General features: G+C 35.9%; 4 protein-coding genes and 1 long non-coding RNA gene across 9 annotated transcripts; 1 reads left to right on the forward strand and 4 right to left on the reverse strand.

Annotated features, from left to right (window-relative positions):
* Positions 1–8,372: 8,372 nt before the first annotated feature.
* LOC123557680 (inositol polyphosphate-4-phosphatase type I A-like) lies at positions 8,373–57,273 on the reverse strand. Of its 3 annotated transcripts, none has more exons than XM_045349299.2 (23): positions 57,156–57,273; positions 52,379–52,515; positions 51,334–51,398; positions 50,009–50,096; positions 49,222–49,470; positions 47,091–47,212; positions 45,269–45,385; positions 43,955–44,034; positions 42,906–42,996; positions 41,753–41,952; positions 40,146–40,203; positions 34,696–34,798; positions 32,037–32,144; positions 27,549–27,826; positions 19,563–19,754; positions 18,539–18,736; positions 17,831–17,899; positions 15,480–15,721; positions 15,142–15,177; positions 14,018–14,158; positions 12,882–12,979; positions 10,679–10,782; positions 8,373–10,161 (listed from the first exon to the last, which is right to left on the reverse strand). In XM_045349299.2, exons 2-23 carry the CDS (start codon positions 52,494–52,496, stop codon positions 9,874–9,876), a joined length of 3,045 nt encoding a protein of 1,014 aa, XP_045205234.2. In that variant the 5' UTR covers positions 52,497–52,515; positions 57,156–57,273; the 3' UTR covers positions 8,373–9,873. The 3 variants fall into 3 exon arrangements, with proteins under 3 accessions (XP_045205234.2, XP_053400019.1, XP_053400018.1); XM_053544044.1 differs by lacking the exon at positions 34,696–34,798 and adding an exon at positions 36,195–36,297; XM_053544043.1 differs by lacking the exon at positions 34,696–34,798 and adding an exon at positions 36,162–36,297.
* A 2,022-nt stretch (positions 57,274–59,295) lies between these two features.
* Positions 59,296–60,747, forward strand: LOC123559147 (uncharacterized). The gene is made up of 3 exons (XR_006687884.2): positions 59,296–59,535; positions 60,050–60,161; positions 60,611–60,747. It is a non-coding gene; the product is annotated as an uncharacterized LOC123559147 (long non-coding RNA).
* Positions 60,748–61,750: 1,003 nt separating this feature from the next.
* On the reverse strand, positions 61,751–85,007 carry LOC123557681 (heat shock 70 kDa protein 12A-like). 2 transcript variants are annotated; one of them, XM_053544046.1, is made up of 7 exons: positions 84,953–85,007; positions 78,376–78,725; positions 74,120–74,238; positions 73,175–73,274; positions 72,087–72,255; positions 71,583–71,717; positions 61,751–65,266 (listed from the first exon to the last, which is right to left on the reverse strand). In XM_053544046.1, exons 2-7 carry the CDS (start codon positions 78,715–78,717, stop codon positions 64,338–64,340), a joined length of 1,794 nt encoding a protein of 597 aa, XP_053400021.1. In that variant the 5' UTR covers positions 78,718–78,725; positions 84,953–85,007; the 3' UTR covers positions 61,751–64,337. The 2 variants fall into 2 exon arrangements, with proteins under 2 accessions (XP_053400021.1, XP_053400020.1); XM_053544045.1 differs by lacking the exon at positions 84,953–85,007 and adding an exon at positions 84,711–84,946.
* A 6,852-nt stretch (positions 85,008–91,859) lies between these two features.
* LOC123557682 (heat shock 70 kDa protein 12A-like) lies at positions 91,860–104,738 on the reverse strand. 2 transcript variants are annotated; one of them, XM_045349303.2, is made up of 7 exons: positions 104,603–104,738; positions 102,919–103,264; positions 101,212–101,330; positions 100,143–100,242; positions 98,571–98,742; positions 97,573–97,707; positions 91,860–93,130 (listed from the first exon to the last, which is right to left on the reverse strand). In XM_045349303.2, the coding sequence occupies exons 2-7, from the start codon at positions 103,252–103,254 to the stop codon at positions 92,175–92,177; spliced, it is 1,818 nt and encodes a 605-aa protein (XP_045205238.2). In that variant the 5' UTR covers positions 103,255–103,264; positions 104,603–104,738; the 3' UTR covers positions 91,860–92,174. The 2 variants fall into 2 exon arrangements, with proteins under 2 accessions (XP_045205238.2, XP_053400022.1); XM_053544047.1 differs by lacking the exon at positions 104,603–104,738 and adding an exon at positions 104,284–104,411.
* An 8,950-nt stretch (positions 104,739–113,688) lies between these two features.
* Positions 113,689–115,993, reverse strand: LOC128557379 (uncharacterized). The gene is made up of 2 exons (XM_053544702.1): positions 115,726–115,993; positions 113,689–115,175 (listed from the first exon to the last, which is right to left on the reverse strand). The coding sequence occupies exons 1-2, from the start codon at positions 115,991–115,993 to the stop codon at positions 113,689–113,691; spliced, it is 1,755 nt and encodes a 584-aa protein (XP_053400677.1).
* Positions 115,994–144,179: the final 28,186 nt, after the last annotated feature.

The following is a 144,179-nucleotide window of genomic DNA, read 5'->3' on the forward strand; positions in this document are numbered from 1 at the left end:
TCACGGTTTTTCCCTACGGCCAATAATAAAAAAGTTACTAAAAATAAGCTATTTATAGTAACATAAAAGGGAAGTAATTAAAAAAAAAAATTGTAAGTGAACAAACGAAGGATCTGCCAAATAAATCTGTTGACATCAATGAAATTTCAGATCAGTATCTTCATTAGTTACGGAGATATACCCATTTTAATTTGAAATAAAGGGAGGTAATTTGACATAAAATCAGTCCATAGTTATCTACCCTGATTGGCTCAGTCCAACTAATGACAATAATGAAATTTCAAATAAGTCCTATACTTACTGATATAAATCCATTTTGATTACAATCAGGGGAGGTAATCAGATATATAGAGGATGTTTGTTTGTTTGCAGTGAGATATCGAAATATATCATCACCGATAAGGGAGACAATTGAATATTTTCACGAAGGCGGAGCCTGAGTGAAAATATCAGAATTGTCTCCCTTATCGGTGATGATATATTTCGATATCTCACTGCAAACAAACAAATTTTCTTTTTATTTTATGCTAGTTTGTGAAGATCAACGAATTTTCTGTTTATTACGTGCATAAATGTTCATATAAATCCAATATTTCATGACGAAATTCGGATTTATTTAAGCTACCGTGTTACATATGATACAACCGCTAAATTTCCATGGACACTTAGGCACATTAATATCGAATATTGGTGATTAGGTTCATTAAATCAACACGACGCCATTTTGTTTTTAAAAACAAAAACTGCATTTAAATATTTTGTGTAAAAATACACAGTCCGCGGCTAAAAGAGACATTGACAAATGCCGGTAGTTAAGTAGAAGCATATTTAAAACTTCTTTTTTTTCCAGATAAATTATCTCCCTTGAAATATATTCTTTAATTACCTCCCTTTGATGCCTTTAAAATTTCTGGATTACACTATATTTAATACTGCTATTTAATACTCAAGCCATACACGATTCATGAACTGCTAGACAATCCTATATAGAACAGGCTAGCTATATAATTAAATTTGCAAAAGAAATAATGTTACCTTTGTCAGCTTGGTTGCTAGGCCTTGCCATTCATGTAGCTACAGATATGTGTGTTTCCTCTACTTTTTTCCATTGGTTCACTATCGTGTGGTAGATATTACTGGCGACAGCACATTTAGCTGGTTGTTGTCTTAGCAGTTCATGACTCGTGTATGGCTTGAGTATTAGTATAATCCAGTAATTTTAAAGGCAGCAAAGGGAGAAAATTAAAGAATATATTTCAAGGGAGATAATTTATCTGGAAAAAAAAAGAAGTTCGGCACAGTGAGTGATATCGATTTATATCTCACTGCTATTTTCCAGTATTTCACCAATAAGCATAAAATAAAAAATAACTCTGGAACCTACGATTGTATCTGATTTGTCATGGAATCCAAGATTTATTGTTGTTGAAGATATTTTGGAAGTTTGTGTCACATAAAACCATAAATGAAGTCTCTATATGGCTGCAAAAGCCAAAATAGCCAATTTTGGACCTTTAATGGGCCATAACTCTGGAACACATGATGGAATCTGGCCAGTTCAAGAAAGGAACCAAGATCTTGTGGTGACACAAGTTGTGCGCAAGTTTGGTTAAAATCAAATCATAAATGAAGCTGCTATTCTGCAAACAAGGTCAAAATAGCTAATTTTGGCCCTTTCAGGGGCCATAACTCTGGAACCCATTAATTGATCTGGCCGGTTCAAGAAAGGAACCGAGATCTTATGGTGACACAAGTTTTATGCAAGTTTGATGAAATTCAAATCATAAATGAAGCTGCTATTGTGCAGACAAGGTCAAAATAGCTAATTTTGGCCCTTTCAGGGGCCATAACTCTGGAACGCATAAAGGAATCTGGCCAGTTCAAGAAAGGAACCAAGATCTTATGGTGATACAAGTTGTGTGCCAGACTTAAGGCAGAAACGTACATTTCGGAGGAGAGTGGAGACAGGGTTTCAACATGCAAAGAATCTTTCATTTTTAATACTTGATATTTAGCACTATACATGTTGTATAACTGTATCTTCACTGTTTAAATGTCAAGAAATGAAATTCACAGAATTTTTTTCTTCAAGCAAAAATATCAGGTAATTTTGTGGCACAAATTAATAAGTAACTTAATATCACCAATTATATTAAGATCATTTTGCTGAGAAATTTACTGTTTCAAATTTGTAACTTCATACTGTCGGAAAAAAATAATCTTAAAGATTATTAAATTTTGTACAGTATTAGAGGACACGATTTTGCGAAATGTTTTATGGCACGTGTGCATCCTGTTGTAGTTCATTCACTGCATATCTTGTGACCCACTTTATATGACAGTATTCCTTCATTTTTTATTATTTTTTTTTTTTACATTTAATTTGAATTTAATTGTAGTAATCTTTCCCACACAGTGTCTAAAGGTAACACCAGGTCTTTACTTAGCTAATATTAGTAAGAATAAATGTTATAGAACTTTTTCTCTTGTCTAAAGCCTTTGTAGAAGAGAAAGAAGTCAATCTCGACTGCGAAATTGCAACGTGCATTTAACAGGGTAAAATCCAAGTTTCTGGTACTGTTATTTCATCATTATAACAAAGGGAAATGTTGTTCTAAAATTTTGAGTTGCAAATTTGTGTGTAATGATATATATATAACATTAGTAGTATTTCCATCACAAATTCCTACTTTACATCATCACAGAAGCATTCAAAGATCCGCGAACCATTCTTGAACAATATGACTGTGTAACTAAGGAACATAATTTATAAGTATGATTTTGCGAAATTCTGAGTAAGTTAAAGATATATGTTAATTTACTTGGATTGGATGATGGAATTTGCAGCTCTGTGCTAACTGTGAAATTATCTTCACAAATACTTTCAAACTATCCCTTCTGTAAATTTGCCACCATTTTCCACTGAAAAATCATTGGAAAACACTGGAGTATTGGAACAAGCCTCTTTGAGTGGAAACTGATGGAAAACATTGGAAAAAATAGAGGTTGGAAAGGCCAGTCAAAATTTTCCACCATTTTCCATTAAATGCCAGTATCAGTGGAGTATTGGAACATTTTTCACTATTTGCCATTAAAGTTTTTCACTGTTTGCCACTGTCACATATTGATGTAAAAACTGCCATTGTTTTCCATTGAATGCCACTATCAGTGGAGTATTGGAACATATTTCACCATTTGCCACTAAAATTTTCCACTGTTTGCCACCATAACTGTTGTGGCAATCAGTGTAAAATATGCCACTGTTTTTCTCTAAATGTCACTATTTGCCATGGATATTTCTCCACCATTCTCCACTAACCAGCATGGAGAATGCCACTGTTTTCCACCATTTGCCATCAAGTCCATGAGGTGCATACCGTCACTGCATGTGTTTGAAACATGATATGAAGTAAATAATCAAAGAAAGGAAATACATGTAATCATTAGAGCAGCTTATGTAATTTTTCCTTTTTAACTGTCAATTAATTCACATCATTTTCATGATATTATTAAAGCACTTAATTCAACATTGCTCATTAGACTTAAAAATTCTTGAAGTTTATATGCTTAGATGAAAGAAACTTGTTTTGTATTAAAGACTGAAGTTTACTAGAACTGTTAAGTAAAAAAATGTTACAAGAACATTCCTTACAATAAACACTGTTCAATGAGTTTTGTGCTGGATTAAAGTTCTTGCAGACATACTTACAAAAGTTTACACATCAATAGTGTTTCTCTGTGAGCACCAATCATTCTACAAAGTGTAAATCACTGAAGCCTGAAAATGTCTCAGGCCTCAATTTTATCCATGTGTGTTTCGGCATAGTCAGGTACTGCATAGACACACCTGATACTTTATCTAAAAAGTAATTATGATAAAAGAATTTAAACCTTTTTATGTTTATTATTGATTTAGTTTGTGTAGAAACTGACAAGAGATGAACCACTGAAGAATAAATGATCATTTGAAAAGACTGAGTCAGCATTTAATTTTATCAAGTTTATTCTGAAGCTTCCTGAATGTTATAAAACATGTTTAAATAGAAAATAAGTAAATAGATGTACTTACCCAGTGTCCATTTAAAAGTTATTTTAGCAACATAAACTGTTTAAATTCCAGCTGCATGTGTAAAGGAATATCTCCAGGAAAGAAGTTCCTGTTTATTTCTAAACTTTTGATATTTTTGAGCAGCTTTCTATTTTGCTATCTATTGTTGAAGGAATCTCCACTAGAATGTTTTAACATATACTTATATCTACTAAAGAGAGAATATCTTTCATTGTCTATTTTTAAATATTTAAAAGGCCTTTGAAATAAAACAGGACTGTTGGGATTACTTTGTGTGTTTTGGCTCCACTACATATCTTTATTTTTATTGGTTGAGAGTTCTATTTATAACACAGCAGCATTCCAGAGTTACCCCTTTATCTCTGCAGTGTGTGTACACTGTATTTGTATACAATGTACAGGTATCAAGGTCATGCTGTGAGAGAACAGCCCCTATTATAATAAATAGTGCCAGTCAACAAGTGATGAAACAATATTATCTATCTATATGTTTGATATTTATTTCAATTGAGGATTGTTACACAGTAGAAACAGCAAATTTAAACAATAAACTACATGCTTAAGAGTGACTCAAACAACAGTTCACCTTCATTATAATTATAAACAAAAACTGTGATTAGACCAAAAAAAATCTTTGTTTCTGGTAACATGGAAAAAATTAGGGTAGGTAGGTCAGAATTTTTTTGGGGGGAATTTTTTTTTATTAAGGGAGACTTTTCGGAAATTAAATGAATGCAGATAGGGGGGTTATACCTTTAGAGCATCAGTAAGTTGATTTTTAACATCACTGACCATGTTTCTAACATCACTGACCATGTTTAAAGTGTGAAAAGTGCAGTTTTGCATCTTTTTGTCAAAAAGTTGAAGAAATAAGGCCATAAAAATATTTAGGGTCAGGCCAAAAATTTAGGGTAGGTCGGGATACCGGAAACAAACAATTTTTTTTTTTTACGCCTTATGATCAAAATAATTATGTTTTGCAAGAGAAACTCAATGTAACAAGTCTTTACTTAAATTTAATGTTTCAGCTTTATCACTACACAAATGATTTCAACAGTCTCAGAATTAGAGAAAAATTAAGTGTTTTCCACTGGTTTACACTCATAAAAATGGCAAAGTTCAATTTTCCACTGATTTCCACTACAGTTCTGTGGTATTTGGTGTAACTTGTGTTGTCATTTGGTGGTAAACAGTGGCAATGTAAGGAAAAGGCAACAATTTCCCATCAAATGCCAGTATTGTCCATCATATTTTCCATCAGATGTCACTGAATGCCATACAATGCCATGAAAAATGATGGAAAATGATGGACATTTGTGGCATATTTACAGAAGGGAATTACGTAACATTGAGTAGGATGGTCCAATAATAATTCTAGCATTGTGTGAAACAGGAGGCCATGATTATTGATGGCCGTATATCAATTTTCCGAATACCATTGCTTGTAATAACGAGTACAATGTCAAGGTCAAAGAGGCCCACATTCAAACACCCAGATATAAATTAACATACCAAGTTTGGTGTGTGTACTATGGGATTTGCATGCAAATTATTTCTAAATCAAGAGCGGATATAGATCTTTAACTGCTAATTATACAATACAATTACGTGTGATAAAATAGTTGCTCAATCAAGGGCACATCACTCACAATTCAAACCCATGCAACAACCGGACCTGATTTTTTTCGGGAAAGTCACCCTCCGTCAAAATATGATTAGAACTTTACTGGTGAAGAAATGAAGATGCAGAATGTGGACGGAGTCCATATTTTTTTTAAATCAAAGACACATATTTCTAGATCACTGTGTAGACATTACTGTTTTCAGGATCAGACATGCTAGTGGCGCTGCCGAGGCCTGGTCTAACATGACAATTTGATTCATTGCAAAAATGACATCTACATGTAATTTTATACATTGAAAACAGAAACAAGTTCAGTTTTAAACAAAGTTGACTTGTGTAAATTTTGATCCTTGGCGGGTCATTTTAAATAGGGTCAAGCCAGATAATATGGTGACCAGTATGTTTGATAACTTTGTTGATGATGCTAAAACATGTAAGCAAATGACGATCACAAAGGTGATAATAATTATGACGACAACGACAGTGATGATGAAATTTTGCCTGAGTTTCTTCAAATGATGTTGATTATGTTCAAATTACGGAGCTATAAGCGTAACTACATTTCTTCCACATCATACGCTACCGACTGTAATGTGTTCAAATTTAGTTTGTTAGACAAATGGGAGTCACGAATGAAAATTGAACTGATGGGTTTCTGCAGTTCTTCTATGTGTTGAGAGAACCATTCAAAATAATCATAGATACTTTATTTACAATACATGAATACTGAAAATTATTTCTAGCAGGTACCCGCTTGATAAAAACATTATTAGTAAAATAAAGTTTCTGTTATAAAAATGTAAAAAAAATCTGAAAAAATGTTAGCAATAATATTGCATATTTTATTGAAAATATAATAAACAGACAATCATACCCAGTCTAAGAACTTATCCCTACAACATATGGCACTGAAAGAAATAAAATGTCATTTGAACAAGACTTGCAACTTCGGGAAACCCAAAAACTTACAATTCAAAAAGTAGTGTTTGTTTTTACAGTTTTTCTTGCTTGAGGAAACTGAAGACACACCTCAGATAAAAAAAATATTTGTTTCAGTTTTTACCTTTTTTGTATGACCCTCTGGCCACTGCACATGTAAGGATATAAATTCAAGACTTGTATCAAACATCATGAAATTCTTCCATGAAGAAAGGAATACTGTTCGAAATGGAGTTACCGTATATATAAAACAGTCTATTGTAATAGACATCTTTAGATAGCTTTTGTCCTTGGAAAAACATTTAACATATGCGTAACAACCATATTTATTTACTCTAGATGATTGTAACATATATGAAATGCTGGATGATATGCAAAATAGGCTTAAGAAAACATGAATAATATGTATACCATTAGCAAACTTAAACCAACTATTTTAAAGAAACAAATTGCATTCATAAATATACGAATATGATCATTAATTTTTTTGCCTATTGTTTTAAGATAAAATATTCACTGTCGCCATGCATATGATGTATATGTAATATATGTGTCTGTGAAAACTTTAAACTTGTTTTATTTGTGATAAACTGAAAATATCTTTCCCAAAAGGGTTGATATACTTTCTATATATAATAAAAGAAATGCAACCATTTGAAAATTTTAGTGAATAAAGTTCATACTGCACCATCTAAACCATTTGGTAATTCTTTCCGAAATTTTCGGTTGCAGATTTGTATGCAATATTACTACAATAAATCAACATAACCAGCTCATTTTCTAAAATGGTCCATCATTCAATTTGGAAAATACCACTTATTACTGAAAGGGGTAATTTGGTCTGCACTGGTCGCAGAGGCAAAACCACTTGCCGCCAGTAGGCTAAAGGTCAGGATTATTTTTGAAATTCCCCATTTCAAATTTGTAGCCAATATTGTCACATAAAATGTTAAAGGTAACATGTTCGCGCCTTTTCAGAACAAAACGTGAAAGTATCTAAGAAATACGAGCAATGTACGATTATATAATTTTTTGTACTATCGACTGGATCATAAATTCACAGCTCTGAGATAACTGTGAAATAATCCCAACAGCTACATTGTTACCAACGCAAGACTATGTGTTAACAGAGGTGTCCTCTAGCGAGGTCACAGCAGCGTGCATGTTGCATGTCACATATGTATTGTTAGCTACATTTGGGTTGGTGCTGCATGCAACCTGCTATGTTTATATACAACATTTGTTAATATAATAGCAAATTTTGTTCTTGTGTATATGTGCTGCAGAACCTGATTGCAACTTAAAGTAACAGTTTACTGTTTGTCTTTCTGTCTGACAGATGACATTGCTGTGGTAGTAAAAAGGGGACAATCATTGATGGACCTGCCTGGTAAATTGATAAAACCACCTATCTTCAACAAAGTCTAAATTTGTTTTGTTTATGTTGAGTATAGCATCTGACTGACACAGTTATAGGTCATATGGCAACTTCCCAGCTTTCCATGGTGAAGGAAGACCCCAGGTGCCCCTCCAAGTATTATTTTACCATGTGCGGTCACCAGTGTTGAACCACCAACCTTCTGTAAACCAGATGGATGGCTTCGATCCACACATGAGGACTTCTGCCCCTGAGGCTTGAACCCACATTGGTTAGGAGCAAGTGATTTGAAGTCAGTGACCAGAGGCCACCACTCATGATTTCAGACCACAATGTGAAACATACACAACATTTCAGTGTCATGAATTTAGCAATCATTTTATTATTTCACTTATCAATATTACATAAAAAACAGTAACAATAAAGCAGTATGCTTTGATTTTGGCAAATTAAACCCAGACATATTGCACTAATCTATACAATGATCAACAATAAGTAAAATAATCTTGATATTAATATATTAATATAATAATCAAAATCAAAATCAGAAACTTTACAACAAAGATATATCGTGGCATCAACGCGAAACTAGTCTATCTGCTTCATTTCTATATACACATAGACTAGTTTCGCGTTGAGGCGATGATATAATCTCTCTCAGACTTCATCACATAATACAGAAGAGAAAATCTTAACAGTAGAGATTCAGACTTCACTTTCTGTACTATAAATATATTTGACGTACCAGAGGTCTACCTTGACTGGTCTTTAAGGTCTATGTCTAGCCTGTAATTAATGAGAATGAATGCTATACATGTATGTTTGCTAAAAATTGTTTGACAGTGCAATTCAGCAGCTTGCTATATGTAAAGAAGAGCCGTTCTTATGCTCCTTTGTGTACACAAGAAGACCACATGTTATACATCCCCTGACCCTCATATATAACAAACCTTTCCTGTATATGGTCTTAGTGACACTAAATGAACTCATTATGTAACAAATTTTGGTAACAGTGTAACTGTTGAAAAGCTTCTCCTACCTCAAATAAAGATCATTCATATTGCCCATTACACAAATATATATACTAACAATCACTCCAGTCTTGATCCAATATCTTAACCAATACCTAAACGGGTTCAACAAGCACACGAGAAAAATATACTACTGCAATATCACTCAATCACACTGCATCAACACTATTTTAAAATGCTTTTGAGCAGCACCATAAGAAAACCAACATAGTGGCTTTGCGCATCCGCGCAGCCTGGTCAGGATCCATGCTGTTCACTTTCAAAGCCTATTGCAATTACAGAAACTGTTAGCAAACAGCATGGATCCTGACCAGACTGCACGGATGCACAGGCTGGTCTGGATCCATGCTGGTCGCAAAGCCACTATGTTGGTTTTCTCATGGCGTGGCGCTTATGTTGATCTTTTTAGGCTCGAATGCACAGATCTTTGTTTTCAAAAAGGCAGAGACAATTTTTCAAAAAACTAAAAGTGATGACATAAGAACTGTATAGGGAAAGATTGAAGTTTCTTTCTGATAAAGTCATAGTCAGTCAATAGTAGTAATGGTTTAAAATGGGTAGTTGTGGCTGATGCTCAGACAGTGCTGGGCTATATACTTAAATTGGTACTGTTTGCAATGGTGTTGGCTAATACTGGATGCTGGGGAGGTGCATAAATATCACAAAAGCCATGGGCTCCACTTTGTTCCATCCAGATCCATTTCAGGTAGGGAATCAAGCCCAGATCATTGACGTAGCCCAACCTGCTAACTACTGCACCACAGACTTTTAGCCAACCTATGGCCAATATCTCCACCATTTCTATAGTTTTACTATTTCTCTAACATAACAATTAATTTTGTACATTTCCGTAGGTACCATTCGGAGGTCTATACTGTTTTGGAAATGACAACAACTGCAGACTGTTAAATGCATATTTCCGAGAACCAATATTTTTGAAAGTATTCTCTCGTCTTACACCTTCACTTCTAAAACAATCGAGAGAATGCGAGAACACGTGAGAAGCAAGGTCATGGTCACGCTGCAATATCTGGACTTGTTCTAGAGTAACAGACATCGCCGTACGATCTTTGGCACTTTTACAGCATGTCATACGTATTCCATGAAGTTTTCTGCACAACTGTAAATGAAAAATCAAATCTTCATCTCAAAACTTAACAATATATGACTTTAGCCTTAAAGAATATACAAGACTATTTATACTTCAGACAAATCTTTTCTTATGATACAAATGTATGTATCATTTCTTTTGTCAAATGTAAGATAATTAAACTATAATTCACAAAAGTATATTTAATATAATAGGTCGTTTTAATATTTAAATAATAAAGGTAACAATTCATCCTAACAGGACATAAATCAACTACAAACTCTAAAATTTAGGTCTTTAAATAACATGTATTTGTGTTTCCCTACAAGTGAAGACATATCAGAAGCACAGTGGGGAACGGGTTCACCTCCCGGAGAGGAGAATCTGTTGTCTCCATAACCCTTTACCTAGGGGCACATTCTGGCCAGAAATCCATGAATCAAGGACAAATAACACAAGCTGTGAATACCTCTATACAATATGTGTAAAATAAATAGTTTTAAACTATTGAAACTTTTTGAGTTCTATGAACTGAAGGGAGACAAACCTCTGCAGCAAGATGTAGTATCTCCACATTTTTACTTTTCTTAGTGTACATATTGTACCGTAACTGTTGCATCAGCTCTGGTATGGTCCCTACAACTTTATGCTCTAAAACACAAGCAAGAAAATATTTGAGCCGTGCCATGGGAAAACCAACATAGTGGGTTTGCGACCAGCATGGATCCAGACCAGCCTGCGCATCCGCGCAGTCTGGTCAGGATCCTTGCTGTTCGCTAACAGTTTCTCTAATTACAATAGGGGATGCGCAGGCTGGTCTGGATCCATGCTGGTCGCAAAACCCACTATGTTGGTTTTCTCATGGCGCGGCTCATTTATTTTGAAGTAAGGTAGTATTTGGATACTATCAAGGACTCTATAAAGACTGAGACCAACTCATCAACATCTAAAAAGGTATTCTGTCTAACAATATATTGTAAGGAATTATTGGAAAAGTATGGTACCTCATTGACTTCAAAGAACAAATTTTCTTTCTTTTCTGTTCAACAGAAGAATAGCCTCTTTCATTCTGCCTGTGTGTGTATTTAAGTTTATTATAGTTTCCATCTGTAGCCCACAAGGGCGATTCTTTCTACATTTTGCCTTGATTTAAACATTATCAGTAATTCAAGTACGAGTATCTGGAGATCAAACTCATGACCCCTGATTTCATGGCCTTGTATCTTAGCACTGAACTACAGTGTTTGCTCACAAGCCAGTAAGATTGGTTTCTCGAGTTTAATGTCAAACCAACACAATTATAAACAAGAGCACCGCCTTGCGGTTGCTGACACTCATTTGATTTTTTTTTGTATAATAGAAAAATTGTCCTACCCATAATTTTCTAAGTCCAAAAAGGGCCATAATTCTTGCAAAAAGCAGGATGGAGTTATGTTTCTTGATGTACATAGTCAGCTTATGATGGTGAACAACTGTTGCAAGTTTCAAAGCAATAGCTTGAATAGTTTAGGACAAAAGCTGACCTAAACATAAAACTTAACCAATAAATCTGATATTTTCTAAGTACAAAAGGGGCCATAAGTCTTGCAAAAAGCAGGATAGAGTTATGTTTCTTGCTGTACATGGTCAGCTTATGATGGTGAACAAGTGTTGCAAGTTTTAAAGCAATAGCTTTGATAGTTTATGAGAAAAGCTAACTTTAACATATTACTCAACCAAGAAAACTGATTTTCTAAGTCCAAAAGCGGCAATAATTCTTGAAAAAAGCAGGATGGAGTTATGTCTCTTGATATACAGGGTCAGCTTATGATGGTGAATAACTGTTGCAAGTTTCAAAGCAATAGCTTTGATAGTTTAGGAGAAAAGTTGACCTAAACATAAAACTTAACCAAGAAATCTGATATTTTCTAAGTACAAAAGGGGCCATAAATCTTGCAAAAAGCAGGATGGAGTTATGTTTCTTGCTGTACAGGGTCAGCTTATGATGGTGAACAAGTGTTGCAAGTTTCAAAGCAATAGCTTTGATAGTTTAGGAGAAAAGCTGACCTAAACATAAAACTTAACCAAGAAAACTGATTTTCTAAGTTCAAAAGGGGCCATAAATCTTGCAAAAAGCAGGATGGAGTTATGTTTCTTGATGTACAGGGTTAGCTTATGATGGTGAACAAGTGTTGCAAGTTTCAAAGCAATAGCTTTGATAGTTTAGGAGAAAAGTTGACCTAAAGATAAAACTTAACCAAGAAATCTGATATTTTCTAAGTACAAAAGGGGCCATAAATCTTGCAAAAAGCAGGATGGAGTTATGTTTCTTGCTGTGCAGGGTCAGCTTATGATGATGAACAAGTGTTGCAAGTTTCAAAGCAATAGCTTTGATAGTTTAGGAGAAAAGCTGACCTAAACATAAAACTTCACCAGGCAATGCCGACGCCGATCAAGTGATGACAATAACTCATTTTTTTTTCAAAAAATCAGATGAGCTAAAAATCATTTTGGGACTGTCTGCTTTCGATGATGCAGGAAGACCCCAGGCGCTCATTTGAACTTAATGTTGCAAAGTGCATGACATCTGGTACGGGAGAAGCATTTTTTTAATTTTAGATGGAAACAATTTTTCAGTAAGTGTAAAATAGCCAATTAAACATGTTCAGTAAATAAATGTTTTTTTTTGTTTTTTTTTTCCAATTATATCAAGACGTTGGAGCACTGTTTAGAAGCATGGTATATAATTCATATAAACATTAACGAAGTACCTTTTATAGTGCTAACTTCCTCCAGCGCTTCAACATATCTGTGGAGGCGCCCTAAACTTTCTTCATTAGATTTATCTTGAAGTCCTGTACTCCCAAACCTGAAATAAACACTCAAAATATTACTCTGGCCTTGACCTTTGACCTATGAAAAACACCTGTTCGTTTACATCTTTTCATGTTCACAGGGCACTAAATACACATTAGATTTTCAGTGTTCAATGACCACAGACAATTCTTCCGCAAAATTTGACCACTACAGACTAAAGCCTCCTCTATTTATTGATTGCTCTACAGACGGACAAGCAGACTGAACAGCTGAGATAAGCAAAATAATATGAGCCGTGCCATGAGAAAACCAACATAGTGGGTATGCGACCAGCATGGATCCAGACCAGCCTGCGCATCCGCGCAGTCTGGTCAGGATCCATGCTGTTCGCTAATAGTTTCTCCAATTCCAATAAGCTTTAAAAGCGAACAGCATGGAGCCTGACCAGACTGCGCAGATGCGCAGGCTGGTCTGGATCCATGCTGGTCGCATACCCACTATGTTGGTTTTCCCATGGCACGGCTCATATACACCCTTTTCTTTGTATGGGTGCATAATGAATATTCTGATAAAGAGTGTGTAGTTAGTGTGTGTTTTGGGTTTAATGTCTTTTTCAACATTTTTTCAGTCATGCCCTGGTGTCTTCTTGTAGTAGTCAACACAATACTCAACTTTGCAGTGCTGCCTCAACTGAATACCACATCATTGTCACATTATACTGACAACGGCTGACCAGTCCTAGAACTATCTTCTCAATGCCAAGTAAAGTTCCAAGAGGGGAAGCTACCAGTTCCATCTTTCATGTCTTTGGTATGACATGGCCTAGCAGCCAACCCACAAACTCCAGCACTCGAAGTGAGTACACTACCACTAGGCTACTGAGGCGGTCATGCGCATAATAAAATATTTCTTTTGCCTATTTTTCTGCAAGAGTAAACCTGCTCACTGCTACATGCACTGAAGAAAATTGGAATGACTTTGACCTCTGACCCTGATTGTTATATCTGAGGTAATTTCCCATTTACATAAACTGTTTGTTTTAATTATGCATGTGAAAAATTTATTTCCTTTTCTTGATTTAATTACTTACTTTTCTGCAAGAGTGGCTTGCTCATTGATACCGACGTTGAAGAAAACTGGTATGACCTTGACCTCTGACCCTGACTGTAACTTCTGAGGTAGTTTCTCAAAATGTTGTTTCTTCATAGGAATTTCAACACATATGTGGTGTCTGCAAATAAAGGCATTGTTAACTCACTTGAATTCAACTCACTTGAATTGCTAGCTGTGAGTCAAGGTATTTTTCGATCTTAAAGAATATGTTACTTACTTAACTAGAGCTATCACTAAAGGTGATGAATGTACTCCCCGCATGCACTGACACAGTACATTGCAATCTGACGCACACAAGATTGCATAATTATGTGGACTGTATGTATATAGACTGTATGTATACAGTATAGTAACAAAAAACAAAGTCCCATAACTATGCAGAATATTTATCTAAAAGAATGTAACATGCACCATGCACAACTAGGGTTGGTACTGATCACTTGTGTGAAGTTTCATTAAATTGTGTGCAAGGGTTTGGTAGATTAGGCACGCACAAGATTGCATATGCAGACTGTATGTACATAGTATGTTAACAAGAAACAAAGTCCCATAACTCTGCAATTTTTGTCGCTGAAAGAACCTAACATGCCCCATGCACAACTACTATTGTTACTGATCACTTGTGTGAAGTTTCATTAAATTGTGTCAAGGGGATGAGGAGAGATGGTGCGCACAAGACTGTGTCTATGTATATAGTATAGTAACAAAAAAACAAAGTCCCATAACTCTGCAATTTTTTTTTCTGAAAGAACCTAACATGCCCCATGCACAACTACTGTTGGTACTGATCACTTGTGTGAAGTTTCATTAAATTCTGTCAAGGGGATAAGGAGAGATGGTGCGCACAAGATTGCGTCTACGGACAGATGGACAGACAGACAGACAGACAGACAACCTGAGACCAGTATACCCCACCTTACAACTTTGTTGTCGGGGGGTAGAACAAGTACCAATCTATTAAATTATCAGCTGAATTAAATATGAAATCAGGAATACTAAAATCATGATTACATGTTATCATGGACTATTGTCTAAACATGAAGACATGTATGATTATTCTAGAAAAATAAGGTAGAACAGAAGTATACAATTCCTACAAACCTATTGAGATCTGGATATAGTCCTGCCTTTTTGAAGCTGAAAAATACACATTTAAGTTATTAAAAGATTTTACAGTCCTAAAATGGAACGGCCAAAAACAATTTCTTTTTTGTCATTGGTTATACAAGACTATTTGGGGCGGGAAGGGGAATATCAATAAATATGTTGGACTCCATACTTTTGCATGTAACAAAATAATTTCAGTTTTCACAGATGGTGATTATAATTATGGTGCGATAAAATTGGAGAAAACATTTAATAAAAGTTGCTCAAGTTTGATCATACAATAAGAGTCATGAAATCAATTAATTTTACAAACTAAAAAGGATCATTCTTACCTCTTTGTTGTCAATTCTATAGAATTTTTCTGAGCTGTTTCATGGACAAGTTTAAAGGTCACCGTTGAAAGATCATCCATGGCAACAACCATATCTTCCAACATACCAACTTCGTCACTATGGCAACTGAGTAAACCCTCCATTTCTAGTAAAACACCTATATTGCAAATCTGATCCATGATGGCTGCATTATCCACATAGGAATTCATGTGAAGCATAAATCCTGTGACAAGGGTCGTCAGCTAAATCAAATATTCAAAAAAGTAAATAATCTATTTATAATTATTACAATTGTAGAATCTAAATAGTCTCAAAAGATTGCAGTGTAATATTTGAGTCGCGCCATGAAAAAACCAACATAGTGCATTTGCGACCAGCATGAATCAAGACCAGCTTGAGCATCCGCACAGTCTGGTCAGGATCCATACTATTTGTTTTCAAAGCCTACTGCAATTAGAGAAACTGTTAGCGAACAGCATGGATCCTGACCAGGCTCTGCGGATGCGCAGGCTGGTCTGGATCCATGCTGGTTGCAAATGCACTATGTTGGTTTTCTAATGGCGTCGCTGATTTAGAAAATGGCTTGAATAGAAATCACAAGTGAAATTTTAAATTGACTTATTTGTCTGGTCTAACATGGTGGCAAGCAGCAATGGCTTGAACTCATATAGCAAGACTTTTGCCTTTAAGAAATTACAATTATATCTATTACTTCGAGCAGTTTGACTGGTGAAGCAAAGACATTCACACAACCAGGAACCCCTTGTTTATCATATTTGTACTCATGTGCGTGTTTCAGCACTGCATCACTGCATAACCGGACAGCCGTAATAATGGAATAACAGCCATAGTTCACTTATTTTTATAATGAAACGTACTAAAAATGTAAGCACTCATTTTGTTAGTTAGATCATTTTCCTTTGCGATGGTTATGGTATAGATTAATAATCTGATAAAAAGTTGCTTCTTAAATTTTGCAGCAGAGGGCAAAAACATTAAAAAATATGAAAAGCTGGTACAAAAATATAATTTCATGGAACTGTAACAATAAAATTATAAAGATTTGGGAGATTCATGCATGTTTAAAACCTGCCTTTTTAACACTAAGTTAAACATTTAATATTTGGGGCTTTACTCAATGTGTGTGTTATTCAACAGAGTTAACATATGCATGAAAACAAAATGATCCAACAGAAAAACAGGCTCCTTATGGCATTATTCCTGGCAAGGGCAGACACTAGGGTAGAACCAGCTAAATGGCTCTCTTATTCCAGGCAAGGGCAGACACGAGGGTAGAACCAGCTAAATGGCTCTCTTATTCCAGGCAAGGGCAGACACCAGGGAAGAACCAGCTAAATGGCTCTCTTGTAAAACAGACTTCTGATTTGGGAGCTCTAACTAACAGTGGTGGGTCTAGTGATTCAATTATAACAAACTGAAATTCTTAACTAAAGAGGACTTTAACTTGTTAACTACACAGGACAAAGTTCCTGTACTGACATGAGAAAGAAGGGCATCTCTACAGGCTTAGAATGATCACTGCACAATTCTATAAATACTTAAACATTTGTTGAAAACACCAAGCAGAAATATCTTTTTTAAAGTAATTATTTCCCCCAGAACAAGGCAGCAGAGGGTTGGGAAGAATCCCGTAGCTGCATTGACAAATAATCGAAATAGAAATAACATATGTAAGTGAACAAAAATATCTCATTTAATGCCTGGGATATACTTTATTCAAATTTAAAGCACAGAGGTAGTTTACATCATAAACTTCCAAAGCACAAATAATGCTGTTCACACGTTCTTATAAAAGTCAAAAGGAACATAACCCTGCAAAGTCTTAACTGACCCTAAAAATATTATGTCAAACACATCTTTACTTCATCATGACCATGTGACTATAGTTTTATTGGTATCCATTTAAAACTGTTGAAGAAGCTATCCCCTTAATATTTCTTACATCAATGAAAACTACACACTCTTTTAACTTGGTTTGTGGGTGTAAAAAGATGAAACAATGTCTTGATACAAGTTACCAAGTTAACCATGACTACACAAATGAGCCATGCCATGAGAAAACCAACACAGTGGCTTCGCGACCAGCATGGATCCAGACCAGCTGCGCATCCGCGCAATCTGGTCAGGATCCATGCTGTTCACTTTTAAAGCCTACTGCAATTAGAGAAACCGTTAGCGAAGAGCATGGATCCAGACCAGACTGCGCGGATGCGCAGGCTGGTCTGAATCCATGCTGGTCGCAAACCCACTATGTTTATTTTCTCATGGCGCAGCTCAAATGTTAACCATTAAAAATATGAAAAAAGAAAACTAGATAGGAGGCCACTTACAGCATGACTGAATGCCACATCTCTTCTACATTTAATTGTATGCATCAACTTGAGACTATCTTTGTGTTCCTGAATGTAAAAACATTAAAATAAGGAAATGTCTTCATCAAAATCAAAGAAACTCGTATTTTAATTATGGGTAACAGATAGATTATAAGGATAATACATGTATCTGCTCTTCTAACTTGCCTCAGATGTTTATTGTGCTCACAAAATGAGGAGAAGAATATAGACTTTTAGGCTAGGGAAAAACTCTTAAGAACTTACTATGAAATTATTTAAATTAAATATTTGTAGGGGACTAATTCTAATGAATTTCATAGTCGGGTTAATCCATGAAAATAAATCCCAGTGAACAAGTAAAATTTCCATTCATTTTATGCCCAAAATTTGAAATCCACAAATTCATATCTTTATGAAATAACTGTTTTGCCTAGACCACAAATCTTCTTGCCCACAAAATTAAATGATTTCATAGGATATCATGCACTTTATCTTCTCCGTCAATATTGTTTTTCTATCACAGCTGTTACCTTTAAATATACATGTATCAGTGTGTAGTTACTTAAACCAAACATTAAGTAGTTTTCATACAGTTTACATAAACTTTAGCGCTCTATAGTAACACAAATGTAGTTCACATTTTCAAATACAAAATAAGCAGGACATACATTACTTAATTTCAAAATTCTATACAGCGAAACATACCATGAGATCAAGAAATGACATGAAGTGGGTTGCTTTTTGGCACACAATTTCGACAAAACTTTTCAATTTGATCACTGCCGGGCTGATATCACCGAGCCATTTTGGACGATCCATCGTTCCCGATTTGTTCTGCACTAGATCTTCAACCATGGATGTCAGACATACGAGTGCTGCCTCAGTGTTCACTCGCGTCATATCCTATATTAAAAATACAGCTTCTTCCTTAAAGTACATTATCTAGGAAACTACTTTTCAAAGTTCAAATTTAGTAACTGATTAGCTTAGCATAATTGTTATTTCAATTTTGTTTTAAAATATCAATTCCTTTGCTACAACAAAACCTAGAAAGCAATGTCATACTTCATTCACTATATCTGAAAAATTAATCCCTCACTTTGCTTTTAAACCAAGAGATAAAGTATCAAAACACGAAAAGTGTAAATACATAATTGAGCCGTGCCATGGGAAAACCAACATATTGGGTGTGCAACCAGATGGATCCAGACCAGCCTGTGCATCCACGCAGTCTGGTCAGGACCCATGCTGTTTGCTAACAGTTTCTCCAATTCCAATAGGCTTTAAAAGCGAACAGCTTGGAGCCTGACCAGACTGCGCGGATGCGCAGGCTGGTCTGGATCCATGCTGGTCGCACACCCACTATGTTGGTTTTCCCATGGCACGGCTCATATCACTTTCAAACTGATAAATTTAATGCCTAGATGCCTATTATGAAAAGTGCAAAGAAAAATCTCATTTGGTTCAAATGAGATTTAACAAGATACTGCCCTTTGTTTTTCTATGAGATTTTCAAACCCATTTTTATTTTGGTTAAAAATAAAGCATTTGGGAGACAACATGTCAGTTGCCTTTCTCACTCAGTACTGTAAAAGGCCTCTGAATTACTTTGTCATCAATTTTTATTTTAGATTAAAAATATATAATAAGAAGCTTTCTAAATTCCAAAAATAGTGTAAACCAACATACATGCTGCTTTAAAAGATATGAAAACAGAAGTTGTTCTTACCCAGGGTTCAACAGTAGGACTTTTCACAAAACAACTTCCTGTCCACTTCCAATCATTCTCGGGAGATTTCTCGCCTTGTTTCAATTTTGCCTTTTCTTCAGCGAGTGCTTCGAACTCCTCGTGTATATCAGCTAGTTTGTTTGCTGTGCTTTGTAATATTGGACTCGCACAATCAAGAACCAACTCTTTCACCTGCACAGATAAGTGTACAGATAATGATAATAGGCTAATTATGTATACTGCTTAGGCAACTTTACATACTCCATTTTTTTAAATAGTTATGAACACGTTGTACAACCACTTGTAAATAACAACCACCTGCATATAAGGACCAACACTTTTTGAATTCTCCAAAAATGGTCTTTTTACTGAGGTCTGACTTTATTATTTGAAACTTAATTTTCCAGTTCTTCCCTTGAATCTTGATTTAAAGATTCTCCTAGATTATTTTTGACAAACTGGGATTTTCCAGGTTAATATTTTGAAGATTTGTTTTTTTTTCTTCTGATTCAAGTCCCAGGCATTATATAAGTCATAGAGTGATTTTTCAAGCTTTTGATGGTGCAGAGAGACCCAAAGTGCCTTTCTAAGTATTGTTTTAGGCACGGGCAGGCAACTGGGTAGAACCACCAACCTTTAGTAACCTTTAATAGCTTCCTCACATGAAAAATTCTACACCTTAACCTTTAGCATGCTAGATAAATTGTCGTCTGCTGGAAATGTCGTCTGCTAAAATTGTAAAGTTCATTCAATTTGCTCCAAAATTGGAAGAAATATTGTCAGAGTAGCAAACAGCTTGGAACCTGATCAGACGCCGATTTAATCGGCGTCTGATCTGGTTCCAAGCTGTTTGCAAAGGCTGTTAAATTCGCCTGCAGCAGGCTAAGGGTTAAGTGAGGTTTTGAACCCACACTGGTGAGGGGCAAGTGGTTCCTAGTCAGCAATGTCAACCCCACCAGCCACTTCTTAATAGGAAAATCCAAGATGCTTCTTCGCACATTTTTTCAACACTTGATAAACTTGGGTCAACTGAATTGACTTCCTCACAAAATGATCAGGTTGAGGCTTGAACCCACAATACAGATGTGCAGGCTTATCATGATCTACACTGGTCACAAGGCCAGAATCAATCGTGTCCAGCATGATAAGGATTAAAGTTCCCAATCATTTTCTGTTCAAAGGTCAAAATTAACAAAAACTTAAATTCCTACAAAAAAGCCAATTTGCCTTAACCATGAAATTATGTATCACAGAAATCTAAAAATAATTTCACAGTATACATTGCTAAAATCAAATGAAGATATTTAAAAAGAAGATATTTTTCACAATTCTTGGAAAGGGTAGCTCAAAAAGACGAGCAAAACATCCTCTCTTATTTGGCTGAGGAGAGTCTGTTTCACACATGTAGGTATTTAAGGCCCTTATGCATCTTATCATAAAATCAAAATTCTGTTTTTCCATACACTGCAAACTCATACAAGGATATTAAGGGTATTTTAAAAAAAACCCAAAAAACTTGACAGTACTGTGAGGCATGATGCCTCACGACTTTGTTTTGATGCAATTGTTTTGCATTGTTTTTACGGCCTATCGGTAGTTTTTATTTTTGATGTTAAGTTGTCAGGCTATCTGTCAGCTACTTTTTAATCACAGTTCATTGTTCTGTAACATTTCCAGACATTGACTGATAACCAGCAGCACTGTTAAATTGTTGTTTACTAAATTACATTTCAAAATGTTAGAACTCTACTTATGTCATGCTGGTGTCAGTTAGTGAAACTGTAATTCTAGCTTTCACAGGGATTTTCTATAAAAGTACGCAATGTCAGCCTGAGTTATTCAACAGTTCAATCAACAATCACCTGCTGTATTAAATTAAATCGAGGTTTTCATGTAATGTCCATTGTTGACTTTGTAAAACTTCATAAAAGTTTATGTCAGTTGAAATTTTGACAGTTGTCAACCATCTTGGATTTTTGTACGTATGCACCGGGTGACTAAATCTCTGTTTAAACGGACCGAAATCGCTTCATTTCTGCAGAAATAGTTAACTTTTATTGTCAATTATTTGATATTTAATACTTGGCATGTAGTGTTGATTCGTAGCGTTCTATATTGTTTTATTATTTATTTCTGTCCGACTTTGTTTGTTTACACTAGTTTAGAGGTTAAGCTCCGCCTTATTTGCATATAAGGAAATGTTCGTATCCCGAATGACGTCATGGTCGGCCGAAGTAAGTTCGTAGCATCAACTCGGTTACGGACCTGTCCGGGTATTTCCGACTTTGACCTTATTCAGACTAATTTAGATTCTGGTATTCATCCTCATTTGCATACCATTGCATACCACAAAGGTTAATTATTAGAACGCTAGAATCATCACTTTGCCTCCGTCTCTCGTATAGAAAGGCTGTTTGTCAGTTTGTTCTTAGACATTTTTTTTATTTACGCTTCTAAAACCTATACGAATTATTCAAACTTTGAAACTGCACGGTACTTATTATCATTAAATTATACAGATATATTTATTAGCTGTATTTGGCTGTTTTTCTCTTAGAAAACTCTGTAATTTTAGAGTTGGTTCTCGGTCCGCCTGCTACACGACTTTTGCCTGATATTTTCATTAATGATTATTTTATTCAGTTATAATTAATAGTTATTGTTAAGGCTTCCCATAAATAAAAGTTGTTTGAAGCCGAAAGGAACGTTGTCAGTACTTTATTAAACTTTGAACCAAATTTGAACTCGGGCGCTACCAGCCTTTTAACTTGGGCGCTACCAGCCTTGTCTTGGGCGCTACCAGCCTATAGGGTCGCGACCAGACCCTAGTTTAGTCAACATATTGCTTATCCCTGAACAATGAATAACCTTACAGTATTGTAATTGGTGGACTCAGTCCCCTGACTGTAGTCCCCTTGCCCTTGGTCTGTTTACATTTAACATTTTTATTTTTTCCTAACCCAAGTAAAGTACAGTGGCCGGGGCGGGGGGCACTACAGAATTTGGTGGCAGCGGTGGGATCCGTTCTTCATTTCGGATCCAGTGATACGAACTCTACACTCCATAAATTTGTTGAAAACGCTACCATGAACAAATGATTATTTAGAAGTTGTTGACAGCGAGCACGTAATATTTTCTCAGTCAGAAAGATGCAGCTTAGCAGGATACAGAACCAAACATCAACATAACCAATGACCTTATTTACTGCCAGTATCGATCGATAAGCGAGTGTGACATTTGTAAACATGACCTAGATATTTACTACAGTGTTAAAACACCCCAGTACACCGAGGAGTCGAGGACTTGATTTAACCGAAGTCAGAGCCGTTCTTTAGCAGTGCTGATTTAATTGTGGAGACTGCAGCCTTATTATTTTTTTTATATAAAATATTGTACATGTTTAATCTAATATAATATTTAGATTTCAGTCCAGGTTTAATGTAATAGATAGCAACTTAAGGCTGTTTCCAAGCCTTGGTGAGTAAGAAAAATCAGTAGATCAGGAGTAGTTTAGACTTTGTTAAAAATTTAGTACAAATCTAGTGTAACCACCAGTGACTTGTTTTGTTGTGAAAGTCGACTCCAGACTTTGTAAGGGTCATTACCAGACCTTGCCTTTGGTAAAGTCGTTACCAGACTTTGGTAAGATTTTTTTTTTTGTGTTGTTTTGTTGGCGCGTTGAGCTTGGTGTACTTTGTTCTTGGTACATTTCATAGAGCCGTGCCCTGCCGTTTATTAAATATCTAGACAACCATTCTGTTGAATACTGTAGCCGTCTCCAGGCTTGTATTGTGACCGATACCAGGTCAGTGTATAGCACTAAAGCCATTTCCAGGCTTAGGTAACAAATATAATTTCATTGAATACTAGTAACTTGTACCATTCCTGACCTAGATGTGAAACAGCTGTTTCCAAGCTGTGGAAAACAGTTCCTTAGAGCCAGTTAAATTGCTGACTGTTACCAAGTTAGCTTTAAAGAACAGTGTTAAACTTGATTAATTCATACAAAACATTTTGTACATATTAATTATTGATATAACTAAGTGCCAAAACCTTGAATATTTAAATTCTGTAAAAATTTCCTTTTTACTGTACTAGTAAAAGTTAAAATAAATATACCTTTTTGTGTGTGTTGTTTGAATAAAACAAATTTAGTTACAGTCCATGATGGAGACCATTAGGGAAGTTACCACGGACCCAGGTGATATACCATCCACTGAAGGACAGCATGACATAGACCATGATTACCAACCAAGTACCTACGTTTAAAACCTAAGCAGATACACCTTATCTACCCAGATTTCTACCACCACCAAGTACACTGTCAATCGCCCGTGAGACGGAGGCAACGTCAAGGTCGAGGTTACAGTCAATGGACGGTGGTGATTTGTATGAAAACAACTTGGTACCAGCCGGCAGTCAGCTGGTGGTATTTGGCACGCCTTCCGGTGAGGTGACCTGGCGCAGGCGCTCAGGGGAGGACCGAGTTTCAGAAGACCAGGGTTTTATCCATCCTGGCAAGTACTGCATCATATCCAGTGGAGAAGCCAGGGCCCCGGGGGTCAGGAACAAAGCCTTGCAAGGTGGAACTGATATGGTATTGGGGGGATGGGGGGGAAACAGGGATTTTTGTACTTATGATTATTATTGTGGATCAGTTCCTTTATACGCGGATAGGACCTTGGCCGATGGTATTATAGACCGGTGTCAGGTACCTGGGGGATATATTGGTAGGGGATTGGAACAAGGGATTTTTTTTTTTTTACTCTGATGGGTAGTCAGAGTCTGGCCCGCTGGATGAACCTTTGGCGGGATATCAGGGTGTGAGGAGTCGAGTTGCTGTAGGGGCCAGTACAGAACGGCTCCTTGGTCCCCGTGATACTCGTGTTGATGCAGACTTCAATGCTTTTTTACCTAGGAAGAGAGATGTTGGAAGGGAATTGTCAGCATACATAGCACCTATACCTAGACCACAGAACTAAGGACCTAGTGATAGACCAAGGGAGATCACTCCATCGACCTTAAACCCTATAAATTTTATAAACGGACTAAGGAAGGCAAATCCAACAATCTTAAACACTTTAATTCCAAGTTAAAGATGATAATGATTGAGACAGAACAAGAATCAAATGAATGCATGGGATTGTCAGTCAACCTTACCGTGAATGTATTCAGAGTTTGCATGAGAGAGAACGGAATGGTTATACAGGAAAGAATAAGAGTGAAGTTACAGATGACCAACCAAGAGCTCTGGAAGGTGATCTGTTGATAATTGTTACCGAGATGCTTTTCTAAGGTTCCAATAAGAATTCTGACCCCCTGAGGAATACTGAAAGACCGCTTGTGGAGACACCAGAGGTGGATTGGTCGACAACCCCGCAGGAAGATCCCAACATAGGCCCCCCTTCAGTGAGGAAATTTCACATTTTATAATTATTTAATAATACTGTCTGTTAGAAATTTTAAGTGTAATATTTTGGTCCGGGCTACTTTTGTGACATTTTAGTAGGGTTTTAAGCTTTAAATAGTAAACTAGTCGTTTTTGTGAAATGCTATTATTATCACATATATTTTGTTTTTGTAATATTCTTGGTATCAGTACAGTAATAGTTGATTTAAGGTAAAAAAAAAAAAAAAAAAAAAAAAATTTGTAATGTTTACCTCTGATATAATAAGTCATAAGTATATCTTTGGTATTTTAACTTTTATAAGTGAAAGTAGATTTTCAACTTTGTCATGCCTTTTAGCACTATTGTTAGTCAGTGGTTACAAGTAATCATTTGATAAATTTTGAACATTCTGTTTAAAAGTATTTGGTACATTTCAAGTTTAACTATTGAATATTACTGAGCCCTGGAATAAACAACTGTTACAATTGTTATTTATTGTTAAGAAGGCCGTTATTAATATTGTTATACATTGTATTACTTAAAGGACACAATTGCTTAATTGTTGCTCAGGCAAACTCTTATGTACTTGTCCGAAATATTGTTTATTATTAAGTATGGTACTGCCTAAAATCCAGATGCAGTGTTGGTTATAGGTCCTAATTCAGGTGTCTGTATAAATTATTTCAGTATTTATAAATGTTGTTCATGGTACATGTGAAATTTTTTAAATGCATAGCATAAATGTAGCATCTATGAAATTTTATTGAATTGATTACATATTTGAGAATTAATTATCGGGAAATATGTAAATGCAATCTGTGCATGTGTGTTCTACCTTCTGTCTAAAAGTAATTATAGTGCAAATGTATTAAAGTTATTGAAACAGTACTTTGTAATGGCAGTACAAAGATTCGAACCATATTGTTCAATGTAAATGATTATATTGCTATGTCTGTAGATTACCGGGTGCATACACATGTTAACTGTATTTAATGCATGTTGTTAATTATTATGATTCTCATCATTGTTGTTGTAAAGTAATTATTATTGTTGTATTTTGTGTAACAGGCTGTATTTTTTTGTTCAATTTCGGGGACGAAATTTTGTCAGTAGGGAGGGTAATGTGAGGCATGATGCCTCACGACTTTGTTTTGATGCAATTGTTTTGCATTGTTTTTACGGCCTATCGGTAGTTTTTATTTTTGATGTTAAGTTGTCAGGCTATCTGTCAGCTACTTTTTAATCACAGTTCATTGTTCTGTAACATTTCCAGACATTGACTGATAACCAGCAGCACTGTTAAATTGTTGTTTACTAAATTACATTTCAAAATGTTAGAACTCTACTTATGTCATGCTGGTGTCAGTTAGTGAAACTGTAATTCTAGCTTTCACAGGGATTTTCTATAAAAGTACGCAATGTCAGCCTGAGTTATTCAACAGTTCAATCAACAATCACCTGCTGTATTAAATTAAATCGAGGTTTTCATGTAATGTCCATTGTTGACTTTGTAAAACTTCATAAAAGTTTATGTCAGTTGAAATTTTGACAGTTGTCAACCATCTTGGATTTTTGTACGTATGCACCGGGTGACTAAATCTCTGTTTAAACGGACCGAAATCGCTTCATTTCTGCAGAAATAGTTAACTTTTATTGTCAGGTATTTGATATTTAATACTTGGCATGTAGTGTTGATTCGTAGCGTTCTATATTGTTTTATTATTTATTTCTGTCCGACTTTGTTTGTTTACACTAGTTTAGAGGTTAAGCTCCGCCTTCTTTGCATATAAGGAAATGTTCGTATCCCGAATGACGTCATGGTCGGCCGAAGTAAGTTCGTAGCATCAACTCGGTTACGGACCTGTCCGGGTATTTCCGACTTTGACCTTATTCAGACTAATTTAGATTCTGGTATTCATCCTCATTTGCATACCATTGCATACCACAAAGGTTAATTATTAGAACGCTAGAATCATCACTTTGCCTCCGTCTCTCGTATAGAAAGGCTGTTTGTCAGTTTGTTCTTAGACATTTTTTTTTATTTACACTTCTAAAACCTATACGAATTATTCAAACTTTGAAACTGCACGGTACTTATTATCATTAAATTATACAGATATATTTATTAGCAGTATTTGGCTGTTTTTCTTAGAAAACTCTGTAATTTTAGAGTTGGTTCTCGGTCCGCCTGCTACACGACTTTTGCCTGATATTTTCATTACTGATTATTTTATTCAGTTATAATTAATAGTTATTGTTAAGGCTTCCCATAAATAAAAGTTGTTTGAAGCCGAAAGGAACGTTGTCATTAGTTTATTTTAAACTTTGAAATAAATTTGAACTCGGGCGCTACCAGCCTTTTAACTTGGGCGCTACCAGCCTTGTCTTGGGCGCTACCAGCCTATAGGGTCGCGACCAGACCCTAGTTTAGTCAACATATTGCTTATCCCTGAACAATGAATAACCTTGTAGTATTTAAATTGGTGGACTCAGTCCCCTGACTGTAGTCCCCTTGCCCTTGGTCTGTTTACATTTAACATTCTTTTTACCCTAACCCAAGTAAAGTACAGTGACCGGGGCGGGGGCACTACAGTACCTTTTCTGCCAATTCACTTGTTGCTATTGTTAAGCTATCTGCGTTCCCTTGCAGGGCCTCATGGCAAACACGATCACAAATTTTAATGATGTCTATCTGTAACTGATGTAGATTATTCACAAGTTCACATGCTCGTTTGACCTTTGACACCTTGCTCAGAGTGCCCTCTGGTGTGTAATGTTCCTGCAACTGATGCAGCATACGAGACAGTCCTCCGGAACGGAATTTACGAGCATGAGCAGCAAAGGAGCCTACAGTTACTATATCATAGCATCCACCTGTATAAAAAAATAAAATAGGTTATTTACACTTAAGGCACCTAGATCATATAATTCATTCTAAAGGGAGGATCTTTTTTGTCATGCTGACATGAATAATTATGTGGATTTCAATTCTTTAAGATAATATAGATGAACAAGCAAATTCGATGAATTGGAATCCCCCGCCGAAAGGGTCAGAGTTGAGGAACGGCAAAAAAATATATCCAGCAAAAAGTTAAGAATGTTACCAAGAAGCAAATAATTTCATTAGTCAAAATCAAATTAAAAGAAAATGAATGGTTTGTTTGGGTGGGGGGTGGGGTGAGGATACAACAGTTTACATGTTGATTATAAATATTGATAGAAAACGAAAAATGAAAAAAAAAAAAAAAAAAAAAAATGGTGGGGGGGGGGGGGGGGGGGGGGGGGTGAGGGCGAGGGGGGTGACCAAGGTAAGGTGGTGACCAGGTGTAGCTACACAACATCACATGTTTATAATAAATGTTCATGGAAAAGAATGAAAGAAGTTTAATGAAATTCTTCCAATTGGACAGATCTGTGGATTTTTAAACAATTAAAGGGCAATAACTATATGGAAAATTGACCAATCGAAAAAAAACTTGAAGGGCATCGTCGCAGTATCTTGGTTCATGTCTATTTCAAGTTTGATGAAATTCTACCTGCTAGTTACTGAGAAATGGCTGCAGACGGACATTTTTCATTAAATCAAGGGCAATAACTCTGAGGGAAATTGACCAATCAAAAAAAAAAAACTTGACGGGCATCATCGCAGTATGTTGGTTCATGTTTATTTCAAGTTTCATGAAATTCTACCAAGTAGTTACTGAGAAATGGCTGCGGACGGACGGACTGACAACGCCATTTCAATACCCCCCTCCTGATTTCATCGGCGGGGGATAAAAACTTGCTTATTTATCAGTACATAATTTGGCAAATTGATGCAACCATAAAATCAATGTAAACTAGAAAATGCTTTTGTAAAAAAGCGCATGTCTCCCCCAATGCAAAGTCCTATAGGCAAGAAGTCAATAGGGGTCAGGAGCGAAAGTTAAACAGACACTGATGGTTGGCTGCAATAGGGATTATCTACTTGGCATGTCCAGTCATCCCGCTAAATTTCAACACTCGTGGCCTAGTGGTTCTCAAGTCACTGTTCAGGCTTCTGTGACCTTGACCTTTGATCAAGTGACCTCAAAATAAATAGGGGTCATCTACTCTGCATGTCCAATCATCCTTTTAAGTTTCAACATTGTAGGTCAAGTGGTTCTCAAGTTATTTCCAAAAAATGATTTCACATGAACAGGCCACTGTGACCTTGATCTTTAATAGACTGACCCCAAAATCAACAGGGGTCATCTACTCTGCATGTTCAATCATCCTATGAAGTTTCAACATTCTGGGTCAAGCGGTTCTCAAGTTATTGATCGGAACTGGTTATCAATGTTCGGGCCCCTGTGACCTTGACCTTTAACGGAGTGACCCCAAAAACAATAGGGGTCATTTACTCTGCATGAACAATCATCCTTTGAAGTTTCAACATTCTGGGTCGAGAGGTTTTGAAGTTATTGATTGGAAATGGTTTTCCATGTTCAGGCCCCTGTGGCCTTGACCTTTAACAGAGCGACCCTAAAATCGTTAGGGGTCATCTACTCTGCATGACCAATCATCCTATGAAGTTTCATCATTCTGGGCCAAGTGGTTTTCAAGTTACTGACCAGAAATGGCTTTCAATGTTCAGGCCCCTGTGACCTTGACCTTTCACAGAGTGACCCCAAAATCGTTAGGGGTCATCTACTCTACATGACCAATCATCCTATTAAGTTTCAACATTCTGGGTCAAGTGGTTCTCAAGTTACTGACCGGAAATGGTTTTCAATTGTCAGGCCCCTGTGACCTTGACCTTTAATGGAGTGACCCAAAATCGATAGGGGTCATCTACTTTGCATGTACAATCATCCTATGAAGTTTCAACATTCTGGGTCAAGTGGTTCTCTAGTTATTGATCGGAAATGGTTTTCCATGTTCAGGCCCCTGTGACCTTGACCTTTGATGGAGTGACCCCAAAATCAATAGGGGTCATCTACTCTTTATGACCAATCATCCGATGAAGTTTCAACATTCTGGGTCAAGTGGTTCTCTAACTATCGATCGGAAATGGTTTTCAATGTTCAGGCCCCTGTGACCTTGACCTTTGACGGAGTGACCCCAAAATCAATAGGGGTCATCTACTCTTCATGACAAATCATCCTATGAAGTTTCAACATTCTGGGTCAAGTGGTTCTCTAGTTATTGATCGGAAATGGTTTTCAATGTTCAGGCCCCCGTGACCTTGACCTTTAATGGAGTGACCCCAAAATCAATAGGAGTCATCTACTCTTCATGGCCAAGCATCCTATGAAGTTTCAACATTCTGGGTCAAGTGGTTCTCTAGTTATTGATCGGAAATGGTTTTCAATGTTCAGGCCCCTGTGACCTTGACGTTTGACGGAGTGACCCCAAAAACAATAGGGGTCGTCTACTCCAGCAGCCCTACAACCCTATGAAGTTTGAAGGTTCTAGGTCAAATGGTTCTCCAGTTATTGCTCGGAAATGAAGTGTGACGTACGGACGGACGGACGGACAGGGCAAAAACAATATGTCTCCTGGGGGAGACATAATTATGCCAAAAAACATTAATACCTTCACAGTAATTTTTTTCCAGTCAACCTAACATTGAACAAGATGGCCATGAAGACCCTATAGACGCTCCTCAACTTCTGTGTACAAAAAACAAGAGCTGTCCATAAGACAGCCAAGCTCGACTATTCGAAATATTGTCAAAGAAGCAGGAAATTATTACCCAAAATGTGAAATATCAAAAGAGTTTTAAGTTAGAAAGGGGACATAATTTGACCAAAATACATATCAGAGTTATGGGACTTGATTTTATCAACAAGTTTTATAACCCCGAAGAAACATGTTAAGTTTCAATTCAATATCTGCATTAGTTTTGGGGATAGTAACTTGCGTGTAAAACTTTAACCAGAATTTTCTAAGTCCAAAAGGGGGAATAATTTGCTCAAAATACATGTTAAGAGTTATGGAACTTGACCCAGTGAGGTTGGTAATTGACCTAGAAAAAGAATAAATAGGTTTCAAAGCTATATGCCTTTTGGTAATAGCTGTATGTACTTGCACGCAAAACTTTAACCAGGATTTTCTAAGTCCAAAAGGGGGCATAATTTGCCCAAAATACATGTCAGAGTTATGGGACTTGGTGCTATCAACTAGTTTTATAACCCCGAAGACACGTGTGAAGTTTCAATTTAATATCTGTAGTACTTTTGGAGATAGTTACTTGCATGTAAAACTTTAACCAGGATTTTCTAAGTCCAAAAGGGGGCATAATTTGCCCAAAATACATGTCAGAGTTATGGGACTTGACCCAGTGAGGTAGGTAATTGATCTAGAAAAAGAAAAAATAAGTTTTAAATCTATATGCCTTTTAGTAATAGCTGTATGTACTTGCACGCAAAACTTTAACCAGAATTTTCTAAGTCCAAAAGGGGACATAATTTGGCCAAAATACATGTCAGAGTTATGGGACTTTACCCAGTGAGGTAGGTAATTGATCTAGAAAAAGAAAAAATAAGTTTCAAATCTATATGCCTTTTAGTAATAGCTGTATGTACTTGCACGCAAAACTTTAACCAGAATTTTCTAAGTCCAAAAGGGGGCATAATTTGGCCAAAATGAAGGTCAGAGTTATGGGACTTGGTGCTATCAACTAGTTTTATAACCCCGAAGGCACATGTGAAGTTTCAATTCAATATCTGCATTAGTTTTGGAGATAGTAACTTGCATGTAAAACTTTAACCAGAATTTTCTAAGTCCAAAAGGGGGCATAATTTGCTCAAAATACATGTTAGAGTTATGGAACTTGACCCAGTGAGGTTGGTAATTGACCTAGAAAAAGAATAAATAAGTTTAAAAGCTATATGCCTTTAAATGATAGCTGTATGTACTTGCATGCAAAAACTTAACCAAGGTGTGACGCCGACGCCGACACCAGGGTGAGTAGAATAGCTAGACTATTCTTCGAATAGTCGAGCTAAAAATGCAAATTTACTTCAGAATTCTCCGAAAAATAAAATGATACAAAGATATGGAGTGGATGTAGGATCAGACGGAGAAACATACATTTACCTTTTACAGCTGATATACTTACATGCCTCAGTAGACTCATTAAGTACAGTCATTCTCTGTAAGTGTAGATTGATTGGTACAAACTCTAACTCTTTGTCACCCTTCTTACTGCTCGGCTTAAAACTGTTCCCTAAACAATGGATGATTTCATTAGTACTATCACATTTTATAAGAAATTTAGCATTTTTCAATAAATTTTCATGAATATTTAACACTTGCACATGTTATTTGGAATTTTCAGTATGATTTATGTTGTAATACTGTAATTTTTCTTTTCATCAAAAACATTTTATTGTTATTTACCATTACATCACTATGTATATCATTTTTTGTCAAATCTCAATATGAGCATTTCTTGTTAATCTAAATATTCAAAACGAAATTCAAATGCAAAAAAAAGGTTAAAATCATTTAAATCAACGAATTATATAGTTACTTTGAAGTTATAGCCCTATTTTTTTGGGGAAATTTCCAAATGAAAACTAACGCATTTTAAGATTTACAAATTAATACTTGGAAATGAAATTCAAAACGAAATTCAAATGCAAAAAAAAAAGAGGTAAAATCATTTAAATCAACGAATTATATAGTTACTTTGAAGTTATAGCCCTATTTTTGGGAAATTTCCAGATGAAAACTAATGCATTTTAAGATTTACAAATTAATACTTGGAAATGAAATTCTTTTAATTTTTTGGAAATACTTTCGAAGAATGCTATACTGTAAAATCATTTAATTTCGTGGACATGAAATTTCGTGGTTTTGGTCAAAACGGCAATTTCGTGGGGATATGAATTCGTGGATTTCAACTTTTGAACATAAAATGAATGCAAATTTTACTTGTTCATTAGGGTTAAATTTCGTGGATTGACTCAACCACGAAAATTAGTCCCCCACGAATATTAATGATTTCACAGTATGTTATAATTAGATGCAGAATAAAAATAAAGACCTGGAATATGTAAAATCTAGAAACAATAGTTTTTTTTAGTGAATGTTATCGCAAATTTTTATATAGTTGGATGCTTTGAAAAATGGAATATACTAAGTCACAATAATTTAGTTTACATAAAAAGTGACACACAAAAGTTCCACTTCAAAGTAACTTCATACATATTTTCCTAAATGGTAGAACTTTCAAGCTAAAAATGTCCTTTAAACTACATGCAGCAATTTAGTTAATAGTGCATAATTGAGCAGCACCATTAGAAAACCAACATAGTGCATTTGCGACCAGCATGGATTGAGACCAGCCTGCGCATTGGCGCAGTCTGGTCAGGATCCATGCTGTTCGCTAACAGTTTCACTAATTGCAATAGGCTTTGAAAGCAAACAGCATGGATCCTGGCCAGACTGCGCATATCTGCAGGCTGGTCTGGATCCATACTGGTCGCAAATGCATTATGTTGGTTTTCTCATGGTGCGGCTCAAATTATGCTGATCAGCTTATGGTTAGAAAAACTAATGCAAAAAGTTAAGCTGCATTATCACATAGCTTAGAAAATACATATTCAAGAGAACCATTCAAAAGTTTGTGGCAATGTACAAACATCACAATTTTCATTCAGTACATTTAAAACACACAGTTTTTGACCTGTGATATTTCAGCTAAGTTAGCAAGTTGATATTTTTGAGTTCGTGCAAAACACTACGCATGTTTTTTTTGTTTTGTTTCTGTTGGGTTTAACACAATAACAACACAATTATTGGTCATATGGTGACTTTCCAGCTTTTCGTGGTGGAGGAATACCCCAGGTGCCCAGCAAGTCTTTGTTTCATCATGGTCGTGCACTCGGGTAACACCGCTGCCCTTCTGTAAGCCAAATGGATGGCTTCCTCACATGAAGAATTCTTAGCCCTAAGTGAGGCTAGAACCCACATCCGTGAGGGGCTAGTGATTTGAAGTCACTGGCATTGAGAACTCGGCCACAGAGGCCCCTACTACAAATGTATCTTGGTATCACATACATGTTGAGAAATAACAATTGTGTACAGTTACTTTTTTTGGACACCTAAGTATGTTATTTTATAAAATCTTTAGGAGATTCAACTGTATTTATATTGTACAGAATAAACAAGAATGGAGGTTTTTCTTTTTTTATTCGTACAAGTGTAGTATTTTAACCTAAAGTACTACCGTAAAAGGAGAAAATTTCGCGAGGGTTTAATTTTCGCTTTATTCATGAGGTCCTTCATCTCATGAACATTTATCCTCGCGAAAATATTGACTATAAGTATAATTCAAATCAAGAAAATCTACTCATAACACAAAAATTTCTAAACATATAAAATTTAAACAGTAATTAGAGGTGTAAAAATATCCATATAATTTAACAGCAATCAATCTTTGCGGCACTAGTATCTTTGATCAGTAGACATTTAACAGTCAAACATACATGTCTAATGGTAACGCTCTTCGACGTGTAACGTTGATGTACACCAGACTTACTAAAAACCTAAAATAGGCAGTTTCATTTTTTTACAATACCGTGAAAAACTCGTGAACATACTCAATATTTCAAACTCGCCAAATTTTGACAAAGCGAAAATATGTGCTTTTACAGTGAGTCAAAAAAGGAAAACAGTTTTGTTTTCTTTTGAAAGTGATGCTTTAATTGCCACAAATATCTGAATGACCCTTGTAGTTAAGAAGCTACAAACAGATAGTTATTGACAAATACCTTTATAAGTAAAAATATATTTAAGATGCTGGGTATAGGTAGTTTGGGTTGACATGCAAATATCTTTAAATTCCTGACATGCATTTCTCCAGGCATCAGTCAGCTAGAAATGTAAAAATGTAAACCACTGTTATGAAAAAGCTAATCCAAGATCATCAAAATATGAAAATTAATTCCGTAAAGTGGGAAAAAAGAACTGTATGGGACAGAGTAGATGGAAGAAATTCAATTCTCTTTCCAATCAAGATCTTGTTGACTTGTTTGTTTCTTTTGTTGGGTTTAACATCACACTAACACAATTACTGGTGATATGATGACTTTCCAGCTTCTGATGAGGGAAAATACTCCAGGTGCCCCCTCCTTGCCTTATTTCATCAGGTGGGCACCTGGGTAGAACCTTCAACCGTCCGTTAGCCAGCTGGATGGATTCCTCACATGAAGAATTCAACTTCCCAAGCAAGGCTCAAACCCACATCAATGAGGAGAAAGAGAAATGAAGTCAATTACCTCAACCACTTTACTATGGAGGCCCCCACTTGCAACTTGTTTGACAGTGTATTTACTATTGCCAAATTTTCTCAAGAGACCACTTGCATTAACAGACTAAATTTTCATTTCCCTTTTGTGATGTGAAATACCAAATTATGTTGTATTAAGGGATGGTGTAAAGAGACCACTGTTTGTCTTTCTCTTGGATGATCACTTTATGCATGTTGCACTGTATTCTTGCAATTATACAAAAAAACAGGCTATAATTTTTTAACAGATGCATACCTTTTACAAAATTTGTTTATGAAATATCACTGAAAACATTGAAAAAGAATGAAATTTTCCCTCCATCATAATAACATAAATTCTGAGTTTCATGTCTGTATTCTTTTATACAAGTACTGTTAGTACTGTGAAACATCATTTGTTTAAGAATGACTGACTCCAGGAACCAGGCTCACATGAAAATAAATGTAATACATGGATAATTTCCTTATAATTTCTATGTTTAAACAGCTCAAAACATTGGACAACCGGTGATCTTTGCTCATTCTGCTGACACTCCAAATGATTGGTGTTTCACTTTATCAGTTTTAGAATAATGGGAAACTGACAAATTCTGTTCATCGCATTTTTGCATATGTAAGAACACTTGCACAGAACATTGCATTCATGACAAAGAATATACTTATTATATTAGTTCCAATTGCTTTTTTTATCCATGCATATTCAGCAGTTTCAGTAATGACTGAAGAAGAGGGTGGAATTTGCAAAGTAGACAGGGAAAGTGGTCAGGGTTTCAGACCAACTATAGCAGGGGAAATTCCCCACCCCCTTCATGAAAACCCTGCATAGTTCAGAAAGTTTGAACATTTCTGTATTTCTGCATTTTAAAAAAAAATCGAACAAATTTCCAGAAGAAAGAATAGGCAGTAAAAGTTTTCCATTCCCAAAACAAAAATATAACTGGTTAGTACGTGGTTTCATTTTGGGATCATTCATGACAGAACCTCGATAACACGCCAAGATGTTTACAGCGTCTGTGTACTCCATTACGATGGCAGCTCGATAATTTATATCTACTGCCACGTGTGATTCTAACAGCCTTGGTAGCTGAAATAATTATAACCGATATCATAATATGACAATTTGAAATAATCAGCGATAAATTCTTTCATGCGTCAAATACAGTAAAATCATCTTCCCTCGGCCAAAATATCACAAACTTTCAGTATTGAATACATTCACAAGGTTTAACCCTTACCATGCTGGACATGACTGATTGTGCCTTTGCGACCAGTGTAGATCATGATCAGCCTGCACATCCGTGCAGTCTGATCATGATATGCACTGTCTGGTATTCAGCCAGTATTTTTTTGGTAAGCACCCCTTTTAAGGTACTGGACCCGTAAGTAGTCCAAAATGTAGTTCCATGCTATGGATGAAATCTGGTATGAGTGACATGAGGAGGTGACAGTTAAATTTTTGGCTTATGTTTATTGCTTATAGTATTGAGAATAGATCTAGACCATTTTCACTGTAAATTTCCTGGAATAAGTTTTATTCTTTGCGAAAAATGTCTACCTACGTGTAATTGCTAAATGGCTGTTTTCATGGGGGCATTTTTAGAGGGTGATGTTTCTCAGAACAGATTATTTTTCTTATATACAACATAACATGTCAATATTTTTCTATTTTTGATAAGAAGACATGTTATACTAAATGACCATATATGGTTTTCATATCATTGAAATGCTCTAAAGTGCTGAAAATGAGGTCTGAATGTTTTGTTATTAATATGAAATAAATAAGGAATTGAATTGGTAGAATGTAACCTATAAGTTGTGCAGGGGTAAAAATTGAAACTTGTTTAGATGTGGCTGTAAATAGGCTAGTTTGGCCAGATTATGATAGAAAATGACAATTTCAGTGCAATTTAGCAGAGAAAAAGAAGAAAAACTAAAAATATTTCAATATCACTGTTTTGGGTGTATTTTTTTTTCAAAAAAATGCATTTTTATTGACTAAATATTGGTAAATTTTAGGTGTCAGGGGTGAGTTTGGGTATATTTTACAGTCACAGTGTGTGATTTGAGTGCAGTTTATGGTAAAACTTGATAAAATATGGCAAAAATAAGCCCAAGCAAGGAAAAGTGGCCAAAATTGATGTCGCGACAGCTTTTTTCCAGAAAAATTGGCACGCTAGCATACGTTACTGAAAAAGCCATAAAACCTTGAAAATTGATTGTATCAAACTGAAACTGGTATTTTTTCCATGCATTTAGGTTACTGGTACAATTTAAGTGAAAATAACATATTTTGAGTATGAAAAATTTTCCTTTAAGGACGGATTACACCAAACCGGAAGTGACTACTCAGTGTTACATGTGAAGTAGTCCAAAATGTAGTTCCATGCTATGATGAAATCTGGTATGAGTGACATGAGGAGGTGACAGTTAAATTTTTGGCTTATGTTTATTGCTTATTGTATTGAGAATAGATCTAGACCATTTTCATTGTAAATTTCCTGGAATAAGTTTTATTCTTTGCGAAAAATGTCTACCTACGCGTAACTGCTAAACGGCTGTTTTCATGGGGGCATTTTTAGAGGGTGATGTTTCTCAGAACAGATTATTTTTCTTATATACAACATAACATGTCAATATTTTTCTATTTTTGATAAGAAGACATGTTATACTAAATGACCATATATGGTTTTCATATCATTGAAATGCTCTAAAGTGCTGAAAATGAGGTCTGAATGTTTTGTTATTAATATGAAATAAATAAGGAATTGAATTGGTAGAATGTAACCTAATAGAGTATCTCCTTTATGAAGAGTATTCAATTCCTACCATAAACCTACTTTGACTGCAATTTTCAGGAGGGCGTAGGTTCAAACCCCACTGGGACCAAATTTTTTTTTCAATGTTTTCCTTTTTTTTCTAGTAAGTTTTTACTTCTTTCAAGACTAATTATGCATGTATTGTACAAAAGTGGAAAATTTTCATTTTATAAGCGATTTTTTTGCTGTTCAATGTGAATTTACCTCTGAATCAGGAGGGGTAGAGTTAGACATCTTTAAAAATATTGAGTTATGTGCAGTAAAAGTTCTCTATTTTGCCTTCATTCTTTAGATTACATATTGTGGAAGAAATGCAGGTAGGTTTTACTATTGCCCCAAGGTTATTTTCAATGAAATGAGCAAAATTCAAAACAGACCCACAGGATTCGACCTTGATTTTTCAATGTTGGAGTTAGAATTCTGTCTCATTAAATCTGTTTACTTGAGGAAACTTGAAAAAAAGATTTTTACAGTTTTATTTTGTGTTTTATAATTGTTTAACAATAGTTTGATGTTTCTTTTATCAAACTGAATGTTGTAATGAATTCTCTGCAAACGTTTTAGATAGTGGCTATCACATTGAATTTTGTCTCTTCTTGAGCGTGAGGAAATACCATAAATTATACAAAATTTACAAAAAATGGCACGGTAAAAGTTGCTTAAAATTTGCAAAACAAGTGTAAAACATGGTCAACTAAGAATATACCAAGCAAATGCCATTTTTTAAACATTGCTATTAGGGGTCCAATACCTTAATTATTAATGGTACTGTCCAAACTGAAAGATGGACAAGTTCATAACAGCAGAATAAAACAAGCATAATAATGATAACATCACAGTATCTACTGGCTGTATTGAAGACCTTACTGTTTTTGCAATCTGAAACAAATCTATCAGCCAAAGTCAATTAACCTTTAGCATGCTAGATAAATAGTCGTCTGCTGGAAATGTCGTCTGCTAAAATTGTAAAGTTCATTCAATTTGCTCCAAAATTGGAAGAAATATTGTCAGAGTAGCAAACAGCTTGGAACCTGATCAGACGCCGATTTAATCGGCGTCTGATCTGGTTCCAAGCTGTTTGCAAAGGCTGTTAAATTCGCCTGCAGCAGGCTAAGGGTTAATTTATTCCAACAAACTACTACTGTAATACCTGCTGGCCTGCATGTTAAAAACAGGTTGTATATTGTTGTTACATACATGACCACTAAAATGTTGGTTTCTGCAAGAACTGAAGATTTTCTGTTATAGGTTGAACTTGCAAGTGAAAGAATGTTTAAAAGAAATAAGAAAAGCAAAAACATGAAAATCAATCACACATCAATATTTCTAATGTTACAATAGAAGCTGAGAAGTTTCAAGCCTGGTAAGTGTCAATAACTTCCAGCAACATCATGATCATTCCACCATGTGTGTTAATCTTTGATGGTGGTATTTTTTCCAGGAAAGATTCCTTTGCCAGACTTCAAAATACCACATACAACTAAGGCCATATGATATCTTTCAGCTTTAACAGTACACCTTACAATTCTTCAACATTTATTCACTGCTTGAGCATACATCTTAGTCAAATCAATAACAGTATGTTTACTAATGAGTAAATTTGACACAAACTGCAATCCAAACACGAGTTATTGACCAGTCTAAAATATCCAGCATCTGATTGGTCGTTTCTGGACACAGTCTGGAAATTGACCAAAGGCAAGGCTTCGTTCTTAGACTGGTCTCCAAACACAGTTTTATTACAATAGGATATAACTGGTAAGCAGCCAGTACCCATAAGGAAGTACACAGAGACAAAGAAATTCTAAAAAAGCATTTGGCCTCTTCCACTTTGTTTAGTAAACACATATGAGCCGCGCCATGAGAAAACCAACATAGTGCATTTGCAACCAGCATGGATCCAGACCAGCCTGCGCATCCACGCAGACTGGTCAGGATCCATGCTGTTTGCTTTAAAAGCCTATTGCAATTACAAAAACTGTTAGCGAACAGCATAGATCCTGACCAGACTGCGCGGATGCGCAGGTTGGTCTGGATCCATGCTGGTCGCAAATGCACTATGTTGGTTTTCTCATGGCGCATATTATAATGTCTGACATGCTGAAAGACATCTTACCTGTCCTAAATCATTGAGCTGCTTAATTCTTAATTTTTCTTCTTCTATGAATAGTTTCCTGAAAACAATAACACTTCTATAAATAGAACACTAATGGAAATTAAAAGAAAGAAAATATGAAAAAGGCGAAAATCAAAACAAGGTAAAGTGTAAGTATATTGCACATACTTTACAATATAACAGAGAGGTTTTGGAAGAATATTTCATAACTGCACTTAAAAATGATTATTTTAATCATATGAATTAACAAGAGCTGTCACTAATGGTGACAAATGCCCCCGCAGCACCTTGACCCTTGACCTGGTGACCCAAAGTCAGTAGGGGTCGTGTACTCAATAAGTACTATCAGCATGTGAAGTTTGAAGGTCCTGGGTGCAGTGGTTCGCGAGTAAAGTGCCTTCATGCAAAAAGTTAACATTGGCCCCTGTGACCTTGACCTTTGACCTGGTGACCCCAAAGTCATTAGGGGTCATGTACTCAAGAAGTATTATCAGCATGTGAAGTTTGAAGGTCCTGGGTGCAGTGGTCCGCAAGTAAAGTGCCTTCATGCAAAACGTTAACATTAGCCCCTGTGACCTTGACCATTGACCTGGTGACCCCAAAGTCAGTAGGGGTCGTGTACTCAGTAAGTACTATCAGCACGTGAAGTTTGAAGGTCCTGGGTGCAGTGGTTCGCGAGTAAAGTGCCTTCATGCAAAAGTTAACATTGGCCTCTGTGACCTTGATCTTTGACCTGGTGACCCCAAAGTCAGTAGGGGTCGTGTTATCAATAAGTACTATCAGCAAGTGAAGTTTGAAGGTCCTGGGTGCAGTGGTTCGTGAGTAAAGTGCCTTCATGCAAAAAGTTAACGTTGTGACGAACGAACGAACTAATGAACTAACAAACTGACGGACAGTTGAAAACTAATATGCCTCCCTTCCGGGGCATAAAAAGATGTTCATAGGACTTTGTATTATTTCTAAAAAGTGCTATAATGTAAATTTGCAATTGCATATTAATTTGAATATGCAATCTCTTAAGGTGTCTAATTAACATATATAGTAAGAGGATGAAGTTCTCTCAATGTTTGCTCTCAAAAAATGGAAATCATTAACAATCATGAACAAAATCAACTAATGATTTGCATGTCTCTTTACTGTCTTTCATTTCTTTTGTATCTCTCAGTCTGCCATGTGATGTTAAATAACTTCTTTTTTCTTGTTTATCTTGAAAAAAAAAAAAACATAGCTCCAAAACAAAGATAAAAGTAAATTAAAAATGTGTTGGTGTTAGATCTATTTAGTATCAGTGTAAGACACTATGAAATCATTAATATTCTCAGGAGACTAATTTTCCTGGCTTTCGTTGCAGAGACATTCCATGGAATTAAATCCCAACAAAAAATTAAAACCTATCCATTAAACATGTACATTGTGCATGTAAAAAATTTTAAATCTTTATAATTCATTCCTCACAAAATAGCCATTATTACCCAAAACCATGAAATTTTGTACCAGCAAGATTAAGTAATTTCATAGTATACAATTAATACCAAAATCGACGTAAATGAAAACATTCAAATTTTTCACACAAACTCTGAGTAACTTTAAAAAAAACAACAACTTACAAAACTTTGATAGGAATCTCAAATGTGTATTTACTTTCCGCCATGTATTCATACACCATTAATTTCACAGCATCGTTAGTTTCAAATTGGAATGTACGAGTCGTTATGTTTTCACACATGGGTTTTAAGGTATCCAAACGTTTTGAACGTCTTTTAAAAGAAATTGGTCTAGTGTGTCTAGCCTGGTCCGAGAATACCTCCTGAAAATAAAAGCCGTACATTTCAACATGCAAATTTCTATACCTTACTTGTGCACCATGCTCAAAAATAATATTGATGTATGTGCAAGCAGTAACAGTAACTTTCTTCTTAATTTTATTCTGGCAGCACATTTTTCTCTCACAAAGTTGTTCAAGTATAAGATCTTTTGAAAACAAGCTCAAATGATCTCAATATACTGTTATTTTACAGCCTGTGAAATGGTTAAAAATATAAACTACTTATTGTCAGATCAAAATCATTCATGATTACCTGAATATTACAGTTCAAATCTAGTAATATACTCACAAGAGAAAACTTACAAAACACTGCTATCACTGACCTCTTGCAGTGATCATGTGTTAGGACGCAGTCAACTATATATGAGTGTACCGGTAGCTGTGCAAAAACCAATAAAGACTCAGATCAGTCTACATCAATACTGTTTGTGCATCCCAACATTCATACTGTTGGTCTATCAATTTCAGCAATATTGTATGCAACTGATAAGCAAACAGTATGAATCCAGTTTAAACTGTGTGGTCATGCAGGCTGATCTGGATCCATTATGGTCGCAAAGTCCTAACATTGGTTTTTGCACAGTGGCACTCATAATGTATGCTTTCCTTTAATACCTAACTCCACATCCTCCTAACTGGATATTGTTCAATTCTTTTATCGACTACATTTTAGAGGCTTCCGTGGTCAAAAATACTTAAGATCACTGACTTTGAATCACATTCCATCCACCATTCTAAGTTTGAAATCCTGCAAGGGAGGAAATAATCCAGTTGTTACTCAGTTATCCAGCCTTCCTGAGCTTGACATGATGCTATGAAAAGCACCTGGTGCCTTCTTCAACCAGGAGGGCTCACAAGTTGCCATACGACCTGGATTTTGTCAGTTTACTCACACTGAACATACAATCAACTACATTTCACCTCCTGTAACTTACATTGCTATCCTGCATGTCCACTACAGGTCCAGTTCCTTCATTCAACCAACCCACAATTGTCAAAATCCCAACCTTACTGTTGTCAGTACCCCTGTAAGGTATATAAGAAACAATATTTGAGCCGCACCATGAGAAAACCAACATAGTGGGTTTGCGACCAGCATGGATCCAGACCAGCCTGCGCATCCGCAGGATCCATGCTGTTCGCTAAAGTTTCTCTAATTACTATAGGCTTTGAAAGCGAACAGCATGGATCCTGACCAGAATGCGCGGATGCGCAGGCTGGTCTGGATCCATGCTGGTTGCAAACCCACTATGTTGGTTTTCTCATGGCGCGGCTCATTTCATCATCTTAGTAATACGTCTTACTAAAAGACTGGGTGATGAGTTGGCAACTGAGTTCATTCTGGAGTCTATTTACCTAAATTTAACAATTTACTTCACAAAATGCTTTAACCATAAATTAAGCACAAAGTCTTTGCCATTAATTAACTATGAATGTTTGGCCATGAATTAAGTATTTAAATATATTCTGGCAGCCATTTATATTTTTTAAAGACTTCAGTACTTTAGTTTACTCTTATAATCTTGGTGTGAAAAAGGGAGTAACAGAATCTGACCTTTCTGTAGTCACTTAAATAATTATATATGTGTAAAATGTAATCAAAACAAATTTTCTATTGACAACACTGTGCCACGAAACTAAAACTATTGGTAGCAACATAAATCACTCATATTCTATTTAAAAGAAGTTGTAACTACTATAGAACGTAATTTTTGCATCACTTTTATTCCGCATTTTAACAGACAACAAACATTTAGTATAGCTAAGAATTCATGCTTCTTGGCAGTTTGTTCCTCCAAAATTAATGATTTTTAACATTCATGTGTGTTTAGAATTTGCATGTTGCTCTGTTCAGGAATATTAGTGAAAACAAAACCATCATGAATATTACTCTATCATTATATGTGAATAAAAGTAATAACAACCTTATTACACTGTATAAAGAAAACACATTTTGAAGTGTTTTGGTGGGTTTCATACTCACATAAGACAGAGCTTCAGTTTCATATCAGTGCAAAGTAATAACTCATTTAAAGTGAATATCACTTGTCCAATCTGCGTCATCTGAAAAAGAGATATTCAAAGTAAGGACAGGGAAATCATAATAGCTAGACTATCACTTGTTAAATCTGTTTCATCAGTAAAAGAGATATCCAAAGTAAATTTACACCATATAGTGTGAATATCTCTTTTCCAAACCTTGTAATCTGTAAGAGATATTCAAAGTAAAGACAGGAAAAATGTAACAGTGTGAATATCACTTGTCCAATCTGTCTTATCAGTAAAAGGGATATTCAAAGTAAACTTTAATCATACAGCGTGAATATTTCTTTTCAAAATCTTGTCATCTGTAAGAGATACTAAGTAAGGATAGGAATAATACTGTGAATATCACTTGTCCTATATGTGTCATCTGTAAAAGAGATATTCAAAGAAAAGAAACGGAATATACTGGGACGAATATCCATTTCTGTATCAGTGACAAATGTAAAAAGAGATATTTAAAGTAATGGGAGGTAAATCCTGTGTAGTGAAACACTAAATGCTGAAGCATCCAGGCGTACTTGAGCAATTCATGTAGTATCCTGCCTTTTTTTTTGTTTAACTTGGATGATAACTTGAGCATTCTGCTAATCCCCTTGCTACCTCAAGCAAACAGTGTGTACAAGTGTGAAAACTGTATCAGTCTCCAATACAGTGGTTCTCCTTAACAGTAGAAAGACCTAAATATTTTTATCAGAATTTTGATATTTTTTTATTTGGCTTAAGATTTTTGTAATTGAAATTGTTTTATTTATTTTCCCAGAGATTTCAGGCCAATGTGTGTGATACCATGAATAAATAAAATTGGAAATTAGAAAATAATTTCTTTGCAACAGCATTCATTTTCATTCTCATGTGGTATCTGTGGCAGAAGTGATTATGTAGTGCTTGTTTGAGGGTTGGGAGGGGGTGGGTAATACAGCGGTTAGTTTGTTGTTTTAAGTGAGTCACCTGTAATGAGAGATATTCAAAGGCAAAAGGAGAGGGAAATGATGACCATGTATCGCTCATCACAGATTTACAGCTGAAAAAGATCTATCAAAAACGTTTCAGTTAAATTACTTTGAAAATTGGCCTGCAGATTCATAGATTTTCGAAGTTTTCCATAAAACAATATTGGAAAAACCAGATCCACCCCAAGCACTTTCGGGATTTCTTGCCAAGTCAAAATGACTTTCAAAAAATTCTATACAAACCTGAAGCACCAAAATAAATGACCTTCAAAAAGGAAAACAAGAAAGTGCCTTCTACTTACAGTTCCTGTCATTCTCTCTTTCACATGGTACACTGTAACCTTGACTCTTGTCGTAGGCTCAAGGCCACTGGAATCTCCAAACCCTACTGTCTTAAGAAAATGAGGGTTGTTGTTTTTCTGTAATAAAATCAAGGTATCATTGTCTCATTTTATGTTTCCAATACACTAATGCCATCAGGTGTAATGCAGAATATCAAAAGAAAATACAATTTGTGCTTGGTATTGTTTACTGATCTGAATTTGTGATTTTTTTTCCTATGATATCTCATTTGTATGGCCAATGTAAAAGTCCCCAGTAAAATTGTTTAATGTTTTGTTTTTTTTTTGTTTTTTTTTTTTTAAATCAGAAAAAAATACTTAACAGTCTATGTAATTAAATTACAGTTTTACACAAGAGCTGTCTGTAAGACAGCGCGCTCGACTTTTTTCAGTGCTTGACTCTGAATTAGAGCTTTGCCAGTAAAAAAAAATCCAAGTTAAAAAGGGAGATAACTCTGTCAAAATTCAAATCAGAGTTATGGGAATTGTGTCTCCTGGTGTAGACTTTGATAGTAAATAACTATTTTGAGTTTCAAGTCAAAAGCTTTAATAGTAACAGAGATATTTGACTTTATCAAAAATTTTAGCAAAAAATTCTAAGTTAAAAAGGGGCATAATTCTGTCAAAATTCAAATCAGAGTTATGAGGATTGTTTCTCCTAGTGTAGACTTTGATGGTAAATAAGTATTTTAAGTTTCAAATCAAAAGCTTTGATAGTAACAGAGATACCTGACTTTATCAAAAACTTTAACCAAAAATTCTAAGTTAAAAAGGGGCATAATTCTGTCAAAATTCAAATCAGAGTTATGGGGATTGTTTCTCCTGGTGTAGACTTTGATAGTAAATACCTATTTTAAGTTTCAAGTCAATAGCTTTAATAGTAACAGAGATATTTGACTTTATCAAAAACTTTAAACAACAGTGATGTGGACGCCGGGGCGAGTACAATAGCTCTACTTTTTCTTCGAAAAGTCCAGCCAAAAACAACAATATAACAAAAATTTCATTACATCCCTACGCTGTTTTGTCCTTTTTTTAAATGCAAAGTAGCCCTACAAAGATCATGTCTAAAAGACACAAATTTGTTTTGAATAATATGACTTTGTTTCGATTTTTCTGTAAAAGTAATATTTCCATTCCAATAAATCTTGCTCCACCTTGGTCAAAAACACTCATTGTGTGCCATGCAGCTTCATTATATAACACTCCTAAAAATAACAAATAATTGAGCCATGCCATGAGAAAACCAACATAGTGGGTTTGCGACCAGCATGGATCCAGACCAGCCTGCGCATCCGCGCAGTCTGGTCAGGATCCATGCTGATCACTTTTAAAGCCTATTGGAATTGGAGAAACTGTTAGTGAACAGCATGGATCCTGACCAGACTGTGCGGATGCTATGTTGGTTTTCTCATGGCATGGCTCATATATCTAAAAATGGATACTAGATTTTTTCATTGGAAAAAATTTATGTTAGCACTCATGATGCTTTACCTCTAAAATAGCACAAACATGTAAGTATAAAATAACCTTATAATCAGTTTTGCAGCATATCTTTTGGAATGTTATAAAATTTTCTTTTCATTTTATCACCTGTCATACAACATATTCACTAGAAAAGAATAAATATCTCAAAATTTTGAGGATGTATGCAGAAATTGCGAACCCCTGAAAAATAATGTCACCCTCTTGGCTATGGCCTCAGCAGACATTAAATTTCACATGTTCACAATTTCTACTATCACACTGGAATGCACATGATATTCATATAATGTTGTCTTACCTCCACCATTTCAGTATGGTTGTGCTGCAGCCAATTCTGTTGTTGTGGTGGTACTATGATATAGATAACAACAAAAGGGTTGGGCGGTAAACCTGTACTATCATTTGGCAAACCTTCAATTTCTGAAAGTTAAAAATATTACATTTACAAAACAGCTGTTTGGCTTAACACAGTCAATCACATAATTTTGAAAGGACTTTTAACCAAAGAGAAACAAATACAACATACTGTTGCCCAGTGGTTAAGGCGTCCGCCTCGGGATCGGGAGGTCGAAGGTTCGAGCCCGATGGGGAGCATTCGTCTGGGGGATGCTTGTCATGGGACTCGTTCCGGAAAGGCCGGTTCATGAGCCCGAGCTAGTTAAATGAATGGTTACCCATTTCTATCCACCTGGCGCCAGGCATAATGGTAGGAGTTTGGAGGTGATTGGTATGCACAATAAAGGTGTCTCATACAGTGTACGAAATTCAGATTTGAATCCACTAGCCCGTTCGGGCTACCAGATTGGAAATTTTCCAAGCCCGACACCAATTTCACTAGCCCGAACTTTAACACCTTAAAATACATGATTTTTGCACCATATAACATTTTGTTTTACAGACATCTCTATGCATGTTTGAAGTAATAAAAAGACATACAGTACATGTTTTGCCATGTTTTTGAAAAATTTTAACTCGAAATACTCCAGTCCAGATCAGCATCATCAGAGTCAAAAAGCATCGGACATGACACTCCTTGCCAAAACGAAATCTAAATTGTTACGCCCGATTTTTTAGGATCCGCACTCGCCAATTACTGCAACTCAGACTGTTGACAATTTGCAAGATGTAATAACGAGTGCTGAATACACATTTACATACACGCTGATAGCATAATTTAAGCTCCGCCTACTGCAGGTACTTGTGAGATTTTCGCGAGAAGTGTAAAAGCTAATCAAATTATCCGTTACGCTAGAGGCGATTGTATTCAGCCAATTAGCGCTGCGGTTACGTCTTTGACACTGTGTTTGCTTGTCAACATGTGAGTGCAAAAACCAACAATAATTCCATAAACGTTTCTCAGTCTGGAAAATCATGATGCAGTACTCGTTTAGCATGATTTTTTAAACAAATTAGGAAAATTCGGTAGCCTGGTCGGGCTTGTACCTGCAGAAAATCGGTAGCCCGAGCTGAAATTTGGTAGCCACGGGGTGTCGGACTACCGCGAATTTCGAACACTGCTCATAAGCAAAATTGGCTGGCCCTTTCAATAGGGGTGACACTACAATAAACAAGACCTTTACCTTTTACAGTCCAACCTTTCAATAGTGGCTGCTGAAGGAACTGACTAATACTGACCATTATAGACCGGATACCACTGTATCCAGGCTTTCTTTGTGACAATATTTAATTGAACCGTCTTCATCGATAATATCATGTATATGAGATTCATTGTTTACAATCATGATTAATGCATTTTATAATGTTGCTCTACTGAAAACTGATACTAAGCTTAAAACATGTTGTTACGATGTTACGCACAGAGGTCACAATGTATATACAGCAGTAACAACAGATACACTGAGCTGATGTTTTAAACACAGAGGTTAAATGGTATACACAGTGGTAAAAATGTATACACAGAGGTTACAACGTATACACAGTGGTAAAAATGTATACACAGAGGTTACTACGTATACACAGTGGTAAAAATGTAAACACAGAGGATACAACGTATACACAGTGGTAAATATGTATACACAGAGGTTACAACGTATACACAGTGGTAAAAATGTAAACACAAAGGTTACAACGTATACACAGTGGTAAAAATGTAAACACAAAGGTTACAACGTATACACAGTGGTAAAAATGTAAACACAAAGGTTACAACGTATACACAGTGGTAAAAATGTAAACACAAAGGTTACAACGTATACACAGTGGTAAAAATGTATACACAAAGGTTACAACGTAAACACAGTGGTAAAAATGTAAACACAGAGGATACAACGTATACACAGTGGTAAAAATGTTTACACAAAGGTTACAACGTATACACAGTGGTAAAATGTAAACACAGAGGATACAACGTATACATAGTGGTAAAAATGTATACACAGAGGTTACAACGTATACACTTAACAAACTACCTAAACTTATCTCCATGGCAGGATCATCAGTTGAGCCTGCAGCCTGCGTCTCAAACTCCATTCCTGTATCAGACGGCATCATGTGCACCATTGGATCTTTGCCTGTCTTGGCTTGAACCTGTTCTCTCAGGCTCTGAAGCTGCATCTTAAGGCACTCATAGCTGGCAACATGTAGTGCCTGGATCCAGCCATCTCGATCTTCCTCAGTTTTAGCAGAAAATGTGTAAATCTCCTCATCCCCTTCAAACACTGTAAATACAAATATTTCATTCTTACATGGATTGATTTGCTTGTAAGTTTTATGATGAAGGAAATCAAGCATTGTATATTCTGTAGTAAACAACAGGTTTGACATGTGGAACAGTGAGAGAACATTATGTCAAATACATGTATTGCCTCGTGATGTCGTCTTTATTACTACATACTGAATGTCTACCAGGATATTTTTTACCATAATATTTTATTGATGAGCATGTAAAACTAACAATAATCAATGCGTTTGCATGTATTAATGTATGATATAATACTTGGCTAAATTCCTGCTCATCTGACCTGTGATTTATCAGACATTTACCAATAACTATGCAAAGGTCTTGATAGGTTTATGAATATATAATCAAGGTAACTGTAATACAATTGGGCAGGTGCTGGCAACTACTAATGAAGTTAAAAATTCATGCTACATTCAAAACCCACTGACTAAAGTCCCGATTATCTTAATCTAACATACAGAATTGGTACTTACAGCACTGAAGATAATTTCTGAAGGATATAGAGAACTGCTTACCTATAACAAATGAGAAGTTCTGTTGTTCATTGACATCAAGTTCTACTGTACATCTCTCTAGAACAAACACTCCCTGTGGGTCTGATTTCTAGAAAATAAAGAAATATTCAAATTAATAAGATTTTGTCTTACATGTCTCCTAACTTCAATTAATACTAGTAAAATATGAAAATAAATTTGATAAAAGATATTTCTAACAATAAATCTTGATAACAGCTCTAATGCTCACTACAATATAAATGTAAGTCTAATCTTGGATGAGATTATCTTTTCAATATCACACAGAAGACCCTGTGACAGAAATGTGTACAATTTATGGGAAATAAGAATTCAGATGTGAACAAATATGAAAACTGACAATAAGTATAATGTGTATTCAGATTTAAATTGTCAATTTTGTTATCACATTTAATTATAATATTCATACTGACTTATAAATTTTTTACATGAAATCTGGAAAAAAAAATAAAGGTCCCTGCTACCATGTAACCTAGTACACAAAACAGTATATACTTCAACAGGAACACCGGTTTAAAACCAACTTATATAGATGAAGGTATAATTTGAAAAAATACATGTTTATTTTTCTTTCTTCTTTTATTTTTTTTTCAAACTGACCCTGTCTCTTTAGCTCAATAGGTATTGCATGAAATTTCCAGAGGTTGAATGCTGGAATCTTAGGCCAGGTGCATGCTCTCTGTAATGACAGACTGAAGACATACATACAATTTTGTCTAACGATATTTGTCCCCTACATCCAATTAAGTTGTCAATTACTTGCAGAGAACATTCTGACAGACTCCCATGTCTTTACAAAAATTTACACTTCTGCAATCCTTGATATCAATTTTGCTTTTACTTTATACAGAGACAAACAATTTTTATGAAATTTCTTATCTCAAATCAGGAATTTGACCCAATAACAGTTATAAATTCAGCCAAAAATAAATCCTGCTACTGAAAAATGGCTTTAAACTCCAATGGTTTTCGTGTTAAGCACCATAATGATTGTTAAACATTATTTCAGTTATATATGGCGGGAACCTAACCAGAGCTAATGGATTGTGTACCAGTACTAGTATTAATCTTTTCTCCAAGAGTAACTGCCAATAGTTGAACTTCTCCACATGATTTAGCGGTGGAGAATGAATGATTTCAGATACAATACTGTCTGTTTAATAAACACTGAAGAAAAACCTCTTGCCCAGAAATCTAACTCAAAATTGCACTCTCTGTATTAAGCTATGAGGGTGGACTGAACACTTTCATCTAATTCTGAGTTTATTTTGTTTGACCATCATCAACAAGTAAAAAAGAAAACTTACAAAATCTTTTCCCTTGAAATAAAAAAGTAGATTTCCTCTCAGTCTGAAGAACCTTTCAACAAAAGCTGAAACAAAATAAAGCATTCCTTTAATCTTTACCCTGCTAATTTTCTAAAATAGATAGGTCCATCATTCAATTTGGGCAGTACCAATTTTTTATTAAAGGGGTGTTCACTTAAAATTTACTGACTGAATAGCAAACAGTGCAGACCATGATTAGCCTGCACGGATCTGCACTGGTCGCAATGGCAGAATCACTTGCCACCAGCAGGCTAAAGGTCAAAAGATCATTAATCAATGAAGCAAGAATAGTTCTGAAGACCTTGCTTTCTCATTCAGTTAAAAGTTATGAAAATATTTTTGTAGGCTTTTCAGGTTTGATGACTATGAAGCACTGTGTCAGTCTAATTACTGGTAAAGAAATTAAATGGTTACTGAGAAATGCCCCTGCATGCAAAACTTTAACAAAGGTGCTAAGATTACATTTGGGAAGAGCAGAAAATCTCTCAAAATTCTTTGTATAGTTCAGCTAAAAAATGGCCATGATTAAGTTCAACCAACAGTTACCGGTATCTAACTTGCTTATTGCCTTTGAAGACTCAAGCTTCAAGTTTCAGTCCAATGACATAATAACATTGACACAGATACAGCCTTGTATGCAAAACTAGAACATAAGTGGCATAAATGACACCCAGAAAAGAAGAATACCAGTAGTTCATTTTAGAGACAAACTCAAAAGTAGACATGAAATCTTAAGCAAACAGTTGCGTTTTGGAAATTTTCTGCAGACTAGAGTAGTGTTAACCCTTACCCTTCTTAATTTCTATAATGAACTTGTCCATCATTCAATTTGGACAGTACCATTAACTGTTAAAAGGGGTGCTAACCAAAAAGGTACTGACTGAATGGCGAACAGTGCAGATCATGATCAGACTGCATGGATGTGCAGGCTGATCATGATCTACACTGGTCGCAGAGGCAGAATCAATCGTGTCCAGCATGATAAGGGTTAATTGTAAAAGTTACATGTAGATATATTCATCACCTTCTCCTTTCTTGAAGAGCTTGTCATTCTTCTGTTTGATGTATAAAAACCCTTCTTTATCATAACAACTGGAGGTTTGTTGTGCTAGGAAAGCAAGTTCTTTATTGTTAAATCTCATTGTTCACAATATAACTTCCCTGAAATAAAACAAAACATAGCTTCAAACAAGAACTGTGTTTGAGAAACAGTATTCATCACGAAAGATAATGCGTCATCTTATAAGCTTAAATAAGGTTCGTGGCTTAGCAAATGGCATTTCATTTTTCACATTATCAAAGCTTTTAAATTAAATTCCATGTCACTCTAAACTGCATGGAAAAAATAATCTGATCGTTTAAAGTTGCACCAAATTAATAATGTAAAAACATTTTAATGTTCATGTAATTAATGTCTTGACCTGTGAATAGTGTTTTGATATGTTAACTTCTGAAGGAAAGGTTTTCTTAACTATTAGCAAAAACAGGACCAGCGCCTCAGAATCACATACTTGTATAAATGATATGGTTCGCTAGAAGATATAAAAAATTACCAACATACATGGCCACATTTAAAAAAGTCTTTGTTTGCTGTCTCCCGATCCTACTTTTTAAAGTTGGGGAATTATTCTTTTACTAGTAGATATATGATTGTTTCTTACTGAATATTTCTTCTGTAAATAAGACAAATGTTCAGATAAACATTGTCCAGCATACAAACAAAGTATGTGGAGGGGCTGGGCCCATTATACCCAAGGTAAAGGTCATCAAGTTGTTATACTTGGAATTATTTTCATTTTAAATTTTTTCGAAAGCTTTGTTTATAGGTACTTTAATTTAAAAGATAATGACTTGAAATTAAAAATATTTCTTTTTAATCATCATCTGCATGTGTGGTCACAATCCCCATAACTCTAATTGTATTTTTGACAGAATTATGCTCTTTTCATACTTAGGGGCAATCTTCGCTTTCTGGAGATAACTTATTAATATCTTATACTCCTTCTATACTTGACTTTTAACCCCTCGGGGTAGTAGGGTCTTTTAATATCTTGGTGTATCTTCCATTTAAAGTAGAGGTCTCTTATTGAGACATAAATTCATTTTACTGTCAAATCACCAAATAGTGGAGTGCGCTGTCTTACGGACAGCTCTTGTTAAATGAAATATATATGATTTGTTCAAAATGGTTATTAAAGATTTTATTTTATGATCTGTGACGCATGCTCATGTAATAGAATTAAGGGCAACAGCCGGTTATAGTTTACGGGATGAACATAATATATAATAAAAGGAGTTAAAAAGTTTGTTGATTTAGTAAACCTTCTGACTGTTAATATAAGAACACATTGCCTTTCCCTTCAAACATTCACTGTGGTCTGGAGAGAAGGTTTTAGCTTTTGGTAACTTCTTTCTTTGTTTTAATCATTTAACATTATAAAATTTGTCACTCTTCCATATTTACTTGTAAGTTGACAGTTACATAATTATAAGGTTTGAATACAGACTGGTATTTGTTAACAAGTAATATATTAATATTACCATCTCAAGCAAACAAAAACTTAATGATAAATTCAATTATTACTTAAAACAAAATGAAGCCTAGAAAACACCTAGTCAAAATAATTTGACCGTGAGATTGTTTTAAATTTGTGACGGACAATCTTACTGTCAAAACTTCGAAGGACCAAAATAATGGAGGATAAATCACAGTCATGTAAAGTTAGTGGTTTTATCGCTTGCGCATACATTAAGCTGTGTAGACACGCAGTAAATGCTAATCATGTACAGTACATATATCAGTTTAAATCACCAGAAAATTCGTAATTTTGGAAAATTTTTCATAATTTTTTTCATAAATCAATGAAGAATTGAATCTCCTTTCGATGCATGTAAGTTTTATTTGAATTTATGGCCAATTTGTGACATAATCAACTTTTAAACCTATAGACAACAGGGTTTTTTTTCGGCCGTTTTTACAGCCGTTATTCGGCTATATTCCCAATGCCAAAAAGTATGTTTTTTTTCCCCAAAATAAGTGCAAAAATTCCCAATCTACATTCTGAAAAAAATTTCATCAAAATTGCACAAAAACTGACCAAATTATGGACAATTTTATAATGGAAGTATGTTAAAGATGTTCTAAAATGTGAAACAAGTGTATGAGAAAGTGCTTAAACACATCCTTACTTTATCCTATGGGACTAAATTTTCCCAATTTGGAACATTTACGCGTCAAAATTCCCAATTTTGGGGGTATAGGCTATGTTCCCAAATTAGCTGGAAAAAAACGTGGACAAGCTTACTGTCGCTGAGTGGCTGCTTTTTAATTTCTGACTTTTGCAGCCACGTTACAGTTTAACCGACACAATATAAAACAAACAGCATACGTCGGATTAGTTAGACTATTAAACCTATAGCATGTAAAGCGTCCACAGCCATGAAAATTCATCAGAAATTCCACCAATATTTTGGTCTTTCGAGTGTTTGACCTGAGTGGAGATATTGCCCATAAGAAAAATAACTCAATATTTCCTAGGATCACGTCAAATTTGTTAGACTACGAAAACACCCAATAGGCTAGGTGTCCGATTACCGAATGGCTGGAACACAGGCATGGTTTTCAGTTACCGGGCAGCAAAACACTTCAAATCATTAAATACATATCTGGCATCAAATACATATCCTGGACCTGCAACATAATTTATAATTTGGTGGCAGGGGAGGGGTTTCGTAGTTTGGCCCCTGTCGATTTTCTGTATAAACAGGACAGGGTAGATATAAAGGCATATCTATCTTACTGGTTATTTATCATTATTAATTCTTTAATATATCTTGGGAATAAGGAACGGTTAATGATTCTACATGGCGGGTGTTTTAAAATTCCTAGCTCCGTACTTCCGGTTGAGGCTAAAACATAAACATCAGAACAAAATGTCGGCCAGACGCTCGGCTGTTATCCATCCTATTTTTTTCAAGTGAAAATTAGGGAAATAAAGTGGTGGTTGGGAGACACATTCCACACCACCTGGGTATGCATCTATGTTCGCACTATACATAAATGCTACGAAATTGGTTTTAAAAATACAAAATGGATGAATGGCTGAGTTCAAAGTGAGGCCCGGTTAGGCTAATTTTGGTCTATAAAATTTGGGCGATTTGGCCAATTTTCACTACATCTGGCATGGAAAGCGACAGGTGCATAGGACCGGAGAGTTGTCTTTATGCAGTCTATAGTATCTGCAATAGTCCATAGTAGTTTCAAAGAGAAATAAGAAAAAACGAGATTTCTATGGATATTTCAACACTGGTACCCACACGTCAATGTGGAATTCGCAAATCTGCACTCCCCTGCCACCTTAAGGAAAATAGACTAATTTTCAAACCACTCAAATATTGACTTTTTGCATGTATTTAAATCCATTACGGAATGAACTGTAACCTATAGTGGTTTTTATTCATTCCTGAGTACTAAATTCGGCCTAGCGAGTCCCAAAATGGCAGTAGGTGGCCATATAATAATGAAGCTAAGGACCCCCAGCCAGTAGGATTCGTATCATAAAACGGCCAAAAGAGGAAATTAGTGCCTAAATAATGACTATTCATGCCATTTTGTTTAAAAGCAACATATGTGTCTATATCTAGCAATGCCATTAAGCTATATAGTGGCTGGGGTGGCCCCAAAGGATGGATGGGTGGCCTTTAAAGGGTGTCCCGATAGGATAAGTACGGTAATCTGCATTTGTATACCAAAATTATGTTAAAAGTACATGGTTTTAACATTTGAAAGGCTTTAAAATGTAAATATCATGTGAAATTAACTTTAAAGGCAGTAAATAGTTTTTCGGGGTTACTTTGATTCAGAATGCAAATTTTGGCTGATTTTTGCGTGGAGGGGTGGGCACTTTTGTTGGCTTATTCACCGGCTATCTTGCAAGGTACGGCAACACTTTTTGTTCAGTTGATATCACTATAAGTGTCTTAGGATTCAGGACAGGTTACATTTTATTTTATTTAAACATCTTAAAAACTTAAGGTGGCAGGGGAGCGGTTTCGTAGTTTGGCCCCTGTCGATTTTCTGTATAAACAGGACAGGGTAGATATAAAGGCATATCTATCTTACTGGTTATTTATCATTATTAATTCTTTAATATATCTTGGGAATAAGGAACGGTTAATGATTCTACATGGCGGGTGTTTTAAAATTCCTAGCTCCGTACTTCCGATTGAGGCTAAAACATAAACATCAGAACAAAAAGTCGGCCAGACGCTCGGCTGTTATCCATCCTATTTTTTTCAAGTGAAAATTAGGGAAATAAAGTGGTGGTTGGGAGACACATTCCACACCACCTGGGTATGCATCTATGTTCGCACTATACATAAATGCTACGAAATTGGTTTTAAAAATACAAAATGTATGAATGGCAGAGTTCAAAGTGAGGCCCGGTTAGGCTAATTTTGGTCTATAAAATTTGGGCGATTTGGCCAATTTTCACTACATCTGGCATGGAAAGCGACAGGTGCATAGGACCGGAGAGTTGTCTTTATGTAGTCTATAGTATCTGCAATAGTCCATAGTAGTTTCAAAGAGAAATAAGCAAAAACGAGATTTCTATGGATATTTCAACACTGGTACCCACACGTCAATGTGGAATTCGCAAATCTGCACTCCCCTGCCACCTTTTAAACTGTTCAAATATTTTTGCTAGGATACCAAACGGTGGAGCAGATACAATAGACAGAAGTTAATTTTGAGGAACTAGAAAATGTTAACGAGTCAGATGTGATAAAATGTTTCATACATTGAAGTAGCACAGAAGATTAATTTCGTATCTAAAATATTCACTTCCTTGTTTTTGTTTCTAAAGCCATTTTGCCCTTCCGCCCTAAATCGGTCTGTATCATAAGTTTTGATTGGCCACACCAAAAATCTAGTCCAATGAAAAAACATCTCTCTTTTCTATCACGCTATTTTCGTCCCAAACATTTTCAATGTAATATGTTTCGTTCCTTACATTTTCGAACATCTGCATTGTGAAAAATTCAAATACTATGGGGTAGTGGGGTAATTTTCCTTTGGCCCTCAAACTTTTGGTTCCCAAAATCTTTATTTTCGCAGAAAAATTAAATGAAATTTACGTAAGCCTACTTTTAGAGCATACAGTTAAAATTCTTGATAAAATAGTATAGGCCTATAGCAGAACAAAGGCAACAGAGAGAACATTTTTTGTTGATTTTAGGGGAAAATATTGATAGCTAATTGTCTCTGTCTCACACTTTAAAATCGCTTGCACATTTCAAGTGTCAGCAAGCTAGTATATATACTCAGTTCCAAAAGAAAGTGTGCACTTTTTAAGTTTAAATATTTCAAAAAATTCCCCGACGTTTTTGTTTCATTTTTTTCATACACTAACTCTCAGGTATAGCTCAAAATCTAAAATGCACACCAATTTGTTTACGAACTGATTTAAATTTTGGTACCAATTTGCAAACATTATAAGTTTTCATGAAAATAACCGAGAAAAAATAACATAAAACTAAGTGCACACTTTCTTTTGGAACTGAGTGTAGGCTATTACAAGCGTCCAGTACCAGTACATGTAAACTGACTGTTATAGACACTTTCGCGCATGTGTGTTATTATAATAATTGTTTTTTTTTTTTTTTTGAGCGGATGAAAATCGAAATTTTCATTATGGCTGAAATAATACTTTACATAAACCGTTTTTGACATAAAAATTGAGTGCGAGTGCCGAAGTTCGTCTGAAAAGGACCAGAAAATTAGGCAATATATATATATATATATATATATATATATATATATATATATATATATATATATATATATATATATATATATATATATATATATATTCAATATAGAGTAGTGCTTTTTATCTAATGCATAGTGTTTAAAAGCTAGTTTTTTCCCGGACAGTACTGAGATGAGACTGGCGATGGACCTAAACAAATAAATTAACCAAGAAATATAAATTATCTAAGTATAAATTAAACGGCCCGGGCCAATATTTAGTTCTAAAAAAATGCACGCGTGCACGAGTTGAGTTTGCTGGCCTACACATATTGACAACGAAGAAGTATACAAAGTTGCAAAGCCATTTATAGCTTTTAAAGTAGAATATAATACTTCAACCATTTATAAAATATCTATTATTATGTTTAAAAAGGCAATGATTCTTTCAAAAGACAAGAAATGCATAGTTATGGTCATTTTATACTTAATGATCTATGGATGATAGGAAAGTGTACAAAGTTTCAAAGCTATAGGTAAGATAAGATAAGATAAGATAAGATAAGATTTATTTTGAGTCGGCAAGACATTTACAAATAACATAAGCTCTGAAGAGCTTTTTTAACCGACTATATAACAAGTGTATGTTAACAAAAGTAAATAAGCTACAAGTAAGAAGGATAATTTACAACATAAAATCTATGAAAAACATGCTAATCTTACCAAATTTGGTTTAAAAATGCTCACATATAATTTTCAATGAGAGTGGTTCTATAGACGCCGACGATCAAGTGACCGCAATACCGGGTCAACTTTTATATCTTTCACTCATGAACACTTATATCTTGAACATGTTAACCACCTGACTAAGAAACACGTGAAAATATAACATCAGTGTAACAAGTGCAATTACCTGGTCTAAATAAATATATTCTAGCCCTACCTTTTGCCATATAACATTATCTTAACTGGGGTTTCTTTTCTTCCGCAGAAGTATTTTAGATACAGAGGCACGGCTTCTGGACTTCCGTCAAAATGCGCAAGAAAAATGAGAAAAAAAAAAGGGTAGCAGTCTTATCAAGAACGGTCATTTTTGCATGACAACAGGCCTGTCGATCGGAATTAACATTTATTTCCCTACATTGCGTATTTGATATCATGAATTTTTCTTATCATCAAAGCAAGTATTTATTTTATCAGTTTAATTGTGTATGGCACATGTTTAACATAATTTTACAAATTTATGCTGTAACACTGACGGACACTGCGGCCTAAGGGTATATCTGATAAGGAAGTTGATACAGTCTTCACTTTAATTTCACAACGCCCGTCTGTTTTGTTTTCTGACAGCCTGTATTTCGCCATTTTTTTCATCGTAACTTTTAACTTTGTTTCGGAGTATATTCTACAACCGGAGAAATATATTACAGGTAAGAGAATATAATTTACAATCAATTTTGTATTCAATTCAACACTTGTGTATCGGATTTCGTCTTGGAGTCCATTATTGATAAAAGTGAGAAAAAATATTGATAGATATATTGTACGCGCTAAAACACTTCACAGCTGATTTCAATTGATGTTTTAATGAATCGCTTCAGAGTAGGAGTGGAAGCAGTATTTGCAAATATATCAATACGAAATGTTTTACTTACCTTTTATGTCACGAGAGACAAAATGACTAATACATGCATGCATGCATCTGTAGAAAAAACACAAAACAGAAAATCTGTACCCATCCTTCCGAGTGAAATTCACATCTGTAGAATGCTTATGAAAGCAGATCGTATGCATTTTAAAGTTTTACGTCAACATTTTGCTTCTAAATGGTCGCGCAATACCTTCGCTAAAACTGCCGCGCATATTTCTGAATATTTCTCGCTAAGTAAGATAGAATTATGTTGTTAATACTGTACTCTTATACATTTTGTATTTGATTTTCAGACAGGGTTCAGGAGGAAAGATGCAATTCAAGAGACGATGTGTCCATCTAATTGTCCTCCTGGTAGCCTATGGTTCACTCATTCTCGTCGCTCGATGGACTTTCTTCACACAAGTAAACTGATTTTCACATTAATACTTTTGGTACTGAATCAGTGGAATTTTTGCACAATTTTGGTGGCCCAAAGTCGGCTAGATTCCTCTTCTCAAAATGTATGTTTCTTACCATTCATAACAAAATATTCCATCAAAAAATACTCTTATACATATTTCAAATAACTTGAAGCTCTTGGTAGATAATGTAATAATGCAAATCATAGGCAATCACTAGAGTCCTTTCAAATAAACCTCTCTGCCATAAAATCCCCTTTAACCTTTAGCCTGCTAAATTTCTAAAATGAACTGGTCCATCATTCAATTTGGGAAATACCATTTATTATTTGTAGGGGTGTTCACTGAAAATTTACTGGCTGAACAGCGACTTATGTAGCTATAAATTTCAAGTACATGTATATATATTATGAACTAGTGTGAAACAGTGTGGAACTTATGTTTATTTTTCAGATGTGGACAGTAATGGCAGATGAGCCTAATGTTGACGGCAATCATGCGCATGCGCTGAATCTAGACTTCACTGTACCCAAACGGACACAAAGGCATGTGAAGGAAGCCGATATCGAGTTTCAGGATTTAAAGCCCGGAAAAAATACCCATCAATCATGGATCAAGCCGAAATTTTCACGTGTTCTGAGGAGTGACCACATAGCCAGGGTTAGCAAACGGCACCAGCTTTTACAGAATATTTTTACAAATTTCCTACATCCGTAATTTACGACGTGCAAACAATATATCAGGTATGATCAGTCAGAAACAGGCCGTGCTTTATGCACACCCAGAAATGAAACTGACTGAAATCCTTGGATATCTTGATTTTTCAGAGATATCTGTTGGGATGTACGGAGTATGTTCAACCGTATTGTCGGAAACTAGACCAATGTGCTTCTTCCATATTGTTCTGATGAAAACTTGCAGTGAGTTTTAGTGTCACATATCAGCAAGTTCACCCTTAAAAGGTCATAGCACGGGGCCGTGGGAATACGTTACAGTGTACTGTGATATTCTGAACCAATGTTCAGAAAATAAACATGGGACTATTGCTTGAACAGGTACAATTTAGTGTTTTTATGTTCATGAGTTGACCATGAAATTGCCAATAAAAAGACATAATCTGAATTACTAGTATGAAATGTTACTTTGCCCAATATTTAGATTTTGCCCAATATTTAGAATTTCCCGACCTCCGTGAACGTGCCTATTTCGAATCTTTTCCGGGCATTTCAAATCACTATTGCTGTTATTCATTTCTTCCTGTAGATATCTAACTACGGACGCTAGAAAATGAAATAGGCTATGATACGCCGTTTCCGTCAAAAGTCTGAAATCATTCGATCAATACCATGATACACGTTCAACGTATATTTTACCCGGGACAATGTTAAGACGGTGAAGAATACTATTTTACATTTCAAATGAACGAGATAGTATTGGTGAATAATATAGAGTGACGATTGTAAACTGAGACGCATGTTTAAATGAATATTAAAACAACTGTTTTAAATACAGAATATACATGGCCCTTTTATCACAAATATTTTTAAAAAATATATACTTATAGTGTGATAGGTATATAAAATGTAGGCCTACTGTATGTCCATTTATAATTTATTTGTGTATATCAACATACAACAAGTAAAATTTTGATGCAGAGCATCAAATCGCCGAAAAACTGAATTTACAACAAGATCACGAAATTTAATGATATACATATATTCAATATCGGCAAAATTTATCACGTGATCCGAAACAGGTAAACAGAGAGTTTCCCAGCCAGTGTCTTTATATATACATACCCCATGTACACATTGCAAAGATTAACTAATATTGTCTTGAATAAATAACACATGAAAATTTATGTAAGTTTCAATTGTTTAAATGAAAGAACACATTTTTTTTATTTACTCAGCATTACTGCTGCATTGTCCGTTAAGAACGTTTGGTTCTTTTAGACAATGTATGTGGTAATTCATTTTTCCTCTGACTTCGACAACATTTTGCTTTTGGAAGGAATTCATTGTCTGTTTTACAAACAATCAAACGCATTGTGTACATAACTTTCAATAAAAAAAATTCTATCCTTTTTAAAAAGACCCCGTTTTATTTCCTCTTTCTTTTATGTAATAAGCAATATTCTAGTAGTCCATTTAATTTTTACTCCAATTCAAAGAACTATTAAATAGAGGCCATTTCTGAAATTATGTGTAGAATGTTTTATATTAGGATTCTGTGTAGGTTGAGGGTCTAATTGTTTATCTATTAGCAAGTGATAAGAAAAAGATGAACTGTAGCTAATATCTGACATGGCTGTAAACCCGTCTGCAGTGTAATGAGAATATTTACATGTTTCAGATCACGTGATAGGGCTATTGATACGGAGTATAGGGATAAGTTCTTAATACATTTTTCCTATTTTCCTAAAAAGCAATCTTTTGAAATAATAAAAATCTTATGCAATTTTCAGCTCCTAATTCCTTTATGTAAGCCTTTCATTAACTGAATTATTTTTCTTTTATTTACAATATCATTTTTTTCACTGTCACATTTTAATAACTTCTCCTACCAGCTGCAGAATCCTAAAGCGTATCAAATATATAGTCGCCGGTTTCTACCGGCGACTAATAAAGTAAACGTCTCCTACACTGAGCAACTCTATTTTCCCCGTCATAAAAAGCAACTCCAGTCAATATACATAGATGAAAGATAGGTAACTGTTTTTAAATGTCAACAAATATTAATTTTTATGTTTACAAAAAAACATGTTTTATATTTTTGATGGACTATCTGTTGTCGCTTGGAATGACCAGTGTTTATCCACTGATTTGGGAATGGGACCGGGACCTTTACAATTGGGAAAATGCGTCGTAAAACGTCCAAATTGGGAATTGATAAAAAGTGATTTTTTTTCATTAAAACTTCTCTTTTAAGAAAATATTGGTCAAAAATGCATTCAGTTAGTATACTGCCTTGTGTGTAAAATGTTATATATATAAGGTTTCATAGGTTCAGTCTTTGCTGAAAGATTATAAAAATCTTACGTCTAGAATTTGGAATTTTAGCTTTGAAATTGGGGGAAAAATCATACCATTTGCCATTGGGAACAGGGTTGAATTTCGGCCTCTAATTGGCCTGAAAAAATACACCATGTAAATAAGACTGATTAGACAGTATAAGAAACAAACAAACACGTACACAGATTGATCTGCTCTATAGAAAAATGACTTACATATTTTGAAAACCATGGAAACACACTTTTTAATGAGACCTTGTGAAAATAAAATGAAAAACACCCAAATGAAAATACATCAAGGACATGTATTTAAATGAATTAAATTGAGCATATACCGACATATTGTTTAATTATGCGCGACACTGACGTATCAGTGTAAAAAATATATCACAGTAGTATGTTTAACGGTATTGTCATTTCTACACAACCTGGCATAGTCACTTTTGGTCTTCACTGTTAAAAAACAAAATCACGACTAATCCGACTAGTTCCGCTGAGAATGTTTTAACTGTCTTCTAAAAGTAGTCACTGAAGATATGTCGACCCATTTTATAGTTTAGAGCACGTAAGAACCTTATATCACACACCAGAAACTTCCATGTTCTCCACAAAATTTTCCGGCTGGCAGTTAAATCAATAATGACATAAGTTCCCCCATAAAGAGAAATATCAATGTACTTCCAATGATGGTTTACTGTTCGAAAAATTGTCTGTGTATTTATTTCCATACAGATGCAAGTTCACCTACTTAACAACAGACACAAACTGCCTTAAGTTTATATTCAAGCTTCACTGAAGAAACGAATAAATATTGCCCAAATATATCAAACATTACAAACGTCATGGCGGTGCGCTGGAAAAACATAAACATCTAGCAAATATCTGGTAGACGTCGTCAAGGAGGTAGACAATCCAAGTTATCGTGTAAGAATCGAAATAAATTAGATCGAGCTCAAACAGAGATCTTCTCTTCAATAAAATCAGTATGTTGTTCAGTTGCATATTATCATATCACTCTGGCTGTGCCCTCCGCATTTGAACTCCAAACAATGATTTTTTATTCAACATGAAATTACTGTTTGAAATATATTATTTCTCAACTAAAGCTTTACTCAGTTCCCTTTCTTTAAGTGTTTATTCTAAAAGAAACGAATTGCCAAATCTTTATTACTGTAAGAAATCGAAGCTCGCTTTAGTAACTTTTTTGGTTTTCTCATCCTCGCCTTCAACTATCACTTCTGTTCCACCAAAAATCAGTTTCACCCAGACGCCTCGGTCTTTCCCGCCAGAAAGATCCGGAACTTCGACCTCAAGTTGACCTACATATGTGCAGTCAACATCCGTGACGTATTGTGGGTGCTCTTCTGTTGACGTGTACACATCAAAAACCAGTGTCATTTGGTCTGCTTCTAATGGGGTATAACGCTGTTTGGATTGTGCTTCTCCAACAACTAATTCTTGACCCTTCTTCACATGACAAGCGAAAACATCCTTGCATTTCACTCGTCTGCCTACTTGCACCTTTTTGTTTTCTGGATGTTCACCAGGTTTGAAATCGCGATACACGCGGACACCATAAGAACATTTGGCAACACGTGACACTATGGTAATAGGATTGTGTCCAAATATCACAGCTCCTTTTAAAACTACTAGCCCTGCATCTTCAGGTATGATCACCCTTTTGTCTTTAAAGTTTGTTTTTAGAGCCTCTTGCAGCATTGGTGATTCAGAAAAGCCACCGACTAGTAAAATCGTGTTAACTCCAGCACTTTTCTTGTGCTTGAAGATTTTTTTGATATGCTCAACAGTGTTTTTACATGACTCATCGTACCATGACTTCACAATTTCCATATCCAGTCTTACTTTATCTCCCATCCATGACACTTTATCTTTAAACTCCTTTATCTCACTGATTCGAGTTTTTATAGTTTTACCAGATTCATTTTCATATATTTCTGCCAGTCGCACAGGGATTTTGATCGTCTCTCTTCCAGTTTTTCCTGCCACTACATTCCTTTTTTTCGTCTCGAACTCCCTGTAGAGGTCTATGAGATCTTCTGCAGCTTCCTTCTGGAATCGCTTAAAGGCCTTGTCCCCTAAAATAGAATTATTGCATTTTACTTTTTCTATCAAGTAAGTAACAAAAATGCTCCCTCCATTTATCTTGATAATTAAGATCAATTCTCTGTAAGCACCAAAAAAATAAAGAAGGGGCCGGAAACTCATAGTCTTGGAATTACTCCATATTTGCAGCCTTTTTAGTGTTCAAGCCATAAATAAAGAATTTAGGGTGAAAAGGTTTGAATCAGCTCTGGTTACCATGGTAACGGGAATATTCTATTTTCTTGTGAAAAAATGGCCATTTCTGAGTTAAAATTTACTAAAATGCGACAATTTTATTCACAAATTGTGGTCTTTATTTTATAAATTATATCTGGAATAGAGGGTTAGTTTCCATATTTGCCTGAAATACATACTTTTAAGTAAATATTTTAAACAAATTTTGTATAGTTTTAGAAGCAACAATTTTAGAAATGTCCCCCTTAAGAAATATACATAATCTATAAAAAAAATGGTCAAGAGCTTTTAATGATTCTACTTTAAGGACAGACCCTATCTAAGGACATTTGAGTTTTTAATGATCCTACTCTGGGAAAATATCCTACCCCAAGGGCATCTGTGTTTTTTTATGATCTTACTCATACTCAAAGAACAAATTAGTTTTTAATGATCCTACTCTTTTTTAATGGTCCTACTCTATGGACATTTGAGTTATTAATGATCCTACTCTTTTAAATGATCATTCTCTAAGGACATTTGAGTTGTTTTAATGATCCTACTCTTTTTTAATGATCCTACTCTAAAGACAGATTCTAGATTCTACTCTAAGAAAATTTGATTTCTATTGATCCTACTTTAAGTATTATTGACCTTGTGTTTAATTTAAATTCATGTTTGGGTGAAACACATGCTATAACTTTTGAAGGAAAATATCTTTAGGCATGTGAAAGAAATATTTTATGTTGGAAATTTGTACAAACATGGCCTTTTAGCATGCATAAGTAAAAACCTCATTTTAGAGACACAGATATTCTCAATGACTATTGTGCATATTTAAACTGGAACTGATACATCAGAAAAAAACACTGTCCAGATAAATATGTGTAAAAAGCATCATCCCTGGAACCACAAGTTAATATAATTCCATATATAAGCAAATACTCAGGTTTTTATTTCAAAAGTAACCACTCGTGGCAAATGGGGTAAAATTATCATAAAATGTAACAAGAGATCACAAAGTGATCTTGGCGCCCACCAATGTACCATTTTTGAGTGTTCCAAATTTCAAGACTTATTGACTAGCTCAAGGTCAAATTTCATTTCCGTACACAACACTGTGCATGTGGTCCAAATTTGAAAGCTGTAGCTCGATAAATGTGAAAGTAGGTCACTTAAGATCAAATTCAAGGACAAAGTTCTTTGTACACAAAACTATGCATGTGCATCAAGTTTGAAGGCTGTAGTTTGAGAAATTTGAAAGTAGGTCACTAGGTCAATCTTAAGGTCAAAGTTCATTTCGGTACACAAAACTATGCAAGTGGTCCAAATTTGAAGGCTGCAGCTTGAGAAATGTAAAAGTAGGTCACTAGATCAAAGTCAAGGTCAAATTTCACTTCAGAACACAAATCTATGCAAGTGGTCCAAATTTGAAGCCTGTACCTTCAAAAATGTGAAAGTAGGTCACTAGGTCAATGTCAAGGTCAAAGTTCTTTTCGGTACACAAAACTATGCAAGCGGTCAAAATTTGAAGGCTGTAGCTTGAGAAATGTGAAAGTAGGTCACTAGGTCAAAATCAAGGTCAAATTTTATTTCGGAACACTGAACTATGCATGTGGTCCAAATTTGAAGCCTGTACCTTCAAAAATGTGAAAGTAGGTCACTAGATCAATGTCAAGGTCAAAGTTTGTTTCGGTACACAAAACTATGCAAGCGGTCCAAATTTGAAGACTGTAGCTTGAGAAATGTGAAAGTAGGTCACTAGGTCAAAATCAAGGTCAAATTTTATTTCGGAACACTGAACTATGCATGTGGTCCAAATTTGAAGCCTGTACCTTCAACAAGAGGACCATGATGGTCCTGAATCGCTCACCTCTTCCCACATGACCCAGTTTTGAGTATGACGTCGTTTTTTCTATTATTTATCATGAAGATCCATTGAAAAATATGGTCTCTAGAAAGGTCACAAGGTTTTTCTATTATTTGACCTATGGACCTAGTTTTCGAAGGTACGTGACCCTGTTTTGAACTTGATCTAGATATCATCAAGGTGAACATTCTCATTAATTTTCATGAAGATCTCATGAAAAATATGGCCTCTAGAGAGGTCACAAGGTTTTTCTATTTTTATACCTACTGACCTAGTTTTTGATCGCACGTGACTCAGTTTCGAAACTGACCTAGATATCATCAAGGTGAACATTCAGATCAATTTTCATGAAGATCCATTGAAAAATATGGCCTCTAGAGAGGTCAAAAGATTTTAATTATTTTAGACCTACTGACCTAGTTTTTGACCGCAGCTGACCCAGTTTCAAACTTGACCTAGATATCATCAAGATGAACATTCAGACCACCTTTCATACAGATCCCATGAAAAATATGGCCTCTAGAGAGGTCACAAGGTTTTTTTATTATTTGACCTACTGACCTAGTTTTTTAAGGCACGTGACCCAGTTTCAAACTTGACCTATATATCATCAAGAAAAACATTCAGACCAACTTTCATACAGATCCCATGAAAAATATGGCCTCTAGAGAGGTCACAACGTTTTTTCATTATTTGATCTACTGACCTACTTTTTGAAGGCACATGACCCACTTTCAAACCTGACCTAGATATCATCAAGATGAACATTCAGACCATCTTTCATACAGATCCCATGCAAAATATGGCCTCTAGAGAGGTCACAAGGTTTTTCTATTATTTGACCTACTGACCTAGTTTTTGATGACACGTGACCCACTTTCGAAACTGACCTAGATATCATCAAGGTGAACATTCTGACCAATTTTCATGAAGATCTCATGAAATATATGGCCTCTAAAGAGGTCACAAGGTTTTTCTATTTTTAGACCTACTGACCTAGTTTTTGACCATACGTGACCCAGTTTCGAACTTTACCTAGATATCATCAAGATGAACATTCAGACCAACTTTCATACAGATCCCATGAAAAATATGGCCTTTAGAGAGATCACAAGGTTTTTCTATTATTTGACCTACTGACCTAGTTTTTGAGGCACGTGACCCACTTTCGAACTTGACCTAGATATCATCAAGGTGAACGTTCTGACCAACTTTCATGAAGATCTTATGAAATATATGGCCTCTAGAGAGGTCACAAGGTTTTTCTATTTTTAGACCTACTGACCTAGTTTTTGACGGCACGTGACCCAGTTTCGAACATGACCTAAATATCATCAAGTTGAACATTCCGACCAATTTTCATGAAGATCTTGTGAAATATATGGCCTCTAGAGAGGTCACAAGGTTTTTCTATTTTTAGACCTACAGACCTAGTTTTTGATGGCACGTGACCCAGTTTCGAACTTGACCTAGATATCATCAAGACGAACATTCTGACCAACTTTCATAAAGATCCCATGAAAAATATGACCTCTAGAGTGGTCACAAGCAAAAAGTTTACGGACGCACGCACGGACGGACGACGGACACCGCACGATCACAAAAGCTCACCTTGTCACTTTGTGACAGGTGAGCTAAAAATGTGAAAGTAGGTCACTAGGTCAAAATCAAGGTAAAATTTCATTTCGGAACAGGAAACTATGCATGTGGTCTAAATTTGAAGCCTGTACCTTCAAAAATGTGAAAATAGGTCACTAGGTCAATGTCAAGGTCAAAGTTTTTTTCGGTGCACAAAACTATGCATGTGGTCCAAATTTGACGGCTGTAGCTACAGAAATGTGAAAGTAGGTCACTAGGTCAAAAACAAGGTCAACTCATGTCAAGGTTCATCTTGCCACTCAAAACCATACATGTGGTCCAAATTTGAATGTTGTAGGTTATTGACAAGAAGATTTTAAAAGCTTTTCCCTATATAAGTCTAAAGAAACCATGTGACCTCCGGGGCGGGGCCATATTTGACCCTAGGGGGATAATTTGAACAATCTTTGTAGAAGACCACTAGATGATGTCACATACAAAATATCAAAGCCCTTGGCCCTGTGGTTTTGGACAAGAGGTTTTTCAGTTTTCCCCATATAAGTCTATATAAACCATGTGACCCGACTGGCGTTGCAATATTAGACCCCAGGGAAATAATTTGAATCATCTTGGTAGAGGACCACTAGATGATGCTTCATACTAAAAATCAAAGCCCTAGGTTCTGTGGTTTTGGACAAGAAGATTTTCAAAGTTTTTCCCTATATAAATCTATGTAAGTTATAGAAATAAACAAAGGGCCATAAGCCCATAACTCATTAAAAAATTGTTAAACCAGTCTGATTTTCAGGGGACACAACTAGGGTACCAATACATCATTCTGACAAAGTTTGGTCAAAATCCCCCAAGTAGTTTCTGAGGAGATGCGATAACGAGAAATTGTTAACGGAAGGACGGACGGACGGAAGGACGACGGACCACGGACGCAGAGTGATTTGAATAGCCCACCATCTGATGATGGTGGGCTAAAAAACAAGAAGGTCACTGACCCTAAAGCGCTCAACTGTGTAAAAGGATTCGTGTATGTTTGTATAACGTTATGGCACAAGTACAGAGTTCGGTTTAAATAAATATCAAGGCTCTAGCTATTATGGATCATGAAAAGAAGATATTCAAAGTTTCTTTTATATTAGCCTACATTATATACATGTCACACACATGGTCACGGTCATTTTTGAACCTAGGGCAATAAACGGTAGATAGTCAAACTGATATCACACGCAAAATATATAATATACATTTGTGTAAAATTGTTTTAAAATTCTGACAGAAACATTTTTAAAGTTTCCAATATATACATGTAGGGAAAAAGTAACAACTCCCCTGGCGGTCATGTTTTATGACAAATCAAAATAGTTTGGACAATCTTGGTAGAGGGTCACAAGGACCATTTGTGTGAAATTGTTTTAAAAACTGGGCCTGCTGTTTCTGACAGAAACATTTTTAAAGTTTCCAATATATACATATAGGGAAAAGTGACCACGCACTCTGGCGGCCATGTTTCTTGATGAACCACAATAATTGGTCACACAAGGACAATTTGTGTGAAATTATTTTAAAATCGGAGCCAGCAGTTTCATACAAGAATATTTTTTAAAGTTTTTACTATATACATGTACATATTGGGAAAAGTGACCACACTCTTGGGGCCATGTTTTTTTGACAAATCAAAATAATTTGAACAATCTTGGCAGAAGGTCACACAAGGACCATTTGTGTAAAATTATTTTAAAATCGGGCCTACAGTTTCACACAAGAACAAGGGAAAAGTGACGCCCCGTGGCCGCCATGTTTTTTGACCAATCGGAACAATCTTAGTAGAAGATTACACCAGGACCATTTGTAGGACCAGCGGATTAGGAGATGTCGTTTTAAGATTTTTCTATTTTTAGCTCTGGTGGCCCCTATGTGCAACCAAGCAAAACCGTCTGAACAGATTTGTTAGAGGACCACCCAAGGGATATCCAGACCAAGTTTCATCAAAATCCATTCAATGATTTTTGAGGAGACGTCGTTTAACGAAATTGTTGACGACGGACAGACGTACGCACGCACGACGGACACAGCGTGATCACAACAGCTCACCATGAGCTACAAAACAAGGGCTGTTTGAAGACAGCAACCTTGACTATTCAAAAGATTTGTCACTAGAAATATGAAATAACGAAAACACAGACACAAACAAGTACAAAAAGTGGCAACCATTCCGAGTCATAGACCTTCCCTCTTCTACGCTTAATGAGGTAACAGATTACAAAAAATAGTTGAAATAGGGGCATAACTTTGTCAAAACCAAAACAGTTATGGGTTCTGTGCACTGCATATCAAACAATCACAGTGAACAAGTGTGTTAAGTTTAAATCCATTACCACAAGTGGTTACTCAGAGATAACAAACATAACAAAAAACAGCTAAGTCAAAAAGGGCATTACTTTGTACAAATAGAGTTACGGAACCGACATACTGCATGTCGGATCACCACAGTGATCAAAAGTGTAAAAAATCAATCCATTTCCACAAGTGGTTACTGAGATATCGGCCTACATACAAAACTCGATCAGCAAAATCCAGATGTAGATACATACGAAAGGATGAGTACAACAGCTCTACCTATTCCTCGAATAGGAGCTAAAATCTTTAAGAAAGTTTATTTATGAGTATTTGCTGACCTGTAATTTTCTTGAGAAAGTTTTCATAAGCAGCGTCAACCCTTGTGCCTCCCCAAGCTCCTCCATTAGCAGAGTCCAACTCCTTGAGTTTGTCTGATTCTATAACTTCGTGTAATGTTATATCCACTGTTCCCCCTGAATAACATAAATATAAAGGTTAGGAATGTCTTAACCCAGACTAAGACCATGTACATTTGTACTCTTTTTCCCCCTTAACGAATGAACCTCTCAAATACTAGTCACAGGTGCCCCGCAACTCATACACTACATCCACCCCTCCATTTGTTATAGATAAAAAGGATCATCAAAATCCTGTAAGATACTATCCAATATGCATAACACAAACAAACAAAAAATCAAAATCTATGGTTATAGTGTGTCGGTTGAGATCGGTGGAGTCCAGGTCAAACGACAGGCATCTGTCATACTAGTATTTTACCAGTTGTTACCAGTTACAAATACGCAGTGTATTGAAGTAAGATATTTAATTCAATCTGTGTTTACCTCCCACATCCACCACCATGTATTTTGTGCCTTTAGAAAATGGTGAAACACGCATGGAATCTGACATACTGCCTTCCATCGACATTTTATCAACCGGCAGGTGCATACAGAATAACGAGGCTGCTTCCGGTTCCAGGGCAATAACTAGATTTTCTCTCTTTATTCCTGCCTGAAACATTTAAGTTCTAATTTTAATCACTATTACAATATTTTTGCTGGGTTTAACGATGCACCGACACAATTATAGGTCATATGGTGACTTCCCAGCTTTGATGGTGGAGGAAGACCCCAGGTGCACCTCCGTGCATTATTTCATCACAAGCGTGTACCTGGTAGAACCACCGACCTTCTGTAAGCCATGAAGAATTCAACGCCCCGAGTGAGGCTCGAACTCATATCGGTGAGGGGCAAGTGATTTGAAGTCGGCGACCTTAACCACTCGGCCACGGAGGGCCACTATTATAATATAACAGGCCATTTAATAGCTTAACATATTTTCCAAGATTTATATAATAGTAAGAAATAAACCCTAAATTTTTTAACTATTCGTACACCTAACCTACTCCGTCCTCTTTGAATAACAGGCAAAAATTAAGATCAAATATTTAAATTCATATCCGTTTTCTCTACTTATTAATGTGTTAGAAAAGCCTCTTACATTGAGATGACAATATTTTTCAATTGCTTGATATGTCATAAACGTAAGAACTAAATACAATATTAATAAGTTAGTAGCCTTGTATCGGAAAATACTAGTATGCACAAGTTCTGCAGTGGAAATATTGCACGACTTTAGGAGCGCAATATTCTTCTGCTAAAGAACGTGTGGATATTTCCCGATGCAAAGATAATAACCTGTTTATTACATACATATCTACACGTATAAATGTATTATTTGTTCAATAGCCTGAATAAGATTGACAATACTGAACTAAATAAAATATTTAATGCAACGACACATTATTATGTGACGCACACGATATGAAATTCAGGAGTCAGTATATGGAAAAATATTGACGTTTCCGGTACCATTGTAACTTAACGTGGAATAGAAACGAGTATGTAATAAGTAAAAAAAAAAACCCAACCATTTCAGCCGCCTCTCTCATGAACTGCTTTGAACCGTCGTTCCATATCGCTGGCACTGTCAACACCCAACGGATATCTTCTTCGATTATACCATGTATTCTGAAATAACAAGCAAATTCAGTGAATTTATATACCCCGCCGAATAGGTTGTTCTGTGAATATTTGAAAGATAATTTGTTTTGATATTTAATATGATATTAAATATCAAAACAATTAAAGACCAATTAACAATGCAGTTAATCTCTGATGAAAGATGTGAAAAGGTACCACCGCCATACAGTGGTCTATATTTGCCTTAAATTTGATGAAAATCTGTCAATGGATTAGGCTACTCTGTTTAGTGGGAATTGATGAATTTTAGAAAAACTAAAGGATAATAAATTTGCAGTTAATGAAAAATCCTGATGAAAGTTGTGTGTGCACCACCGGCCTATATTGAGCTATATTTTTACTAAATTTCATGAAGAGCCATCAACTGGTTACTTAGATACTGTCATAATACCCTATTCTTCCCGAATCAAGGGAAACACAGTTGTACTGGGTTAAGGGGAACAATACTTTTTGTGATCAAAGATGTGAGGTTTGGTGATGCTAGCCAAAATACTTTTTGAATTATAAGCATTTTCAATTTCAGACGGATGGACGGACGGACGGATGAACGGATGCACGCAGTCACCCACACCCACACACAACGCCTCGCCTTCAGCAGGGGATAAAAATCCAAACTGTTGAAGTTCGAGTCGATTAAAATGTTCATAGTCAACCATCACGGAATGGATGAGTACTTCTAAGGGCTAACATATAGGCTAAAATAAGACTCTTAATCTACTTGACTTGACTTGGCATACACCTGGATATATATCCAACTTAATGTTAGTTTCCATATACTTATTTCTTGAAATCTTGCTGACAAATATTCAGTTTATATGAAAACCACTACTTACTTGTTACGCAAATTGTCCATAAGATGGCCTTTCAAGTACTTTATAGCAATTCCAAACACAGTTAGAGCTTTCATTTTATGACCATTTCCGTCTTCTATTTCTATATTCCGCTTTAAACCCTGAAAATGTCAGGAAATGTATATCAATCTGCTGTATTTACTGTTGAGATTTTTTCTACATATTACTAAATTATGAAGAAGAAAGTCATGACGCTTAACTTTCAAAAAGTACATAAAACGTATAATAAAGTTGCCCATTAGTAAAATTGTTACCTCAGTAAAACACATTTATGAAAAGAGGTAGGTGACCAAAATGTGACCATTTATTTCTTTGTTTGCTATTTTTCAAAATCAATTATTTTAGGCAAGCTATTTTTAATTTAGTTTAGTTTAAGAGAAATGTTTGCTACCCAGTATGGATTTAGTTCGACACGGTTAGAAAATCGGTTTCAATTAACCGGAGTTGAACAGTACACGAGGACCTGAATGTCCCCCAACCCTCCTAATAATATGATGTTTACGACTGTACTGTCTTTTCATAAAAGTACACTATATTTCAATGGGGACTTTATATGTTATTGAAAAGTTGTTTTTAACATTTTATTGTACGTAGTATTTCTCCAATAATCTGTTACGTTTTATATTTTTATTACCTCCCTTTTGGTAAGTAAAAATGATAGTGTTTAAAGAAAAAAGTTGCCTATATACATAAGTTTAGGTAAAAAAAGTCGTCTTTTTTGTTTTGTCTTTTCATAAAATTACACTACCTTTTAATGGGGACTATAGATGATATGAAAACATTGTAATATAAAATGTTATTGTACTAAAGATTCTCCAAAATCGTTAAAATTATATATTTTTATTACCTCCCTTTTTAAAGCCTATGCCTGTTGAATGCCAGTTTTTAAAATTATGGAAATGTACATTTTTTTGTTTTTATTTTTTAGGCTTGAGAATGACTGTGCGATTTTGAGCCAGTCAGTGTCTACACAGCCAGAAACACCAACTCCAATACTGTTTTTTTTCTTATTATCAGTCAGTCCCAGTGTAGTTTTCCAGCGTCATTAACTTGTATAGTTAATACAAAATCAGGTTATTTTAAATAAAACAAAACAAAAAACAACAATATTTGCAGCCAGGAAACACACCAATGCTTTATTTGATGCCCAATTATTAAAATATTTCTTGGGGAATCCCCCCCCCCACTAGTAGAAGGGGGATACCCCCTCCCTAATTCTCCCCTGCTCGCCGCTTTGCGGCTCGAAAGTGCCCTTTTGTTAACTTCCACCTTGCCCTTTTCAAATCCTAGCTGGAACAATGAGCAGTGCTATTTTTCAGTTTTTGGGAATGGCGGCAAGACCCGTTGTATAGGTTGAGGAAGTCGCATCGTAACCGTGAAATAAAACAGGAACACCACCTATGGGTACCATCGTAGATAATAAAAAGAAGAAACTTGAATAAATGGAGATAATTCAAAAACTAGGTAAGGTAGAGTTATGGTTCTTTGACACTGCAATTGTGAAGTTTCAATGAAATGCCTTTAATACTTTTCAAGTAATGCTCCGGACAATCCTTATTTTGTACAAGAAAGGGAGATAATTTAAAACCTAGGTAAAGTAGAATTATGGTTCTTTGACACTGCACTTCCCGTCAATGGCCTCTATGATTATATGAAGTTTCAATACTTTTCAAGTAATGCCCCGGACAAGCCTTATTTTGTATAATAAAGGGAGATATAATTAAAAAACTAGAAAAAGTAGAGTTATGATTCTTTGACACTGCACTTTGTCTCAATGGCCTCTATGATTATGTGATGTTTCAATCAAATGCCACTAATACTTTTCAAGTTATACTCCGGACAAAATTGTGACGGACGGACGGACAGACAGACGAAAGGACGGACAAAGCGGCAAGTTTTCGATAAGATAAACATTCTGACCAAGTTTCATGAAGACTGGAGCAAAAATGTGGCCTTTAGAGTGTAAACAAGATTTTTCGTCGATTTGGCATTTTGGTCTAGTTTTTGACCCAACCTGATCTAATTTCTAACCCGTCTGAGATTTCATTGAGACAAATATTCTGATCAATTTCCATTAAGACTGAACCAAAAATGTGGCCTCTTGAGTGTAAATAAGCATTTCTTATTTGACCTAGTGACCTAGTTTTTGACCCCATATGGCCCAGATTTCATCTAGACAAACATTCTTTCAATGTTTCGTGAAGATTGGAGCAAAAAAGGTGGCCTCTACAGTGTAAACAAGCTTTTCCTTTGATTTGACCTAGTGACCTAGCTTTTTGACCCCATGTAACCCAGATTCAAAATCCTCTAAGACTTCGTGATATTCTGACCAAGTTTTATAAAGATTGAATTAACCTAGAGTGTAAACAAGCTTTTTCTTTGATTTGACCTGGTGACCTAGTTTTTGACCTCAACTGACCCAGATAAAAATTCGTCCGAGATTTCTTGGGGATGAACATTCTGACCAAGTTTGATGCACATCAGATAAAAAATGCAGCCCCTATTGCACACACCAAGTTTTTCTTTGATTCGACAGAGTGACCTAGTTTTTGACCCCAAATGACCTATATTCAAACTTGACCTAGATTTGATCAAGACAAACAACCTCTTCAAACTCCACGAATATCCAGTTAAAATGCATCCCCTATTGCATACACAAGGTTTTTCGTTGATTTGACCAGGTGACCTACTTTTTAACCCCAGATGACCTATATTCGAATGTGCCCTAGATTTCATCAAGAAGATCATTCTAATCGAACTGCACAAATATACAATGAAAAATGCAGCCCCTATTGTACACACAGTTTTTCTTTTCTCTGACAGGGTGACCTAGTTTTTACCCCAGATGGCTCATATTCAAAATTAATCTAGATTTCATCAAGACAAACACTCTGATCAAATTTAATGAATATCCAGTGTAAAATGCAGCCCCTATTGCATACACAAGGTTTCTCTTTGATTTTTGACCAGGTGACCTAGTTTTTGACCACACATGACCCATATTCGAAAATGACCTAGAAGTCATTAAGACACATATTCTGACCAATTCTCATTAGTTTCAAACTTAAAATGTTGTCTGTAGAGTGTTAATAAGATTTTCCTTCGATCTGGCCTAGTGACCTAGTTTTTGACCCCACATGACCAAGTTTCGAATCTGGCCTAAAGATCATCAAGATAAACATTCTGACTAAGTTTCATAAAGATAGGTCATAAATGTGGCCTCTAGAGTGTTAACAAGCTTTTCCTTTGATTTGACCGGGTGGCCTAGTTTTTGACCCCACATGACCCAGATTCGACTATGACCTAGAGGTCATTGAGACAAACATTCTGACCAATTCTCATGAGTTTCAAACTTAAACTGTGGACTCTTACAGTGTTAACAAGATTTTCCTTTGATTTGGACTACTGACCTAGTTTTTGATCCCACATGATCCAGTTTCAAACTTGACCTAGCGATCATCAAGACAAACATTCTGACCAAGTTTTATAAAGATTGGGTCAAAACTGTGGCTTCTGGAGTGTTAACAAGGCAAATGTTGACGGACGACGCACGACGAACGACGGACAAATGACCGGTCACAATACATCACCTTAACGAGCTATTGTTTAAGTCCATTTTTTCTCGAACAGCTTTGAAACTTCACACTCATAAGGTGAGTAAGTAGGCCAAGAACCGTAAGTCTCAAATGCGTCTTGTCAGAATGAGTCTCTATTTGTATATAGGAAATTTGAATTTCTTGAAAATTGTTTTTTTTTCTTGATTAAGTTTTGTTTAGTTTCACTTTTCTTGAATTTCATAGCTTTGAAACTTTATACATTTTTCATCATCAATAGGTGAGCAAGAAGGCCTTCTCTTACATGCTTTATGTTAAGCACTTACAGATGAGCGTTGGCATCCGAAGGTGTGCTCTTGTTTAAGATACAAAGATGTACATATTGAATTTAGTCACTGATATGCGGCCAAGAATCGTTATAAGATATGGCTAGATAAAGAAGTTTTGTTGTTGTCATGTTTTTCATGCCTTATAACGAAATGCGTTTGTTTTTAAATTCTAGATACATGTATTAATACAGTGTGTTTGTCACTGATATACATTGACCTGAGGTCGTAAATTAAATAAAATAATATGTCATTAACAACATATTTGTCTCAACGTGTTTCATAATATATTATTAGTACATAATAAGTAAATCATATCAATGGGGCGTTAAAGAAGTTTCGCTTAGTGTATATATACCGTCGAATTATACAACATCATTTTAAAGCGTCTGAAGTAGTAGTAATCCTCGTGCTCTCCATCTTCAGCGAGTTCTGTGTACGCATTTTCCGCCTCATACCCAAAGGCATTGAATGTCTTATCTTTGTTCAAAAGCAAAATAGTAGGTGTCTTTAATGACATCAACGCTCCTGAACCTGCCACCCATTTTGTCTGAGCATACACCTTCGTTGGGTCGTCTTTAAACTCATTGGCGAAAGAAAATGCGTAACCGGAGTAAGTTGTCCCAAAGTCTATGGCTGCGACAACCAGTTTGTTACTCTTGCTGGTCCTTTTACCTTTTGAATCTGATGCATGGGCCATGATTAAACCTGTAATATTAGGCATAAATGTACATTTTTTATAGTCGAAGTCAAATATTGGGATGTACGTATCCAGTGCTCGGAATACTATACAATTGTTTTTAACTTTTTACATAATTATGCAAACACACCTGTTTATAGAAAATCGTGTTGCTGCTGATTTGATTGTTAAATTATTCTTTATTCTGTTTCTTTGTTTTGTATGCATGCAGTAAGGTTTTACACTCGCATTAAGATACACGGAAGGCTAATTAGAGGCGGTTTTCATTATACATCTCAAGTGTTGAATGGTGGGGTCTTGTTGATAGACTAAAATAAACTTAAGAAATGAAAATCGATGAAATAATAAATAAAACACTTAGTTTTGAATGTGCAAATTTATTTCAAACACAGAAAATTTTCTTTCTTTTATCAAATTTTAAAAATCCAAATTATTTGGGGATTTTGTTTAAGCATAATTTATATTTTCTTAAGCAAACTTTTATAAACAGGTGTTTCTTATAAAGTTTATTTGACATGACAAGTAATTAATAACATAAGCGTAAAGAAATGATTGTTTTACGTAAAGATTCCGTGGCTTTTCAACACTTAAACTAATTCCCGTCTTTCGATCGAAGGACAATCTTTAGATAAAAAGAATGCATTTGAAGTCTACGACCCTGTTGACTTGCCAACAAGTACTCCATATAAAAGGACACCGTCATTAGAGGGATGGCAACAATAAAATATCATAAAGAATAATTAAAATCCGGAGTCTAGAAGTCCGGTAATCAATATATTTTATGCACTGTATTACCGGTGTTTATGGTAATTGCTGAGTTTTCGTTTTTTACAGTATCCCGTCAGGGTCATCGCCGCATACTGTGAGCTCGAAAAACAACGAAATAAATTATTATGAAAAGTCGAAATGATAAAACTACGATGGTGAAAATTCGAAACTACTACTAGTATGATGAAAAAAGGAAACTACGATGGTAAAAAAAGTCGAAATCATTTTGAACTTTCATCATCGTACTTTCGACTTTTCACCATCTTGATTTTTTCAACATCGCAGTATCGTTCTTTCGAGCTCACATTGTGCGGTGATAGCTCTACAAACGAGGGACTGTACTTACTACATATTTTTGTAAATATTTTTATAAATAGCTCTCACTCGGGTTAGAGAAATTTTGAATGTAAAATTTCAACAGCAGTTTCCGTTAGTCACTATTATTTACTCAAGAAGTAAAACGAATTCAACAATTTATTAGTACAAACCAAGTCTAAAATACTACAGAAAAGCCTTAGTTTATAATTTCAATAGTTCAGTCCTGAGAAAAGTATTTAATAGAACAGTTCTGAGAAAAAACATTGATATATATAAGGTTCCAATACGGCAAACAAATTGTTAATTACTATCAATAATAAATTCATTGAACTCGCGACTATTTTTCTCAAGAAAAGGATGGTAGGTAAGTTCTGTTTCCTGTCACATATACCTGAAAATGAGATCATCTACTGTTTTCGATAGATAAATTATAGTTTCCTCTCTGCAGTTACCATTTTAAGGTGGAATAGCACTTTGTAATTTTTTTACAACCCGCATATGATTTTGATATCATATCAAATTAGAAGTTATCCCCGGCGTGAATGTTTAACTGTTTTCTTGGTTACTAGTGACACGTTTTAGCTATGACGTCGCAAACATTACCATGCACGTCTGTTTTGGCGCCACGTTAAAAAGCGATAAAAAATCTGTTTATTTTCTCTCATTTGTTAATTTTTCTAATTACAGCAACGAAACTTACATCTTTATGTGTGATATACAAAGGTCTACGGCGCTAGACAATATTTGTTACTTTTATTTTCAAAATTATGAAAAAAAATGAAGAAAAACGACATTCTCAATTTTTTAGATTTTTAGAAAAAATGGCACACTTGTCTAATTAACGGAAAAACGGCTCGAAATATTTTTAACAAATTTTTATATTTTCAAGATAGATTTATATTTGGTAGAATATTAAAAAATTAAATACTTTTACCATCCAGTTATTTTTTAATTAATGGTTTATTAAACATATCCGTCAGTAAAATTTGACGTCAAAATATAAACTCTATCTAATTAATGTTGCGTCAATAGAATAATATGGATGAACAGATACAATACGTTTCACTCACGCTTTGTTTGTATGTGCATATGACAGAAATAGCAAAGTATCAAGCTTCAAGTATTTTGCATTATGTATTGTTCTTTAAAAATATACTTTATGTTAAATGTATTTATGCATGTATAACGTGACACATTACGTACTCTTCCTGTGTGGAGGTAATAATAAAATTCTATTCTGTTTTCTTTTCAGAACATTTTTAACTGAAAAAAATCATCTTATAGGAGAAATAAACCACTGAACATAAGTGAAAAATGTCTTGTATATCACAACTTTGTTTTTAGAATAAATAAAAAATGGCTATTGAATGAAAAGAACACAAGCAGTATCTGCATTAACTCATTTTCGTAACAGTTGGGAAAAATGTATTATTGCATTTTGTTTAAACATATTTTATTCCCAGTAATACATATACAAATTAAATACATACATCATATTTTGAACAAGATAAGTAGGAAATGACAAGAATGAAAGACACATAGTCTTACAGAATTACTGCATTTGATTAAACATTCGACATAGGTTGTTCCACGCAATGCATCGATCCCAAACTGTTACACGTACGTGCAATGAACTTCTTTGGATGTTAAAAGAAAACTTGCATAATTTTTACAAATAAATTCCATCTTTTTGCCCACTACACATAGCTAAAAGTATAGCTTATCAGATTTATGTTTTACAAGTGCATTTTAAGCGTGTACAATGAAATTGCACAAGCTGTCGTATTCCAGTGAATTTCAACAACTGGGAGTTTAAAAAAGTACGAAATTTAAAAATGAAATGCTACTCGTATATGTGCACTTACAACAGCGCTGAAACCAGGAAGGTCTAATTCAGTTGTTCAGCTGAAATGTACATTAAAATTGCACATTACATTTTCATTTCCTATCAAAATATAATAACAACGAGTTCATTATTTTTTACCTGTTAGTTACACTAGCTCTTTTCACGACCTTCTCAGTTAATATTGCGCGTATTCCCTGCTCACGCATGACATCTTATCTTGTGTGTCGTGCGCGCATATAATCTCCTGCGCATGACAATTTATCTCATCCCTTAAATAATGCACATACGGGAACATAGGGTCTCCTCCATCATCAAAAGCTGGAAAGCCGCTATAGGACTAAAATTGTGTCAGTGTGACGTAGTTCTCAACATCTGTCTGTTTAATGTTTGTTGCTCCACATTGGGAAAATGCTACATGCTTGCCTCAGTGTGATGATTTTTGTGAGCACAACCTTTGTCTAACCCCCTCAGTCAAGTGTTACATTTACCTAAGAGATAGAGGTCCTATGTTTGCTCCCAAGAATCGATCTCACTGAGTAAAGCATAAAGTATTATCAAAATATACGACGATGTTATGATCTGTACAAAAATTAGCCGGACAGATGGACGGACGGACGTACGCACGCTTGCATGCACTCACGCATGAATATTTCCCTGTAGCAAATACCAGTTATTACTAAGTAGATCGGTATCCTGATTAATAAGGATGTGCAACTACCCAGGGGGTAGGTCCTTACAATATCATAACTATTCATTAATTTCATCACTTTCTATCTCAGGTTTGATTAATACAATCGTATTTCGTTATTCCGGAAGGCCAAACTTGATACGATTTTTTTTATCTTTGTTTTTTTTTTTGGGGGGGGGGGGGGGGGGGGGGGGGGGGTTGGGTAGGAGGGGTGGTGATGATAGGCGAAATCACTGAATGGCACAGCGGCTAATTGTTTTATATATTAGGCTATAATTTATTATTTAGCAATTCCATTTTAATCATTTTGAAAGCGGGTTTCGTTATTAGTAGTATAGTAATGAGACTGCGGAAGGCCGGTGCGCCATGCTAATTTTAAAATGCCAAAATGTCGTGCTCTCCAGATAATATTTCTTGCACACGAGATAAGTTGTCGAAACCACGAGATAAGATGTCGTGACCACGAGCTAAGCTGTCGTGCGCGCGAAATAATTTAATCTTTAAAAAAATAGATGCATGTCCTAAACATACTACCGTAGTACATCCGCTTGAAAAAGTTTTTAATCACAAAGGTACGCCTACGTCTGAATAAAGTTACTAGCAAAGGTAAAAGTACATGTTTAAAATCTAAACATGTATATATCTATCACTGCAAAGTACCATAATTTAAAGGAAAACAAGGTATTGTCAAACACTACTACATTTTAGAAAAAAAAAGATATTTACCTGCGAAAAAGGCTTCCTGTAAGACATTGTTTTTATCACTACACTTGATGGAATCTGTTATGTCATATGTTCGTGTGACCTCACTGTTATCGTGAGATTCTTCTTTTGTTTGTTTGTCTTGGGTTTTTCAACAGTATTTCAGTTGTGTAACGGTGGACAGTTAACCAAACAGTCTTCCTGGATTCTGTACCAGTACAAACATGTTCTCCGCTTAGTAACTGCCAACTTCCACCCATGAATCGGAGGTGGAGGACGAATGATTTCAGACACTGTCTTTTATCATATCGTCTCGGAGAACGTACGCCTCGCTCAGGGCTCGGACTCACGAACCCGCGATCCGGAGATCTGAGCTATCACTAATGAGCGAAGCGGGCGGACGGGCTCGAGATCCTTCTTTAACGTTCTTCAGCTTTTACATTCTTCAGCTATTAAAATTTTCAAACAATTTTCATTTCGTAAAAAATTAAAAATTGGTATATTTATAAATGACTTTGATTGCCTACATGATGGCCCATTTTTGCCAGATTTAACAAGATCTGGAAACAGAATTTTTATGAAATTCATTCACGAAATATTTTTATTATAAAACAGTTAAGAATTAAGAAAAATGAAGTACATTTATAAGGGAATATTCAGTGCATACATGCCTTTTTAAGTATATAGATTATTCTTACGAAACCATACCCGCATTGTATCTAAGAACGCACTTTGACGTCACTTTTTGTTCGTCGGATAGCGGACAAAATCAGTGATTAAAAAGAATACTAGATGGTAAAAGTTCTCAATCTTTTTAAATTTTGTTAAACATAATTTTATCTTAAATATATAAAATTTTGGCAAAAAAATTTCGAGCCGTTTTCCCGTTAATTTAACGAGTGTGTGATTTTTTCAATAAAACTAAAATTTTGAGAATGTCGTTTTTCTTCATTTTTTCCATCATTTTGAAAACAAAAGTGACAACTACTATCCAGCGCCGTAGACCTTCGTATAACACACATAAAGATGTAAATTTCATTGCCGTAAATTGAAAAATAAACAAATGAGAGAAAATAAACCGATTTTTTATCGCTTTTTAACGTGGCGCCAAAACAGACGTGCATGGTAATGTTGCGACGTCATAGCTAAAACGTTTCACTAGTAACCAAGAAAACAGTTACACATTCATGCCGGGGATAACTTCTACTTTAATATGATATCAAAATCATATGCGGGTTGTTAAAAAATTACAAAGTGCTATTCCACCTTAAGTATTCACATTGATAACCGGACCTGCAGACAGCCCAATACTGGACTAGAGGTCCGGTTACCAGACCCCTAACCAGCCATCACGATACAATATAAGCCGAACGAGTAAGGCTAGGCAATCAGTGACAGTCCTAAATCTTTTCATTTTAATCATAATGCAAAATTACAATAATTCAAAATAATGAATTCAGTGTGTGCTTATAGGAGATAATACCTGGTATGATTGTAGTATACCACGGAGATATGGGATACGAGTATATTCGGGTACGAATTAGCACATGTATAAAATGCATTATTCCCCTTAGATAGTAAAAAAAATAAATCGAAAGTAGAAATTACTTGTGTCTATTTTATTATATACCAACAATGAAGTTGAGATATTTCAAAGCAAAAAAGTCATACCTGAAAAATTGTTTTATCCGTAGCAGCATACATCGTTATATCAACTTTAATATCTGATGCCCTGTTCAACGAACTTTGATTTCAAAATGTTTGTTACTTCCTTGTCGGTATAAATTATATTGATAAATCTTACACAATCACATCCGATTATATGTCTTGAACTTTAATTTGTCTGATTTATATTTCATGTCACTGAAGAAACGTAATATTAAAAGTGTTAAGACGCAGAAAACTTTACATACCTCTGTCAACACACCTCTGTTGTTATCGACTCGAGGTCATCTGATTCATTCGGAATATCTCGAAGGTTATGGTCTAATTTATGAGAAATCTTGGGGTATATACAGTGCTTTAGGGTGTTGATAAATTTTGTATTAAGGCCTGAATTATTGTGTGTGTATAAATTTTCATATCATTCTTTTACTGGCATGCAGACCGACATTCAATCATTCTAACATACATTTCAGGCCCGGATCCAGAAATTTTTGACTGGGGTGGGGGGCACCAGTCTAGAACGAAGACGAGCGGGTAGGTATTGGAGCAATCTGACTAAAGTACTTGATCTTCTAAACGCACGGGTGGTAAACGCGCAATCCAATTCCCGCTGGGAATACGCTTAAAATGGGTTGCGCAACGTCCGGTGCTGGTGTTGCGCGTAAAAAAAAGACGAAATTGGGGTATGTGAAGTTATGATTTTGCTTAGTATGAGACAAGAATAAAATTTCTCGAAGAAAGCAAAATGCTATTCGACACAAATATGATAATAAATCATATGTGTAAAATATCTGGTTTGTAATTTATAATTCGGCTCTAATATCACAAAAACTCAGGCGACACGAAGCTTGTAAAAAGTATGAAATCAACAAAAATGGAAGTTTCTGACCTCATATGCCTAATCTGAGGACATCTAATGCTTTTTATGATAACTCAAATGTTATAACGTAACGAATATCAAAATTATTTGCTTCAAATCCTGCTTATGGGGACATAATTGACAAAAAATCATCGGGAATGGGGTTGCGCACCGGGAATGGAGTTGCTCGTATACATCATAAAGTATATAATGTATACGCGCAACTCCATTCCCGGGGCGCATCCCCATTCCCGATTACTTTTTTGCCAATCTTTTTCCCAAAAGCAACATTTCATTCAAGTGTATGTAATATTCATGACTGTTTTACACATGTTTGATCATTAGAAACGTCACATTTCCAGAAATATGGCACAAGAGTTAGAAAATTTGCATTTTTCATGATTCCATGCTTTTTTGACAGTTCTAGCCAGCAGAGTTTTCGTGATAACAGAGCTGATTCTTAAATTAATAAGTTGGTATTTCACATATATGATCTTTATTCACTTTTGTGTCGAATAGCATTTTGCTTTTTTTCGAAAACACGCGTAAATGTGTCATTATTTACAAAAACAAAAACCCACCTACCTCGATTTGTATATATTGATGCGCAACACCAGCACCGGAAGTCGCGCAACCCATTTTTAGCGTATTCCCAGTGGGAATTGGATTGCGCGTTTACCACCCGTGTAAACGAAGATCTGAGAACGACCCATTCACATTCGTCTTCTGTATATTTTGGATTTCCATTATTGCTATTTTTATGTTATCCAATCAGGCGACTTGTTCGATTGTCAAAGAGTAAGAAAAATTTGCAGTTATTCCAGGACTCGAACCCGGGACCCCTCGCTTACAAAGCAAGTGGCCTACCGACTGAGCTAACCGGCTATCTGATACATTACGACATAAGAATTGTAAATATCAAAAGTCAATGCTAGAGGTAGATTTGCAAGATGTTGTAAGCTAGGCTCTGATTGGCTAGTGAAAGGGCCGTCAGAACGAGGCAATGAATAGGTCGTTTTCAGATCCTATGCGTAGCGTAATAGGAGATGTACTTTAGTCAGATTGGGTATTGGAGGGGTGTACCTTTGCCCATGTTAGCGGGGTCTCCCCCTGGAATATTTTTTGAAATACACGTATGAAATGGTGGCCTCTGGTGCATTTAGGCCTACTGGTGGCTGTACTCCCCTCATTTTAATTGGGTCAGGGGGCTCTCCCCCTGGAATGTTTTGAAATACAGGAATGAAATGGCGGCCTCTGGTGCATTTTTAGCTCGACTTTTCGAAGAAAAAGTAGAGCTATTGTACTCGCCCCGGCGTCGGCGTCGCCGTCGGTTAAAGTTTTTGATAAAGTCAAATATCTCTGTTACTATCAAAGCTATTGATTTGAAACTTAAAATACTTATTTACCATCAAAGTCTACACCAGGAGAAACAATCCCCATAACTCTGATTTGAATTTTGACAGAATTATGCCCCTTTTTAACTTAGAATTTTTTTGTAAAATTTTTTGATAGTCAAATATCTCTGTTACTATTAAAGCTTTTGACTTGAAACTCAAAATAGTTATTTATTATCAAAATCTACACCAGGGGAACAATCCCCATAACTCTGATTTGAATTTTGACAGAATTATGCCCCTTTTTAACTTAGAATTTTTGGTTAAAGTTTTTTATAAAGTCAAATATCTCTGTTACTATCAAAGCTATTGACTTGAAACTTAAAATACTTATTTACCATCAAAGTATACACCAGGAGAAACAATCCCCATAACTCTGATTTGAATATTGACAGAATTATGTCCCTTTTTAACTTAGAATTTTTTGTTAAAATTTTGAATAAAGTCAAATAACTCTGTTTGAATTTTGACAGAGTTATGTCCCTTTTTAACTTGGATTTTTTTTCTGGCAAAGCTCTAATTCAGAGACAAGCACTGAGTCGAACGCTTACGGACAGCTCTTGTTAAGTCTAAATTTTGATAAAATGGAGGGGATACGCTCCTCTTGATGGGTGGGGTCAGGGGGCTGTCCCCCTGGAAATTTTTGAAAAACAGGTATGAAATGGTGGCCTCTGGTGCATTTCTGGGTCTAAATTTTGAGAAAAAATTATTCCTGTGCATCTTTAACGAGTATAGGTCACTTATCAGCAAACTGGGGGGGGGGGGGGGGGGGGCACGAGCCCTCTCGGCCCGGCCCTGGAACCGGGCCTGCATTTTAAATGTTTGCTTGTATTATTTTTCATATGTCATCAAATGAAAATCGAAGCTATCGTGTATGTAAAAAAACATCAGTGAATGAAAACTATTTGATAGAAATTTAAAAAGCTGAATGTTTTTGAAAAGAGAACACATTATTATTCTGATTTATAGTAAAAAAATCCTGGGAAGTTTGTTTAGATGTGGATTTTAAACTAATAATGGAAAATAATGACCAAGGCTATCTTGTACACCCTAAATCAGCGCATAGGTAAACAATGGCATAGAGAGAGAAAACACGTGAATTTCTATTAAAAGCTGAATGTTTTGAAAAGAATAGCTGTTTTCTGTCTGATATACAGAAAAAAAAACTACTAACCTTCATTTCTTTCAGTTGGAATGCAGGAAAAATTAGTTAGCTATCCGCTATACCCTAAAACACTGTATCATTAAAAATAGACATTTTTTTCCCATTCTAGTCCAAACAAAAATCCGCCATTTAGTTTAATCCAAAATTAATTTGACAGCCAGGGACGGACCGATTTCTAATGTTGGTAAAACTTGTGGTCCAACCCTTTTGTATTATCGCACCTTTGCAAAGTTACTGAATGTATCTTAACGTACTGCAGTATTATATGTCTTGATGTAATGATAGTTTGCTGTTGTATATATATTTACATATGTATCTGTATATTATTGTCTTGATGTACATTTACCATAATATCTTGTGTGATAATTGCAATAAAATATGATTAAACAAAAACTAGACATTTTATAATACCTATGACTGTTGTTGAAGTACCGTTTGATATTAAATATCGGGAAGGTATTTTATTTAACAGTTTTTTTCTGACATTTCAATAGATGCAAATACATCAGCTGTTTTTCACAGTAATATGTTTCGAATAATGAAATAATTTAGAATGTTTCACAAAATACTGTTATAATACGTGAGAATATAATAGATATTTCTCACAGTACTGACATTTTGAATGATTCTGCATCAAATGCGTCCTCCTTAAATTAAAGTTTTTCTCGTGATACTCATAGTACTGATATTTCACACGAAAATGCATTAGATGTTTCTCATATGGTAGGCCTAATGTTAATTTTAGTGAAAATAACACATTTGAGCCGTGCCATGAGAAACATTTCTAGCAGTATTGTCATTTTGAATGAATCTGTATCAAGTAGATCTATGTCGTCGTTGGTAACCTCTTCAAGCGTACTCATGTGAAACATGGAACTTTCTCTATATTTTACGCTAATTGTGAGTGTTTTTAATAAAAGTGGAGATACACCGTTATGATCCTGATATTACACCAGCAGTATTAGTATTAGTTTTAGCACTTCATCGCAAATTTACAGACCAACATGAATATAAAATAGTTGCAGACAATTTCTAGGCCAACAATGCCGAGCCAGTTATTTATTGTTACACTGCCGCATTGACGCAAACCTAGTGACAATTATGAAAAATGTTTCATTCATGTTAGAGTTCTAGTCCAGAAAAAACAACATTTAACGGGGAGAAAACGATTAGGCGGCCGGATAGCTCAGTCGGTAGAGCAATGGAAGGTATTCCGAGGTCCCGAGTTCGAGTCCCGGTCTGGATGTACATTTTTCCTGACACAGTTCATGGTCTTGTTTCTTGGTGGTGTTAATTTTCTCTCCCCGCCCCGTACTTTTACTCCCCACTCCCTTTTACTACGAGGGAGCTTTGGTACCCATTACATACTAACAGAAGCTCCCAATGTTTTTTTTCACCGGCCGTCCCTGAGCGGTGCCCTACTGTGTCTATAATATACGTCCATGTTGAAATTATAAGCTGACGACCCGATTCGCATTTTTGCTGGGAGCACATAATACGCTAGGTCGCAAAACCAGGATTCCAAGTTTGTAACCTCGCTCCTTTAACAAAAAAATACTGAAATCATTTTGGATAAGATTTCCATGAATGTGTGTTTTACACTCGTATCAAATCATTATGAAAAACACTCGCATTTTCCGGGGATCGGACGCTTTAACTCATAAATTTTGGAACAAACATCTCGGGAAATGCATTAAAACTTTAGCGTAGAGCGGGCCTACCCTAACTGAAACTTACAACAGGTAATACATGTTATTACCTTTAGCGACATATATCATTTTGCAGTCGTAGGGAACATACACATTTGAGCCATGCCATGAGAAAACCAACATAGTGCGTTTGTGACCAGCATGGGTCCAGACCAGCCTGCACATCCGCACAGTCTGGTCAGGATCTATGCTGTTCGCAAACAGTTTCTCTAATTGCAATAGGCTTTGAAAGTGAACAGCATGGATCCTGACCAGACTGCGCGGATGCGCAGGCTGGTCTGGGTCCATGCTGATCGCAAAAGCGCTATGTTGGTTTTCTCATGGCACGGCTCATTTTTATCTTATCTATTTAGAGATTAAAAATACCTTTCCAACAATTATAGGGCCATATACGTTTTACATTTAATGTCAAAGATATAAACCTTTGAAGATTTTAGTGAGTAAAGTTTATTAGGAAATGTATGTTGGTGCTACCAATATATTATTAACAGCGTCTTAGCAGTGGCATACATGTACTATTTTTAATATGAAAGACATCGCTAAAATATCGAGTTAGCGGGGCGAAGCGGGTGTTAGATGCTTCGTTAAGAATACCATCTGTATATATCATCCCATCACTTTTGTGACAGTTTAGAATTTAAGTGTACTAGGCCATTTGAAGAGGAAAACCTTGTCATCCACAGTTTCTCGTAGTGTTTCATCAGCAGGGAATATATGTGATCTAAGTACCTGTAAAAGTATTGGTATTGTTTGCCATTGTGCGTATTTCGAAAAGACGAAAATAAAGATTGTTGTCATCTTAATGTCTTTTTAATGTTCAAGGACATAAGAATGACTATTCTTAAAGCTACATATTGTCAAATGTACAAAACAGAATTTTTAAATCAAAGATATGGTCAAGAATATGCACCTGCATTTCCACTTTTGTGGACATGTATGAACAATTAATGTTAAATTCAACAAAAACACACACTTTATCCGAAATGACTGTCCAGAATCATGCAACTTTTTACAGTCTCTGTTCCACGTAAATGATGAACATGGCGATCTATGGCGTTGTCGCCATGTATCCAACGATATGTTTCAACGTTATGATAACTTTCTATTCTAGAACATTTTATGTTCAGTTTACATGTACTGACTGCCAACCACCTTTCAAAAAGTGTTCAACATAAGTTACGGCTCTTGTGCACTGTACTTCCTCTCATTACCATCTATCAAAACGTTTCGTTTTATGCAATTCATTTCGCCATTATTTTTTTTTTTTAAAATATCGTCCAGAAAACGTCTGATAGACAGACAGACGAACAGGAAGACAGACGGTCATTATTTCTAAAGGGTCAGCGGTGTAAACAAAGTTTGTTCCTTTTAAAGCATGCAGCTCTATAACGTAACCGAGTCATATGTGACAGAAAGCTCCATACTGTACAACGAAATTAACTACTGTACTATATCAAATTAACATTATGTTTGCCTCATTTCATACAACGCTGCAAAGAATTGTAGTATTGCCTAACCTTTAAAGGGGCGTGGAGCTAAGTCACTTACAGAGTTTACAACACGTTTCATGTGTTTGTTTTATTGTTGTCTAACGTCACACCGGTAAAATTATAGGTCGTATGACGACTTGCAAGCTTTTATGGTGAAGACCCCAGGTGCCCTTCCAAGCATTTTTTCCAGCAGGGATTGGCACCTGGGCAGAACCACAAATTTTCCGCAAGTCAGCTGGATGGCTTCCTCATATGAAAGAATTTTACACACTAAGCAAGTTGTCGAACCCGAAGCGGTGAGGGGCAAGTGATTCGAAGTCAGCGACCTTAACCATTCGGCCATGGAGACCTCAACAAAATGTGTTGTGTGACTGTTAGTGCTTTGTTTCACATGAAAGTATTACAAATATAATCATTTAAGATCCGACATAAAAAGTGTTATGTCAGAACAAGGAATGAAATGATGTTTGTTTATGTTAAAAAACTAATTAACCTGTTCTGAATGTAGTGTCAAAAATAACTCAAATAAATAAAAATCTTGAATTCACCAAATATGTATTGGCATTAAGTCAACATATCAGAATTTTGCATGACTGAAAAACTGTACACGACTTCTTTTCCGTCTATTTGCAACATTTGTTTATTTTCCCAATGGGAACGAACTTTCCTTCCACCCTTTATATCCAGCTCGCGCGTTCGCGATGGTTGATTAAAATACTCCAGCTATGAGACATACAAAAGGTCACCAGAAATGTAAGAAATCACAGAATTAGAAAATAATATAAGTTGTTGGCGGTGCTTTTTCTTGTCATCCATCATGACTCCGCGTCACTAGACTGGCTCGAATCCATCATCACTCCGCGTCACTGGACTGGCTCGAATCCTGCAAGAAATCAAAACTTGATTTAGTAATTTTCCCAGTCTTTTCGTCTTTTGCTTCAACTACAATTTCCGTTCCTCCGAAGATCATTTGCACCCAGACGCCGCGTTCTTTCCCGCCGGAAAGATCCGGAACTTCGACCTCAAGTTGACCTACATTTACGCATCCGGCATCCGTAACGTACATAGGATTTTCCTCCGTGGATGTGTAGATGTCAAAAATTAACGACATCTGGTCCGCCTCTAAGGGTGTATAACGTTGATTGGACTGAGCTTCCCCTACAACTAACTCTTGACCCTTTTTGACATGACTAGCAAACACATCTTTGCATTTAACTTTCCCTCCAACACAGATCTTCTTGGCATTTGGATGGACGCCATCTTGAAAATCGCGATACACCCTAACGCCATAAGAAAATTTAGCTATTCTAGAGACTATCGTCACAGGATTATGACCAAAAATAACGGCCCCTTTTAGAACTGCGAGACCGGCATCCTCGGGAATGATGAGTCTTTTGTCTCTGAAGTTTTTCCTCATGGCGTCCTGCAACATCGGAGACTCGGAAAACCCGCCAACCAGAAGGATCGTGTTTACATCCTTGGCGTTCTTGTGCTGAAACAACTTTTGAACATGCTGAATAGTCTTCTTGGTAGACATATCAAACCACGATCTCATAATGTCCGCGTCCACTCTTAATTTGTCACCCGTTATCTTTACTGTGTCACAAACGCCTTTCATTTTATCAACGACATCTTTCAACTTTTTGCCCATCATATTTTCATATGTTTCAACTAATGCGATAGGAATTTTCATAGTTTCTTTTCCCTCTTTTCCCAGAATTATATTTCGTTTCTTGGTCTCAAATTCCCTATACAAATGCACCAAATCTTCTTTACAATCAATTTCAAATTTCTCATATACGTGTTTTCCTGAAAATAGACCGACGATTTTTTTTAATTCAGGTGTAGAAAAGAATCTTACAAATATCTTTCAGTGCGCTGAAATCTGAATCAGTGTATGTATAAAAAGAAAGCAATGCAAGCAATGCAATGCAAACTATATTTACAAATGTCAAAATATTTTTTGGTACACCATTTTCATTCATGGCATTGCATTCGGAGATCGGGAGGAAGGGAAAAAGCCCAACCAGGCAACATTTGAGAAAGAAACAACAAACAAGAGGACCATGATGGTCCTGAATCGCTCACCTATTCCCACATGACCCAGTTTTGAGTATGACGTCGTTTTTTCTATTATTTGACATAGTGACCTAGTTTTTGAGCTCATGTGACCCAATTTTGAACTTGACCTAGATATTATCAAGATAAAAATTCCGACCAATTTTCATGAAGATCCATTGAAAAATATGGTCTCTAGAGAGGTCACAAGGTTTTTCTATTATTTGACCTATTGAGCTAGTTTTCGAAGGTACGTGACCCTGTTTTGAACTTTACTTAGATATCATCAAGGTGAACACTCTCACTAATTTTCATGAAGATCTCATGAAAAATATGGCCTCTAGAGAGGTCACAAGGTTTTTTTCTATTTCTATACCTACTGGCCTAGTTTTTGACTGCACGTGACCCAGTTTCGAAAATGACCTAGATATCATCAAGGTGAACATTCAGATCTTCAGATTTTCATGAAGATCCGTTGAAAAATATGGCCTCTAGAGGGGTCAAAAGATTCTAATAATTTTAGACCTACTGACCTAGTTTTTGACCGCAGTTGACCCAGTTTCAAATTTGATCTAGATATCATCAAGATGAACATTCAGACCAACTTTCATACAGATCCCATGAAAAGTATGGCCTCTAGAGAGGTCACAAGGTTTTTTTATTATTTGACCTACTGACCTAGATTTTTTAGGCACATGACCCAGTTTCAAACTTGACCTAGATATCATCAAGGTGAACATTCTGACCAATTTTTATGGAGATCCATTCACAAGTATGGCCTTTAGAGAGGTCACAATGTTTTTCTATTTTTAGACCTACTGACCTAGTTTTTGATCGCACATGACCCTGTTTCGAACTTGACCTAGATATCATCAAGATGAACAATCATACCAATTTTCATACAGATCCCATGAAAAATATGGCCTTTAAAGAGGTCACAAGGTTTTTCTATTATTTGACCTACTGACCTAGTTTTTGATGGCACGTGACCCAGTTTCGAACCTGACCTAGATATCATCAAGATGAACATTCAGACCAACTTTCATATAGATCCCATGAAAAATATTGCCTGTAGAGAGTTCACAAGGTTTTTCTATTATTTGACCTACTGACCTAGTTTTTGAAGGCACGTGACCCACTTTCGAACTTGACCTAGATATCATCAAGGTGAACATTCTGACCAATTTTCATGAAGATATCATGAAACATATGACCTCTAGAGAGGTCACAAGGTTTTTCTATTTTTAGACCTACTGACCTAGTTTTTGACCGCACGTGACCCAGTTTCGAACTTGATCTAGATATCATCAAGATGAACAGTCAGACCAACTTTCATACAGATCCCATGAAAAATATGGCCTTTAGAGAGGTCACAAGGTTTTTCTATTATTTGACCTACTGACCTAGTTTTTGATGGCACATGACCCAGTTTCGAACTTGACCTAGATATCATCAAGGTGAACGTTCTGACCAATTTTCATGAAGATCTTGTGAAATATATGGCCTCTAGAGAGGTCACAAGGTTTTTCTATTTTTAGACCTACTGACCTAGTTTTTGAGGGCACGTGACCCAGTTTCGAACTTGACCTAGATATCATCAAGGTGAACATTCTGACCAACTTTCATAAAGATCCCATGAAAAATGTGACCTCCAGAGTGGTCACAAGCAAAAGTTTACGGACGCACGCACGCACGCACGGACGGACGGCCGGACGACGGACACCGCGCGATCACAAAAGCTCACCTTGTCACTTTGTGACAGGTGAGCTAACAAGAGCTGTCCGTAAGACAGCCAAGCTCGACTATTGGAAATATTGTCACAGAAACAGGAAATTATTACCCAAAATGTTAAATATCAAAAGAGTTTTAAGTTCGAAAGTGGACATAATTTGACCAAAATACATATCAGAGTTATGGGACTTGATGTTATCAACTAGTTTTATAACCCCGAAGAAACATGTTAAGTTTCAATTCAATATCTGCATTAGTTTTGGGGATAGTAACTTGCATGTTAAACTTTAACCAGAATTTTCTAAGTCCAAAAGGGGGCATAATTTGCTCAAAATACATGTTAAGAGTTATGGAACTTGACCCAGTGAGGTTGGTAATTGACCTAGAAAAAGAATAAATAAGTTTCAAAGCTATATGCCTTTTGGTAATAGATGTATGTACTTGCACGCAAAACTTTAACCAGGATTTTCTAAGTCCAAAAGGGGGCATAATTTGCCCAAAATACATGTCAGAGGTATGGGACTTGGTGCTATCAACTAGTTTTATAACCCCGAAGACACATGTGAAGTTTCAATTTAATATCTGTAGTAGTTTTGGAGATAGTTACTTGCATGTAAAACTTTAACCAGAATTTTCTAAGTCCAAAAGGGGGTATAATTTGCCCAAAATATGTGTCAGAGTTATGGGACTTGACCCAGTGAGGTAGGTAATTGACCTAGAAAAAGAAAAAATAAGTTTCAAATCTATATGCCTTTTAGTAATAGCTGTATGTACTTGCACGCAAAACTTTAACCAGAATTTTCTAAGTCCAAAAGGGGGCATAATTTGGCCAAAATACATGTCAGAGTTATGGGGCTTGACCCAGTGAGGTAGGTAATTGATCTAGAAAAAGAAAAAATAAGTTTCAAATCTATATGCCTTTTAGTAATAGCTGTATGTACTTGCACGCAAAACTTTAACCAGAATTTTCTAAGTCCAAAATGGGGCATAATTTGGCCAAAATGAAGGTCAGAGTTATGGGAGTTGGTGCTATCAACTAGTTTTATAACCCCGAAGACACATGTGAAGTTTCAATTCAATATCTGCATTAGTTTTGGAGATAGTAACTTGCATGTAAAACTTTAACCAAAATTTTCTAAGTCCAAAAGGGGGCATAATTTGCTCAAAATACATGTCAGAGTTATGGGACTTGACCCAGAGAGGTTGGTAATTGACCTAGAAAAAGAATAAATAAGTTTCAAAGCTATATGCCTTTAAATGATAGCTGTATGTACTTGCATGCAAAAACTTAACCAAGGTGTGACGCCGACGCCGACGCCAGGGTGGGTAGAATAGCTAGACTATTCTTCGAATAGTCGAGCTAAAAAGGAAAAAAAGCCTGTTTTAATGAGCATTCATACAAGAGGACCATGATGGTCCTGAATCGCTCACCTCTTCCCACATGACCCAGTTTTGAGTATGACATCGTTTTTGACCAAATTTCATGAAGATCCCATGAAAAATGTGACCTCTAGAGTGGTCACAAGGTTTTTCTATTTTTAGACCTACTGACCTAGTTTTTGACCGCACGTGACCCAGTTTCGAACTTGACCTAGATATCATCAAGATGAACAATCTGACCAACTTTCATGAAGATCCCATGAAAAATGTGACCTCTAGAGTGGTCACAAGGTTTTTCTATTTTTAGACCTACTGACCTAGTTTTTGAATGCACGTGACCCAGTTTCGAACTTGACCTAGATATCATCAAGATGAACATTCTGACCAACTTTCATGAAGATCCCATGAAAAATGTGACCTTTAGAGTGGTCACAAGGTTTTTCTATTTTTAGACCTACTGACCTAGTTTTTGACTGCACGTGACCCAGTTTCGAACTTGACCTAGATATCATCAAGATGAACATTCTGACCAACTTTCATGAAGATCACATGAAAAATGTGACCTCTAGAGTGGTCACAAGGTTTTTCTATTTTTAGACCTACTGACCTAGTTTTTGACCGCAGGTGACCCAGTTTCGAACTTGACCTAGATATCATCAAGATAAACATTCTGACCAATTTTCATAAAGATCCCATGAAAAATGTGACCTCTAGAGTGGTCACAAGCAAAAAGTTTACGGACGCACGGACGGACGGACGGACGGACGGACGACGGACACTGCGCGATCACAAAAGCTCACCTTGTCACTTTGTGACAGGTGAGCTTACAAAACTGCAAGAATTCTTGATAATTTAGTATTCTAGGTACTTCTTATTGCGTGTCAAATATTTTCGGGAAAAACAACGATAACTGTGGAAGGTTGCCACCCTCTTGCCCTTTCCCAGCTCAACCCTAAACTTTAAAATCTTTCCATATATCAAACCGCTTGTATAAGATCTTTGGAGCACATACTGATCAATTTGCAAAGAAACTATCTACGCCGCTACACGTTACACGTGTCAAAGATCTATGAAGCACATACCTATCAGTTTAATAAGAAATTCCTGGAAAGCTGCGTCTACCATCGTCCCTCCCCAGGCTCCTCCACTTGCATAATCAATCTCCTTCAGTTTGTCCTTATCAACGACTTGATGAATTGTGATGTCTACTGTTCCTCCTGAAATACATGAAATTTAGGCGTTACTAATCTGAAGAAAATATGTTAATTTGTCTTACCACTGTTTGATCCAGGGTTTTTTGTCTCTCCGTGAATTGTGGCTTTATAAAGCGAGTTCCAGATATAAACTGGACGTCATTCTAAATGTCTCTGAAGGTGGTAGGAGGATGTTTATATATACATTGTTAAGATATGTTGAATGAAGAAAAATATATTTTAATCAATTTTATGGCCAAAAATGTATTTTTCCCGTTGTAATTTTCGGGCTAACCTGCCGATTTTTTTTTAAGTAGAAATATTGGCATTATGCTAACTACAGATATCCTGGAATGTTATAAAAGTCCACTAACAGATAGTCATAATTTATTTTAACGGATTTTGCCACAGATGGCTGAAATTTACAATGGAAAATATCCCCATCAAAAAACTGACCATAAATTCAAAACTTATCAAGATATTTCAAAAATCAAGAAGTTTCAATTACCACCCGGCCTTTCTTCAGAACAATATATAATATCAATTGTATTGTCTTTTACCCAACGAGAAATCAAGGAAAAATCTTGCTACGGAATAGCTATATATGAAACAGTTGTGTGCCTACACCTTTCAAGGGTGGACTGCATAGCTAGTGCCAAAGGGTAAAATACAGTAGGACACCAAAGCTATCAAAATAATTTCACTAACAGATCTATTTTATGTTAAAGCCTTTTTTTTGGAATAACCTAACAGCTTACAAAGACATGTCAAGCTATGCAAAATTGGAACTATATTCGAAATGTACTGATAATAACGAAATAAGAAAATTGGCGATGAGACGTTACAGTCTTTTAGTAAATTACCAAAGATGTATCATATGAAATTACCTCCTACGTCAACGACCATGTATTTTGTTCCCTTCTGGAATGGTGAGACCTTGGCAGACGACTGACTCACATTTCCCTCCACACACATTTTGTCGACCGGAAGATGCATGCAGAATAATGACGCAGCTTCCGGCTCAAGAGCAATAATCAAACTTTCCTTTCTGATTCCGGCCTGAAATCCAATTAAGCTTTATCAATATGACCAGTGCAGACTGAATTCTTTTTATTGTAATAAAAATCGGAAGAATAATTATTTCGAGAGAAAGTATTTTTTAAAGTAATTTTAATTCATAGACCCTTTTGCCTCAAAAGCCCGCCCGCTTAGCTCAGTAGGTAGAGCGTCGGTCTACGGATCGCGGGGTCGTGAGTTCGATCCTCGGGCGGGGCGTATGTTCTCCGTGACTATTTGATAAACGACACTGTGTCTGAAATCATTAGTCCTCCACCTCTGATTCATGTGGGGAAGTTGGCAGTTACTTGCGGAGAACAGGTTTGTACTGGTACAGAATCCAGGAACACTGGTTAGGTTAACTGGCCGCCGTTACATGACTGAAATACTGTTGAAAAACGGCGTTAAACCCAAAACAAACAAACAAAAAAACTTTTGCCTCAAAAAAGAGTTAGAATATTATATGGCATATCTTACAAGAAAGGAACAGGCTATGAATTTTAAATGTGCATTTCAATCTCTGCAAAAATTCGATCAGAATTTCTTTTTAACGTGACTATTCATGATGTTAAAACTAAGAGACCGTTTTTGAAACAATTAATTTAGATTCAGGTCACCTTAAAAAATAAGCGTTCAGTCAAGTCCAAAAGACATACAAAAATAACAGACTTGGTAAATATTTGGTCTATTACATATTATATAAAAAGGATTTATAGTTTAACATGTCCTCAGTGGCCCTTTTTTTTTTTAGCTTATTGGCGGTCTCTAGTGGTGCTGAATGAACTGAGAAGACATCAATAAATACACCCATACCGCACCATACAAAATAATTAACTTAACAATTATGCCAACTAAGTACTCATAAATAGTCCTTTGTACACCCTAGTGTGCCTCCTGAAAAGTCCTTAGTGGTAAACTGTAGGACTGACTTGAAAACGCGGCAATTATCCATGGTTTCATAACAAGTGAAAAAGTTTAAAATGAATCTGTACAAAGATCCTTGATTGCAAAAAAGTAAAAATAGTAACAGATATATATGTGGGTGAAACAAAACTTTATAATTCTGATATAGTCTGTCTAAGTGAAATATTGAAATGTACAACATTCCGCACACCAATCGGAACTATTTGATAAAAAAAATATGAGCCGTGCCATGAGAAAACCAACACAGTGGCTTGGCGACCAGCATGGATCCAGACCAGCCTGCGCATCCGCGCAGTCTGGTCAGGATTCATGCTGTTCGCTAACAGTTTCTCTAATTGCAATAGGCTTTGAAAGCGAACAGCATGGATCCTGACCAGACTGCGCGGATGCTGGTCGCAAACGCACTATGTTGGTTGTCTCATGGCGTGGCTCAATTATTACCAAAAGACAAGAAATGATAAAAAACATCGAGTTTAAACCTTTTGAGCTGCCTCTCGCATAAACTGCTTGGACCCATCGTTCCATATCGCAGGCACTGTTAAAACCCACATAATATCGGTCTCTTTCATCTCAGGAAATCTGAAAGTTTCAATTTCCAGTTTTCATTTAATTTCGTTTAATCAATTTCCGGTTTTCATTTAATTTCGTTTAATGAATTTCCGATTTTCATTTCGTTTCATTTGGTCATATTATATGCACTGATGTAGAAATAAACTAAACTAAAAACTGAACTAGAAACTAAACAATTTCCGGTTATCATTTCGTCAAGAATATGTGGCATTTGATGATTTGTAGTTTCCCTTGTAATGACGAATGAGGCTGTATTTACATAAAATATTTATTTTGTTTCTTTTGATTTTGTTCGTTTTAGGTCACGCCGTCGTTCATTCAGTGACATTTCTGTTTTAGTGTTGGAGAACTGTGTTTTAGACCAGTTTCCAAACATGGTTACATGGTCTCAAATCTAAAAAAAATTGTCTGGTTGTTTCTACAAACATAACTGTAATTGACCATTGGCAATGTTGCAACTTTAAAATGGGTTCAAAATTCAAGTTTTACAGCCGTGGACTCTAGTATCCCACCGGGCATAAATTCAGATACGGACAAGCGCCTATACCGGGTAAAACCACCGGCTTTCTGCAAGCCAGCTGGACGGCGGTCTCATCCGCCTTTGAAAGAACGGGTAATACCGCTATAAACAGCATATGCAATGTTTACAAAAAAAACTGGAATACTTTATCCATAACAGTTCAAGAGTGGTGTTAAAATAAACCTTTATTTATTAACAACACACAGTTCAAGTTCATTTTTCTCAAGAACAAAGTAGTCCGTTGCTAAACACTTTTTATTTGTTTCTACATGAAGACGAAATCTTTAGACGGAGACTTGCATCTTTAACATTCTTTAAAATTAAAATTCATAAAAGTATCATTTTTAAAGAAAATACGCCATTATGGTCAAATCGCTATTAAGGAAACCCTAGCTGTTTGGTTCCACTGTACACAAATAATTAGACTACCTATCTTGGAGTTGGAAACGTGTACATACTTTGTTTGTAGACCCTTTAAAAGATGGTTCTTTAGGTAGTTAATGGACAAGCTGAACACCTGTATCGCTCGCATCTTCTTTTTCTTGTCGTCTTCTATGATCATGTCGCGTTTTAAGCCCTTTAATAAAGGAAACATAATACATGTATAATCTGATCATACAACAAGAGTGCCAACTGTCGTAATATACGTCCGTCAGCTAATAAGTTTTAACTACTTACTGAGTACACAAACTTTCAATCTAAATACAGGGCCATTACTCTGGCATACTTGTCTAAACTGACTGTTTATCAAATTTATAGGTACATGTATATACATATTCCATGTAATCAAACAAAAATGTGTAGTACTTCAGCAGACACTGCTAATTTTCGTAATTTTAATAAATTAAAGGACCATTAACTTTGGATTTACTAATCTGATCTGGCGGGTTGTCAGATCTGTCCTAGGCTCTATAGAGATATAAATTCTGTATACATTTGGTTTAGGTAGAAGAGGAAACATTTAGTAATCAATTGGGCACTGAATTTTCACAATTGTGAGTAATTCAATGGTCATTTTTTAAGTGTTGGTTTTCGAACTTAGCCAAGATATTATGGCAATGAATATTCATACAAAGGTTGGTGACCTTTGGATACTAACAAATAATGTCAGGGAGCGGACAATATTATTATTTTTTTTTTTGCAATTTGGAATAACTGAAAAACCATAACTGAAGAACGACTAGAACTAACCGCTGGCTATTGAACTTGACCGAAATACAATGTCTGACGAAAGTTGGTGTACGTTCGATAAGAACTACTCAAACTGGAGAGCGGGCAATATCAAATTTAGGCGAAAATCAGGTGAACCATGTCGACTAAAAATGTCCTGCTATATCATCCCAAAAAAAAGATTACGGGTAACGCTTCAGGAAAAACAACCAACTATTTTAGATGTGTCAATATTACTAAAATAATGGGTAAGAGTATTTAATTTCAGACAAAATATTACATTCTAAATTTGAAAATCATTCAAGTTTTCTGCTACTCAAATCTCTCGGGAACGAGCATTTTAGAAACGCCGAATAAAACAGTTGATTAACACTGACATAATAACTATTTTGCTAAAGAAACGTGCAATTTCGGCGCTTTAAACTGAGTAAAGGTAGACATAAGGAACAAAACATCTTATTTGCTAGGTCGATTAACGAGTATTTCATTTTTTTTGCGGCCAAATTTGTCTGTCCCAAGTGACCTTGTATTATCGCCTGTGCCATACACCTGTCCATTTATAACAGAAAGCTTTAAATACTTGAAATCGAAGAATCATCAAAAAGTATTTATTCAAGACCGGAAATCATGCCAGGCAGGATATTCCCGTGTTTCTTGCAGGCGCTTGAAAAACTCGTCTTTCACACCGGGGTGTTAAAAGACTCGCGTGTTGAAATTCATGAATGAATGCGTAAATTCATACGCTACTTTAATGAAATAATGCTTAAAAGAAAAAGATCTGTTTTAGTTTATTTCTTCTATAAATTGAAGAATACGACATGCAAGAAAAAGAACCTATCACTGGTAAAAGGTGCTGATGAAAACTATCTTGCTCTCAGCAGCGCCTCGTTACCGCCGAAACAATTACTCTCGGACTTCGACAACCGACATTGGCAAAACAATATGCATGCATCTTCTTCGAATCTTTTCCGAAAAAACAAAGCAATATGACTTACTTCCGAGTTATAGAGTAACATCTTAAACCTTCTGAAGTAATAGTAATCCTTGTGTTTGCCTTCAGCCGCCAGATCCCCGTAGTCATTTTCGGCCTCGTAGCCAAACGATTTAAACGTTTTGTCCGGATTTAGAAGCAAAATTGAGGGCGTCTTCAGAGAAATAAGCTGCTGTGAGCCAGCAACCCATTTGGTATGGGCAAAGACTTTTGTTGGGTCATTCTCGTATTCGTGGATCAGGGAATATGCATAGCCAGAATAAGTGGTTCCGAAGTCCATGGCTGCGACAACGATATGTCCACTCTTGGACTTGCACTTTGTATGGTCCGCACTAGCCATGGTTAATGGTCTGAAAATATTTAATTTTATAAAACATTCACGGCAGATAAGCAACGGTATGGAATTGGATATTCTGTAATTGTTTCATGGTTTGTTTCAATAAAAATAAATAAAACCAGATAACACCTGATAATTCCGCGTCATTCTTTTTTTTCAAATTGGAACGTTTTTTTTTTTTTTTCAAATTGGAGCATAGTCTGCATGGTTTAAGTTATTGTTGTTTTTGTTGGGTTAACGTCACGCCAACACAATAACAGGCACACCGTACAGTCGAGAGAAAAGACATTCATAGCAGGTATTTTGTTTGAGAGAAAATTTATTTTCCAATAAAATGGTGAAAATGGTGTACAAAATATATTGTTTGAAATAGTACTTGTTAAATGTTAGATGTTCGGAATATAGATGTAATTTATTTATTTTGTTGGGTTTAACGTCGCACCGACACAGTTATAGGTCATATGGCGACATTCTAGCTTTTGATTGTGGAGGACGACCCCAGGTACCCCTCCGTGCATTATGTCATCACAAGCGGGCACCACCGACCTTCCGTAAGCCAGCTGGATGGCTTCCTCACATAAAGAATTCAACGCCCTGAGTAAGGCTCGAACCCATGTGCACATCGATGAGGAATAATGGTGTAAACTATTACAATTATAGTAGAAGTATAGATGCCATTCACCCCCCCCCCCCCCCCCCCCCCCCCCCATTTAAGCACTGGCACCCGCACTTCGGAAATGCAAACGTTGAAATGGGTGTTTATAGTTTAATCATATTCTATTGTACATATATACAGAAACACAAACAACAATCACATACATCAAGTATGTCATATATACAAATGGGTGGGGCCAAAAGTTATTACAACTTTATCGAGGGCCCTTCCCAGGTGATTTAAAACTTGATGGACCGCATCACACCATAGACTTAAAACTTCCATTAAATATATATCATCTTTTACACAACTAATGACCAGTGACGAAAATAAGCTTAAAGATAAACGTAAAGTAAAAGTAAGTCGACTAAAATTACCTGTGAGGCATTAGAATATCTGCATTTTATCATTCATTCGTTCCATTCGAAACCGAAAGTAGAAATATTAGTGTAGGTCAGAGGACAAACTTGTATTGTTCCCAGATAGATTTGCATGACGTATTTGTACAACTATACGTACTAACTTATCTGCTTATTTTATATCACAGGAGACATTCAATTTAAATACCGCTTCACACAATAATTTGACAGCATGCAGGCTACTGACCTATCACTCAAATTTGTTCCGGGTTGCTAACTACAAAGTTTACAAATCTAATTCTAACAAATAAAAACAGTTAAAGAAAGCTAATCTTACCCTATCTGATAAGTTAGATTTATATTTCTTTTTCCATCTACATAAGTATATATTGGATTTATTAATTGTTTATACTCCGCCTTTTTGACAGGAACGAAGTAGACAGGTAACGAATTCGTGGTACTTCGTCACCGTCTGTAAGGTCAAAGGCTACCAAATTTCCACACACCTTTTAACTATAGGTGTAGATGAACCAAATTTTATTCCCTATAGGTTGTACGCTTTTCAATTATTCCGAGGCTTCCTGATAGTCTATTCCATATTCCATGGATGGCCCGATGGTCTGATGTTATCACGCTTTACCGTCAATCCAGAGGTCCAGATCGGATACCGTTTCCGACACTACACATTTTTGAAATGCTCTCGAGTGTCTCTTTCCCAGGAAGTACGGCTTCGTGTGCATCGATGGTACCTATTCATCGGGTACGTTAAAGAATCAGACAGTCTATTCGCAAAGAGCTAATGTTTTTTCTTTCTCTCTGTTCAGGGGGCTTCTCTCTCTTTCTCTCTCTGTTTCTCTGGTCAAATCTAACGTGTCTGTACTAGTAGAGAATGCATGGCACCCTGTGTAGCTGTCCTTGTAAGTAAAGCACCTTAAAAAGGGCGCTTTATAAATGTGGTATAATATAAAAATCCTAAATAGTAGAACCGTCTTTTAACATATCAAAGGTTATTCGCTTGCGGAATAGTCGAACAGCCCCGACAGCCCATTTACCTTCCACTTTTATGGTGATTTTCACGATCATGTGACGATGGTCCTAATTTTCCATATGTATACTGAGCTTATGCTGACCCCTCCCCACCCTCCCCCACCGCCACTCCCAGACCAAGGTTTTCTTCAGCGCACGTTAGTAAATTTTTTCAAAATCTATAATTGAGCCGCACCATGAGAAAACCAACATAGTGCACTTGCATCCGCGCAGTCTGGTCAGGATCCATGCTGTTCGCTTTCAATGCCTATTGCAATTAGAGGGACTGTTAGCGAACAGCATGGATCCTGACCACACAGGCTGGTCTGGATCTATGCTGGTCGCAAATGCACTATGTTGGTTTTCTCATGGTGCGGCTCATATTATTAATTTAGTATAAGCCTGTCACAAAGACGCCTCTATCGATAAATTGACATCACTCTTGCATTCTTAAATGCCAATGCCTCTGAATGATGCTCATATGGTTACATCGGGCCATCTTCCTAAGTCTATAATATTTATCTTGCTTTCGGCCATGCTGCAGTGTGACATGCTACATGACTGAGGTAAACTTACACCGTTCCTTCTCCATGTATCTTTGGCGACAGGAATAAAAGTAGCTGCTGGACTTAGTGAATGTGCTTACTCGTATGCATGAACAGTTGACATAAATATATTCAAAGTTTAAGACATGCGAGCATGATCTCTCCCTTGTCACTATGTAGCATAGCACTAAGCAATAGGACACTGCATTGTTTTTCTTGGTTTATTGGCCAAATTTGTATTTGTTTTATTTAAGGTAGTTCTTCTGCACGTTTGATAAACTGGAAGTAATAACATAACGCCATTTACCTACCGGCACCTTTGTTTGGAAGAGGTTATAAATAACTTATACATGCTTTATTTCATTTTCAAATTTACAAAACCTTTAATTTTTCCCGCCAATTTGTTTCGTTTTATTTCTGTTGGGGAGGGCCGTCATCTGATGTTGTAAGAACTTGTGGCCCGACCCATTTGCTTATTTGTTTGTGTTTGTAACAAATGTTATATATGCTTGTAAATATTGAATGAGCAATAAAATATGTTTTAACTAAACTATAAATAACTTATAGACCGTTTAAGTCGTTTAAAATTGTCGTTTCCTTGTAATTCATCCACTCAATTCAGATCTAAACTAGAGACGCAAAGGTTGGTTTTGGTTACTGATAACTGCCTTATTCTAGACTTGAGCATGTAACAAAACAAACATGAAAATACTAGTAAGTTACCGTCATCTTTCATTTTCATAGTTGATCATTCCGTCAACACAAACGTTATAGATCTAGTAAAACCAAAAGAATAATAGAACATTCCGTATGATATAAATGAAACACTTATCAAAATGTATTGGTGACAAAAACATTCTGTAGAGACCGTACCATAGCTCTTCGAATACTTTGATTTTTCAAACTAAAGTGAGTGCACCGGTTACGATAAAAATGTAAACAACGGACTCTGTCTATGAAACTTAGAAATGAATTGAATGACAGCGACTTAGTCATAATAGATGACAGTGAATGCTAATGATCCATGTGTTGCAGAAAGGTAATTTAGTTTTAAACTGTAATGTCCATTAATTGAAATTTCTCAAATTCAGGGTAAAAATTACTTATATTTGGACAAATTTTATCGATCTTTGCCGTTCGGCTGCTGCAAAAAGGGCAAAATATAAAATATTCAGGTAAGTAAATATTTCATGGTACTGCCAGTTAGTAAGTTTCATACTCGACACACACGTCAAGAAATTGGGCAGATTTGACCACATTATGACGTTGGCAGCTTAATTATATTTTTTACTTTACAAAATAATTGCCGTTAGGTAACAAAGCGAATACGCCGATAATCCGGAGTTCACCGATTATTGTTCCAGTTCACGCAATGTAATCCAGCAATTAAACTGCATAGCTATTAGCTACTGCTGTTATAGGGAAGTGGTAGAGTGTCTGCCTTAGATGTGAGAGGTCCTGGGTTCGAGTCCCAGTTAGAGCTTAACTATTTAGATTCTGCTAAAGCATAGTTTTTCTGTTAATAGACTGTTTCAGATGTTCTAAATTTTTAGCACACAGTATCATGGATCAGTATTTAGCAATCAAGATCAAAGTTGAACGTTAAATCAAATGCACCCAATTAGAAAATATTGTCTATATTATGTCCCTTTGATGTTTATGCTCTCCATGTTCAAGAAGAGTTACATGTCCTTGATCACAAAATTTTCGTTATCATGAAAATATTAAATGCTCATAACTCCGCACTTCTGGTTAAAATATTGTCTATATTTCTGTTTTTGAAAAATATATGGACATTTGTCTTCATTTCAAAGCTTTTTAACTTCAAACCTATGATTTGAAAAACTTAGGTACTATCTCTACATTCTGCAATTTAAATCAGGCAAGAGATATAAATCTGCTGGGATTTAAAATGAACTATTTATGCTTATCTCCCCTAGACCAAAGTTTTCTTCAGCGTACGTTAATTAAATTGTTTAATCATATTTTTAACAGACGAAATAAAAGTTGCTGTATTTTTGTCTGTTGTGGGTCCAGAGCCATATGGAATTTTAAGAAATCTAGTCCAGTCAGAGTTTCCTAAGGATAAGACATATGCGCAGATAGTTCAGGTGTTAAAAGGACATTATATGCCAAAGCCGCTAGTTATTTCAGAACGTTTCAAGTTCAATTAACGTAACCAGAGAGAGGGGGAGAAAATTGCAGATTATGTGGTAGCATTGAAAAAGCTAGCCATATCCTGCGAATTTAAGGATTTTCTACACGATGCCCTCCGAGATCGGCTAGTTTACAGTAACATTTTAGGACACTTCTCGCTTTTCATACAGTCTGTTACAGATAACAAGAAATAAGAAGAGCCTAGTTGCCGCATAAACAGTTACCCTCGAAGCCGGAAATTCCCATCTGCACCTACAACCAGTAAACGAATCTTATAGTCTGACATTTTCAGCAGAGTGAAAACATAGCCGCTCTCGTCCAATCAGGCATTGTTGCATTGATAAATTATCTGTAATTGCGTTATCAAATAGTCTGATTTGCTAACTTCCTTTAGTTTTCTTTTAAATTATGCATTTTTTTGTGCTTGTTTTTGATGGCTTCACTTTTTTTACATTTATTTTCTTATGGCAATTTTTAGGTCACCGACCTAGAACAGCAGCTATTACATGGTTTTTAAATCTATTACATGGTCTTAAATGTACTGTATTACATGGTTGTTAAATCTAAAATCTATCAGTAACACATTCAAAATGCTGCCATGTCATTTTTATGTTTCTTTCATGTGCTAATATGTATGGTTTGTTTTATATACTAGATCTCCCTGATTGTGCAATGTTATTATAATGTTCTGTCTTTGTGCTAGATGTAATTTTTAGGTTGATTTGCAACAATAATAATTTTAATGTTTTTTAACCATGTCCTTCTTTTACAGCTCGTTTTACTTTTGTTCCTTATAAATTTGTTAACATATAGTCGGTTCAAAAGCACCTAGAGTGCTTATGTTGTATTGTTACTTGTCTTGCCGACTCAAAATAAAATTTATCTTATCTTATCTTAAACGTAAGTCACGTGACATGGGTCATTCGTTCTTAGTACGGCATTCGCCGATAAAGTTCCACTACATAGAGTTAGAACCCTGTTCAAAATGTATGTTTTACTGCCTATAATACAATTCTGTAATTGTGTCACTTTAAAATGAAGATCCAACATAGCTTCAAGTTTCAGTCCCATTTTATACATTTACCTATCTTAATTTTATCATGTTCTTGTTTTTTATTTAGCAAAAAAAAAAAAAAAAAAGAGAAAACTTTACATCTACAATCAAAATATCAATAAATAAGAAATTCTGTAATCCAACATATCATTTTATCTGTACAAGACGGACTTAAAGCTGTTAGCGATTTATTTTCTAATGCAAGGGAAGTAATCCAAACAGCCATATTAACATCTAAGTTAATACTGCCAACTGGTGACATTTTGACAGAGCTTATCAGGAAACTACTTCTGCCAATTAAAAAAGCCATCAGTATCTATAGCATTAAAAGTGAACATATTCAATACATAAAAATATACCTTGAACTTGCCAGTAACATAGGTCATTGATCATCAGCATGGAGCATCTAACAGATGTGTATTAAGTCTGACTCTATTGTTGCCAGAAATTATCTAGTTTCAGACAACCACACATCACTTTGAATACAAAAAAAAAAAAACAAAAAAAAAAAAAATGCTGCATTTTCCTCACTCAGTTGTATTGTGGAATAAAAAGACTGGACATATAGTTACCATCCCCGACCTTGATGTTTACAAGGCAGCTATGGCAACCATCCAATACTAGACCAGAAAGTAATGTTTTACTTCTTTTCTCATCTTATTTTCCATACAAACATTATTTGAGCCGCGCCATGAGAATACCAACATAGTGCGTTTGCGACTAGCATGGATCCAGACCAGCCTGCGCGGATCCGTGCTGTTCGCTAACGGTTTCTCTAATTGCAATAGGCTTTGAAAGCGAACAGCATGGATCCTGAACAGACCGCGCGGATGTGCAGGCTGGTCTGGATCCATGCTGGTCGCAAACGCACTATGTTGGTTTTCTCATGGCGCGGCTCATTTTATATTATTTCAGCTGATGTTGAACCCATTAGCCTTTTAGAACTATTTTCCTACCTTTATTTACTTGTACCCCCTAGTATGTAACTCTTGGGTGACATAGCGATATTATTAGGTAGGTAGGGTCGGGTTCGGTCGGGATGAGGCGGGGCTGGACAGGGCAGGGTCTCAGTGCCACAGAGACATGAAAAAAATGTCCGATAGAGCGTGACACAACCTTGTAAACACGAAAATAAGGAAATTTCATTAATAAAACCTGGGATAAAATATCGTTTTCTTTTTTTACCTTTGAAAATAAAAGTTTTGCAAAATGTTAGTGATTAAAAGCGAAACATTAATGTATACTATTGGTATTCCTACATCATATTATACATGAATATAATTCTATCAAAATCATATAAAACTCTGACATTCTGAAAAAATCTGATTTTGGAGAAACTGTTGATATCAGTATATTTGTATAATTTTGCGGATGAAGTGTACATTTATAAGTGAGAATGAATTTTAAACAGACAGAACGACTGTATATAGATAAAGCTATTTTTTTTTTGCATAATTTACCACTTAATGGTTTTGCTAAAAGTAAATACCTTTACTTTAACTTTTCTTTTTAAATTTTATCATTATGTCTATCAGCTTTACACATTAGAGAAAACTTCTGATTCCCTGGCAGCATGATAAACGTTTATACCGCAGGTGTAAAACACAATACTTGAACAAAAACACATATCAATACAGATTGAAACATTCTTTTTTCATCACTGATCATCATTTGTTTTCAAAAAATATAGTATTACTTCAAACACACAGCTTTTTATGGTAGAGATGATCGGTAATTATAGGCAAAGTTGAATTTACGCATCGCCATACAGATACTTGATGAGCCAGATGATCATAGTAATCCGATTCTGTCAAACATATATTTATGTGTTGTCTTAAAGCTAGCAGTCTTTTGTAATCACATTATGAAAAAAATTAATTAGTTATTTTATATCAGTTAGCATCAATACCATCAAAATTGAACAACCAAACTACTTCCTTTTACATTAAATTTCTAATGCATGGCTAACGCAGTAGAAAAAGGGTTGTTGAATTTCTAATGCGTTGCTAATTCACGTTATAAAGGGTTGTCGTACGTTTTATACGTTGCTTACGCAGGAAAAAAGGGGTTGTCAAATTTTAATGCGTTACAAACGCGGTAGATATAGGATTGTCAAATTTGTAAGGTGTTGCTAACACAGGAAATATTGTTGTCACACTGTTCAATACAATAGGGTTATTATAACAGTAGCTTGATCCGGGATGCAGTATTCGGCCCGAGCGGATTTTGCCAGATCGGATCTTACGAGGCGCGCAAGCGCCGAGTGTGATCCGACCTTGCAAAATCCACGAGAGCCGAATACAAAGTCCCAGATCTAGCTACTGTTATAATGACCCTTTTATTATATACCTTTAAAATTTTGATTCTTGTTTTGTTCTTGAACGAAATTTTCAATGTTTATCGATATTAAATGGAACATAGTGAAGTTTTTATGTGTGCTTTTTATAGAAATATGTCGGGTAATGTATATTAATGAAAATAGTCCGGCAGCATACAATTTAAAAGGTACAATACGGAATATTTGTCTGTCTGTTCATATTTAATTGTGAAATACAAGCAGATTTTTTTTATAGAATTTATATAGGTATATAATAAATTAAAAGATGATAGTTTTGAGATTCATACCTAGGAGAGAAAAAATCACTTTGTTTTAAGACTGTTAAAGTTAAGGAGGTAGGTTACCTTTATATCTGTATGTGCGCATGTCCAACCGGAAGCTAACGTGACGATTTACGACGACGTTTACGACAAACTAAATGTTTTGTATATTCATTCTTCTAAAAACAAATCATAGACCTGTCTTCGATCTGACGCTTTATGGTTTAATAATGCAGAAATAATGAATAAATTGCCGAAGAAACGCTTCAAAACAATGTTGCCTTAAAATTACGTCATTGACGTCATGACGTTACGTGTCAGTTACCGCGCAAAATAAATAGCTTTTATCTTGAAAGTACGTAATTCTGTGCATTTTCTTTATTCAAACTATTTTCAAATAACCATTATTTGCTGAAATATTTTTTAGGAGTCTTTTGCTCTGAATAATAATCAATATTTTGCTTCTTTTATGTAGTTATATTGAAATGTTATGCGGAATGTAAGAAAATGGATGATGGTAACCAATGTTATTTGGAATATAGTTGGGTGAGAGGTTACTTGTTACGGCCATTTTCAAATAAAAAATCTAGCAGTTTCATTTGTAATACCTATTTTTCAGGTTCCGTTGATATTTGTTACTTATATACTAAAACTAAGATCTAAAATTGTTCAAATTTCAGTAAAAAATTGTGGTTTCTTATAATGAATTGATGTTACCATGGAAACGAAGCCCGTGACCTATGTATCTAAATGTAAAATTTAAAAGCGTTGACACTAGTCTATTTAAGAAACACAGCTTCGGCTTTTTATTTTCATTTCAACAATATCCATGAGAATAATAGTAGCATGCTGAACGATTTTTCCATGAAAAATGCCAGACGAGGGGCACTGCTGTAAGTATTCTAAGCTTAGAAATTTGTTTGAATAAATGCAGATAACACGAAAATATAACTTACGTTAGAAATAATATGTTTTAAAGCTACATCAACTAGAAAGATAATCTTATTCAATATTATTTTATAAGAAATTACGTCAAAAAGCAAGATATAAGCCATTTTAAACGTCTCTGTTGCCATGGTTACTTTAAACTTTAAGAAAAATAGGGTACCATGTATAGTGCTTGGTATTTTGCTAATAATATTACCCAAATATTCCATGTTGGTCATTAACAGAATGCCACTTAAGCCGTCGAAAACCCCTACTTTTATACATAGTTGTTTAAAAATGAGAGAAAATGCGTTACCATAGAAACACGAGCCCCGCGACATATACATTTAAAGCTTATATTAGAAAGCTAACGTGCGTACTAGTAAAATTATAGATTATGCGGACTTCTATGAATATCAATGAAACTAAAATACACCGAAAAGTGCTAAATATCCGTATTTTCCTTCTTCTTTCAATAAGAAATACCTTTGGAGGGTCATGTTCTTCAAACCTGGGTAAAAATTGAACTTGAAGGGACAGAGACAAACGAAACTGAGATTTTAGCAGTTAAAACTTCATATTACACGAAATACAAAAAGATGCTGCGGTTCAACTAATTTGAATTTACCCTTGTAACAAGGTAACCTACCTCCTTAATAATGAAATATAAAAACTTTAGAGGTGCGTCGTTTTAGCCGTCGTATCAGACATTAGCATCACCTTGCTTTTTTCATTTTCTTGGAAGAAAGGATCGTTAGCATATTATCTCACTCGTTTCACATTAACTTAACTCATTTATGCCCGTAGACAAGACGTTTCAGAATACGATTGACCCAAATACATTTCAAATTTTATGTTAAAATGTCATGTATACATAATGGGTAAAAAAAGCAAAGCAAATGTGTTGGTCTACAAGTAGTATAATGTCGCCGTATGTCCTGAATTGTGTCTGTGCGACGTTAATCCCCGCCCCGCACGCCCCCCCCCACAACACACACATTAAAAAAAAAAACTCAACAAAAAACAAACAAGTACAACATTAGAATTCAGCCAAAGTGCGTTAAATTAATAAGAATATGTATTAGTTGATCATGATTATCATACTGTATTGAACTACTACGACTTTGAGACGACCATGACGATGACTACGACGGTGAATATTATAAAGACTGCTACAACAACTGCAATTACTACTAATACTGCAACTGTTGCTACAACAACAATTACTACTACAACAACAACTACTGCTACTACGACTACTACAGCTACTACTATGATTACAACTTCAGCTACGACAACGACTATCACCACAATCTCGACTCTGGCGACGACAACTATGACTACTACTACGACAACATTGACGACTACGACAGCCACTAACCGTTCTACCACGACTACTAATACGACTGCATTGACGACTACGACAGCCACTAACCGTTCTACCACGACTACTAATACGACTGCATTGACGACTACGACAGCCACTAACCGTTCTACCACGACTACTAATACGACTGAGTTGACGACTACGACAGCCACTAACCGTTCTACCACGACTACTAATACGACTGAGTTGACGACTACGACAGCCACTAACCGTTCTACCACGACTACTAATACGACTGCGTTGACGACTACGACAGCCACTAACCGTTCTACCACGACTACTAATACGACTGCGTTGACGACTACGACAGCCACTAACCGTTCTACCACGACTACTAATACGACTGCGTTGACGACTACGACAGCCACTATTGGTTCTACCACGACTACTTCTACGACATTGACGACTACGACAGCCACTAACCGTTCTACCACGACTACTAAAACGACTGCATTGACGACTACGACAGCCACTAACCGTTCTACCACGACTACTAATACGACTGCATTGACGACTACGACAGCCACTAACCGTTCTACCACGACTACTAAAACGACTGCATTGACGACTACGACAGCCACTAACCGTTCTACCACGACTACTAATACGACTGCATTGACGACTACGACAGCCACTAACAGTTCTACCACGACTACTAATACGACTGCGTTGACGACTACGACAGCCACTAACCGTTCTACCACGACTACTAATACGACTGCGTTGACGACTACGACAGCCACTATTGGTTCTACCACGACTACTAATACGACTGCGTTGACGACTACGACAGCCACTATTGGTTCTACCACGACTACTTCTACGACATTGACGACTACGACTGCCACTAACGGTTCTACCACGACTACTACTACAACAACATTGACGACTACGACTGCCACTAACGGTTCTACCACGACTACTACTACTACGACAACATTATCGACTACGACTGCAACTAACAGTTCTACCACGACTACTTCTACGACAACATTGACGACTACGACTGCAACTAAAAGTTCTACCACGACTACTTCTACGACAACATTGACGACTACGACTGCCAATAAAAGTTCTACCACGACTATTACTACGATAACATTGACGAGTATGACTGCCAATAAAAGTTCTACCACTACTACTACTACGACAACATTGACCACTACAACAGCCACTAACAGTTCTACCACGACTACTACTACGAGTTTTCCTACAACTAAAACATCTTAGACCACAAATATCATGGCGGCTGCTCCAACTACGACCACTACGTTATTACTACAACTACGAGGACGAACATGTTGATGCGCTTCCAAGATTAATACGAATTCTTTTAGATTTTAAACAAAAACAAACCGATTGATACTTCTCAAAACCGTTGAATAAACGATTACACAAGTTACATTCGATTCATTACTTTTATGGTTATCGGCGAACGTTTTCGTAAGAGAGTAAACAGGGCGAGTCAGCAAACTGCCCATGCCCTTAATCTTACAATCTGCGACGCAAGAATAAATATTCGGCCTTGACACAGCATTACAAAAAATAAAAATAATGTATTGACAGCGCGTGAATTGTATTGCTAATACACGATTTTTCTTTCGTTAAATCATGCTAGGACCCGGTTCAAAAGTAATTTTTATGCAAAAGTCTAGGAAAAGGTGCAATACATCTCATTTGAATTGCAAAATGCAAACTGTATGCTGCAGAACAACTTCGTGTCATTATTGATATAGGTCAATTTAATAAGCTCAAAACAAAATTGCATTTAGATATTCTATCGTCTTCTTCCTCAGGCTGTTTTACTTGAGTCTGAACAAGTTCTCTATTCTGTATGGCTGATGCTGTGTTCCAACGTTGGACTCCACTTCGGCCTAATAACTGGCGGCCTAGACAAGGGGTCCCGACAATGTCGCTAGGGCTGAGTCGGATTGTTGCATTCTCCACTGCTATGCTGGCTGACTGCCATCTGCCAGCGAGACTTTCATTGTCTGCATTGTGAATCTTGTCGCCCATGGAGGTTCGTAGTGTCATGATGAGCCTTGACTTTCAACCTTATGTTCTTCAACGCTAGAAGAAATTGGTAGCCTCAGCTGTCCTGTTGTTGTGTACAGCCCAATCCTGGAGAAGGATGGGGATAAGCCGAACCACTTCCGCAACTGACGATTGATATTGCGCTCTATTGTCTCCACTACTGACGAGGGTATCTCATAGATCAACAGAGGCCAAAAGACTCTTGGCAGCAAGCTGTGCTGGAATATCCAGGCCTTGAACTTGCCCGGAAGCCAAGTCTTTTCGATCTTTTTTTGTCCGTCTTTTACCATGCGTGTTACATGTACTGTGTTGTTGCGGCCACTTAGACTATCGTCAAACCATGCCTAAACACAAACTAGTAATTGGTTTCTCGATGGTATTTCTCTCTCTCTCCCCCTCCCCCCTCTGTACTGACAGCTTGAACTGCTTACAAACTTGACATTTGTTTACGATAAGCACTCCTGACTTCTTTGGCTTGAACTTTATCCTGGCCTAGGTGAACATTTCTTCCAGTGCAGACAACACCCATCGTGCTTGGATGTGTGTCTCTGTTGTGAGGTCATCCATGGAACCACTGTTGGCTGGGAGTCGGATATTGGAACGGGTTTTCGGACATTTGGTTTCCCGGTCCCCTGCCTTAACGATGAGGTTCATGTCCATGCTGAACAGTATGACAGACACTGTACATCCTGTGACAGTCCCCTTTTCTAACCTCTGCCATGACGTGGTGCAGTTATCAATGGTGAAGCGAAGTCTGATATTGCCGAAGTAGCTCTTCACTATACCTCGGATGTGTTCTGGAACACGGTAGTGTTCCGAAGCCTGGTGTATCATTTAGTGGTCGATAGCCGTAAGCAACGGCCAGGTCTAGCCACAACACTGTCAGGTTTTTCTTCATCCGCTTTGCCTCTCTCAGTAATTGGCTTATCACACTTGCGTGTTCCAAACAGTCAGAGAAACCAGGAATGCCACTTTTCTGCATAAAAGTGTCCACATACTGGGTGTTGACCATGTACGCTGTCAGTCTTTTTTGAAAATCTTGCCTTCTACAGTAAGGAGTGAAATTAATCTGAACTGAGCAGCGAAAATATACGTTGCACAGAAGTCATTAAACTTCAATTAATATATTAATTGTAATAAACTTGCATTCCGCAAAATCAAAGGAGGGATTTGTCAGGGTTTTTTTGTTAAATTTAGCATGGGGGTCTGTGAGGACTTTAAAGTGTGCGTGTGGGGGTAGGGGAAGGGTTACACAAGTTGGAATAAATCTATAATCTCGTCGAAAATCTTTAGATTTTAGCTCACCTGTCACGTAGTGACAAGATGAGCTTTTGTGATCGCCCTTCGTCCGTCGGCGTCGTCCGTCCACAATTTCTAGAGACCATATTTTGCAATTGATTTTACTCAGACTTGCACACAACTTGTATTGGCATAATATCTCGGTTCCTTTTGAAAACTGGCCAGATCTCATGGGTTCCAGAGTTATGGCGCCTTAAAGGGCCAAAATTTGCTATTTTTGCCTTTGCTGCCATATACAGACTTTATTTATGGTTTGATTTGACATAAAGTTGCAAAATATTTTTAACATCAATAGATCTTGGATTCCATGATGAATCCGTCAGATTCAATCATAGGTTGCGGAGTTACGGCCCCTGCTTACACCCTCTCCCCACTTCCCCCACCCCCCACCAAAAATGTTAATTTTACTTTGTGAACAGGATAGAAGTGACATTTTATATTTGATTTTAACCACACTTACACATAACTTAATTCACAATTAAATCTTGGTTCCTTTTTGAAAACCGGCTAGATTCCATCATGGGTTCTAGAGTTATGGTCCCTGAAAGGTGCAAACTTTTCTATTTTGGCCCTTTCAGGTTTCATTTATGCTTTGATTTGACACAAACTTGCACATAATGTTAATTTAGATGATCCATAGGCCAAGTCCTAAACTGGGTTATGTGGGGTCAAAAACTAGGTCATCCAGTCAAATCAAACGAAAAGCTTAATAATACTCTTGAGGCCATATTTATGATCCTATCTTCAGATACTTGGTAAGAATGTTTATCTTGATGATTTCTAGGACAGGTTTGAAACTGGGTCATGTGGGGTCAAAAACTAGGTCACCCACTCAAATCAAAGAAAAAGCTTGTTATCACTCTAGAGGCCATATTTTTTACCCTATCTTCATGAAACTTGGTAAGAATATTTATCTTGATAATTCCGAGGCAAAGTTTGAAACTGGGTCATGTTGAGTCAAAAACTAGGTCACGCGCTCAACTCAAAGGAAAAGCTTGTTTTACATAGACTTACTTGTTTTTGAAGCAATGGCAAAGACATTTGACCAGAAGTATAATATTTCATATGGATTTCAATTCTCATCTTGAATAGTCTTAATCGTGACCTACTGACCTACCTTTTCATTTTTGAAGTTACAGCTTAGAAATTTGGACTACATGTATAATGTTTGATACAGTTTTCAATACCCATCTTGAATAGTCTTAACCCTGACCTACTGACCTACTTTCTTGTTTTTGAAGCTACAGCAAAGAGATTTGGACCACCTGTATAATTTCTAACATATTTCAGTAGTTTTCTTGAATAATTTTTCCATGACCTACTCACCTAGTTTTTTGTTGTTTGTTTTTGAAGTTTTAGCAAAGGAATTTGTTCAAGCAAGCAACTTAACTCAGGTGAGCCATATAGGGCCAATATGGCCCTCTTGTTAAATTTTAAATTCCATATTTCAACTTCTCTTAATTAATCTTTTATTTATTTTTAAGTTCGACTTTTAATGATATTATCATGTAAGCAAATTGCGACAGGTTGTAAGTTCTGTCAGATCATGTTATGAAATGTCCATATAAACATAAACTTTTTAAATTGATGGAAACATCATCAACTTTCTCATTTTTCTTTAACCTACATTTATCGTGCTTAAATATCAATATTGCTAAGAAATAGTTTATCGCCTGTTCATTATGAATCCCGAATCATCTGTTATATTTATTGCGCATTAGTTGAAGTATCTCATTTTGAGCAAGGCAGTTGTGGATTTGCAAATATTTACATATATTTTCCTTTGTTCTGCAGTGGTAATTTATTATAATAAAGACTCTTATTACATACTCGTTTCTATTCCCCGTTAAGTTACACTGGTACCGGAAACGTCAATATTTTTCCATACACTGACGCCTGAATTTCATATTGGGTGCGTGACGTAATTCAGTTTGTTGTTGCACTATTTTTTTCTCTTAAGTTCGATATTGTCAATCCTATTCAGGCTGGTGAACAAATTTATGATATTTACATTATATTTTTACGTGTAGATTCGTATGTAATAAAAAGGTTATTGTATCGGGAAATTTGCACTCGTTCTTCAGCGGAGGAATATTACGCTCCTAAAGTCGCGCAATATTTCCGCTGAAAAACTCGTGCATATTTCCCGATACAAAGCTAATAACCTATAAATGTTGATCGGATAAATTGATGCGGTCAAGTCTTATTGCCCTACGTAGAGTGCGCATGCGCCAAATTTTACTTCATTATAACTTAGGATAGCGCCTTGTGACGTGCTACTATTTTCACGTTTTCACTACTGCTACTACTGCTACAACTGCTACTTCTTCTACTGCTACTGCTACTGCTACAGCCACTGCTGCTACTGGCGATATCACGTTTTTTCTACTGCTACAGTAATTACTGATACAGCTATTACTGCTACTGTTACTGCTACTGCTACTGCTACTGCTACTGCTACTGCTACTACTACTGTTACTGCTGATTTCACGTTTTCCCTACTGCTACTACCATTACTGCAACTACTGCTACTGCTACTGTTACTACTACTGATACTTCTGTTGCTACTACTGCTACTGCCGATTTCACGTTTTTACTACTGCTACTGCTGCTACTACTACTGCCACTACTACTGCTATTACTGCTGCTACTGCTACTACTGCTACTGACGATTTCACGTTTTTACTACTGTTACTACTGCTACTGCTGCTGCTACTACTACTGCTGCTACTGCAACTACTGCTGCTACTGCTACTACTGCTACTGCCGATTCCACCATTTTACTACTGCTACTACAGCTACTGCTACTGCTACTGCTACTACTACTGCTGCTGCTGATGCTGCTGCTGCTGCTGCTACTACTCATGCTGCTATTGCTACTGATACTGCTACTACTGCTGCTACTGCTACTTCTGCTATTGCCGATTTCACGTTTTTACTACTGCTACTACAGCTACTGCTACTGCTACTACAGCTACTGCTACTGCTACTGCTACTACTACTGCTGCTGCTGATGCTGCTGCTGCTGCTGCTACTACTCATGCTGCTATTGCTACTGATACTGCTACTACTGCTGCTACTGCTACTTTTGCTATTGCCGATTTCACGTTTTTACTACTGCTACTACAGCTACTGCTACTGCTACTACAGCTACTACTACTGCTGCTGCTGCTACTGCAACTGCTACTGCTGCTGCTGCTACTGCTCCTGCTGCTACTACTTATGCTGCTATTGCTACTGATACTGCTACTACTGCTGCTACTCCTATTGCCGATTTTACATTTTTACTACTGCTACTACAGCTACTGCTACTGCTACTGCTACTGCTATTGCCGATTTTACGTTTTTACTACTGCTACTACAGCTACTGCTACTGCTACTACTACTCTTGCTGCTATTGCTACTGCTACTGCTACTAATGCTACTGCCGATTTTACGTTTTTACTACTGCTTCTACAGCTATTGCTGCTGATACTGCTACTACTGCTGCTGCTGCTGCTACTAAGGCTACTGCCGATTTCACGTTTTTACTACTGCTACTACTGCTACTGCTACTGCTACTACTACTCATGCTGCTATTGCTACTGCTACTGCTACTAATGCTACTGCCGATTTTACGTTTTTACTACTGCTTCTACAGCTACTGCTACTACTACTGCTACTACTGCTGCTGCTGCTGCTACTACTGCTACTGCCGATTTTACGTTTTTACTACTGCTTCTACAGCTACTGCTACTACTACTGCTACTACTGCTGCTGCTGCTGCTACTAATGCTACTGCCGATTTTACGTTTTTACTACTGCTTCTACAGCTACTGCTACTACTACTGCTACTACTGCTGCTGCTGCTGCTACTACTGCTACTGCCGATTTTACGTTTTTACTACTGCTTCTACAGCTACTGCTACTACTACTGCTACTACTGCTGCTGCTGCTGCTACTAATGCTACTGCCGATTTTACGTTTTTACTACTGCTTCTACAGCTACTGCTACTACTACTGCTACTACTGCTACTGCTGCTGCTACTACTGCTACTGCCGATTTTATGTTTTTACTACTGCTTCTACAGCTACTGCTACTGCTACTAATACTACTACTCATGCTGCTATTGCTACTGATACTGCTACTAATGCTACTGCCGATTTTACGTTTTTACTACTGTTTCTACAGCTACTGCTACTTCTACTGCTACTGCTACTGCTACCGCTACTCATGCTGCTATTGCTACTGAAACATATAAAATAACATACACGATGCATATGATCATTTTTATTATAAAATCAAAATGAGATTATTACATACCACCCTTTATGACAATCACATACAGCTAAAAAGATAAAACAAGACAGTGCGCTTATCGATATAAAGTTGCCAGTAGCAGTAGTAGCAGTAGTAGCAGAAGCAGTAGTAAAAACGTGAAATTGGCAGTTGCAGTAGTAGCAGCAGCAGTAGCAGCAGTAGTATTAGCAGTAGCAGTAGCAGTAGCAGTAGCAGTAGCAGTCGCAGACGCAGACGCAGTAATAGTAGTAGCAGTAGTAGTAGCAGTAGCAGTCGCAGACGCAGACGCAGTAACAGTAGTAGCAGTAGCAGTAGTAAAAACGTGAAATCGACAGTAGCAGTAGCAGTAGTAGATGTAGCAGAAGCAGTAGCAGTAGTAACAAAAATGTGAAATCGGCAGAAGCAGTAGTATCAGTAGTAGCTGTAGCAGTAATAGCAGTAGTAGCAGTATATGTAGTACCAGTAGCAGAGGTAGAAGTAGCTGTAACAAAAATGTGAAATCGACAGAAGCAGTAGTAGCAGTAGTAGCTGTAGCAGTAATAGCAGTAGTAGCAGTATATGTAGTACCAGTAGCAGAGGTAGAAGTAGCTGTAACAAAAATGTGAAATCGACAGAAGCAGTAGTAGCAGTAGTAGCTGTAGCAGTAATAGCAGTAGATGAAGTAGCAGTATTAAAACTGTGAAATCAACAGTAGCAGTAGTAGCAGGAGCAGTAGCAGCAGTAGTAGTACTAGCATTAGCAGTAGTAGCATTAGTAAAAATGTGAAATCGGTAGTAGTAGTTGTAGCAGTAGCAGCCGTAGTAGCAGTATCCGTACCAATAGCAGCATGAGTAGTAGTAGCAGTAGCAGTAGCAGTAGCAGCAGCAGTAGTAGCAGTAGCTGTAGTAACAGTAGTAAAAAAAAAGTAAAATCGGCACTAGCAGTAGCAGCAGTAGTAGCAGTAGCAGTAGCAATAGCAGCATGAGTAGTAGTAGCAGTAGCAGTAGCAGTAGTAAAAGTGTGAAATCGGTAGTAGCAGTAGTAGTAGTAGCAGCAGTAGTAGCAGTATCAGTAGCTGTAGTAGCAGTAGTAAAAACGTGAAATCGGCAGTAGCAGTAGTAGTAGTAGCAGCAGTAGCAGCAGTAGTAGCAGTATCAGTAGCAATGGCAGCATGAGTAGTAGTAGCAGTAGTAGTAGCAGTAGCTGTAGAAGCAGTAGTAAAAACGTAAAATCGGCAGTAGCAGTAGTAGCAGTATCAGTAGCAATAGCAGCATGAGTAGTAGTAGCAGGAGCAGTAGTAGCAGTAGCAGTAGCAGTATCAGTAGCTGTAGTAGCAGTAGTAAAAACGTGAAATCGGCAGTAGCAGTAGTAGTAGTAGCAGCAGTAGCAGCAGTAGTAGCAGTATCAGTAGCAATGGCAGCATGAGTAGTAGCAGCAGGAGCAGTAGCAGCAGTAGCAGTAGCAGTAGCAATAGCTGTAGTAGCAGTAGTAAAAACGTGAAATCGGCAGTAGCAGTAGTAGTAGTAGCAGCAGTAGCAGCAGTAGTAGCAGTATCAGTAGCAATAGCAGGATGAGTAGTAGTAGCAGGAGCAGTAGTAGCAGTAGCAGTTGCAGTAGCAGTAGCTGTAGAAGCAGTAGTAAAAACGTAAAATCGGCAGTAGCATAAAATGAAATGATACAACTTTTTACTGTCGCCTTGGCAAAGTTTCAGCGTTTCAAACTGATTGTATTTAATGATAGTTTAATCGAGAAGGGCCTCAAGCAGTAGGTCGATCAATCGCTCGCTCACCATTACTGCTAATACTCTCTCACGATGAGGACTGTATTCTTGTTCGCTTTGTGTTTCTCTGGAGTTTTCTCGGGAGGTGATATAGAACCAGCTACTAATGACGACGTAAGTTCAAACACTAATGAATTTTGACTATTTCATTAAATACTATATTTAAAGATATCTGTCACTTTTTAAGGAATGATTCACAGTGCATTCTTTGTAAACATTTGGATTCTTATAATTAAATATAGATAAACATATATGTGGCAGTTATAAGAACAGACGATTGGTACTTTAGAAAAGGTAAAAATTGACTTTTAACTCTATTCATGTCATTCCGTTTTATCAGGGTTTATTTTTTGTTTGTTTTTTTTTTTGGAAACCCCCAAATTGCTTTCAAAACGCGTTGTAAACTTTTGGCTTTTTTGTTTAAACGATAATTTAGCTCTACATTTAAAAAAATCTGATAATTTACACGATTATTGACAGGTTTTGATCTTTCACAAACTCCGGTAATTTACTCGAATCTTTTTAGAAATATATTTGGTCGTCTAGAAAATGCGATTATTTACACGATCACTAACTAAACGTATGTCATGTATCGACATATTTTCGCGAGAAATCAACATGTTATCACAACAATTCAATATATTTTACTGAGATAAAGCATTCTTTTAAAAAAAAATGAATTATTTTTTTTTCTCAAGATCCACAAAAGCTGTTATGACATTTTCAAATATTATGACGATATTCATAAAACATTGTATTTTTTAAATTTCAGTATTTACTTTTTCTTACGAAATCACAGTTGAACCTAGATATGCTTTACGTAAAACATCATTTTTGCTATTTAATATAAAAGATTCTTTGTGTTTATTGATGAATTCCATAAAAATGGAGAAGAAAATATTTCATAAAATTGCTTCCCTTTCACAACATCTGACGGACGTCAGTTGTGAAAGTAAGATTGTGGATATTTTACTGTTTTTTTTTCTTAAATTAGCCGCGCCAAGAAAAAACAAAAAAACCCCCCAAAAAAAACAACAACAACAACAAAAAGATAGTGCGTTTGCGACCAGCCTTGATCCCGACCAGCCTGCGGATATGAGCAGTCTGGTCAAGATCCATGCTGTTCGCTAATGGTTTCTCTAATTGCAATAGGCTTTGAAGACGAACAGCGTGGATGCGCAGGCTGGTCTGGAGCAAGGCTGGTCGCAAACGCAGTTATGTTGGTTTTCTCATGGCGCGGCTCAAATATTTTATCTGTTTATTTTTTTTTAATGCACTCTGAAAAGATTTATGAAACTGTGTTATGTGCTAGTAATATGTTATTTGTTCCCAGACAAACAAACTGTGTATGCATTTAATCTTTGTTTCATACAATCTGTCAACGAGTAGCATTAAGAACAGAACAGATAATCTATAATTGAACTTACGTTCCTCTTCCATACATCATGTACATATTATACATACAAATAAAAGTCAATATGTCAACCTAAATATATACAATAATAATATAAATAAATAATAAGTTAAAATTTAGAAATCATATTGAACGTTCAATTTTTGTAATAATCGGTATTATCGGTTTTATGACATATTAAATAAAGAAAGATGAATTCGATTGCTTCAGCGGCAATCGTTGATTAAATTTATCCTCTAACTGATGATGTAATTTTAGAAACTGCAAGCTCATTATTTCGCTTACCCTTTGAACCGTTTATATTACCACCCTTATTTTCCGTTGAAGTCAAAAAAGAAAAAAAATATCAATCTCAAAATAATGCCTCATTTGGTATATCGCATGTTCCCATACAGGGATCGATCCCGATTTTCGTCGCCACGCGTAGGATCCATTCCTTATCAATTTAAAGGTATATTTTAGAATATAAAAACTAGAGAATTACTGGCAAAAACCACATTACCATGTTGAACATCAATGAAAACGGGTAGTTTTTCTTACCTCATCATTCAGGATAGGAAATGCCGGTAATGGAACGTACAATATGCTGTGAATTTAGCGTAGCCGCCGTAAATACGACACGGTGGTGTATACCATATAGTCATATTTGTACCGATGTGCCAAACGTTGCGGTTCGGACAAGTTACGTGAACACTTCTTAGGCACGGACAAAAAGCGTATTCTTCCAAAAAATCTGGAGTCAGACGCTTTGCACACGTGCCGAAGTCAATTTTTTTTTAATTCGATAGTATATATCTCATTCGGTATATCGCATGTCACCGCAGAGCAATGAGAGGGATCGATCCCGATTTTCGCCGCGAAGCGTAGGATCTGTTCCCTAATAACTATCGCTCCAATATTTCAGCACAGTAAACTTGTAGCCACCCTACAAATATCCACATTTAGAGAAAATCATGATAAATCAGCTATAAGGTTTTCGGATAACTCCACTTAACGATTATAAAAGAATGTAGCTTAATTGTTTCAAATATAATTTCCGACTTATTTGTTAGAAAAACTTTTTATATAAAAGAGAGGCGGATGGTTAGAATTTTTTTTTGAATTTCTACAACATTTTGAACTTGTAACTATGAATAACTCCAGACTTTCAATCGCATTTATTGTATTTATTTTAGATACTTTTTGTGGTCCAACAAGCTCTACAAGCGGTCATAGATCTTGGAACTGAGCTATTACCGGTAAGTTTTTGAAAATTAAGAAGTTGTAGAGGTAGAGATTTCAACTTGCATGTAAGTGTATATTCATTTTTCAAACGCGAAATAAGAGTAAGACAGGGGAACCATTTATCTCCCCTGCTCTTCAGTCTTTATCTGAATGACCTGGACCATTGCATGCCGGTGTCTCACGATAATCCTGGAATTTAAATCGGCAATGCGAACGTAGGTTTTTTAACTTAAAATCTTAGTACTGAAAAATTTAGATGGATGAATCATATATATGATATCCTTAACAGTACAGTATACTCTTACATGTGACTACAGAAGAGTTCAGTTACAAGTAAATCTATAGCAATTAATATTTAAAAAAAAAAACAACAAAAAATAAAAAAACGCTTATTAACCAATTCTTTCAAAACTGGTTAGCAGAACTGATCCAATGATGGAAATTGTAGTCTACAAAAAAAAAAAAATATATCAATTTTGAAAATTATTACTCCATCGAAGTCGAGGCCTCAAAATCTAAAATGAGCCCCACAATGAGAAACCAACATAGTGCATTTTCGACCAGCATGGATCGAGACCAGTCTGCACATCGGCGCAGTTTGGTCAGGATCCACCTGTTTGCTTTCAAACCCTATTGCAATTAAAGAAAACGTTAGCGAACAGCATGGATCCTGACCAGACTGCTTTAATAATCCAATTATTAACTACAAATGACGAAAAATGACTAAAAAACCTTTGTAAATTGATCCATTATGTCCTGAACATAACAAATAAACAATAAAATTAACTTACCAAATATGTAGCACAATAACATTCAAAACCAATTCCATGTTCCTTTATAAACAAGTGAATGAAGTATTGCCATGCGATACAAAGTGCCCTACTTGAAGGCACCTTATTTTCTCTACTGCAGTATAGCATAATGAACTGATATCTGTCAATGATGTATAAACAATATTACACTATTATACAGTAAAATCCATATAAGTCCACACAAAACTCTTTACCAGGTAGAGATAGGTCAAAATACACCTAAAACTTGGATGTAACATGCATGTTGTACCACAGAAAACTGGCCTCGATTTTTCCCTTCGACCTGTAAAAATTAAGTTACAATATAAGCTATTTATTGTAAAACAAAGTGACATAATTCTAATAAAAACAAGAGTGCCTCATGGTGGTGAACATTTATGCCAAGTTACATCAAAATCCCTCCATGCATAAAGAAGAAATGCTCCGGACAAAGTCATTCCTAAATTTGGCATTTGACCTTTAAGCGTGACCTTGACCTTAGACCTAGGGACCTGGTTCTTGCGCACAACAATCCGCCTCATGATAGTGAATATTTATGCCAAGTTACAAAAAAAAATCCCTCTATGCATGAAGAAGAAGTGTGCAGGCGGATCATTATTTACACTGGTCGCAAAGGCAGGCTCAGTCGTGTCCAGCATGATAAGGGTTAAGTTATATCATTAATTTACTGCGAATATATATACTACATTAGAAAATGGTAATATTCACTTCCGTTATTGAATGCTGATTTGAATCATCAACCGCTACGGCTTATATTTTGAAAGACAATAATATTTTAGCAATGGCAACTAATACAGCACATGCACCATGTCGATCCAGTTGAACAACATTTTTGTTAGAATTTCAATATTCTGCCAATTATTTAGAAAGATTTATTGTGCTAAATAACGTTGTCATTCTTGTTACAGGACATCACAACCAATATCGAAAACGTTGATGCAAATGTTGATTCGGTTGGAGCCAAGGTTGATGCAGCACAGGTTACGTTAGACAACCTTACTGGCCAAGTATCTGCCATAAAGGGTACCGCAGAAGACACCAACAGCAGAGTCAGTGCCTTAGAGGCTACTGTAGGCGGCATCCATAGCAGTGTTAGTGCAGTACAAACTGCTGTAAACAACATCAACACCATAGTCAGTGCACTGCAGACTGCTGTAAACGACATCAATGACAGCGTCGGCGCGTGTTGCTCCGATGATGACGACAAGTAGATAACATAAAAAATGATATGAGCTGTGCCATGAGAAAATCAACATAGTGGCTTTGCTATCCGCGCAGTCTGGTCAGGATCCATGCTGTTCGCTTTCAAAACCTATTGCAATTAGAGAAACCGTTAGCGAACATCATGGATCCTGAACAGACTGCGCTGATACGCAGGCTCGTCTGGATCCATGCTGGTCGCAAAGCCACTACGCTGGTTTTCTGACGGCGCGGCAAAAGTTATATATGTTAATAATAATAATAATAAAAAAAATAATAAAAAAAATAAAGCAAGATCACATTCCAAATTTCGGATAAACGCTTTGTAAGTTTTAAGGGAATTAATGTAACAGGTAAAACAAAAAAGGGCCCTGAGACTGATTAATAAAGTACGCTTCAAACATTTTTAAATCTTGGGGAGTTAAGTCTTGAATTGTCAATAGCAAAAATAAAAACATAATAAACCACACGTTTATTTCATTTTACTTCCACGTTCCGTTTTAAGAGTGTCACAAAAAATGTTAAAGTATTGTGTTTTTTTAAATCAAGTATGTGGATATCAAAACGGTGCAAATAAAAATAAATATCTTATGAAACTGGTAACATGGTTAGACATGTATCTTTCACATAGGATCTATTCTGAAAAGAAACTCTCTCCTTTATAAGCTGAGTTCGTCTCCCAGACCCTTGCCTATCTTTACCTGTATCATTACTTCCCTTTAAATACGACCACGAGTTCATGACCAGGTACACAATTACTATGTATAATTCGATAGTGGATTGAGGTATTACAATAAGAATATATATACAAAATAAATTACAAAATGTAAACAACATCATGTTACAAAATTGTATAATTGTATACTAACAAGAAATAGAAGAAAAAGAAGAAAAAGCAAAATTATTGGTTATAAGAATGTTGTTGTTGTTGTTGTTGTTTTCAATATATTGCTGATATAGTCTGTGCTTATACAAAAATTTAACACAAACTGAACAAGAACGAGTAGCACTAACAGAATATTTGACAAGGGCAATAATATAACAGGGATAATTACTTTAGGTTACATTTAGGTTTACTTTTAATATTGAAAAATAAAGAAATGCTTATTTAGATTTAGGGTTTCCGGACAGTATACTGTATTTAGAAACAGAATCAGACAGATGACATAAACTTTGTGATACACGCCCAATTCCATTTTGTAAGATATACGAGTTATGCATATAAAAATATTGCTGGAACTATCCGAAATTACCTCAAGTTTAAAGAATTATTTCAGTCTGATAATGAGGAAAAAAATCTAATGATTAACTTTTGAAAAATGATTATTATATTTTACTGACTTTAATCACCGCCTTTTACTATTTTGCACATAAATATAGCCATTGTATATTATATATATATATAATAGCATTGTCATATTGTTTTGTTTTGTTGTCTCTTAACGGGAAGCACATAGTAGAAGGACTGTCCGTCTATTCTTCTGTCCCTCTGTCCGTCCGTCTGTAACAGAAGAACGATTTGCCCTACAGGCATCAAACTTTTTAGGATGATTTCCTACGGTGATCAGATGACCCCTACTGCTTTCGAAGGGTCAGCAGGTCAAAGGTCAAAGTCACAATGAACTTAATACTGACAACGATTCTAGGTCAATAACTGTAGAACACTTCGGCCTAGAGGCGCCAAACTTCGTATAATGATTGCCTGTGGTCACTAGTTCACCCTTGTAATATTTGAAGCCAGTAGGTTAAACGTCAAGGTCGCAGTGTCCTTAAGACTGGAAGCAGTTGCTGATCGATAACTGAAGAACTTTGGCTTACAGGCTTAAAACTTTAAAGGATGATTGACTGTTGTTAGTAAATGACCTCTATTGTTTTAATTGTCAGTAGGTCAAAGGTCAAGGTCGTAGTGCCCCAGAGAATGAAAATGGTTTCCGATCGATAACTGAAGAACGCTTTGGCCTACAGGCGTTAAACGTCATAGGATGGCTGCCTGTTGTCAGCAAAATGACCGCAACTGTTTTTTTTGCCAGTAAATTAAAGGTTTCAGTGACATTGAGACTGAAAACGGTTTCCAGTCGATAACAGAAGAACGCTTTGGCATACAGGCATACAGGCATCCCATTTCACATGACTTCTTTTTTTGTTTGGCCAGTAGGTTGAAAGTTCAAGATAACAGTGACCTTTAGACTTCATACGGTGTCCGATTAACAACTGAAGAACGCTCTGGCCTTCAAACTCTAAATTTCATAGGATAATTGCCTTTGGTCAGTAGTTAACTTCTATCGTTTTAAAGTCAGTCGGTCAAAGGTCAATGTCGCAGTGATCTTAAGAATGAAAACGGTTTCCGACTGATAACTGTATAATGCTTTGGTCTACAAGCGTCAAACTTCATATAGGATGATTGCCTGTGGTCATGAGATAACCCCGATTGTTTTGAGTGCAGCTGGTCAAAGGACAAAGGTCATTGATCAAGAGAGGTCAATCATGGTCTTACAAACATTTCTTCTTTTTCTGTATATAAATCATAATATAGCTTTTGCGCAAATAAAATATATTTATCTATGAATAGCTGTTGTCAATTTTTTCCGCATTTGAAAAAATAACCCAATAAATGCTCAGATGACTTCTTCCAGTAGTAACTCGTAAGAATATGAAAATGGGCGTCGTGACTTCGAGCCTCCGCTCCAGGCCCGGATCCAGAAATTTTTAATGGTGGGGGTGGGGGGGGGGGGGGTACACCAGTCTAGAACGAAGACTGTCCCCCTGGCAAAATTTGAAATACAGAGGTATCAAATGGTGGCCTCTTGTGCGTTTCTTGGTCTAAATTTTGAGAAAAAAATATTCCTTTGCCAAAATAGTAGGGTGCATCTTTGATGAGTACAGGTCTCTTCTCAGCCAACTGGAGAGGGTGGGGCACGGACCCCCTCGGACCGGCCCTGGATCCGGGCCTGCGCTCTTCCAACTATATCACATACACAAAGGCCTTGAAAGTGTTCTTCTTGGTGCACGTGCGTTAGAAGTGGAAGGTTGTTTGTCTAAAGCCCTCGGAACTAGACTCTAATAATTAAAATTTGATAAAATAAATAGTCTTTTGAATAAAGATCCTCTTAATGACTGTTAGCATGGTTAGTAGTTGTGTTTGGAGGATAGTGCAAGATAGAGGAGACTCTCCGGTTCCAGAAGCTTCCATGGCTCTAAGCGTATTCGGTGTTTTACACCTAAATATTGGAGTATTTTCAAAAAAATGAATAATTTAGGGAGCGAGGACGTGAGAACTCACAGCTCCCTAGTTTCTAACATTTTTGTGTAGAGTCTCAAATTGTATGAAAGGCGGACTGTTCACATGAATTACACATGTCCCTTTTTAAACGCCCGAAATGACGCATTATGTTATGGCGCAGGTGTCCGTCTGTCCGTCCGTTAGCAATTTCGTGTCCGCTCTGTAACTCTTGAAACCCTTGAAGGATTTTGAAGAAACCTGACACAGATGTTTACCACATCCAGACGACGTGCAGAGCGCATGTTTTGGATGACTCGCTTCGAATTCAAGGTCACAATTGGGGGTCAAATGTCATATGAGTTTGTTTCATGTTTGTTCTATAAATCTCGAACTGCTTGAAGGATTTGAAAGAAACGACCCAAAATGTTCACCACATTAAGACGACGTGCGGAACGCATGTTTTGAATGGCTCGCTTCAAGGTCAAGGTCACACTTAGGGGTCAAAGGTCATACCTTCGTGCGTATGTTGTCCGCATTGCGGTGCTCTTGATAAACATATCAAAGGAAGGTTTAACCTACTTGTGCTCGAAGCAAAATAATATTAGAACAATATTGTTCCGTTAGATTCTCAAAACTTTCGGGAACTCTGGCCTTTTAACATTTTGTGATCATGCACTTGTTGCTGTTTATGCCGATACGGCTCAGCTTACGACAGTCAGCGCGCCACGCCTGCAATATCGAATTTATCATGAGCTTGGTAGCTTTGAAAACAAACTTTGAGGCAAGTTTATTTAAACAGAAATATAGTTCTGCTACTTGAGTGATACTTTGGACTTACATTTCCCATTGATGATTGTTTGAAAAAAAAAAGAATGATTATAACGTATATCTAGACGTCACTAGAAATACTCGTAAAAATGAAGCTATCTTATTTCCATATTTCAGTTGTATTTCTCTATTCAGCTACTTTACGTGGGGAGCTTGCAAACTGCGCTGTTTGCATCTATAGACCAGCTGCATGGAAAGTTTGATCCCCCCAAATGCATATCATTCTTAATAAAAACGTAACGGTGCGCAGGACAATTCTTGCTCACCGGACTGACATTTCCCCGTGATTTTACCGAAGCCAGCAAAACCCATCTGGCACCCCCAAGCCAGACGACTCTTATGCTGTTAATCACAACTAACGATTCATGCAATGATTATATTCTATATATCTTTACGTAAAATGCAAAAAAAATAAAATACCTTGATAGTTACCCTTCTTTCCATGTAGTGTCATTTTCGATTCGATTACGGAAAAATACATAACGTCACACTACAGATGACAAAACTAAGCCGGAACTTTGTTGTTTTGCGTTATTCAAACATCATGACTACACTTTGGTTTATGGACGTTAATTTCCCGCGCTTTGTTTAAATACGTATACAATAAAAAGTGTTTTACAAAAAACGTACATTTATATTTCGTTTCGCTTTATTTAGTCTATAATTTGTAAAATACGGTATGCAAGAAAAATAATCTACCATCGATTATAGAGGAAAATGGGAATATCCGGCTCTCGGGTAACTGTTTTTGGCGGTAACTTGGCAGAGCCAAAACAGTTACCTTCGAACCGAATGTTCCCATCTTCATCTACATCCAGTGACAGACTATTTTATTCTTTGGAAAGTGAGTATATTCTTTTAGTGTGAGGCGATTACTGATTATGACGAAAATGATGATGATGATAAAGTGTAGCTGCCGTCAGCTTCCAGGAAACACAACAAAATCATAAAAACATAAAACTGCTAATTACTTTAATTTTTTTTTATTTTACCATCAAGAGGTACATTTTTAAATAACAATTAGCAAATAGTGTGGTTTTATAAACCCCCGAATAATAAAAGTGGTATTTTACACCTGTCCATTTGAAAGGGATAAAAAGAACAGAAACGGCTATCATACACAACATTCAAGAAACTTCCTTGCAGAAAATTCAAGTGTTCCATGAAGTCTGAAGCACACAAAAACAGTAGAAAATAGGTCCCATCCGACTACATTTTTCAGTACTTAGGTTAGTTCAAAGAAAGTCACTTATGTAGCACCAGTGCGTACATTTTATACCAATTTGCTCAAAAATACCCTTTAATATCAATCACTAAAATTACTTTATTGGTTTAAAAGGTTAATCCCAAATAATTAAAAAAAAAATCAAATGGGCCATTTATGTGAAACATTCGTGCGTCCTTTCAAGATTTTCTTCTGAATAATTTTAATGATTTGATATAAACCGTGTCATTTCTATGTCCCGAGTTTATTATTTCTACTTTATCACCTTCTAAATTATGAACACATTTTCGTAATAATAAATAACACAATATTCAGACAATTTGATTCAAACTATAACCTCCTTTATTCTGCTGGTTATTTTAACATACGATTGAAAAAACACAATAAGTTTGATGTGTTTTATCAGTAGGCGTTGGTATTTCTACTTTTCAGAAATAAAAAAGAACAACTTTGAAGTAGAACATTAATGTAAAAATGGAATATATATTGCACTTTATGCATATTTTAATAATCTTAGGTGTAAACTATTTTTATCGACGATAAGAAATATTTGATTACATTTTTTACAAAAAAAAGAAAGAAAAAAACTCGTAAAACGTTACATGTGCTATTAAAAAATAAGCAAAAAGGTGTGTTTGGACAAGCTAATACGTACATTTTTCTAATGCCAGGGAAGTAGTCCAAACTTATTTACATCTACATTAATACGACTTATCTTAAATTCTCAGATAGTAAAATTCTTCTGCCAATTAAGATTGCCATCACTATTACTCGTGCTACGAAATACCCTAAAAGCCAGAGTTGTTTATGAGAAGAACAGACAGCGAATGTCTGCCTTCAAAAAGTTTCACGAATGCTCTAAAGGTGTTGGATAAGTGTTCTATTGGAGAGACGCAAGAAACTTTATTTCAATATGAGCATAATAACTCTAATACCCAATGTACAGACGAACATCACCAGGAGGCGGGACTCTGAGGTGCTTGATATTCTGGAAACTGATATGTTCAAATATCAACTAGATACTCTGTCTTAGTAGGCAAAACATCTCTTATTATGAAAGTCTAAGACTTAAAACCTCGTCGACTGTAATAAAGAGAACATCATATATCCAGAAACTTCGTACGGCTTTTCCAAGATTTTCTGCACAGCAGTGTTCAAATACTCAGATACTATTTGATATAACTGAACAGTACGAAATAAGTGTTTCGGTAAATAGGAAGTGCATAAACTTGTAAAACGCTTCTGAGCAAACAACAGATTGTGCGAGACACAAAATATGTTCAGCGAATACAGGCACAGTCAGACTGCACCTTGGGGACAGACGTGGAGTATGATGTTATATAGACTAGTCGGCCGGTAGATGGAAGTGAAATTGTAACCAAGAGTTTCGCTTCTGTTACAGAGCAATCGTCCACAAAGACACCTACTGACGGCTGAGGAGAATTCAAACAAAACCTGCTTGTTTCGCAACTGCACCCATGACACAGGAAAGAATAGTAAGAACTAAAGCACTAAACACACGCAGATCTTTAAAAACAATACTGCTGAAAAAAGGCTTAAACTCTGTCACAGACACCAAACTTGTGATAGTATGTGCCATTTAAACCTGCTATAATAATGCCTTTGCCCACATTGTGTAAGTGATTTGAGAGCCCAAAAACAAAAAGGGCAATTTTTAGCACTATAAGTGCTGTTTCTTCAAATGAGAAGATTATATAAGCAAATGAAGAGTGTTCAAATGTCAAAACTGCCACGGGGATATGTCAAAGAATATACATGCAAAATCTGGCATTCGGTTTACGTCTATGGGTAAGACTTCAGCTGACGAGATTTCGCCGCCAGTACAACACAGATATTGAATACTAATTGACATTTTGGCACAGCTTATCTTAAGTTCCCGGATAGGAGAATATTTCTGCCAATTAAAATGATAATAAGTACCCGCCATTATTCACACAATACAGGCAGTTAATGCCAGTTATCACACATGCTCTAAAATGTAAAATATACCCCTCAAAAGCAGACTTGAGTGTTAAAATTTCAAAACTGCTAACGGTATAGATAGATTCTTTTATTTCCTCCATTCCTGAAGAGCATAACATATGTACAGGCAATCTCCAAGCAGAGTTGTCGTTCGTTCCTCACCATACACAATCTCCAAGCGGAGTTGTCGTTCGTTCCTCACCATACGCTAATGTAACCGGTGTGTAAGAGAGTGATGTACAGGTAGACATAAATCAGCAAATTTACATGTAAACATTTAAATATTATGTATATATTATACGTGAAAATATAGCATTTTAGATACACACAGCATTTTATACTTCAGTTAAACATCAACTCTACAAACATAACAACACAAATATGCATATTATGCCATAATTAACATAAGAAAGTGCAGCCATTATATAAATATGCTAACATGGTGACGATAAATAAGGTGTACTCCTATCGTTAATTCAACTGCATGCATTAAAACTTGAGATTTCTCTATAATACATGTATATGCAATGATAAGAACCATATTTAACTAGGAAGTGCCGAAACAAACAGATAGTGGATATATACAGCACAGTCTGAAGTGCTCTGAAAATCTCATCAAGTGCTCCCAGGTCAATCAATGTGTTTGTAGGAAGTATTCGATTGTCTGTAGAACCCACCTGAAAAGCTATAAAAAGTTATTTTCTATTTGAACACTGAGCATTTGACCTTTAGAGCCAGACGTGGAAGATACAAGATGTACGCAACACTAAAAAACTCACAACAACCAACCAGTGCGAAAGTCAGTACACTTTTCTGTTTTGTACCTAAAAGCACAGTAAGGAACAGGAATTTCAATGCAAAAGCACATACAGCAATCGTGGTCGTGGTATGTCATTGCTTCAAATAACAATGGCAAAAGCCTTCCATTTTCTCACATGTGATGCCGTCTTACCTACATATGGCAGTCTGGGTGACAACATTGGACGGAGCATATTCCAGATAATTTACATTTCAGGCATTTTAGGCGTGTATTTTAATTCATAACATAACTTTCATCTGACATGTGCTCTGAAATTTACACCATTTCTGGTGGAACATGTGTGACATTCATACTTTGTGATAAAGGTTTCAAGGAATACTACAATGTGGTGTACTTTAGATGTGAATTCTTTTAAGCGAAACGTAACTTAAAGAAAGGGGCAGCCATCCCGACCAAAGTTGTGTCCAAATGAAATAACTGTCTGTGTCATGTTTAGTTTTTTTTCAATTAATTTGAACAATATATGTGTTTCCACAATGTTCGACTATTCGAATTGTTGTCCCAGAAGCAGGAATACCCTAAATATTAAAATATTAAAAGTTTCAATCCAGTATCTGCATTAGCTTTTAAGGTAGTAAATTGCACGCAAAACTTAACCAGAAGTTCAAAAGGGGTAATATCTTTGGAAAATACAAGTCAGAGTTATTGGACTTGATGCTATGACCAAGTTGTACAAATCCGAAGACACATGTGAAGTTTCAATTCAATATCTGCGTTTGTTTTGGATATAGTAACTTGCACGCAAAACTTTAAGCAGAATTTTCAAAGTCCAAAAGGGGGCATAATTTGGCCAAATTACAAGTCAGAGTTATGGGGGACTTGACCCAGTGAGGTTGGAAATTGACATGGAAAAACAGAAAAAAGTTTTAAAGCTATATGCCTTTAATTGAAAGCCATATGTACTTGCATGCAAAACTTAAACCAAGATGTGACGCCGACGCCGACGCCAGGGTGAGTAGAATAGCTAGACTATTCTTCGAAAAGCCGTGCTACAAATTGCAACATAGTGGAAAACAAGGTTAAGTTTAAGACAGTATTAAGTTACTGCAATTTTTTAAACATTACTATTACGATTCCACTACCTTAAATTCTTAGATAGGAAAATACTGCTGATAATTTCAGTGGCCAAGTGTACCTGACATTAATCAAAAAATACATGCAAATATCACATATGCTTTGAAATCAGAGAAAAGAAACAAATATCAACTTGTCAACAGACAGAACATGTAGGAAGAACTTGAGTTCTGAATTCAAAATGATATCACCGACGAAAGGATTAACTATCTCATTAACACCAAGTAGTACATGCCATTATATTTAATGCCAGTGTCCAAATCGAGAAAACAATAAGAGATGTGAACGCCCCAAAAATTTAAAACACCGTTAGTACTGTTTCATCAAATGAGAAGTTTAAAAAAGCAAATAAAGATTACTAAAATTTAAAAACTACCATGGGGATATGACAAAAGAATATTCATGCAAAACTTAGCATCCTTTTTACATGAAAGGGAGTCTTGAGATGTATGTCTTGAGATAGACAGTGATAATATGATCTTATGGAAATATCCTCAAGTGCTTCCAGAACTTTCACAGTGCCTGTAGGAATAAAACCTCTTGTCTGTCAGATTGTTCTTGTCAAAATGTAACAACTGTCTTTGTCATGTGTTTGATTTTCTACAAATCAGAATAATTTCTGTTTTACAACTATTGAGATATCTAAATGTTGAAAAATACATCAGACATTATGCTTAATCTGAAAATAACAAGTGTTTACTTATGAAAGGACAGTATTCCAAACAGCTATATTTACATCAAAATTAAAACTGCTAAGTGGTGACATTTTCGCACAGCTTTTCTAGTATAAGAAAATACTTGAAAATAATTGAAATGACCATCAGCATAATTCACTTAAGGTATTAGGTTACTAATAGAAATGTTTACAAAATGGTCTTTGCTTGGTATATTCTGAAAGGTAACCATGTTTTTCACTATTTTGCACATTTTAAACAACTTTTACCGTGCCGTTTTTTATAAATTTTGAATAACTTATGGTATCTCCTCAAGCTCAAGTAGAGACAAATTTCAAAGTGATAGCCACTATCCAAAACGTATGCAGAGAACTCATTTTACCATTAATTTCAATCGAAGAAACATCTAACTATTTGCAACCAATTATAAAACACAAAATAAAAATGTTAATATCATTTTTTCTATGGTGCCTCCAGTAAACGGATTTAATGAGACAGAATTCATACTTCAACATTGAAAAAATAAGGTCGAATGATGAGTTTCTGTTTAGAATTTTGCTTACTCCATTTAAAATTAACCTTAGGGAAGACGTAAAACCTACCTAAATTTCTTCCACAATATATACTCTAAGAGTGAAAGCAAAATAGAGAACTTTCGCCGTGCGTAACTCAATATTTTTAAAGATGTGTAACTCTACCCCTTCTGTTTAAGTAGTAAATTCTCTTTGAACACCAAAAAATCGCTTATAAGATTCATCTTTTTCCATTTTTGTACAAAACATCAATAATAAGTCTTGAAAGAAGTAAAAACTTACTAGTAAAAAAGGAAAATAAAGAAAAAAAAAATTGGTCCCAGTAGGGCTTGAACCTACGCCCCCTAAGAATTGCAGTAAAAGTAGGTTTATGGTAGGAATTGAATACTCTTCAAAAAGGAGGTTCTCTATTAGTCAGTGTGTACATACCACGTGGTTTGTGACGTCATTTTCGGGTATTACGGCAAGAAAATTAAGAAACAAATCCGTCGATTCAGAACTTAAAAACACTGTAAGTACTTCATTTTCTCACCGATTTGAATACTTCTTTTACGAGGCTCAAGCAAAAATAGTGGGCTATGAACGTAAGGCAATGATTTTCTGAAATTCTAAGCAGTTTTTGCAAAGGTCCGTTCCAACCATGAAATGCTGCAAATTCTTGGAGGGTAATACGGCAAGAAAACCTTGCGTTTTACAAAAAATTGCATGATTGATTTCCTTTACATTGTTGTGCCTTTCACCGCTGTTTATTTCGGTCCCAAAAAGACCAGCGAACGACTTTACTGGAAATGAAATGATAGGTTTCTCATTGAAAACATATGTCTTGGGAAAATGCTAATACGGCAAGAATGATATGACGGCAAGCAGATTCATTTATACACCTATTGTCCCTAACAGCAGTTGAGATTTGGTTCTCTAAAACTACTTACTTCCGTCAGCAGGTAAGTAAATAGGGCCTACCTACTTAGTGCATGGTATGCTAAACTAATTTGAACCGTTTATAAACAGTAAAGCCCTGTTTCATTTTTGAAGTGCTGACAAAACATTTTCTTTATTAGAAAGAATAATTCAGGGGTCTGTTTTCAAAGTTATTGTTACCTTTTTCATGTACTTTCCGTCCATAGAAAGGATGGGGGCTTTGCTGTACAAACAGTAGTACATGTTGTATGTCAGCGACATAGGACTTTCATAGTCGTCTCGGGATTACTTTTTAAAGTCTGTTTAACACAACTTGAAAATACTTTTTACTTATAGTGTTGGCAAGTTAAGTGATTGTATAGGCATAGTCTTACATTCCAATTTACGACCACGAACATGATTCTGAAACGATATTTTGAACGATTGTAATATTGTTCATAAAAGATACTTATTGTTTGTAAAAAAATAATTTTATACTACGACAACATACTTATAGGGGTCTGAAAAATGCATGTATTACTGTACAATTTATGCAAAATCTTAAGAACATTCACATTTACAATGTAGAGATAGTACCTAAGTTTTTCAAATCATAGGTTTGAAGTTAAAAAGCTTTGAAATGAAGAGAAATGTCCATATATTTCTCAAAAACAGAAATATAGACAATATTTTAACCAGAAGTGCGGAGTTATGAGCATTTAATATTTTCATGATAACGAAAATTTTGTGATCAAGGAAATGTAACTCTTCTTGAACATGGAGAGCATAAACATCAAAGGGACATAATATAGTCAATATTTCCTAATTGGGTGCATTTGATTTAACATTCAACTTTGATCTGGATTACTAAATACTGATCCATGATACTGTGTGCTAAAAATTTAGAACATCTGGAACAGTCTATTAACAGCAAAACTATGCTTTAGCAGAATCTAAATAGAGTTAAGCTCTAACTGGGACTCGAACCCAGGACCTCTCACCCCTAAGGCAGACACTCTACCACTTCCCTATAACAGCAGTAACTAATAGCTATGCAGTTTAATTGCTGGATTACATTGCGTGAACTGGAACAATAATCGGTGAACTCCGGATTATCGGCGTATTCGCTTTGTTACCTAACGGCAATTTTTGTGTAAAGAAAAAATATAATCTAATGCTGCCAACGTCATAATTGGTCAAATCTGCCCAAATTTCTCTGACGTGTTGTTCAGAGTATGAACTTACTAACTGGCAGTACCAGTGAAATATTACTTACACTGAATCTTTTATATTTGCCCTTTTTGTAGCTGCCGAACGGCAAAGACGATGAGATTTGTCCAAATATAAGTAATTATTTTACCAGTTTTGAGAGGATTTCAATTGATGGGAAATTACAGTTACAAACTAAATACCTTTCTGCAACACATGGAGTCATTAGCATTCACTGTCAATCAGTATTATGACTGAGATCGACTGTCATTCATTCATTTCAAAGTTTCATAGACAGAGTCCGTTGTTTACATTTTTATCGTAACCGGTGCACTTGTAAAAATCACTTTAGTTTGAAAAATCAAAGTATGCGAAGAGCTATGGTACGGTCTCTATACAATGTTACGTTTATCAAGCAGGATAAACCTTTTCTTTTTATACGTTTACTTATATGCTCCTTTTTTAGGGCATAAAGTTTCACCACTTTATGGTTTCATCTTTATATGACTGGATACATGATTCTTAATTAAGTTTCATGATAAGTCGAAGTTATCTTCAGTAATGATTCTGCGATCCTTACCATAACTTGGATCGTAACTTGGTAAACAACAGTTTCATTACATGACCTGTATTTAGAAGATATTACACCGACCCTTGATTCCGTCTGTGTCAACTATGTTTTATTAACCAACAGGAGCAGATCAATATCATACTTAAATATGCTCTTTGTCTTATCATTAACGCTTTATTCAAAGCAATAGTTCTTTGTCTCACGTTCAGTGTGGTTTTTATGAGATACAAACTTGTTTTACTCAAAATCGAATTTATCACATTCTTCTAGTCGTTGTTTCACGCTATGGAAGTGTCCAGTTTTAGAAAATATTCTAACACATTACTGTAATATACGTTTTTGATATTGTTTTTATTTTTAAAGGTGCATCTGCATTTTACACTCTAGTATGACATACAGGAAATACTGCATACATATGCATAGTTCTGTTATTTACAATTATATGGTTTACATTGTTTAAACTGCGATTAATGGACGATACGGCAGATGCAAAGTCGAAATGGAAAAGCTTTACTCTTACAATAATATATCTTATACGTTCATCATAGTTTCCCCATCGTCAGTAAAACTTTTTGTTTACATAAAAGATAATTTTGAAATACAAATTTATCACAAAAGGATGCTGCACAGTCTTCATTTATGAGTTTCAATGTGCGTGATATATCGTTGCGTATATGGAAACTACAAACCTTTGTTGGTTTTGCATTTGTTGTATTGCCATTGCTTTGTTGGGTCTGATAAAATGAATAAAATGAATTCCAATTTTACATTTTTACATTTGACGTTCATTTCGTATGAACAGCAAAAGAAAAGGCACGAAAGTTACATCGTCGCTGCTTAGTGATAACCTATCGGTGTTTTTACGACGTCCGCGTATAGTCAGGAAGAACGTTCCTTAGACGACATCGCAATTGTTCCGTCTGGTGAACAGAATCGCCGGGAAGTTGATTTTAATGCTCAATACTACAAATCATATGCAATTCATAATATTATATAGTTTACAAATGGAAAGAAAATATAATGTAATTATAAGAAATTAAACTTGCCGATCCTATTAAACTTGCCGATCCATTCCTATTGCCGATCCTATTAAATTGCCGATTCTATTCTGTCGTTCATTTCGCATGAACACCGAAAAAATCATTTCATTTCTTAATTAAATACTACTGTTATGTTTTACATTTCAAAATCTTTAACCAAGTTTTAAAAGTGTTTAATTATCTGCTTATACTATCATAATTTAATGTGTTATTTTTATAGTAAAAAACCTTATTGATAACTTCTGTATGTATCAATGAGGTAACAAACTTTACATTTGAACTCACTTGTTGGTTTCTGTGTATGAACTCTGACGTCTTAGATCGTTTCCCAAGTTTAAGTTTAGTCTTTGTTCGCGTCATTACTCTTAAAAAGTTAAAATACGTCGTCCGAGTATTCGTCTTCAACATCAGGTTTTTCGTATCAATATGTTTGTAGATCTATCACTGTAATCTCGAAATCTCAAAGACTTATCCTATATGAAGTTTCGATGCATTATCAGGTATTGATCAGAGGCCCAACTCTCACTAATGCTTGATAAGGAAAGATATAATGTGAACATTTAGGATATAATTTTCAATTATTAATATTTTTTGTTCACTTTTTGGCAATTTAGTTGTTAGCATTCGTGGATGCAACAGTATAGGTACAAAGGGACTCATCTTTAAGATACCTCTTGAGATTATAATTAAAGTAAAAATTTGGATACTTCTGAAAGCCCGAAATTATTAGATAACAAGTAATGACACAGAAAAAATAGATCTACTAAACGATCTTTAAGAAGCATTGAAAAAACCCGTTCTTTCATATCACATCATACCGAAATAAATCTTAAAAGCTAAAGAAATCTGTTAACAGGTATTTTTCAAGAGGAAATGAATCTCAAACACAACAAGAGCCATGTCAGACATGGCTAATCCCCCCACCGGGCATATCATAATTGAAGGATGTGGTCCGCATCAGGGGTTTTAAGATGTGGAAGAAAGAATAAGTCAGTAGTGAGGTGGTTTACTGCTAAATTTTATTAATTTTCATGAAGAGTATAACTATGATGTTTTTCTATATGGCTACTGTAAAAAGAAGGAATGGAAAGCTAACAGGGAACAAGAGTGCCAGAATGTCACAATATATGCCCGTCAAAGCAAATTTCTTTACTCTAGCAGCTGTATTTGCAAATGGAATGTTAATTTTGTGGTTGTTTAGTAATCATTGTAAGTCTTTTGTTTTTTAAAGTCCACAAAAAAACTCCTTACTAGGTAGAGATACCTTATATATAATAAAATTAATAATATACACCTAAAACTGGAGAGTAACATCTATGCTGTACCACAGAAAAGTGGTCTTGTTTTTTTCCCTAGAGTCAATTATAAAAATGTTACAATATAAGTTATTTATAGTAACAACTAAGGGAAGTTAATCTTTAAAAAAAAAAAAAAAAAAAAAAAAAAAATTGCAAGTCCACACAAAAATCTTTATCAGGAAGAGACTGGTCAAAATACACCTCAAAATTGGATTTAGCATGTTTGTTGTACTACAGAAAAGTGGTCTCGATTTTTCCCTACGACTAGTAATGAAAAAGTTACAATAAAAGCTATTTAAAGTAACAACAAAGGGAAGTAATTCTAAAGAAGGGAACTGCGCATGACACTTTGTCTCATGATGGTGTATAATTGTGCCAAGTTACATCAAAATCCCTCCATGCATGAAGAAGAAATGCTTCGGACAAAGTCATTCTTGTATCTGACCTTTGACCTCTAAGTGTGACCTTGACCTTAGGCCTAGTGACCTGGATCTTGCGCATGACACTCCGTCTTGTGGTGGTAAACATTTGTGCCAAGTTATATCAAAATCCCTCAATGCATGAAGAAGATATGCTCCGGACAAATTTCTTTAAGAAAATATGATAAAGGGGAATAACTCAAAAATAGGCAAGGTAGAGTTATTGTTCTTGCACACTGCACTTCCTCCCAATGTGTTTTATCAGTGTATGAAGTTTGAAGAAAATCCCTCCAGTACTTTTGGGGTTATGCTCCGGACAAAATGTTTTAAGAAAATATGATAAAGGGGAATAACTCAAAAAATAGGCAAGGTAGAGTTATTGTTCTTGCACACTGCACTTCCTCCCAA

The sequence above is a fragment of the Mercenaria mercenaria genome, chromosome 5 (genome assembly GCF_021730395.1).
Source record: "Mercenaria mercenaria strain notata chromosome 5, MADL_Memer_1, whole genome shotgun sequence".
NCBI classification, from domain to species: Eukaryota; Metazoa; Mollusca; class Bivalvia; order Venerida; family Veneridae; genus Mercenaria; species Mercenaria mercenaria.

Bases quoted from the DNA above. Each gene is read 5' to 3' on its own strand.
- LOC123557681 (XM_053544046.1), bottom strand. From the start codon at position 78,717: ATGGCCCATGCATCAGATTCAAAAGGTAAAAGGACCAGCAAGAGTAAC. The intron at 73,275-74,119 runs GTAAGTAGTGGT...TTGTTATTTCAG, and splicing joins ATGGACAATTTGCGTAACAA to AATACATGGTATAATCGAAG. The intron at 72,256-73,174 runs GTTGGGTTTTTT...TAAATGTTTCAG, and splicing joins TGAGAGAGGCGGCTGAAATG to GCAGGAATAAAGAGAGAAAA.
- LOC123557682 (XM_053544047.1), bottom strand. The intron at 101,331-102,918 runs GTAAGTCATATT...CCTTTATTAAAG, and splicing joins TGTTACTCTATAACTCGGAA to GGCTTAAAACGCGACATGAT. The intron at 97,708-98,570 runs GTAATTTCATAT...CATGTATTTCAG, and splicing joins CATGGTCGTTGACGTAGGAG to GAGGAACAGTAGACATCACA.
- LOC123557680 (XM_053544043.1), bottom strand. From the start codon at position 52,496: ATGAGATTTAACAATAAAGAACTTGCTTTCCTAGCACAACAAACCTCC. The intron at 47,213-49,221 runs GTAGTTTGTTAA...TTTAACTTTCAG, and splicing joins TGCCATGGAGATAAGTTTAG to AAATTGAAGGTTTGCCAAAT. The intron at 12,980-14,017 runs GTAAGTAATTAA...TGTTTATTTCAG, and splicing joins CAAGCCACTCTTGCAGAAAA to GTTTGGGAGTACAGGACTTC.
- LOC128557379 (XM_053544702.1), bottom strand. From the start codon at position 115,993: ATGACACTACGAACCTCCATGGGCGACAAGATTCACAATGCAGACAAT. The intron at 115,176-115,725 runs GCAATTTTGTTT...AAGATGTTTTAG, and splicing joins AGACGATAGAATATCTAAAT to TTGTAGGAAAACTCGTAGTA.